Raw genomic sequence first — 121,896 nt, forward strand, 5'->3', positions numbered from 1 at the left:
GCAGGGGAAAGAAACGAGGAGGCAGGCCCACTTACCATGCACGGCCACACAATCTCTATTCTCCTTCTCTGAAGGCTAGCCGGCTTAATTATGTGCTTAAAAAAAAAGAAAGTCTTCAAACAAGCTCCTTTCACAAAGTAATGCATACCTGTCCAGTCTTATTTAGTTCAAAGAGGACGGCAAATATCAATAGTACAGTTTCTACGGACGCACCCAAACAGCGCGCATACATTTTAGATGGAGGAGATTTCCTTTGTGACATGTCACTGCTGTTGTTTACTGAAAAACCACATGATGGATTATTGGATCAGAAAGACGGTTTACAAAAATGAACTGAAAGGAAAAAAAAAAAAAAAAAACACTTGACGGGATTTGGGGCGCGTAAACAGAGTGATTGTTTTGTCAAACTGTCAAACATCCGTCCGCCTCCAGAATCAGATAAAGAGACAGACTGTTTTGAATGTGACCACCACCAACGGATTAATCATACTATCTTAAGCAATCTGAGGCTCTGATTTATATAGCTGTAAATCTGCATTGGGAAAAAAAAAACCAACAACACTGCACGTTCCCTCATCACGCACGGAGCTTGCACCATCAATCACTTTGGCTAAAGTAGTTTCAGGGATCCCAATTTCAATTGATATTCTGATCAAAACCCTTTTAGTTTGATTAGAACACAAAAAGTATCGCAGGTGTGATATTTGTTAAGCAAATCAAAACGTGATGCAAATCAATTAGAGAATTATGTTGGAGTTCTTTAATGCACGAAAGACGGTTTTGGTTCTTGCCCACAACAATAAGAGTAGATTAAGTCATGAAAATGTTTGCACTCGTGGACAGAAAGTGGAGGTTTGCACTTAATTGACAAACTCCAACCATTATCATACCATTGCATATAATACACCTGCCTGTCCACTATATTATTCTGTGTCGGTGTCATGTTTTGTCTCACCCAACCTAGATTTAGGAAAACAAAACCATGTCGTTAGGATTAGGTACAAAAACTACTTGGTTGGGGTACAGAAAAATATTCTTTTGAGAAATCCATATTGCTTTCACCGGACTCCAACCCTGGTCTCCAAACCCAACGCACCTCTCTACTCAGACTTAATCACTTTTCAACTTTGTGAAATGACCTCCATCACATGAACTTTGTCACACACGTCCTCCTATTATCCTTGTCGTACGTGTTGGTACTTTTTACGCCGAGGTGAAGCAAAACATGACACTGCCACGGGATCCTCTAGTATGATGACGGGAGAAGCACACGCTTTGGTTTGATGCTGGGCCAGTTGTGCTCACTCAATAGAGCCCATTTTATCATTGTAAATAAAACAACCGTGTTACATTTTTGAATTTTTTTTAAAAAGAATGCAGTGGAGCAGATTTCTTAATAGGTTTTTGTGGGGAACTAATAGTATAAACAAATATATATTTAAATAATGAGATTTATTGTCAGCTAGTTAGTGACTTTAGTTTACAGCGAACAATCAGTAACGGATATTAACTAACCAAAAATAAGCCACGAGCAGCGTGACTTGAGATTCCTGTGAGAAATGAGGTCTACAGAGAAACTGATATTCAGAGCCCAGGCAGGACTGTGCACATTGACCCGGAGCAGAGCCGCAGGTAACGGATGGGATTTATTGATCCGGGATATGTCTCTATTATCCAAGTCCAAGGTCACTGAACCTAGCGTCTACCTACAAAGAGCAGTCGGTGTTTGCCGAGCCCGAGGAATGATATTCTATTCATATAGACCAGCAGAGTGTGAAATATCGTTGTAACATTTCATGACAGAGTATACATAAAAACATCAGACTTTTGATCGGGGGTTGTGCACAACATCAGCAATTTTGTTGTTCCGTATGGTGCAACGGCTTTGTAGCCCCGACCCGTGTTCACATCAGACTCTGTCCTGCTGACGCTGATCAACGGCAGTGGAAATGTAAAAGACGGAGAGCACAACAAAGGTATTAACAGCAAGAGTGGGTTTTACGGGAAGGCAGTCGGTACAGTCACGTGGCCAAAGCTAATGACTGACTTTATCCATTTCAGTTTTTTCTTCACCCGCCGCTCCTCCTTTCTGTTCGTGATGTGCTTAAACTGACTGCAGAGCTCGAGCATCATAAATGGAGGCAATAATTGCAACCAGCGACAATCAGTTGTGTCTTGTAATTAAAATCTCTTTAAATGACTCCAGACATGCATGTAATGAGAGCATAAGCAATGTTTGCATGACTTACATTAGTCTTGTCAAAACTAACACACATACAGGTTACATGTATCAGCAACAGCTTTTTAAAATCCAGCTGAGAAACCCGCCAGCCTCTGAAAAACAAATTTAAAATACAACCATTTATCGTCATTGAATAAATTTGACACCAGTTACTGCCATCAAGGGAAATTTGTTAAAGACGACCTGAAGACCTGAGCTAATAGAGAGCCAGACCATTAAAGAAACTTTGTCAAGCGAATAGGTAATATTGGGGTAAATGTGCTCATGGAACTGAAAAATACAAGATATTCATGGTGTCTGTAAGTATCATTAAAAGTAGCATGAAACCGGTTGTACGTTCACTAGCTCACTGATTTAAAATAAAGTAAAAAGCTAATGTGTCACAAACAATTTGCACCTATTTCGCAGGTGTTCAGGAAAGAGGTCTATGGTATAATAAATCTACGAAAAGAAATGCAGAATGGAAACTGTGACACAGAGTCCCTCTCATAAATCTCAACAAGGTTCTTTATATAAAATGAAATTAAGTACACCCTGAGTAAAGGGAAAAGGCACACCAACTGATTAGAAAATTAATTGGGTGCATAGTTTATGTGTTACAGCATTAAACCATTTTCAGATTGTATTCACAGTCTGTATGGAAAATGTCAAGTCAGCATATATCAGCCTGGTCATTGTTATGGTCCTTCAGGGACAAAGACTGCGTGTTATTGAATATCAGTAGGGCACCGCCACTAGCTGCCGGTGAAATGACTCCGACTGCAAATGATCCATTAAAGTTCAGTTGGCCAGTAGTTCAGCTGAGCAGATGTTAACTGCAGGGATAGTGCCTCCATTTGGCTCTGGTGGGGGTTATGTCAACTCCTTGACTCTGCAGTTCGTGTTACAGTTTTTCAAATTTTATATATCTGTAGAGTATAAATACACCTCAGGGCAACCACGGCCCGGAGGTTGAGAAGCAGGACCAGGTGCCAAACCCCCAACTGCTCCCGGGTCGCTGCAGCTGCCCACTCCTCTGAGTGCGTTTGTGATCGCTGCTCACAGATTGGCTAAATGCAGAGGTCACATTCATGTATGTAAAAACAGTACGTAACATACTGCTAAATAAAATGAATCTTCTGAAATAAGTCATGAAGTTCAGTGAAACGACCCAGTTTGCGCCCAGCAGAATTTTGAAGGGGGCTCTCGCCACATTCTGGGTCAGCTTGGACCACGTTGATGAAATTAGGTTGTTTAAGACTCCAATAAACCTCACTGCTGTCTGTGTCTACATCTAGCAAGGCTTGTCTCTGGTGTTTCTGAAAGACTTCATGTAGGGCGGGGTACCGAACGCCAAAGCTTTTATGGCGCTGATGGAATTACTTCAACACTGATACTAACACCATGGCTACATCCACATTAATATGTTTTAAACTTTTGCTACATTTTGGCAGGAGTACATTTCAGCAGCATCATCAAGCCAATACAGCGTATACCATACATATATACCTGGGCAGCCCCCCAGGGAGTTACATTTTACTTAAGAATAGCTCATTTCACTCTTTTCAAACACATTTTTGGCCACATATCGGAGTTGCGTGTGCACAGCCGGCTAAATAACGTCAACCAATGACCTGTCATGTGAGGCATTTAGGCACCGTCTTCAAATTCTAGATACAGGGGGAAAAAAACAACTAACTTACACACCCTAATAAACTAAAGATTTTAATGTAATTTTCTTTTTGATGAAATGCATTTTCAGGAACCGGTATTAAAGTCAAAGTATCGGTACTGGTATTACAAAATTTTGAACATTACCCTGCCCTAACCTCATGCAGTCATAATCATACAGTCAGTACCTGCCAGGGTGGCTGGAGTTCTGTCCAGGAGCAAGGTTAGGAGCAATGTCTTCATTGCTGGAGTTTTCTTAAGCACTCAATGAGCCCAGACAATGCAAATGATATGGCTGGACTTGGAATCTATTAAGTAAATTGACCAGGGTTATGCAGACTGACGTGATGAATATAAATCATCTTTGGCTCTTTGTATGTGGGACTGCTTGTGCAGGTGAAAATGCTTTACCGCTCTCTATTTTGACTGAATGCACAGTGCAGACTGGTCACGATAGAACGGCATTGCAGATGAGTGATAAAAGTTTCAAAGGGCAAAGTTCATGTTCAAGACCAAAGTCTCATTGGACAAAACAGAATTCATTCTTCAAAGCTGAGTTAGGCTGGCTATTCATAATAATATCTAATATCTAATGCAGAAAGTAAACAAACAATGTTTTCTACTGAGTGTGCCGTACTGACTTTAAATGGCTCTGCTCATCATATGAAATATGCAAAATAAAGCAGAGGGACATTTAATGAGCTTTTACAAGATAAGGAGTGTCTAGTTTGTTCCTCAATCCTGCTCTGTTACAAATCAATAAAATGAGACTTCAGATGAGAATAAATATAACTGTTGAATTTAAAATACTAGTCTTTGAAGCTAGAGTAATGTACTCGACTGCATGCAGTTCAATTAATGATGTCTTCTTGGACTTTGTTCTGTGTGCACAGCCCATATCTGAAAGGGATTTTGATTCTGACCAGAGTGTATTTGAATGATGCACAGTTGTATGTTGTGAAGAGGCTGATGTTGGTAAGAGGTTGTGAGACAGCCACATGATGTAGCACCTCCTTCAGCATGTAACATAATCCATAGTTTATAATAGTGTTCAATTCAGGAGAAGCTTTCTAATGCTTATATTATTTTGCAGCTAGACTACACTATACTAACTATGTGGTTGAATTACACTTATTTACCATCTCTTTGATCTAATGTATTTGACTAGAAACCTGGACTATGTGTGCACTCCCTGACTGTTGTTTCTCAGTGATATAGAAGCAAAGGAAGCCGTCACACACAGAGAATGCTGCAGCTGGATTAGTTAAGGAACTTAACCTACATTTAGTAATCGTTGATATACCTGCAGGCTTTGCAGGCACTCATTTCACAGCTGATGATTTAAAAGGAGCTGAATTCAAGCTGTTGGAGAGTCTGTATTTTGAATATATTTTGTTTTCTAGGAGTGGTACAGCTCTTATGATTACTCAAAAGTCTTAGTGTCCTCCTTTAGCTCAGGTTGATGTTTAAAAACAGCGTGCACCTCTGTGTGTGTGTGTGTGTGTGTGTGTGTGTGGTGGCTGCTATGCTGGTCGTGAGGCTGCCAGTGATATGAGATGTCTGGGGTAATTGCTGTCTTTAACATAGCGGTGGGCATTAATTCTACTGCAACAAATGATGGAATTTCGTCCTCGCAGTTGGTTCGATTTGATTTTTAGACATGCTAGATATTCTGTGGATGTTATTTAGGAAGCTTGGCCGTAAAATCAGAGCACAGCTTGTATTTTGTTTTCATCTTGTTGGTGCAGTTATCAGTCTATGGTACTGCCTCAGACCTATTTGAATCCATCACTTGAAAAAGTCACTGGTGCATAGCATATGAAAAAGCATGGCATGGGAAGAGATATACTGCCTGTCAAAATACACAAAACATCAAGAGTGCGTGAGCATCTAGTTTGAATATGGTTCCCTCCACCTCCTGCCTGCCTCGCTCTAAATGTGGGAATATCTTTAATGACCCAGCAAAGACAGAATCATTTTAACCCATCCTACTGATTAGTAGGTGTTATTATGGTAGAAATCATTCATCTCCAATCTCAATTCACCAGGTCAGTCTATTTGAGGTGGTGCTAATATTTTGTATGCTTAATGCAGTCAACAAGAATTCCAATATTTCAGTGTAATACAAGATTATAGAAATCTATAATATTGCTGTAGTAGTGTTTTTGTAATCTGCTCAAAGTATGCTGTCTATTGTTCATTTGGAGAATTTATGCACAAGTCATGAATGCTGAGGAATGAACCACAATCCTCGTGAATGAGAACACTGGATATGTCCATATTTAATACAAATAGATCAGCCTTAACTTTGACAATCTTCTTAGATGATGTGATTGAACCATACCACGTGATTTACACTCCTAAGAGGTTGTTACTTTTGAATAATTTTCCCCTTATTATTGTGTTTAGTTTTTTTTTTCATTTTACAGCAGAGAAAAAAAGGAAATGGTCATTCTCAGTGGATCCATTTAGGGATAAAGGAGAAGGCGCGCTGCAGAGGTGAATCTAAAGAATTGGTCTGTGATCCCTCAGCAGAATAAATGTGTCTGTAAATGCAGGAGCGAGAGAATAAATGCAGGCTGATGGCTTGCAGAGACAATGTAAGAGAAAACAATAGGAACAACACAAATACACGGTGTATTCTCTTGGCACAATGGAACTTTTTGAGATATTTGTGGATTTTTCATTTCATATAAAGTTTGTTCTGCAGCATAAAAAGTACATTACTGTGACAGTTGCAAAAGCTTTCCAATGCTGACTCTAATTTGAATCCAAGGATGTGGGAGGAATGGTGGTAGGTGATTATCGGATCCTGGAAATCCTGTGGACTACCAATACTGACATTACTATTCTAACATCAATTACCGACAACAAGCCATTGGAATAAATGCAGCATGTTTACCAGTTACACTTGCATCCATGAAGTGACAAACCCAAACACTCACCTGCAGAAAACATGGTAAGATATACACAGACTTCCCCTAAGTCAAAAAAAAGAAGAAGCTTTTTACTCGTTTCATATTCAGTTTTGTGAATATTTTTTGAATATTTAGAAATGAATGATGATTCGCTTCTGCTAGCACAGATGCACCCAGCTACCCATCCCCACTGACACCCTCATCAGGCGCTGCATTCTGCAGCAACTCTCTGAAAAGTAATGAAAAGGTAGAAGAATTGTGCTTGAGGAAAAGAATGTCTCCTATTCTCTAATTCACAAACTTTCTTAAATCAGGGGCAGCGAACACAAACTCCATCGAAAAAAAAGCAACATGTCCTCAATAAGAATTGAGTCGAAAGTTCAAAACAGACAACAATGTCTTAATAGGACATTATGTATGCATTAAAAAAGTCTGGACGTTTTTGTTACTTAGAAATAGCATCTGTCAGAAAAATAAATAAAGAGGAAATGCTATCAAGCTCTCTGAGAGATGGGGTGGAGCTGTATTAATCCATGTGTGGGAGCAGAGCACCTCTCTAACAGAGTGGGGCGGGCATGGCTGATGAATTGGTTTGAAGAATTGATTTGCTGCTTTGGCAAAGAATGTCATTTCCATGCAGCATTAAGACCCTTCTCCAAAACAAGAAAAAAATTGATAATTTCATAATTGAAAAGGGGAGCGTTACTGAGGAGCAGAGCTTGTTTTGAAGGAGATGGAGATACAACAGCGGAAGGAGAGGCAGAATCTATATTTCTCTAAATATTTGGTCCGTTTCCTTAGCACCTGAACAATGTCTGTGGTTTTGTTACATTCACCTTTTTGTTGGAGTATTTGTTATTTGTTTTCCCCCATGTTCCTTTCATTCATTGTAGTTAAACACATCAGTTAAAAGTTCTCAAAATGTCAGCTCTGTTTATTGATTACTATAAAAAAAAAAAAAAAGGCTCAAATAAAAGGTCTTTCCAAACACCCCTGCGGACATAAACTGAAAATCACAAACAGCATCCTCAGCTGACTCACAGTATGACTTTTTTGTCAAATTTTGGACGACACGCTATAGTATGATTTATTTTTCATATTTCGGACAACATAGTATACTGTGACTTTTTTTTTTCACGTTTCGTTTCCCACTACACCATTGTGCCTGGGACAGTGGTTTTTCACGTTTCGTTTCAATCTGCAGCTGCATGTGCTAAATGGGAGGGAGTTAAAAGCTACCACATCACAGGAAGATTCATTGTTTGCACCATCTATGCTGGCAGCCAGCAGAACTCTCTCCAGATATACTTGGGGATCAACCTCATTTTGAAAGCCACTCAGCTGAAGTGGCACATTTACATACATTAGATTTAAGTAGAAAAACAGTTAATTTACTTGCTACAGGTTATTTCACCTTCTTTCTCACTGATTATACAGTGTTGTTGTTGTTGTTGTTTTTTCACACATCAGAAATCATTTTAGATTTTGTCATATTTTTCCAAAAAGTCCAGTGGTTCCTCTCAGAAGTGTAAACTCTGCCTCAAAGTTGAAGACCTCAATACAAAGTAAATCCCCCCCCCCCCCCCTCATGTCTGCGAGTAAGATAAGGATGATCGCAGCTGGCCAAACTTCTGGACAAAGTCTGCCTGAGCGCGGACTAAAGCTTCCTCGTCTATGTACACGGCAGACCTCCTCGCTGCAACAAAGTACTGCACCTTCCTCAGTGTCCAGCCAAGCACATACATGAGCAGGCCACACACAGCTGCAGTGGACCTGCCCACTCCGGCGTTACAGTGAACATAGACGGTGTGACTGTTCTCCAGGAGGCCGTGAAGCAAGAACACGGCTTGGGGAAGCATCCTGATCCGACCTGCGGAAAAACACAAAAACACACGATACAGTCGATACTCTGTGTTCGCAGTAAAGTCCTTGGAAAGCCAACAATTCGTTAGTTCATCTCTCAATGATCTCTGGCTTCCATACTGTCTGTGGTATTCAGCTTCAAGCCTACAAATACCTACTGAATGAAATCTTTAGACTTTTCTATTTCAGGGTCTCAGTAATGCTTTGCTGCTTCAGCTGGAAATTGTAGTTTTTAAGCAAATATTACTCAAACAGAAGTACATTTTCTGGGGACTATTTCAGCTGTGGATTTATACATATTTGCTCCTCTACTGGGTATATACCTAAGTTCTATGTGGCTACTGATTTAGAAGGAAGACACATGTCACCACTGACATGAGTCATTAATGTGTTTTAATAGAGTTTTTATATCACACTAAGTTTTGGATACATAGATCATATTTGCTGACAGGGCCAATTCATTGTTGGTTTTCTTCTTTCTATTGGATTTCTTCATAGAAGAAAAATATAGAATATCGGCAGACCTGTAATTAAAACACTGTGAACTGGATGTGTTAGCTGAGTACTTTTATCAATTTGTAGAAGAAATTTAAATATACCTAAATACAGTATGTATGGTATGAAGAACAGTTAGGAGTGAAAACACAGCACAGTACTGGAAGCACGGACTTTGCTTGAGTGTCTTCTGGGAAGATTCTAAGAACCTAACAGCTCCCAGCTGTGTCTGCTCCCTCTGTTTGATCTTCACTGAATACCATTAATATCATCACTGAGTTCCTTCTCATGACCACACAGTTCTTCTTACCCTCAGTGCTCATGTCAGGCGTGGGCATCCACACATACACGAGGCCGCAGTCTTTGTATAACTGCGTCATGGTCTCCGGGGTCATGACTTCCTCAGGGTTGCGCCTGCAGCCGTGGGAGTTGTTCACCACATCCCACTCTGTCTGGAAGTTCATCACTGCCGTAATGCCCAACTCGTGCTTCATCTTTATCGTCACGTGCTCCACCTGTCGAGGGCAGCTGCCCAGCCAAACACGAGGCAGCACCCTGGGGTCAATAAACAAGGAGGCATTAATCATTTAAGTGATCATAACATACAATGCAGGGTAGCATTAAGGTTTTTACTTGCTTCTGGTAGTTCTACTAGCCCGGCCAGGCACTCAGGAATTTGCAAGATAATGTACTGGTGCATATTATATGCGTATCTGTCTTTCAATATTTCGATGAAAGGCGTAAAGGATGTAAAGTGGAGATACAGAATAAAGAAATGCGATGATGGATTTTAGCTTTATTATAAGATGAGATCATTTAAAAGGTATGAAGAGAGCCACAGACACGGAAAGGACAAATGAGATTGGTAACAAGAGGCTGCTGCGTGGTAAAATAGGTTGTTTAAAGTTGTTCCTGTGCAAAATGATAAGTATTATTTTTTGACAACCGTCTCAGACATATCAGAGGAGAGCTGACCTTACCAGGTCACTAATAAGCAAAAGGTTTCTCCAATGTTTCTTTCTCTTACCTTCCTCCCTCTCTCCCTCACAGCAGTGCTGCTTTATTGACCTCTTGTTCTCCTTATTTTCTTCCTGACCATTACGGTTCGAAGCAGACTCCATTTAGTGTTCATTGGTATGCATAAAGTCAACAACCGGAGGAGGTGACACGTAAAAGAAAGGACGGATGGTGTTAAACCTCAACGTCCCAGAGTGGCACTGCAGAGAAAGTGTCTCGTCTCAGTTTGCAGTTACCAGATGACCTCAGCTCTGCCATTAAGTGAATCAACTGTTCTCAGGAGTTCTTTTCTTACTTGGTGTCAATATGTACTTATAAAGTGGACTTTATAAAACTGCCCAGGTTGTATGTAACATTTTATTGTTGCCCGTCTTGTATAAGTAGCAGTTTAAACTGACAAGTTCAGTTTATTAGAAAAGGAAAATGTGAGCTATGTTTGAAGTCTCTACTCGAGTTTTTTTTTTTTTTTTTCCTTTCGTGAACGGTCTACTAAACAGTTCATAAATATGTTAGCATCAGAGGAAGATGTCTGTTTTGCCTTGAGTGTTTAGCTGTTCCAGTTTGATTTTAACTGTGAACTCAAACTGAAAAACAAACATCACGATCTGTTGAAATAATAATGGTGAAAAAGTCAAGGTAGAAATGGCTGCATTACCCCTCAGGGCTCATCTCCCTAAACATGAGCATGACAAACGAGTTACCTGCTACGACGTGAGTAAAAGTCTCTTTGAATCTCATAATGAGTCACTGCAGAGTGTGTGTGTGTGTGTGTGTGTGTGTGTGTGTGTGTGTGTGTGTGTGTGTGTGTGTGTGTGTGTGTGTGTGTGTGTGTGTGTGTGTGTGTGTGTGTGTGTGTGTGTGTGTGATACTTGGGGCTACATGGATGTAAGGTTTGGGAGACTAATTTAAAAAGCTATTAATAGGCCTGGTACAAAAGCGCAGCGCTTCCGACTGAACACAGGTCCTTGACATAAGCCTTGTAAGGTCTTCGGACCCAAATTAAAAACCTGATGGCTCCAGCCAAGCCGGCTCATTCTTATGCAGGTTAGGTGCTCACTGCCTTCCGAGGTCCTGGGGCTATTTTCTGCTGTGCACGGTGCGCCGGGGAACTGAGTCGGTACAAAACGAGGGCACGCGTGAGTAGGTTGATGTACGCTGGATACTGTGTGTGACTATTTGGTATGATCTGTTTATGATCAATATGGAGATTTCATTCAAATATAAACATGTATCCTCAAAACCATCTCTTTGAATTGTCTTCATCACAGACAACTCAAGCTGTTAAGCAAATGAGCTCCGCCGCTGGTTATGCTCCAGCATTGCACTTGCCAAAGGTTACAGCTTGTCGTTTGTGGTGTATGAGGCTGGCACATCAAAAGGTAGTGCAGCAGTGCATTAAACAGCCTAAGAATGACCTGAAGACAGACATTCACCTTCTAGGCACCGGCACTTTTTCAATACGTTTCACTGAAAACAACAAATGTCATTCTCACGGTGGCTGTCGAGGAGATATCAGGGGTTCATCAGGTCAAAAGCAATCGATTAACTTTCAATCCATTATCAAATCTGCTTATTAAGTCTGAATCCTTTTCAATTTCTGACCAAAATAATTTGTGCTTTCATCTTTTGCAGGAAATGAATAAGAGGTGTTGTGTGGAAAGCCAGAAATAATAGAGTTTTTAGTGGTAGCTACTAAATAACGTGAACTAAGCCAGCCAACCTGTAGCTACACCCTGAACTTGAAGATGAGCAGCTCGTCAATGCTGATTATTGCTTGATTGTTATGACACGACAGCTGATCTGACCTGATTTGTCATAGCCTGTTTTACCAAAATGAGGGAGGGGAATGAAAACTGTTAGATCATTTGATGAAAAGCTGATGTTTTCCCTGTAACAGTTTTGCACCGTTGAACTTCAGAAACCCAGCTTGGGAAGTAATGTTGCGGAACGATGTGTCTTTTCACTCACTCTTTGGCAAAGAACAGGTTTGGTGAGAGCACAAACAACAGAAGAAAAGTTTCCATGGACACAAATGTTGGACTGACTGCTCAGACAATATTAGCATCTCACTCATTGTAGCAAATGCTTCAACTTTAGCAAGTTCAAAATCACAAACAAAACCAACCAAGCAGGATCAAAGAAATGTTGGCTTTCCCAAACAAAACAAAAAGATCATTTTGAGGGGCATTTTTTTTTTTCCTATATTCAGGTAACGCAGTGAATAATGGGGAATTACATGCAATAAAGGCCCAGCCGCTCAGGGACTGAACTGTGGACTCAATGCTGATGGTATTTGTAACAAGGTGGTGTGCATCCAAAGCACCCGACGGTCGAGTCGCGCTTTGAAAATGTTTTGTTTGGGAAAAATGTGCCGCCGTTTTAAGAGCGAGTGATAAATATTAAAAACCAAAGAAGTATTAGGATCCAACTGTAAATGTTTTGCTCAGCCTTTAGATGAATGCTTATTTTGAGTGGAACATAAATTGATTTGAATGCAACTATTGAGCTTAAAATCCATTGAATGACTGAAACTAGCCAAACCTTGAGATGTTGTGAACTACGACAAACAACTCACTGTTTCCCTTTTATAGACTTTTGAATAGGAAATAGATTTGAAAGAAAATTATCACCCAGGAGGACAAAGAGGACTACTCCCATCATACAACTGAGTAATTATGAATCACCTGAGCCAGTTAGTGTATGGGTTGCCTTGGAAATAGAAATGAATTCTAAAGGATGCCCTCTCTTTTCTATTGAGATCACCAGCAAGGTTAAAGAGGCGATAAGACAACTGGTAGTGGTCTTTTTTTTTGAAAGGACAATCCTTTTCAAAGTGACAGACAGCAATTTTAGCTGAATGGGAAAACAAGGTTAAAAAACAAAGGGGTGAAGAGACATGAGAGCATTTTTTTTTTTTTTACAGGCTTTGTCTGCCCTGTAAGAAAGGGAGGTGGAAGTTTTAAACTCAACAACTTTAATCAAGAAAGGGCATTGTGATGTGACTAACACTGAAGTATTGAAGAAAACCTTCCTCTGACGGATTTAGTATCAGAACGAAGCAGAAATTAAACTTGCGTGGGTAATGGACTGTAGATCAATGCGCAAGGCTTATTAAAGACGACTGGTAATGTTGGAAAACTGTTAGTTAAGAGCAGAGGGGCTGATGAAATTCTCAAGGTTGTTCAAGAAACAATAACACTTTGGCATCCGGTGCCTTAATAGTCAGGCCATACACCACATATTAATGGTTCATTTTCTCGCTGGGGGACATCTGTTACATGCTGTAGATCTGTCTGTCTCTGCCCTTGTTTCCTGTCTCTCTTTAGACTGTAAACTATCAAATAGAGGCAAAATGCAAAAAAAAAATCATTCTTAAACTAATTAAACAATCACACTGCCGCATGGAAATTAATCGGCCCCGGAGGACCTCATTAATTTTTTAGTATTATATGAGGCAGAAAACTTTGAACTAGCATCACATTTCATTACAGTGGAGAGAGTGATGGATTTCTGTTTGTATTTACTACAGGCTACAACAAGGGTACTTGGGCGTTCTGGAAATTGCAAACATGGCGTGAAGAATATATTAAAGTCCAAATGATTGAAAATCACAAAGACCCTCACCCCCGCCCCAATATGTTTTGTTAGCTTATTTGCCAAGAGTTACCTAAAAAGATTTATACCACTGTCATGTCTGTCGAGTAAAGATGAAGCCAACAAACGTCGCATAAGGACACAGCGGGGACACAGCCAGCCGGCTTAAGTGTTATGGTTTCTAAAATATTTAAGCCGAAACTATTTGACTTGCTTCATGAGATTTCACCACTGACAGTATTCCCATACACCATCATACAAAGGCTGCTTTTATTGTACCGTATCACCTGGAGAAATGCATTGCCCTCTGACCAGCCACACTGAAGTAAAAGTTGGTGGTGTGTCTCATCTCATCCGTGTGTCCTGTTTCCTCTATCCAGTGGCCGATCGGGTGGCAGTACACTCCTTCGTCCACCACGTTCCTCTCATCGTATGAGCAGCACCTGTCATGGCTCGCACCGCTGCCTGAAGACAAGGAAGACAAACATTTCTGCAGGTTGGTGAGCAAATTCCTATTTTAGGATGATTTGGGACACAGTGAACTCTTAAATATAGATTTGTTTCCCCCAAAACAAATAGAGGCATAATATACATATTTATTCTATCAACCAGTGCAGAAGAAAATTGTCTCTTCTAACATTAACAACCAGTGGTGAAGAGTAACTTGTTACATTTTCTAAAGTACAATTTTGTAGGATTTGTATCTACGTTTTATGCTACTTGAAGCACTAATCTCACAGACTTTCTCTTTAATAAAAGTCTTAATATGTCACAACGTATTGATGGAACATGTAACACGGGCGATTGAGCCTGTAGCCCCTCTGATGAAAGCTGAACAAGCTCGGTGTCTGGGGTGACACTCCTGCACACATGTAGCCTTCGTTTTTTTCCCCGATCTCTGCGAGCGACAGGAGTAAATGGCCGAGCAAACAAAGTAAAGATTGACATCTTGGCAATTACTGCTTATCGCTGTAGGTGCTGCCAAAGAGAATAAAACAGAGTTAACATTTTCCGCCACTACCTTCATCTGACACGATGTCACTGCATATTCTCATAAAATAGAAATGCCATGATCGCTTTTTAAAATAAAAAGCATTTTTGTAAACAACCAAACAGTTTATAAAGAATTTAGCATCTCATCAACATGCTCATTAATATTATGTAAATAATAGCATCCTTCAATAAGCTTTTACTTTTGATATGTTATCTACATTTATATTGTTATGTTTGTTCTCATAATTAAATAAAGATGCAGGATTTTTACCTGTCATTTAATATTTTAAATGTGGAAATCCAACTCTTAGTCTGATAAAAAAAAAACACCACTTCGTCATTAGAGAATGCAGGTTCAATGAAATCAGTGACGACTAGTGTCACTTTACCGCCATCACGTGGCAGCAAGGACGCATTGCACCTTACGAACCAAACATGGCGCAGGGTTTGTATTGGTTTATTTCGGCTGTCCTGTGAAATGTTTCCTTCCTCAGGGGTTACGTTTGATCTGCGTCACGTGTGAAAAGCCACGTCCGTGCGCACGCGGTCAAATGAAACGCCGTACCTTCCCAGACGTAAGCGCCTCTGCGTCTTTGGACGAACTTGAACCACAGCGCGTCTCTGAACGGTTCTGCCAGCTGCACGTCTCCGACCCACAGACACGGTTCATCGGGTGACGGGAGTTTGTGTGACGTCGTCATCTGAACCGCTCTGTCGGGGTCCCAGTGGCCCATTTCCTCACGCGATCCCAAAACAAAGACCTCCACATCCGGAGACTCCGGAGTGAGAATGACACCGAACCTGAATAACATGGTCGCAGCCGGGCTGAATGACGTATCCTCAGTCGTTTAGCATGATGGGTTTGGGTTATTATAGTCTGCGTTATCGTCCCGTGGACTGTTACGGTGCAGTCTAAAAATAACCCGGTCCCGTTTCGGAGGGTGCAGTTTGCAGCAAAGATGATTGGTCATCGAGGTTGATGTCCAGCTCTGTTCCAATTATCGGACACCATGCATGAGGCACACAGGGAGTAGAGATGTACTCAGACTATCTTTGTTGATACAAACACATATTTTTAGGGACATGTTTTTTTTTTTTTTAACTTTCACGCCACAATATTTCAGAGGGGCATATTTAACTTTTAACTCTATTTTTTACTACATTAATCTGACATGTAGCCTACAGTAACTGGTTACTTTGCAGGTTTATATAAAATCACAATTTGTTCACACCTGTAATGCAACCCACACACATACACACACAGATGTATTCTTTTAAATAAGAAATTCAGATTATCAACATACCCAAGTAATAGTATATGTGTAATAACTATATAACAAAGTACCACCTTGACCTGCTTCTTCAGTAAAATTCTTCTTACATATCGTTTCATTCGTATAACCCTGTACAACCAATCTAACATTATCATTTGTATTAATATATTCATCACAGGGACCAGTACCTCTACATTTAATCTATTGTGTACATTTTGTTAATAGTTCTTAAGTTTACTTAAATAGCATTCTGAATGCTGGAGATTGACTTGTAATTGATGTTTTCAAATTATGTACCAGCACTTTCACTTAACTAAAGTATCCCGAGTAGATTTTCCACGACTGACCTTCACCATTTGAAAAAAACAAAACAAATCAAACTCAAGACAGTGAGCCTTCTGAAGATGCAGCTGGAGAAATGGAGTGCGACAGAACAGGAGGTTCAGGTTTTATTTCAAGAAATAAAGAGAAATTAATTAACATCACAGAATGGTCCAAGGATCAATAAAGGGACTGCACACAATCTGGTAAATTACATTTCTCAAAATTTCAATTTTAGGTACTTCGGTCACAGCTAGTTTACCAGGTAAAGGAAAAGTAATTGGTGGTTACAAATGTAAACAACAAAAAGCTTAACTGCTTTTTAAGTTGAAGAAGGGCGATGTAGAGGTAATTCAACTTTTATTTTGATATAAATTTAAAGGAATCCATACATTTCCATTATACTCGATAAGATACAGTTGTCAGCTGTTCCTCAGGCTTTCCTAAAGAGTCATGCTGTTCTCTATCTGAGAAGGCTCCAGGTATGTGTAGGGAACTTTCAGCTGAGAGTTTCTTGCTGTGATGGCTTCACTGGAGGTAGGACAGCTCTGCTTGGAGCTCCTTTATCATCTGCTTCGGGGCAGGCACCCAAGAGAACCTGCAAAGTGATCAAAACAATTAGTCTGACTGACACAGTATTTTATTTGTGATACACTTTTTCAAACCACTTTGAGAATCTAGATTCAGTGCTCATGAACACTAAACTTACCACGTCGGCGTACTTGTCTGAAAGGATCCAGGCCAGTGTTGCGAAGGTGACCGTCTCTCCAACGTTTGAGAGGGTCTCCAAAATTGTCCTCATGCTTGACTGCCCCTTAGTGGTGGGAGGAGGTTTGCTCATCAGGAAGGAGCCATTGGGCATCCAGAAGTGGTCGTCAAACCACATCACAATAAAAGATTCTGGAAGTATGCATGACTTTTTGTTTGTTTCTGGGCCATGTACACAGCTTTCTGTTGGGTCTTATTTTCAGTATCATATAAAACAGGATGTCTAATTATATACATCTTTTTGTTTTATTTCATGATTAACTGATACCGAAACAAAAGAGAATTACTACATAAAAGAGTGACGGCTGCAACAGATCTGCTAAATGAACGAAATACTTTATCAAACATTTTTGTTCCCGTACTTGCATGTGTTTTTGAGAGTATCTGTACAGCATTTACTTTTAGAATCAATACTTGAATACATTTTATATCAAAGAATTCCTCCTGATACAGTAAATATCAGATACTTTAAGACTTTTACACAAAAAAGTATTTTTCTACTCGGCAACTTGAACTTTTACCAGTCATTTTCTGCAAAGATATCTATATTTTCACCCAAATGTGGCTCTCAACTACTGTAACTACAGTTTTTATTATTGCCCCACCTGTCCATTATGGAGTGCCGCATGCTGAACCGTCACTGTGAAAATCACCATGGTGATGAACTTGATCACTTCCTTGACTGTACTAAAGCTTGCTGGAAACCCTGTTAGCAGCACAGTAAATTGTTGGTTAATCTTTGGCCTCCACTGGTACCCACATTAAATGAACATTATCATACTTCAGGCTACTGTATTGTATATGTTTTAGTATTTTCAATTTACCTGCGAGTTTGTTTCCTAGGAAGCCATGTATGAATATCTCATTGATCCAGCCCTGCAGCTCAGCGTCTTTGCACACATCACAGTCAGAGGGATAATAGTGCTCCACCATAGCCTTCACAAAGCTGGTACAAACAGAACAGATGGATGTCATTTTGAGATTAAGACGAGCTGTTCAATCATTGCTGTACTTTCAAAAACACGCATGAAATGTTGTTGCTTAATTGATCAGTTTGCTGCAGCAATAGTTTCATACTGTCAATGTTTTCAATGACTTGTTAATAATGTTCCACAGCTTCAAACCGTCATCTCTGTAGTAGAAGTTGGAGGTGGACTCCAGTCGTCGTGCAGTGATGTTGTCAGGCCGACAGAGGGAGCTGTAGGTCATTTCAGTGAGCCCCCTTCTGGCGAGCTCTTTCATCCCCTCATATGGTAGGTAGGTAGGTATATACTTTATTAAGTATATCCCAGACAACTCGAATAATAACAGTCCAAAAACAAAAAAAGTTACTTTTCTTGAAATGAAAAACACCTTTAAAAGTAATGTAAATTATAAAAAACCTGTGTGAATAGAGTCATACCTTATCTAAAGCGCCCCCAGGTCCAAAAAGTAATTTGCGGCTCAAAATGTTTATGTGCAGAGTGTAACGGAAGTGTGGGACCAGCAGCAACACAGACAGAAAATAATAAAATTAATATTAATATTAAAAACAAATAAAAAAAGGTTATTTATATTCTCATAAAGATCATTTTTAGAGTGGAGGTATCCCAAAGGGGTCTACAGCCCAAAATAGGTTTTCCTCCTCTACATTTTTACAATTGAAAAGCTGTGTAATGTGTAATTATACCTTGTAGAGGGGATGAATCACAGGGAAGCAGCGGAAAGCGGCCACAGCAAAGACTTCTGACAGATAGTGAGTGCCCATGAGGTGATAGATTGCCTCATGTTCCATCAGATCCACACTTAACAAATATCTTCGCTAGCAGCCAGGCTGTCTCCAGGTTACTGGGCAGGAAGATGGGGTTCTGCTCAGAAGGTTGTTGATGCAGCTAGAACACAAAAAAAAAAATTGATTTTAAGATTTTAAAATAGTGTACTGAATCATCTGAAAATAATTCATTTTATAACGTCGATGTTTGATGAGACCAATGATTCTATGTTTACTTTCCCTGCACAGTATAATTCCCGTTACTGATTCCCTCTGGGTCCAAAATAGCTTTAAGACTTAAATAATAACATGGTTGTAGGTTATTAGACTAGTGATTGTATACGGCTATTGTTTTATAAATGTTAGTGTAAACGGTGGCACCTGCATCTTCTGCTCGCTGATTGGGAGAGTATTTGACAAAGAGGGCTATATATATAAATATATATATATTTAATCACTACTCATGATATATTACTCTAAAGGTAATTATTTAACTCGCTTTACACAGAAAACGCTGCTTCCATTGCTCTTCAATTTCATCATGCAGCTCTGAAGATACTTTTAAAACTGATTTAGTCACATTATTTTGTATACAAACAACATCAATAAAATAATACAGTATTTTTTCCCATTCATGTTGTCCATTTGACACAACCAATGCTTAAAATTTACTTGACAAACCTCTGCCGCCTCTCAGCAACACAAATTCCCCCCTGGACAGCCATTTGTGAAAGGGAAACATTATTTTATCCTCCTCGGGTGTCACCAACACCAACATGAATTTACTGCTCACTTTTCCGGTTTTATCATCCAACTGAACACTGGTTAGCGGCGTGTGTTCAGATTGCCTCTCAGTACCGATCAAGGAAACATACAAATGATCAAATGTGCCAGCATGCAGCCTTTTTCTGTAGTCACTTCAAGAGTGTAATCCAGCGTGGTGCCTGGTTAGCGGCAACAACTCAGAATCACAGAAAACCCAACACTGATTACTTCCAGTAAATACCTCTGCTCCTCCCCAGAAATGTCAAAGTGATGGCATCAAACATGCACTTGCATGGTGTCTTTATTCTCAGTAAACAGATGAAGCTCTGTAGAAAGGAAGCCAACCTTTTAATTTGAACCACTAAATGTTCAGCAGAAATCCCAGCAGCAGTTGAACTATTAACAACCTTCACAGGTGCTGGACGTTCCCTTGATGACGAGAGGAGTGAGACACCAGAGTGTGTCCGATTCATGACTCTGAGAGTGATTCACAAGTTAAGAGTTGGTCCAAAGTCAAGGAGAGGAGTTGGATGGAGGCCAGATGAATCCAAAGTCACCAGCAACTACTCACATTAAAACAAAGATAATTCTATGTTTGTGATGGATAGTCATTAAACCATGATCACAGTTGATAGTAGCCAGCTCCAGAAATGCTGAACATTTTGCAGATGAAAGTTAAGTTGATCTATTGTAAATTATAACCACTTGGAAAATGTAACTTCAATTCACTCAGCCATTCAAAATATTGTTACATATCTGATGAACACGTGTCTGTCGAAAGACAGTTTTGCAAGGAGCTCTGTTACCCTGTTACCTGGAAAGAAGTTGCACCGTCTTTGACGTTAAAGAACATCAGTACTTCGAGACAAAGGATCGATTCAGCAAGTTTACAACCATTTCAAATTAAAAGGCAACACAAATCACTCAGCAAATGTGCAAAACCAAGTCAAATTTACTCAGTATACTCCGCAGAGGGGCTCACGGGTCCCTCGCTCCCCATGACAGGCCGTGAAAGTAAATAACCCTCTGTGCCTCACAGTACTCGACTGCTGTGTTTCTGTGGATCAAAAGTTGGTATGATTTTGATGTCCCCTTTCAAACCTCTATATTATGCATGTATCGTGCATGACAGATCAAAACAAAGTTTAGCGACGTCTTTAAACCATCAATTTCCTTCATTCCTCCGCACATGCACTTCTGTGTACTTAATTAGATTCACATTAAATGTCAACCATCTTTCAGGCTCCTAGACAGAATAAGTTCTATTTATCGTGAATATTTTCATTGTTTATTTTAACCAACTGCCCATAACAATGAGCTTTTGCATTTATAATGTATATTTGCAAGAACATGCCAGCTGAACCTTACTTGAACTCATTGTTGAGAGAATTGGATAATTGCAATACAAGACCGTACTGTCTGAGATCTAGCATTTAGTTTCAATGCAGTGTTTCCTTTGTCGTTAAAAGCTGAATTTCAGTTGAGCTGTTTGTGGGTAAAGTTCAGATATTTTCTTGTGGCTAATAACCACGATGAAATGTTACACTGAATAACTCAGTGAAGCTTTAAAAACAAACACGCATACAAAAGGCTGTAAAGACTTTATTAAATGGTAGCAAATCACATGCATTACTGGGTGATCTGTTTTGACTCACGTCCTGACATCCAGTCAACAGATTTGCACTGGGTCGACTCCTGCTGGGATCAGAAACACTAGAACATTTAGTTGAGGAAGAATTAGCAAACATTGTGTAAAGTGCTGGCAAAACCTCTGACGCACAGAAATAATGCAATTTAACCAACAGTCTGCTTCGTCCCATTGCTACTACTGAAAGGCAAGATAGTGAAAACATTTCAAATCCACATTTTTAAAATATCATATTAGAATAATAGAAATCTAATGTGTATATGTGTCTTCAAGAAAATATACTTTATTTTACCAGAATAATGGAGCTTTTTTTTTAATTTATTTTTTTTTTTTTTTAGCACAAATCCATGCAAAGCTAAATGCTGTTTTTCTCTCTCTCTCTCTCTCTCTCTCTCTCTCTCTCTCTCTCTCTCTCTCTCTCTCTCTCTCTCTTCACAGGGGCCAACCACAACAGATCTGGTAAGTAAGGTGTCATTTCATTAAGGCTTATTCATAATCTAGTGTAATACAGAAAGAGTGCATTTATTTCAAAACAGAAAACATTTTTGATTGCAACATCCACAAGATAACAGAGTGAGTTGAATGCAGCTGTGGGAGGTGGGCCTTGTTTGGTCAGGTGTTGACGTGGCGCAGGACACGACGAAGGATGCCGTCTCGGGCGGTGCACATGGCAGGAAGGGGAATGGGCTCCGTCTTGTGCTCCACGATGTTGAAGTGGCACTTTTTGAGATGGTCCGACATGCTGGGGATATCGGTGAAACCCCACGACAACACAGGGCTGAAGGCAGTGCTGAATCTCCACACCTGCAACAGGAAATAAAAAAAAATATGTTCGTACATTTGTGTATTAAAATCAACACTGCAATATCTCTTCTTCAGCCTTGTTACAATATGGCCACACTGACTTTACTGTACATGTAATATTGTAATATTTAATGTAGAGCGAACATCAGCTATTTTGAATGTTGCTCACACGCATCAAGTAACCAATTTAATATCTGATTCTGAATTTAAAACAACAACATACCGTTCGGTAGTTTTATAGTACTAGTTTTCTACTCACTCTATTTTTGGTCTGCCATGACACTGTGCCATGTGCACCTGGGCTTTGTCTTTGCTCCCACTGCAGCTCCACTATGCCTCTGCCCTGGAGGAGACTGGCACACACCTCCCTCATAGTTCTCGATACCAATGACAGCTGGCACAAGCTGAAGCTGTCCAGGAATCCAGCTATGTGCCACAGTATCTCAATGGGAAGCCCACTTAATTGGTTTGACTGCGAGTCACTTGGAAGTTTCATCTTTGGGCAGGGCTGAACCCCGAAGGACTTGAGTTGCCTGTCGTGAACCACCTTGGCTCCCCGGGTACACGGGTAAAACTTCCTCTGGGAAAACGTGCAGCCATAATATGCCAGGGGGCAGCGGTGCTCCATCCAACCATTGAGACCAGCGTGGATGTCACCGTGGACGTTTGTGAAATGGGAAGAAAATTGGTCCCGACGGAATGACTGACCACAGATGAAGGGGAACATGTGCTGGTAGCGGGGGTTAGTAGGCAGGTAACGATTATGTGGGACCGCCTCGACCTCTAAGGCTTCCAGGACCAGGCCTAGGCGGAGAGTGCGGAAGGGGCTGGGGTAGGAGAGCTGTGGGGCAGCGTGGTCACAGGCAGATGCCGAGGCCATGTCACCCACTCTGGTGTTGGTTACCAAGATTGCTGCAGGAAAAGTGAAAGTCTGTGTGCCAAAGTCAACACGGTAACCGTCAACGTAGATGGTGTCGGAGATCCTGCGACACTCTCTGGACTCCTCTAAACAGAAGAGCAGGGCTGCTGTGATCAGATCGATCTCTCCTAGACCCATTGGGTCCTCATCTTGCTCCAGGTCCGAGGTATCCACCGCCTTGTCCTCCATTTTGGGTCGCGATCGATACAGTGGCCTGTCTGGCATGAAACCTATCTGTCCGTTAGATAATGAACATTGGGCCTGGCCCCTGAAGAACTGGTAGTTATGGAACTTCCTCTCAGGCCCATGGGTTTCTGAAAGAACAAGCCCTCTGTTTTCCAGGACCACATGACCAGCCCTCTGTGCCACAGCCTGGCTGACAAATGGAGATGTCATTTGAGGGGTCGCCGGCTCCTGAGGAACACCAGCATTCACGTTGTCTTGGACCTCAACAGGACAGGCGGTCTCCAGACAGGCCTGTGTTGCTCCTGACATTGTTCCATTGTTTGTGTTTATTACCTTTAAGTCGGTTCCTTTTTCACTCAAACAGCTCGAACAAACACTTTGCTCCTTGTTGTCTCTTTTATGCAAACCATCAGCAGCTTCAAGAGTTGTGTCCTCCAGTCCTTTCTGAGGGTCTAAATTGCTGATCAGTCTTGTCTGCAGAGCGGCTCCTCTGTTGACACACTCTGTGCTGCTTTCACCAGAGCCTGCACTGCTAACAAATTCTAAAGCAGCGACTAAGCTTCTTGCAGTCTCAACTGTGGCCTCATACAGTTTGCTGAAGTGCTCCTCATTCAAACCATTAATTCCACTGAGAATTTTCTCCTTTGCTGAGCCTGGTGGGGGCGGTTGGGGCTCATGTGAGGGTGACAGCTGTGAAGGTGACTCAATACAGGTGGAGGCCTCAGGAGTAGAGGTTGCCAAAGCTGAATGTGTTGCCCTCTTCTCCTTACTAAAGGGGACAAGTGGCTCTCCTTGGGCAGTAGGTGCCATGGCGATCACCTTGAGGGACTCCAGTAGTGTTCGCTGGTCCTGAAGGGCGAGTGCCATGTCCAGCTGCTCCACTTCCTCCACCCCACGGCTCAGGTTCTCGTAGGAGGTATAGTTCAGGGAGCTCACCGGCCATCTGTTCCACTCCATAGTGCAGCACACCACTCCAGCTGGACACACTTCCAAGTGTGCAGACATTTGGTTGCGCACCAGGGTGGCGGGGCAGCCGTAGCCACTGTTTAGGCAGGGAATCCTCATCAGTGAGCACAGGAGCTGGTGCTCATCACCTTTGCAGGAGTGAAATACAGCCCCACACACCAAAGGACAGGTGATAAGATCACAAGAAGTCCCAGCTTCAGGTCTGACCATGCATCTCCGGTTAAAACAGGACATACAGTGAACATGGTCCTCCTCCATGGTGGAAAAGCCACTGTCCTGCCAAATAAACAAAAAACAAAAAAACATTTAGGTGAGTGTATTAAATATACAAACAAGACAAGACTTTACAGATGATAAAGAGGCACTAAAGTCTGTTTCACCCCTGTGAAGCTAACAGGTTCCATACATTGTGTCAGACCTTGTGTTAAACAACAACTCGCCTAAAACATACCGTAAAAGAAAACCAAGGAGAAATATAGCAATTCACAATAGAAGGAAATAAAGTATAAGAACATGTTGACCTAAATTTGTTTTTTATATATATATATTTCAATGAGCATCATTTTCCAGTCACATCACACTGCCACTCATGAAATGTTGCATAATGTAGCTACAGAGTAAACCAGGATGACCTCAAGTCCACATTGACCTGCACACCAGGTCACTCATCAACACAAATATTTCATGTGGGCTCTCTGAACACCACATCTTTCAATTATTTATTGTAAATTAAATTAAAGATAGAAATATAATAAAGTAGCCCTCTAAGCCTTTCATTGCACACATGGAAGAATTCAACTATTAATATGCATGTTGTTGTACCAGAGTTGTTGTCCAGCCTTGAATGGCTGCTATAAAAACAGCAAACCACCAGATCTCACTGTGTTTACTGAGCTCCGTGCCTCAATGCTTCAAACCTTTATTTTCTCACAACAGGACGAAAACGTTAATACTCCTTAAACCTTTGTCAGCTCATCACAGGATATGCGATGGTACGGCAGCATTACAATTTCTACACAGCAGACAATCCACTGCATTTATATTTCATGTAAATGAATGACTACCCTTTAAAATGCCATCATTTCAAATCTTCTTTTAAAAAGAGCAGTGACATCATAATTGGCTGAGTTGCATACACCCAAGACATCAGTTATATTCGAGTGGCTTGTAATAACATTCAAATATTAAAACTGATTTAATCTTTTTATCATTTGTGGTTTAATAGTCTCCTAATCTGAATGAATAAACAAAACAAATACTAGTAACAAACTGAATGACAAAGTAAACTGAGTTGCCTGTGGTTGTATTGCCATGTTTCCAGCCTTCACAACAACAGTGCCCCCCCCCCCCCCCCCCACCCTGTGAGGACTGCAGTCACGTGATGCATCCAAAAGGCTCTCATACAAGCACCTTATTAGGAAGCTTCCCAGCTTGATACTGAGGAGGCTGGAAAAAAAAAAAACTCATTTCTCTCACTTGACAACAGTTTCACGTCTTAAATGAATACTTATTTCTAATACAAAGCAGGTTTAGAGTCTGTGGTGTGTTCACACTGGAGAAGTGACTGAAAAACAGCAACAAACAACAACAAAAAGGCACATTAAAACAACAAAAAAAACCATTTGATTTTAGAGTATTCTGACCATACTGGACACTACTGTCCAACAAAGAACAAGCAGAGCAGCCATTCAGTTATTAAAACATTAAACGATCTGACAAAGTAAGAGTTGCATTAAATGTGGACAAATAAATCATGTTCCTTTTGTGACGTTAAACTGGCTGTGATAAGTTGCAGTTTGACTTATATGAAGCATGCAGTTGTTTAAAATTTCTTGTTAGTGTAACATTTTTATTTTTATATATTAACCTAAAAAAACCAAAACGACAGTTTTGGACAGAAACAGTCAAAAACATCTGTTTTGCAGCCGAGATGTTCCTTCAATAACGCTCCTGCCAAGTCCGGCATGACACGTGTCTTTTCCAGCCTTTAGGACAACAACGCATGAATAAATAGAAAAGCTGTTATTATAATACTTAGTTTAATAATAATTAGTAATACTAATAACTAGTTATTGTTCCTGACAGTCAAAGTTGACTAAGAACAGAAGATCTAACGATCTAACTTGCTGTGTAAAGCAGTCTATATACGTCCTCCTGCTGCCAGCTGTTGTTTATTTATCAGCTGTTGTTTATTTACCAAATCAACTTGTTGTTTTTGTAACAATGGCTCAGCCGGCTAACAACAGCTGGGCTAGCTCGGAAGTTGAACGGTTTCACGACAAGACAGTTGAAGGAGATGTCGTCAGGTTGATCAGGCGAGGCGCTTTCTTACCTGGCGGTCGCGTTGACAGTGAAACGCGTCAGAAGATATGTTGGCTTGTTAAATGTAAATATGAAAAACTGGAGTTGCTTCTGCAGAGAAACTGCTAGTGAAAGCCAGCTGCAGCTAAGGTAGTTACAGTTCCGTGTTTTTTTTTGTTTTTTTTTCAAAACTTTATTGACCAAAATACACATGCATTTTACACTGGTCAAAAAAAAAATATATATATATATACTTAATTCAAAGTTAGGGAAATCAGGTAGATAGATCATTTCAAACAGTTTAACAAAAACGTTCATGAATAAACAATACAACAAAGCCACGTTTGTAAATAAGCAATTTACCTAAAATGTAATAATTTACACCATAATTAATCTATTTCCTCTACTGTACTCTTACAACATCAATAACAACAATTATTGTGAAAGTTAGATGTAAAAATCTGACCGGTAAAAAAATACATTTGTAAAAGAGTGTATTTTATTTTGACTAGGCTATAGTTTGGATGAAGAGGACTGGTAGGCCTAAATAAAAATAAAAATGTGTTTAAACAGTCCGAAATATACTTACTAAATCATCTTGAAGCGACAGGGTGGTCACGGTATAGCAGTGTTTTATGAGTCACAACCTTTGGAACTGATTACATTTGCCTTTTAATTATGTTTTAATAGCATGCAGTACCCAGTAACAACCAGAAGAGGTCACTGTTGATTCGCTGTTTCCCTCCCCACCCCCCACCCCCTCCCGACGTGTTAATAGTTGGACTGTGGCACAGTTCATTGTTGGTAGCAGAGGGAGACGGCACGTTTCGAGGTCGGGGTCACCTACACAACAGCACCCGAGGAGCTGGAGGAGCTGACTCATGGCCACATCAACAAGACAGGGCTTAGCAGTAGTGAGTACACTTGTCATGATGCATTGCAAAAAAAAAAAAAAACCATACAGTGGGACCAATCCCGATTTACGTCAAATGAAATCTGAAATGTTTATTATGCCTAAAAACAGTAAATGAAATGACTTTTCCTGTTCAAAGTTTGAGGTAAGAAAGCAAATAAAATCACAAACTGTCCCCACCATTGTCCAAACTCAGCTCATTTCAAATTAGGCCTGCTGCCCATTTTAAATGATGTCATGTATTATGGATGGTGAATTATATGTGCAGCTGATTTTTGCATAAGAACAGAATGCAATCATTTGTGTCGATCTTCTCTCAGGCTGATATTAACTTGTACGTTGTCAATATGTTGTCATGCAAACATGTGATCAGTGCAGGACATTTTGGAACTTTTATTTAGACCATGTGACAGAAAAAGCTAATTTCCTTTTCACAAATAGATGGTGTTTTCCACATTTTGTGCCTTAACTTCACCTCTACTGGTGCTGCGAACTTCAAAACTCAATTTATCCACCCACCTCCCTGCTTTGCAAGTTTCTGACTGGTTTAATTTAATACTTGAGACAACAAAGTAAGTAATATAAGAGTGTGTGTGTGCTGTTGTTTGTAAAATGTCTATTTTCTAAAACGAGAGTTATCAATCTTGAGTTGATGAGAAGGACAGATGTTGCCGCGGGTGTCACAAAACAAGGACTTACAAAAATAGACTTGCCAACAGATTGATTGATGGCGTTTATGTTTTGAAGAAATAAAACAGTAATGCAATTTTATTTTTATTTGAAAATATGAACATCGATGGTGACATCAATATTACAAAACGTGTGGGGGAGAGAGTTCAAAACCTCATCTAGTTTGCACCAGTCCTTTAATTCATTGCCTATCCTTAGATCTATAACTCGTCTCTCTGTAACAATATTGCAACAAGGAAGTAGGCTAAAATTATAGTTTGAAGTCATTGCTTTTGCGATCAACCCACACAGACTGCAGCCCTCGAACAGGACAAGCACCGCCGTCGCCCTTTGCCCTGAAGTGCGGCTGCAGCATCAAGTAGTCTCCAGCTCCTTCTCAAACATGTCACTTCTATTCAGGTTCAATTTCAGATGCTCGCTCCCGAGGCCCTGGGCACCAGCAAAGGCAGTGACATAGCAGCTCCTTTATAAGTTTATTTGTGATTTATACCGCCTGGCGTGAGTCACGACATGATCCCACCACGTAAAGTACATGCCCCTCGGGATGGGAGCTCTGGCTTTGCTCATGATAATGCATGGGGGTGAAGTGTCGCTCCGCCACATGGGAGCGGAGCTTTTTCAGATGTTCCATTCAGTGACAGCAGCTCACAGTGGCAGGTGAACTTTGGGAGGGGTGTTTATAGAGAGCACCAAGGCAGACTAGACCTCATGCCATAACTGTTCATCTCTCTTAGCTTTATTCATCTGCTTCAAGAGTGGATAAACTGAAATCTTTGATTGGCTTATGTTTGACTGTCATCGATCACTTTCAACCAATCAAACGCTAGATGGCGCTAGATGGTCTGTTGTCTGCTGTTCGTGGTGCTGAAAACATCCGTAGCTCATCTTTTTCATGTAGTATAGAACCCAGCGGCCTGTAGTAAACTCAGCCAGTGGAGGTATTAGATGCCTTTTGTCAGTCCAACATCCATAACTGTCTTCAATTACAGTGAGCTGTCGAATAATTCACATGGTGGATAACGACAGACATGATGACTAATCCCATGTTCTCTTTAGCTTTCAAAATGAAACTATTATCGACACACTGAATACACTGAGTTACTTGAAATATTTGGATTGAAATAGCCGACAGCAGCCTAACAATGCTGCACCACATATATCAATAAACACAGACATTTCCGCAGAGCAAGCTGAAACTCAACTGATATGATTTGTAACATGTAGGTTATTATACAGCATGTGACTGTGGATTTTTTTGGGGGGGCTGTTATTTTCGCTTTAAAACATTGCAGGTCTTTACATGGTAATGCAGACTTGGCTATATGCATACATATTGAGGAAAAAAAAAAGAAAGAAAATGGGATAGTTGCGGAGAGATCTTCATTTTCATGTTTCGAGTTAAGAGAGAGAGAGAGAGAGAGAGAGAGAGAGAGAGAGAGAGAGAGAGAGAGAGAGAGAGAGAGAGAGAGAGAGAGAGAAAGATGGGAAGGAGGGGGAATGGAGCGGGAGAGAAACTCAAGTAATATCGCCGAAGACCACGCGCTACAGAAGACGGACGAAGGCATGCGACATGTCTCAAGGATTCAGGTAAGTTTTGATGCAACAGACAGAAAAAGCAGCTTCGAATCTGAATAATGTGGACAGAACAGTGAAAAAGATTATATATCATAGAGCACTCATGCTCTCCTTCCTATGGTAAAAAAAAAAACAGCTTAGTGAGTGTATTATTATTATTATTATTATTATTATTTATTGTTGTTGTAAACCGAGCGATGGGCTGCACGACAGACAGCTAGAAAGGAGAACATACAATATATGTAGAACAGAAATATTCTTATCTGGCACCATTCCTCGTGCAGAATTCAAATAGCCTAGGTGTCGACTACGGGAAGGTTTTTTGTCGTTTTTTTCTTTTCTTTTTTTTTTTTTTTAGTAATGAGCTGGGTCAAATCGTGAAGAATGTGTGTGTGAGGGTATGATGAGTCCAGGCAACAGTCCCAAAGACGTCCTTGTAACGTGTTTGGAAAGCGCGCTGTCCGTGGTGCTGAAATCAGGTTTCCGCCTGATTTTCTCAATGGACATCAGGAACAGCACCTGCAGCTTCTCCCCATACATTTACATTTAAAAAAATACGATAGTCTGAGAAATGTTAAAGTGACTGGCGGTCTCCACCGAAGCTAAATACATGCACGGTGAGGCGGTGCAGACAGCAGCCTTGTTCAGCCACAACTGTCCACTGATCAAAGTGTGTGTTAAATGCCTTGCTCGAAGGCATCTCGATTGATAACAGAGGCGTGAGGACTGCTGCCAGCTGAAGGAATGTGAAACAGGGCGTTGATGGAAAAGAGCATGCGTGTTTAAACGTTTGGCACATCTGGCCTCGATTCCTCCTGCTTCCATGTCACAGCAGTTTGTCTTGTTTTTCTGCAGGTGCGCGTGGATGCGTCCCAGGAGTCGTGCTCACAGCGGGTCATGGTTGGGATGAACGTGGAAGTACTGACAGACAGCAGATAATATGCCTGCGCTATTGGCACTGCTCACGCGATTAGGCACAATATGGCACGCGTAAAGATGGGTCTCTTCGCTCTCCTGTGTCTCCCCGCGTGCTTCTTTCACGTCTTCGTGCTCTCCCACAGCAGCAACATCTATGAGCGGTCGGTGGTCCCCCGTGCCGCGGCCCGCTCCGTGGCTCGCATGGACGGAGACGTGATCATCGGCGCGCTCTTCTCCGTCCACCACCAGCCGTCTGCGGAGAGAGTGGCCGATCGGAAGTGCGGGGACGTCCGCGAGCAGTATGGCATCCAAAGGGTGGAGGCCATGTTCCACACGTTGGACCGGATCAACTCAGACCCCAACCTGCTCCCCAACATCAGCCTCGGCTGTGAGATCCGGGACTCCTGCTGGCACTCCTCTGTTGCCCTGGAGCAGAGCATCGAGTTTATTCGGGATTCCCTCATCTCCATCCGGGATGATAAGGACGGGTCCAAATGGTGTATTGACGGCACCCCGTCCAACCAGCCACCGCCCTCCAAGAAACCCATTGCGGGTGTGATCGGACCCGGATCCAGCTCTGTGGCTATTCAGGTGCAAAACCTACTGCAGCTCTTCAACATCCCGCAGATTGCCTACTCTGCCACCAGCATCGACCTGAGCGACAAGACTTTGTTCAAGTACTTCCTGAGGGTGGTTCCTTCAGACACCCTCCAGGCCCGGGCCATGCTGGACATTGTCAAGCTCTACAACTGGACCTATGTGTCTGCAGTGCACACTGAGGGTGAGAGGCCATCACTATCAAATCACCAATATTGCCAGTTGTCATGTTGTCTGTTAGTGGACAATATGGTGAGATTAAAGTGATCTGATTATTTAGTTGTTGTTTTTTTCCATTGACTATGGAACGATAATAAACTGTTACTGCCCTATTTATTAATTTGATAAAATGCCCAAATGTAAAATTGTTTATGGGTCTGCTTCATGGCTCATTTTTTGGCCTTCATTCCTAAACAATTCACACTAACCTAATCGCAGCTTCTTTTTTTGGAATTGCAGCTTCACAGGTGCACTTACATGTTTGTCTCTTGAGGGGAACTAGTCAAAGACATTTAGTCACTCTTCCCTGTTCCCGTCTCAGTCTGCCACTCAGGCTTTTTGGAGCAGTCAGTCACATCCACACCTGTGCATATCTGAGTCTCTCTTCACTGCCATTGACTGCATTTGAAGGTTGTGTGGGTATAACTTACAGGAAAGGATCTTTCCTGTGCTTCGTCACAGAGCTGCCTGTGCGTGGTTTAAACAACTCAGCTATGCGGTGTATGTTGAGTAATTACTGGGTGGCCTCGTGTTTTGTTCTATTGAGAAATATAGGTAGTGTTTCTCTTTCTGCTGCCTTGACACTTTGTTATAATGTGCATTAGTTTGTAGAACCAAAGCTGGAGCTTCTTGGCTGTGTTATCGAAGTCATCATAGCAAGTTTCTGAAGTTGATATCAAGGGGAACACATGAGGGGCCATATTAGCATTAAAAATGTAGGTGTTCCTTTTGAAATGTTAAATTAATTCTATTAATTAATAATGGCATGACTGTCTTAAATTTCTCGGGATAATTATGAAATAAAATTAGTATCACATTGTCTAAAAAAATCACAACCTAGAATTCAGCAGTACATACCACGATGTGCTCACTTTCTTTTCGAGAACTCTTTTTGCCCATTTGTTTGGCCGAACAGCACAACAGCGGTGAAGACGGGAGGTAAAAAGGAGAGGCGGGTTGGGCAGGCGAAGTAATTACTGTGAAATGAATTATGTCTATGGCTTTTCATTAAAGTCTTAGTGAAACACACAGTCAGTGATGTGCACCCAAATTATGACTGACAGGCTACATTACCCAGGATCCCCCCCTTGAGGAACTGTGGACTCATGGGGAGTGTAAAACATCTTTGGAAAGTCCTATTATAGTCCGGTGTTATGGAGATGGGCTTGGACACACGTTGCTATCAGATTGATGAAGAGAGGGAGTTAGGGAACTGCAGTACCTGGAGGCATAACTAGGTGGCATCAGCTGTCTGACCTTCAGCATACACCTCCAGGAGGATCCTCTGGGACTGAAGTCATAATTTAGCAGTAATGACAGACGAGTCAGAGGAGGGTGAATTTGATTGCAAGCAACATCACTTACTCAGTATGTTGCAGTGTGACAAAAGAAGGATATTTTCCCAATAAAAAGTGAAGCTCAATGTTTAAACTTCTAATCTTTAATTGCAATTTAATCTTTTTTTTTTCTTTTGCATGCAGACATTCTGTAAATACAAGCCTTTACACTGGATGTAGATTCAGTTTTCTAAGGAACAGCAGCTCAGAAGTTTGGAGCCCCAGTAAATGTTAACAACCAAGACTTCACATCCTAATTTGCCCGATGCGGACCTTCTCGTGACCTTTGAAGAGTCATATGTAAATCCACTTGTTTGTTGTGCTCTATCTTTAGTTGCCTCTTAAACAGTGGTCATGACTGGCTTGAGCTCATGAGTTTTCACTCGCAGCCACCTTAGACAAGTTATAAATGCAGCTTGTTGCCCGTAGCAACAGCTAGGGCTGTGAAATTGCATAAATTACCTGTCCCGATTATCATCCGTCTGGTAGGGAATGCGCAGAGCGGGTTGTTTTGGTGGTCATTGTCAAACGGGCTGTCAACTAATGCACAACCACCCACCTGTCTCACAGCCGAGATGGAAAGAGTAAAATAATTGGATATCATTATTTCCATTTACCAGTGAGAGAATGAAATGAGGCAATTGAAAACATCATCAAAGGACTGTTGGAAAACCAACACATGGGCTCATTGTGCACCAGAGTAAATGCATTACTGTGATGCCTGTTTCAGCTGCTGTCATCTTTGCTCTATAAAGCAGCGCCACACACAGAGTATTTGTTGTTCATCATATAAGGGGAGAGTGGCATGGAGACCCTTGGGAACCCTGCCTCATCAAGGCAACTGTGCAACAAATGTTCTCCGATTTTTCTGTGTAGGTGTTTTTAATTTCTGTCTGACAACGCGCACATTCAACCAAACACATGTTCCCGCATGCACGAGCGATTGGATTGTCTGTGTAATCCAGTTCTCATACGAAAGAGCCGTGGGCTTCATCAACAATCCAGACCGTGGCACATTAGGGAAGCACTGCAGTCCACATGGAAACAGAAGATTTAGACTGAAAACGGCTTTGCAGGGCTTTTGATTGGGATAGCGTGCGACTAAACAAGGATAGCCATCTTCACCCCCCTTTTTTTGGCTTCGATTGCAATCAGTAGCCAGCAAACTGTCTGACACTTATTATCAGTGGATCAGGGCCAGAGCTCAGTCAGGGCTTGATGCGGGGAACAACTGCTGGGAGATGTGCTTTAAGCACAACATTGAAATATTTAGAGATGAATGGTTGAAAGCAATTAATTGTGCTATTAAATAACGTCAATGTCGTTTCTTAGAGTAACAAGGCATGTAATGCTTTGTCATGACTGAGATGCTGATTGTGTCCCAATTGGAGAATAATGCCTCGTATTTTACAGCTCACAATAACTGAAAATGCCACAGACGCTCTATTATCTGTGTACACAAAGGCTAATTTAAGAAATGGGATGAACAGACAAATATTTTGTTGTTTAATCTCAGCAAGGACAGAATGTTTTCCTGCCGATTTCTCAATATTTTCTTCACCACCTCTAGGAAACTATGGGGAGAGTGGCATGGAGGCCTTCAAGGAGCTGGCCTCTCAAGAAGGCTTATGCATTGCCCACTCGGACAAGATCTACAGTAACGCAGGGGAGAAACACTTTGATCGGCTTCTCAGGAAATTACGGGAACGTCTACCCAAAGCTCGCGTCGTGGTGTGTTTCTGCGAGGGCATGACGGTCCGAGGTCTCCTGATGGCCATGAGGCGACTGGGGGTGAACGGGGAGTTCCTCCTTGTTGGCAGGTATGGATGTGTGGTTTTCTTTTCTTACCTTTCACTTCACAGTTCAGAGCATTTCTCTGGATGGCACTGACTCGGTTAACAGGCTGGAAGCCTGCGAGATACCGCGTTGTCTTCCTGATGTGCGTGTAACCAAGGCAACCAAGAAGAATTAGACCACATACCAGTAGCACTGAATAGAAATGTTCTCCAGCAATGAATAATTGGTATTTCTGTCACAGACACAAAACTAGAGGGAAACAATGCCTCTTCCTGTTCACGCTGTCTTATTTATTTTTTTTTTTTTTAAGGCATTGCCACTCATCTCGTATATGGTAATCAAATATTAGCATGTACATATCTGTGTGTACACATGAGAAATCAAATTGAATTATAAAACTCTCTCTCTCTCTTTGTGATTACACCTCCTTATTGGATATTCACCCCACCTCTTTCGCTCCATATTTGTCCTCTTCCTCGCTTTCTCTGTCTGTTAGTCAGTGCTGAGTGACAGTGACTGACTGTATTCATTAGAGAAGGGCAACTAGAGTCGTCTCACACGCTCATACAGTGTCATATTACAGCGTGAGAGATCGTCCTCGAGCAACATTCACAGTTGTCAATAAAAGTCACAGCACAGTTGATGCTACTTTTCAGTTCATTCATGCGGTATCTTTCCCACATCATTTCAGACAGGGAGGAGGTTTTGTTTGGCACCCATCTGTTCTAGGTTAGTTGTCAGCTGTATGTTACATGAAAAGGATATTAATAAGACAGCTAAGGATGACAAGCCAAGCTGTATTTGATGAAGATGTGCTGAACACTGCATGAGTGCAACGCAGATTCTGAGCTGTAGAGACATAAGACAGTACAGTATCTTCCACCTCTACTGTATGTTCACTTATATGAACATTTTGCCACATAATCCACTGCATTTTCAAACGTGAAGACTCCTTTTGTTCTGCATCAAAAGGATGTATGAATCCATTCAACGCTGTTTGGGTCAAATCATATTTGGATGTTAATTGCGTGTGAGATGTTATTGTGCGATTAACACTGAAAGGCTTGTTTTGGTTTATTGACAATAAGCAATCTGAAACAGCGAGAAGCTCTGTTCATCATCAAACATGTTTAAAAGGATAAGTCGAGGCAGTAACTCCATGTTAAAACAACCGTAAAGATAGTTTTACATTTCAGCACAACAACAAAGGTTCAAAGATACACCGGTGCGTCGCATTTTGTGTGCCAACAAAAAAGATTGTTGTCTTGTCCGTTTTAATACACTTCTCCTGTTACAAATAGTTACAAATTGTTGTGTTTAGACAAACTCCTCTGCTCTTTGATTCTTACTGTTGATGTTAGTTGTTTTACACTGAAGAAATTGTCTTTCATCAGTTTCTATTGAAACTGGAATACAAACATCTTGGTGAAATATATTGGCATCTCGTACAGTTCGGCAGGTTTTTTTTTTAATTGCAACAAAGTGGATGTTAAAACTAACCATGAACTGAAACTATTACCAAGCATTTGAGTAGCCAAGGCCCCCTACAGCTTATTCCTCCTTGCCAAAGACTGAGACTTTAATCAGTTCCTATTCGACTGACCTGAGCTAAAAAGGGGTCTGGCTATTTTAGGATGAACAATGCACTGTATTATTGGCCACTTTTTTAAAATTTTTCACAAGAACTATTTTGCTTGGGCCTAAAAACCACTGACACAGCAGGGAAGTATTAAGACACAAATGAACACAGTTTTTTCTTTTTGGTCTTTTCGTGAGATTTGTTTTAAAAGATGTTTTATTTTTTTGCCTTTATTAGATCACCATTAGTAGAGACAGACAGAGATGGTAGGGAAACAGAGCAGGGGAATGACATGCAGTAAAGGTCCAGTCGGCTGGGAATCGAACCGGGGACTAACTACTCACGGCATTTGCACTCATGTGGTATGCACCCTAACCACGCTCCTATAATGACATTTGTTGACAAGAAAAATACAAAGACCACCAGCCTCATGCTTTAAAAGTTCAAGTTGTCTTTAAAATGTGAGTCGAGACTCCTTGTTGCCTGAGATAAAACCTAGCAATGAGCTTTTGTTATATCTAATTCTCTTGTATGTATTGTACACATACTTCATGGAGATTTTCTGGTCTAGTCAACACCTGTACTGTTGGCTGCCACCGAGGGATTGTTTTTTTGTCACTGCCACTATCCTTGAAGAAGCCTTTCTCTTTTTCCTGTTATATCTCCTGTTGGTCGAAAGGAAGGGAAGACAAGTGGTGCTTTTACTAGCAACCTCTGTTTATCTGTTACATTCAATGCATGCATGCATATTTAGGTTTTTAGCAGGGGGAAAGGCACTCTTTTTTTTTCAGATGCCTTTTAAATGATCTATTATAATGACACTCTAGGATTGGCTACATTCCTTCCCATATCTCTCCTTTTCTCTTTCCTCCATAGGAGATGGGAAAGTGTGTCTTTTTTTAGCTTTTGTAGAAGTCTCCATGGGCGGAAGAAAAGCTTCTGGGTCACCGGGAGAGAGAGAGCGAGAGCGAGAGCGAGAGAGAAGGAGATAGTGTGTAAAAATGACAGACCAAGTCTTGGCCAGCACAGATGCCAAGCCATGTGTGTGTGTCTGAATGAAGCTGGCAGACAGGTATTAGCTAATCAAAGAGAAGCTTGTTTTCTTAATTTATGCTTCCACCCCCGAAGAAGTCTCTTTTTATGAAGTGTGCATGTGTGTCTGTTTGTATTTGTGTGTGAGTGTATGTACTCAGAGCTAAAGAGAGTTGGAGATATCTAAGACACACATTGTCTTTATAAAATCAACAAAAAGATAATTCTATGAAAACTGGTAATGTAGCACAAAAAAGCAGTGTGGACAGAAGAAAAATGTTGTGCACTATTATTGATTTTGCTGCTTTTATCAATGTTTTTGCCGTATTGTTGTTTGTAAATGTGGGTCACTTGTAGTAATGTACTCACAAGGAATCATCACCCAACTCTGCACCTCACCTACAAGCTGTTTCACATCTCTCAGCTCACAGTTTTAGTTTTCCGACCTGCTACTTTACTGTTTTGTTTTCCCCCTCGCTGCTCTCGTAAGCGTTGTTTGCAGTTGCTGTGGGTCGCTGGCTCCATAAACGCCCCTCACGTCGACCTGCCCGGCTCCACGCTGACAAAGTTAACGACTGGCTGAGTGATGCAGGGAAGCACGACAAATGACTACTAATGTCGCTTTGTGTCTGCTGGATGTGTAAAAAAACATTTCACAAAATCAGCTGGAAAGGTGATAATAAGTCTCAGCTGTGGCGACAGCTTGTTACTGCTTCCTTTCAGAGAAGAAATTACATACGTAATTTCTGTTTCATTTGATCTTTGCATGAGCCACGTAAAGCACCGGTAAAGTGTTTTGAAGATTTATCTTAAAGAAGTCATCACGTAAAGCCTAAAATATGAACCGATTAAAACATGCCCGAGCAAGCAAATTCTGTTGCGGCTTTTAAAGCTTTTTTTCAGTAGAAAAAAAATTCAGTTGTACTGTCCTCAGCGGGCTAAATATAATAGCATTTTAAATGTCAAAACATCCCCAAAATGCACTGCATCTAAGTACACTCGTCTTTAAATTATGACACCACCTGATGGCAGTCAGTATATTTTGTAAGGATAACAAGGTGTGTTGTTTTCAAATCAGTGAGATGATGAGGTGGTTATTGTCTTAAATTGCATACTTGTACTTGGCACAAATACATAAAATCATATAAGAGGTCGGTGTACCAAACGTGAAGATTAGGAAAATCCAAGAGCAGCAAGTGTTGTTTTTTCTCCTCATCTCCATACGTTGAGATGATCGTAGAAAACCACAGAGGCAGACAAAAACACTATCCAGCAGTGGCTACGTAAACTACAAGTAGGCACGCAGAGAGTTCTGAATCGGAGAGCTTTTGTTTCTGCTGTTCGGCTAACCTGCTCTTTAGACAAGGGCCAGGTGTGGCAGCGTTCTCGACCCACTTTAGCCCTTATCTGCAGCCTCTACTCTGCATCACTTCAACACTTTACATCCACTCAGCTCTGGTACTGTCAGTCAGAAGGTCTCTTGTCTTTCTCCCTCTCTCTGTTGACAGTTATGATTTTGCCAGCTGCCTCCATTACTGCATGCACACACACATTGGCAGGCATGAAGAGACTGTATCTACTCTGTGCATATAATCTGGCATGCAGATACTGACACACAGCGTAGATTATTGACTTCGTTCTAGTCAAGTAGACATTAATGTCCGTCTCCTTGTTGTGTTAAAGTGCATTTCAAAGTGCTTTTATTCTGTTAGATTAAAAAAAAAAGAAAAAGAAATGGATTAATTTAGCCTGAATGTTTTACAACTAGAAATGACTGTGTGACCGAGCTGGACGCTGGTTTGTGAACAGCCCAGGAGAATCAGTCAGTTCTGCAGTAAATTGGTTGGAGATGGATAGATATAGATGCAGATCAATTAGCAGTTGGATTCCTGCTGGTCTGACCACACATTGAGGCGGAGAACCCTCCAGAGTAACCTGCTGAGAAAACGTGTCAGAGAAAACACAGACAAACAGAGATGTCGATATGGACACAGAGAGAGGAGGAGGAGTTACATAAGCATAGCGGGGAGCAGATTGTGTTAGGGACTGATTTTGAGTCTGGTAGAGTTTTTACATTTCCAGGTTTGGTAAAGCAAACAGCATACTGATGAAGTTAACATCCAGCTGGTAAACAAAGTGGAGACTTTAAAATCGAAAGAGGCAGGAAGTATGGAAGACCCACACTGAGCTAAAAGAAGGGGCCAAATGTTGGACTTTGGACATTTGTCAAATGAAAAATATTCAGAAACACAATTTCAAATTTGAAAAATTAATAAAATTGCATCATATCTGCTCAATGTGCTAATAGTCAACTGCTAGCTAACACGCTCACAGTAATAACCAAGTAACAGAGAATAATCACTGTTGTGTTAACAGCTTGTCGTGTTGCCCCCAAGTGACAAAAAAAATGAATCAATGCATTATTATCAGTTTTTGCAGATGTAATCCATCAAGAAAAACAAAACTAGACCTCCAAACCAAACAATGAAATATGTTGTTCGTCACTGCCTTCAAAAACCATGCTCATGCGTTATCAATATGACACTCCTTATGCCGAGCTGAAGGTTTGTCAGTACTGTAATAAATGACAATTATGGTTGGCTCTTTGCAAAGCACACAAATGACTGCACTTATTATCATAACTTAGTTCAAGCTCAACGTGCCTTTTCAATTTTTAAAATCTTTATTAACAGATGGCAGTATTATGAGATATTTGTTCACTGATAATATCGCCCTAAAAATTTACATTTCATAAACTATGAAAGACCAAAGTCATCATCTGGCAGTCCATGACAAATAGACCTTGGTAAAATAAATTAGCACATCAAGCCTCCACAATTTTTCTCAAAGCTTTGTTGAAGTTACTGGAGTTTTTTTTTTTAAATTTTTTTTACAGAATCCAGAGAATTTAGGACATAAATCATACATTAGTCTCACCACAGGGAGAAATCATTTTGATGTACACTGGAGAGCAAGTAGATGAGTAATATGGGTTGGATTTGTATGAAAATAAAATGAAATAATTGTTCCAATTTCACAGCCACACAGCTCTAAGACAGAAGTTAAAAAGTTCTTCCTCAAAAACTTTATGAGACCAGAAAGTTTATCTTGGCAGTTGATTAAAAACATTATTGAACTAATTTATCAGTGTTTGTGTGGTGCAGTATTTCTGTCTTTGAACACTGGAACATCAGGAGGGAACAGCGTGTGCTGCATAAAGTGCACTTGATGCTGTAAAATGGCCACAGATCCCTTACCTGTTGTTTGACAACGGAGAGCGATACACACAACGACTCCCAGGAGCGATCTGTGCGTATTAAAACACATCCAGTTCTGGTTTTGAAATGTGACCACTGCTTTCAACCAATGTGGTTTTTTTTTTTTTTTTACTAAAGCTCATTAATAGTTTGTGTTGTCACGTTCGAGATTTTTTTGAAAAAAGCTTCCTCACGATTCAATGCCTGTTTTGAAAATCCCTGCAACATGTAAAAATGGGGATTCATGAAAACTCTTATGAATACTTCTATGACACTTGGTGCTGTGAAGTACACCAAACTCAGCTACAATATAAAACAAAACATTTACAAATATGTTTATGTTTGCAGCCATGACTTTTCGATTAAAGATGAAACACTCAGAAGTATGTTTTTTTTTTTTTTTTTAAATAAAAAAGAACCATGAAATGGGAGATTTACTCATTGATAAAGTGGATTTTAAAATTGTGAATGTGGGAACACGTGTGGGAGCTGACAGGAATGCATCATAAAATGATCTGGCAGTAGTTATGTGTATGTGTGTGTTTTAACTTAGGGTTTTCTGGGGCTAACACCATTAAACTATTAGAGGAAAGCTCTGAATCCTGAGTGTTAATTTCATCCTACTCACTTATATAAAGAAATTGGCGTGGAATTTAAGTGTCACTGCTGAGCTGTAGTTTGTGCAGATTTGAGGGCTCAATGTATGTACATTTAGTGTACAGCGTCGTTTGTTATGATCCCCTCTGCTGCCTGTTCCCCGGTACCAAGCCTAGTCTCTGAATGGCAGCATGCAGTGAATCCACCTACTCATTTGTCTGCCTGCTTGCTCTCTTGCAATTAGCAGCATTTGTTTTCTCGCTCTCTCTAATGCTGCTTGAATGCTGTTATTACTAAACATCATTTGCATAAGCTGATTTTCCACATGTAACGCTCATTTCTGTCCCTGTCTTACACACACCGTTTTGGTCTGGGTCCCATTTTAAATGCTCAATTCTTTATTTTATTTTTTTAACATTTCATTATATTTCATTTGATCCTCGATAAAATGGACACTGAAACAGGAATGTGGATGTTCTGCCTCTGTAATGGTTTGGCACTCGTCATTAACAGGGTGTGACTGTCTTTTGAGTCTACACTGAGGTGCAAAGAAAGCTGCAGACCCATATTGTGCGTGTCACATGAATCTATTCAATTTACCATAAGAAGGGGGACTCAGTATTTTGAGGTTTCGCTCTGAGCGTGAATAAATGAAATGTTTAGGGAGAGAGAGAGAGAGAGAGGAGTTGTGGTGCGACACATTTAGCTGCTTTTTTTCCTGTCATCTCCGAAGGCTTTCATCTCCCCATCTCAGGAAGGAGAGCGCGGAGGATGTGGAATTTTGCCGATTGACTCCTTCTTGCGAGTGATTTGGCAAAAAGCGGGGCATGAGCAAAGAGAAACCTTATCTCTGGCAACAGCACTGAAAACAATGCCAAAATAAATGGGTATCTTTGCCATCCAGAATTGTAGCTGAACAAGGGGTTAAGACAGAATTTTTTTTTTGCTTCGAGGCGTCATCCATCCTCCATAAATCCTTCTGAATCACATCTTTTAAAATGTATTCAGATTTATGAAAATTCTTTGATAAGAAGATCAAGGATAACCAAGATGGCAGCGAATTATTTTCCTCTGATTTGATATATACTATTCTTTTAAAGTTGCATTTATTACAGTTTCAGCTTATCAGGAAAGAGGAAATATTATTAACCCTCCCGCTTTTCATACTAAAACCACAGACAAGTTTTTCCTAGATCATCTGTAATTCTCTGTATTTTTTTCAGCATGGCAAAGCATCAGCCCCACCACTGGCCACATGCTTCATGCTGTTGCTTGGTTTACTTTCCAGAAACATCTTTCCTTCGTTGGACTTCCAGTTGGAGCACAATAGTGCTCACACATTAGTTATGAATGTAAGGACTGGCGAATGACAAAGAAGGCGTGTAGGGTGGGGGAGTAAAAAGGGGGTGGACCGCCAACCTTCCCTCTTTGCGTTATTCTCAGTGTTGCATGATTTCTTTTCCTTTATTTGACCCTCTGAGCTAAAGCAGCCCCCATGAAAGTTTAGTGAGAGTTTACTGGGGGGTCTAATGGATGAATATAGCTCAATTTCATTTTTGTTGGCGGAGCCAGATTTACTGAACTGCTGGAAGAACAGACTTGTGTGCTGCTTGTGCTACGGTCACCATGGAGACTTTATTTGGCCTCATGACGGACTTGGTGTGATCGTCTCACTGTAGATCTATCATTCAGTCTGTCAGCGGGGCTCCACACTGTACCACACAATTGTTCCTTCTCAGAAAATATGGCTGTCATCTGAAAAAATTCCCCTTTAGCAACAACATTAACAAAGATTGTAATGAGAAGATAAGACCACACTGTTGACGCTTGCTCCGTAACGGAGCCCTGCTTGCATACACACACGTGACCTTAACGTATATTCAAATCTAGTCAGGATTCATGATTATATGTTTTTGTGTTCCACTGCGCAACGGAGCAACAATGAGCTGCATCTGAATATTTATATCACGCTTCTGATGTTAATTGCAAGCAGCCACACATTGTCAAGGACATCTCTCTCTTTCCAATTGATGCCTTGTGTTCCCTCGTGCGAGGGGATGGGTGAATGACATTGGAGCAAAAATAGCACACAGGCTTCGCATCTGGACATAGTTGTCACAGCCTGATTAGTAGAAGCTGAGATGCTTTCTTGAACAGACAGCCACCATTGGACTAAAGTGTTTAGAAATAACACAAATACACAAAGAAAACGGTGACAAAAATTGTAACCACAAACACTCGAAAAACTACAAATCAGTCAGGAACTGCAACAAGAGAACAATAATTTAAACAATATTGACAAAAAGAAGAAAATGAATCAACAGTAGTTTTGTTAAAAATCATTAGTTTAAGTTGTTTTAAATGCAACAATTCCAAATATTCTTCAGTTTCAACCTGTTTTTGTTCTTTTATTATCTAGATTGTATATTAAACAACGTGACGTTGGTAATGTGAAAACATCATCTTGAGCTTTGACCAATTGTGATGTCACATTTTTCACCATTTAAAGCAAAGGAGGTGGATGGTGTGCATCCACCCAGCTGGGTGGAGCAGCATGCAAAAGAAAAGGAAAGGCTGTTCTGTTCTGACCCACAAAGCATTTGTAAAGCAAATACGTTTAGACCCACCTATCTGTTCTGTTTCCCTGTGATATAGAAACCTATATAGACAGTATCAACATTACACACACAAAATATACATATTATGTATGTATTATGTAGGTATACAGTCATTTGTAATACAGTATTTGTTTTTGCTGTAATAATGGCTGTTATATTCTATCATGTTTTCCTAAGTATGTCCATATACTGTACATATCTGTCTTTGTTCAAATGAATTGTTGCCTGACAAAGACCTTGTTGGACAGAACATTGTATGACACATTTTTGGAAGCACGTCTTCACTATTTTCCAACATTTGACAGCTTCTTTAATGAGTTTATCATTTAGGAGTAAATACAGATTCGTCAGGATTATAAACAGGTGTTAGTTCCAGTGATACAAGAGAAGCTGGACATCAGTGGTACATCATCATACCCTAATGCAAGTGAAACTGAGCAATGAATCTAATGTTGTTGGTAGTGTGATAATAAGCAACCAAAATGCAAAAAAAAAAAAAAAAAGATCACAGAAACACTTAAAAATGTAGGACTACTATAGCAGCAGTGCTCTCTTCAGCCTTAGATTATGGTTTTACATTGAATTGACCAAAACAAGATCTCGTCACCCATCAGTCACTGCTACTGCTGATATTCTATATAGAGGCTTTGTCATGGGGTTTAGCAGTGAATTGATATCCTGCAGTAGTATAAAGCAAAAAGGATATTTTCCCAGCAGTGTTCCCTATCAATGTAGAGGACACTGATCTCACAACTCAAACTGGGGCATGATGAATAAATAAAAGCAGCCTGGATAGGCTTTTAAAGGCTGCCTGGCGCACCCAGGGCCTCCGTGTCACCTCGAAAAAGTCTTGTTGCCATGTAGCTAACAAGCCACCGCCACTCCTGCCTTAACTCCACAGATTCCCAGAATTAAGATAAAAGGAGGAGAATGGGAGATTGGGGAGACACATGAGTAGGGAGGGGAGGTGGGGATGGAGCATTAGTTTTCAGCTGTGGAAAACAACCCCTGTATGGCTTGTTCTCCACAGCCAGAACAGTTTTGAATTAATTAAGGATGTTGTGGGATCACAGTGGAGATAAAATGCAGAACTGAAAACAAAAATTACCCGCAGGAGGTCCTGTTGTGTGAAGTTAGAAAGAGCCGGGTTGGAAAAAACTAAAACCATTTTAGTGATGTATTTTACTCCCTTAAATCCCTCTGTCTACATAGTTTTTATGAAACTACTAAATGTTTGTCTTGTTTCATTTGAGACATTGTTGTAGATCGAACTCTACCATCAGAAATGAAAGCGGTAACAATGCTGTAGCTTTTGTTTGTTGTTCAGCTGACGCTTGTTCATGAAATAATTGATCTTTCTTGCTATCAGTCAACATATCAAGTGCTCTGATGCTTGTGAGCAAAACAAGCTTCATGCTTATAACTCGTTGTGCTGTAACAGCAGTCCAAGTAATGTGTGTCCATCAAAGTCTGGGTGAGTCTCATTGTTCTTTATGGTGCAAATGGCTATAAATTGCCCAAAGAATAGTTGCCCGTGGCATTTATCGGTTATGAGGCTTGTCTAAGGTATTTATAATTTGGTTTGGAGTCATGTGGAGTCCAAAAGGTTGTGGGGGAGAATCTTTAACCTGACTAAAATCTGAGTGAAAGCTACTTGAGGAAAGATTGCTGTTGTCCATCTTCGCCTGTGTTATTTGCTGGTTTTGAGGCTGTTAGCTGTTAGAAAATCTCACACATTTCACTGGTTAGTTGGACCTCAGTTTTGTATTTGGCTGTCACATTAGATTTCTCACAAAATCCGTTTTAACACAACTCTTGAGTGTAGATATAAGAATTACTCATAGTTTTTTACATCAAATATTGCAGGACCTTCAAGGGTTTAAATGTTGCATACTACGTCAGCAATACTAATATAACTGATAATATAGAGGCCAATGTGAGTACTTCTACTTTTGATACTTAAAGCACATATTCCTACAAACAATTACGGTGACTTGTATGTAGACAACCTGAGAACTTTTTCCACCAATCAGAGTGAGCTGAACAAGGAGACAAAAAATATTATTAAAAGTAAATGAACTGTGTGTGTGTGTGTGTGTGTGTGTGTGTGTGTGTGTGTGTGTGTGTGTGTGTGTGTGTGTGTGTGTGTGTGTGTGTGTGTGTGTGTGTGTGTGTGTGTGTGTGTTCGTGTTCCAGTTTGATGAATATGATTATTTTGGGAAAGTGAGGACATTTTGTTCAGTCGTCACTCTCTGACACGTCATTAAAGGGCTGTTGAAAGGTTAAGACTGTATTTAAAAGGTTGTGACACAGTTAAGGTTCAGGGTTGGGACTGGGGGGGTCGGGGATTGCATTATTATGTCAGTGAGGGTCCTTACAATAATGGACATGCAAATTTGTGGGTCGGTGTGTTTTTCATGTTAAAGTGAAGATTTGAAGCAGTTTTAGTATAATTGAATTCTTGTAATTAAACTCATTGACATTCTAATGGTCTGTGAATGACAGATTCAAAGTTTTTCCCATTAACTACCTGAAATTTCATTTTAACATTTGCACAGAGCAATTAGGAAACTCTTGACTCCCCTATCTTCCCCTTCCTCTTTTTAAAGTAACTCTTCTCATTCATCCTCCAGGGGAAACAGCGCATGTGATTAAATCTCTGCCCTGCCAATTAATTCATGGCTTCATAAATATACAAATGTGCTATCAAACTGGAACTAGATCATCCGGCAGAGTCGGGGGCGCTCTCAGTCTACTCACTGTTGTATACAATGCCATAAATTATCCAGCTGTTGACATGCTGTGCTACTCTAAACCATGTCATCAGGCCTCAGTAAATCATCAAAATACACACATCCAATCTCTTAGTGTATGACATCGAAGGACTAGCAGCCTGCTGACTTTACTTGCAAAGATAAATACTGATTAGAAAGATTAATTAAATGTATTTGGAGAGTTTAATTTAAAGGGGAAATGAAATTGAGTTTGCAATATCAAGACCCGCCTCAGTCTTGTGGGTTTTACTAGTTTGATCCCACTAAATTTGTTTGGTTGCCGCCCAGTCTTGATTTCACAGATCACAAGTTCCAGGTCTGATTCATGGTCGGTCAGTGTTTCACAGTTTATCCAGACTGTCCTCACCAGATGATTAGCATCAGTGATTTGTTTATATCCCTAAAACAACCGTTCCTTTCCTTTATGTTTTATGTTTGGACCCCACATCTCTTTCATCTAAATACCTGCTGCTGGCTTTAATACATGGCTTCCTGTCCATTTTTTTTCTCTTTCCTGCCCTATATCAAAGAGTTACTGATCCCATATGGTTTGTTAGATTGTGCCCAACTCAAACTTCAAGACTCGAGCTGCCTGCAATTTGACTGTCTTGGTTTGTAGATTATGGAACAGTTTGCCACAAGGTCAGATCAGAAAGCGCCTTTTAAGACCACCTATAATAGAAGTCAAGTTCTTGACACTTGTTAACCTGTCAATATGGAGGGTTTTTTTTTTTTTTTTTTTTTTTTAAATGCCAGGAGACATCTGAAGGGCAAAAATAAGCAGTCAAGGTCATGGCTGAGTTTTTCCACTTTGAAACTTCAGTCACAGTCTGACAGTCTGTCCCACCAACTTGCGGGGTTGGGCTTTTCATATCATTGAGCTGCAGGCGAGCGATGGAGGGGTGGAGGGAGATAGAGGTGGGGACTATCTACATATTCATATGTACACACATTCTGAATGAGCAGTACGGAGGTAGAGTGGATAACACTGATGCCTCACAGCAAGATTGTTCTGTGTTTGAACCTTCACGTTCTCCCTGTGCCTACATGGGTTTTATTGTGAGTACGCCCTCAGCCCAAAGACATTAATTGGTGATTCTAGATTGGCTGCGGGTTAGAGTTTAAATGGTTCCCACCCAGAGTCAGCTGGGATCGGCTCCAGCCCCCCTGACCCTGTTCAGGATAAACCGGTAAGCTAATGAATTGATGGTTGCATACTGAATGAAGGCAAAGGTGCAGAGTTATATCCAAACCCCTTCATAGCATTAGAGGATTTCTTTTTTTCCTGGAAAAATAACTTTTAATTATGAAGAGATTAATTTTTAAGAGTTTAATCAATGCCAGGAGAGGAACTTCAAATCACATCTAAAAACCTATTTATAAGGACCTTTCATTGACACCTCGATGCTCTGGTTTGTTTTTATTCTTTAGCAATTCTTGTCTGATTTGAATATTTATTGGACAGATTTCCATATAACTGAAGAATTACATGCAAATCATTTTACTGCCATGACTGCTTAAGGTGCAATTAAAGGGTCTTGACACTATGTTGAAATGACGTGGACACTGTGTGTTGTGGTGGACCGCCTGGCTTCTCTTTCCTTGATCAAGATTAAAGAAAGAATCAGATCAGATTACACTCGAATGAATACCTTTTGTAGCAGTCACAAAGATCATTTTTGGAAGGCAGTGGTGAATGATGTTGGGATAGCATTGACATATTTTGTGGTTTAGACATCAGGCTAGTTTAATTTAGCTGATTTTAGGAATTATATTTCAACGGCAACCCTTTAAGGTATGCGCTACTATAAATTCAGACTTCCCGCCACTCTGTTGTCAATGCAGCAACGACAGAACTAATAGCCCACCTGAGCAGCAATGACTCCTTAATTTGCTTAAACAGGTGTTCCTGTGGTATGTGTGACTCAGGTTATGTGATAATGGACCTTCCGATTTGCAGCGTGAAGCCGTGGAACATTGAGGTGACATTAAATCAGATTTCGTCCCATTAGGCGTCCTCAGGTGGCACGAGAGTTCTGATGACCTGTTTGGATTCCTGCCAGACAGTGCTATCCTGAGACAGGAAAGCGAGAGGATGTCATTTTAACTCATCACAAACTACGCTGTGAGAAACAGTCAAGCATGTCTTCAATGCGTTGGGCATTATTCATGCAGCACTCCTCCTCTTCCTCTCTCTCTTTTTATCTAAAGACGTCTTCTTTCCACTTTTGTGTTAGAACAAATATGTTAAACACTGAATTATACCAAAAAGACCACATTAAATGCAGTTACGCTGTCAGGTGTACATGCGTTTATGAAATACCCTTCTTTAAGTACACACACACACACACACACACACACACACACACACACACACACACACACACACACACACACACACACACACACACACACACACACACACACACACACACACACACACACACACACACACATCTTTAAGTTGGTGCATTTGTCTGTGTCTCGAGGGAGGGACAGAGACAGTATTCACTTGGAGTAAATGAAAGAAATGTGACTAGCACCAATGAACTTCACGTGTCTCTGACTCTTAACTCGATTAAGTGAATGAAAAGGATGACTCAGCTGAATTGTGCTTTATAAATATACAGCAAAAGTACAGCAAACGTATTGAGACGTAAGCAGATTTGCAGTACTTACTCAGAAAAAAGGACAGTTATGACCATATTGCTATCTTTCTCACAATTATCCAACATTGATCTTGTCTTTAACAATATTTGTTGCGTGCATTAGGAGAATACATGTTTTATTTAATGGTTCTCAGACTGCCTTATGAAACAACATTCACTACCAGTTATAAAAACGTGTCTCATCACTTTTTTCAACAGTTTCAGCACACCTTTGTCAACTTTAGCCATGTAATGTATTATAAATCTTTAATAATCTGCACACTCATATCTCTCCTATGCAAATTTAAGGCTCTATTTTCTGCTGTCCAAAACATTTAACTGCCTCTGAATGTGCAATCGACAAAGAGAGAGGTAGAAAATACCAAAGACAGGATACCTGTCCTGCCGGGACATAAACATTGAAATTAAACCACAGCATTTAAATAAACACATAAATACACCTGTGAAAAACATTTGGCTATTTTACCTTTTCTTTTAAAATAAATTTGATCAACAAAACTAAATACTTTTTTTTATTATTGTTGTCAACAGATTCCATGAAAACAACCAAAACTAACAATAAATTGATACTCTTAAGAAGCACAGCTGGGTATCAGCAGCCTGATATAATGTATATTGTTCCTTTATTTAGCAGTGATGCAACTGTTGCACTCGGTGACACGTTTCCTCATTATAAGGAACGTAGACACTGTTGTTTGTTTTCACTCAATGCTTCTTACATCGCCTGGTGATGTAAATACTTATGAGTTTACTAAATGTGTATTAATCCACATCAGTTTAAGACTATAGAGACGGTAGGGAAGGCAGACAGAAATGCATTAATAACTGTTGCACTTGTACTGTATATTTTATAGTAAGAAAAACATATATGTTTGTTATTATTCTCTGAATTCTCAGCTCCACCGGATGTGTGTCTGATACTGATCAGTGAGAGGATGACAGCGTACGTTTGAGTGCAGGTCACGTACCCTTTGACTCAGAGCCTGTCCAGACATGAAAGGATCAGAGAGTCAGACCTTATGGTCAGCTAACTTCAGGATGACATGGGCTTCCACATCCACATGTTCTTTTAGCTTGAGAAGGGCTATACTAACCCAAACTGTCTTCCAAACATTCTCACGAATGAGTCTGAAATGTCTTCTTTTTCAAAGGTCAGAGACTTTGACCTGCACACACATGAACAGACACGTCCTCATCCATCACCCAGAACATCCCGTGTGTGTGTGCTGTAATTGGTTCCATGGTGATTCATGCCTAATTGGTGTGTAGCTGTCAATAGCGAGCGTATTTGAAGAGAGGGAGACATGGAAAGTAAAATCCAGCTGAAAACTTCCACTGACTGTGATTGAGAGGAAGACGATCTCAGAGCGGGGCTGCATAAATTGTTTCTCAGTGTCGTCACCACAAGAAGAGCATCAGTGACTTGTTCAAATGCCTAAAACAGTCTTTCTTTACTTTTTTTCTTTTGTGTTTGTGTGACTCCTTCATCAGAAGCACAGGTGACTGTCAAGGGATGTTATACACTCGAAAGTCTTGGAGGAAAATAAACAGACTTTTCAGCATCTATTAGACGATATGTGGTTTTGCTGTATTACTTGATATTGGCTTTGCTACACTGGCTTCCTGTCAAATTTAGGATTGAATTAAAAATCATTTTAATTACATTTACACCTTATATTGATGAGTAACTGATCCCATATAGAACTAGAGCTCCTGATTTTTCCCAAATTCAAGTTCAATACTGACTTTAAAATCTCATCTAAAGACCTGTTTATTCTAAAATGCCTTTTACTGACGCTTTCATGCCCCAATTTGTTCTTATTCTCTCTTGCATGTGTTTGATTGGATAGATTTCTATCGTTGCTTTGTAAAGAGGGATTTTTGTAAAAGGCTATATTGATGAAGATTCACCCGCACACACACGATAGGGGCACAAAATGCAGAAAAAACTCATACATTAGGAGGGAAATTACATATTTTGTGATTTTATATTGGGATTATTTGATTCAGGCAAATTATATTTAAATTGTAACCAGCCTGTCTTCACATCTATATGACATTTAGCTCAAGAAGTGCTATACTTGGTTCAAAATTCTGTTTTTTATAGTGTTTTTCATACATTCTCACAAATTAGTTTGACTGTCTCGTTTTTCAGAGGTCAGAGACTTTGACCTGCACACACACACACACACACACACACACACACACACACACACACACACACACACACACACACACACACACACACACACACACACACACACACACACACACACACACACACACACACACACACACACACACACACACGAGCAGGCGCTCATCCTTATCCCTCACCCAAAACATCCTGTGTGTGTGTGCTATAATTGGTTCCATGGTGAGTCATACCTAATTGGTGTGTAGCTGTCAATAGCTCAGATATTTGAAGGCAGCACTGCGGGCTGGAACCCACCTTAAAGGGAGGCAGAGACACGGAGACTGAAATCCAGATGAAAACTTTCACTGGCTCTGATTGAGAGGAAGAGGAGCTCAGAGCGGTGCTGTTTATCTGTTAATTTGTTTCTCACTGTCCCCTGCACGGGTGTTTTCCATTTCTCTTCAAGCCCACCGGCCAGTTGTGTCCAAATTAGCTCGGTAGGGTAGACATTCTTGCACACAGGGTTACACAAGCAAACAAGCAAGCAAGCAAGCTGAAGGGATTGTGTAAAGCTTACAATTATGGGGGAGGCACTATTGTTGAGATTTCCATCCTCTTAAATTGCTGCAGTGGACTTGAGATAAGCCACCGAGCACTACTGCTATGCTAATTTAACATTGTACAAGAGGGGAGGTTGTAGTCTACCTACTTGTGGTGGATTTTTTTTTTTTTTTTTTTTAATGAAAGCAACACACGACTTAAAGTTTGGGGCTCGTGATGTTATGTTGCTCTGTTATCGCATTTGCTTTGTGTGACGCAAACTTTCTCGTAAGTCTCCGTCCAAAAACACACATATAGAACAACAGATTTAGTCCACTTGGACTGCGGTTTATGTTTCCCGCTCTGTCTGACCGAATGACATGGTTATGATTTGAATCATTCAGTTTAGGTCAAAGATTTGTTTGTTTCTCTAAGCTACGCCTCACATCACCATTCAAAGGCAACACACAGGAACATCCAGTCGATTCTCTGTCTTCAGTTCATTTGGATGTTCAGTTGCTGGCTGGTACAAGCTGTTCCACTCAGCCCAGTACAAAGCCTGCACAAGCTGTGTTAATGGCCCAACAGCCACCTGTTTACACATCCCGGTTTTCCTGTGCCTTTAGTGGCATTTGAATAAGCTTCTAATGAGGAACTAAGGAAGGAGCTGACAACAATACTGTTGATCTCGACTGACAGCAGCTTCACTGCTAAAAGGTACTGATTTAGACTGAGAACGGTGATTTAGTAGTTCAGTGTGAAGATCTGGTGTTAAAGATTTGTTTGTGCTTGTACTAAACACCTCTACAGCCCTGTCACAGGGAGACAGAGATGATTATGAATGAAAAAGAGGATCTATTGTAAAGTAAAGCCAGATCAGTGCAACCTTTTTTTATTGATGTTGTGTGAAATGAATGAATGAATTATTAAAGCAGCTCCTGTGAACAGTTTCATGGGCTTGTCAATGTGAATTAGCAGTTAAGTGCAAATTATAATATACAACAATTCAACATAAAGGGCCCATGACAGTGACAAGCAAAGAGTACCATCACTGTCTAGCAGTACCTCTCATTATTCTGACAAGGTTTTATTCTTCCTCAGATCTTTTTTTCATGATGTTACAGCTCTTCTCGTGATCATTATATTAAAGCCTCCTCCTCTCTCCTCTGCAGTGACGGCTGGGCCGACCGGTACGAGGTGGTGGAGGGTTATGAGCAGGAAGCAGAGGGAGGAATCACCATGAAACTGCAGTCGGCGGTGGTCAAGTCCTTTGACGATTACTACCTAAAACTGCGTCTGGACACCAACATCAGGAACCCCTGGTTCTCCGAATTCTGGCAGTACCGCTTCCAGTGTCGCCTCCCCGGCAATCCACAGGAGAACAAGAACTACAAAAAAGTCTGCTCTGGTAGGTGAAAACAGAGGAATTCATGGTTTGGCTTTTTTTTTTTTATACAGTTTTGTTTTCCATGTAGAGCTCTCGGGCATTGTCCTCTCTTCTTCCGTCTTTACCACAGAGACTACAGGGTTAAATTTGACCAGAACTCATGAATAATAACAAAAACTGTTTGTTTGTTTTCTCCATTTTCATCCTTCAATATTCTCTCCACTTGCTCGCAAAAGGTGACCACGGTAAATTGTGTTCTTGGCTTGTTTATAGCATTTCAATCACTATTCAAAATTTCTCACAACAAATTCAATCAACACTGCAGTCAGATTGTCATTTGAAATAAATTGCCCAGCATGCTTTTAATCAAATAGAAAAAAATAAAATCAATTAATGGTTTGTGATGACTTTACCATCTCAGAGCAGTACGGTCATTGTTGATTTTCTACTTTGTCTGTATCACACTTTTACAAACCTCTTATATTCCAAAGATCTTCAAGGTGGTAAGTGTATCTTTGTAGCCACTATTATAATATAAATTTTAGAATTTTACCTGCATTTTCTACGCATTCGACTCCTCAAAGGCAGGAAGAGTTTGACTGATGCTTCTTTTTAAACACAACACTCTCTGTAATATCTGTGATTTAGTGAAAAGGTGAGACGTTTTCATCATGGCAGTCTCGGGATCTTGGCTGGAGTGAGAATTACATCAGTCAAACTCTAATATGGGCTTGTTTGCACTGTATGGGGAGTAAAAAAAAAAAAAAAAAAAAAAAAATCTAAAAATTGCTTTATACATTATAAAACTGCACAAAGGAATGGCTCAACTAGCACACACTGTTTACACAACCTGCTGAAACACCTGAAAAGGATGTTGTATGGAGATGGAGCACACCCTTTGTTTTATGTGCATGATAATGTCACAGACAAAAAAATATCAGTATTTTAAATGCACTGTCTCAAGATCTAATTTCATTCTTAAACACTGGAAAAACGATTTGCATCCTTTTTTTCTTTCATACAATTTCCCATTCTTTAAAACACTGAGGTTGGACTGTGGGACAGTGCCTTTAGATGACTGAAGTAAAACGTACGTACAGTCTCCTCCCAGGCAACGGTTGCTTTCCACATCTGTTTCCTATTGGACATCATGTTTGGATATGTATGCTGATATACTTTGGTGCAAACGAAGCTCTGTTTCTTTCTCTGTTCTCTGCATCTGGTTCAAATTCCATCATACTTCTCATGCTTTCACTCTCACAGAGTAACTTCTCTTTCAACACAAATCAGCAAACAGTACAATAGCTTCACCTGTAATTTGTAATTCTTCCAACTGTTTAATGACCTCTTCTTTCCTCTCTAACAGGAAACGAGGGTCTGCATGAAAACTATGTTCAGGATAGTAAGATGGGCTTTGTCATCAATGCCATCTACGCCATGGCTCACGGCCTCCATGATATGCACAAGGAGTTGTGCCCCGGGCTGACGGGGCTCTGTGAAGCCATGGATCCTATTGACGGCAGCAAGCTGCTGGACTACCTGCTCAAGACGTCCTTCAGAGGAGTCTCAGGGGAAGAAATTTATTTTGATCAAAACGGAGACACCCCAGGCAGGTAAGAGGATGAGGAGGGTGGTAAGAAAGTGAACACCGTGAATTTTCTCTCTTCACACACTCTCCTACTCATTAGCACATATGCATATGCACACATGTGTGCACCCAGTCTTGAGCAGGAAAGTATGTAATTAGTTTGGACTGGAACAGATTCTGTGGAGTGTCTGCTTTGGCAGCCACTTTCATTTGTGCTCAGTCCAACGGACAGCGTTTGACAGTCAGAAAACACAGCCATGTCATTCCTCCGTCAGCGAGAGGTTAGATGGAGCACATTCTGGTTCAATATAAAAACGAGACCACAGTGTGCAACGGCATGAGCTCTTTATGTCATACTAACAGGGCTATAAGCTGTTTGAAAAAGTTTGAATAAGAAAATAAAGGTTGCTAAGCTGTAAATTGGTTCTCATTAAATTGCCTGTCACTCTCCCGTCCCACCGTATCTCCCTGGCCCCCGCTCTGTCTCTGTGATCTTTAACTCCTTTCCGATCTACCCTCTCTAACATCTAGTCTTACCCACCCCACCTTTTCTTTTTTTTTCACTTAAACTTATTCATACTCCTTCGTCTGTCCCGCTGCACATTCAGGTATGACATCATGAATCTACAGAGCGTGGGTGGCGATCGCTATGACTACTTAAATGTGGGGTCCTGGTCTGAGGGCATCTTAAGCATCGATGACTACAAGCTGTGGATGAACAGCAGTGACATGGTTCGCTCAGTCTGCAGTGAACCCTGCTCCAAAGGACAAATAAAGGTGGGCATTCAAATCCTCCTTCGAGTAAAATCTTCTGTCAAATAAAGTCAGTGTGAATTTAGCATATAAAAAAAACAGCTTTTGTGAATTTTCTTATTTTATTTTTGGGGGTTTATGTTTGGATGTTGTTGGTAAATTAACTGTATGAATTGAAAAGTAAGAAAAATAGATTTAATCACAAAAAAATAAAAACAGCTTGATTGCGGTCAATACAAAGTACTTCAGTGGCTGAGGAGAATATCATTACTTTTGCAGGTATTTGGTAATAAACGTAAGTACTGGCCAAACTAAAATAAGAAAATTGAACCTGATCGTCAAAAAAAGTTTTTAAAATTCATACTGAGGGGGGATTGAATACTTTTACCAAATTTCATAACAATCATTTGAATAGTGGTTAAGATATATATCTTAATATATATAAAAATGGCAACCAAAATATAGGAAAAATCCAGGGCATCCCAAACTCATTAGTATTTCTGTATTTAACCTCTTGTCAGTCACTTTAGTAGATGGTGGAGACATTTCACCGAATATTTCACAGAATGAATTAACTAACCTGGTGGCAATAGGTAGTTCTGAGATCAGCAAAGATTTAGGACTAAGCCTCTGGTTACCATGGATATCTGGACCAAAGTTAAGGATACTCCATCCGATTTTTGTTTAGACATTTCCCTGATTATGGTGGATTTATTAGAACAATCAGAAGATCTCTGTAGTTATTAGGATTCAGCCTCTGGGCACTATGAATAACTAATTTTCAAGACAATTCCTCCTGTGCTTAAGACAAGAGTTCAATCACTTAAGAAATAGAACTGCTGTAATGACAGCTATTTAGCTGTCATTACGGGTAACTATGTCATTGCTATTATTATTATTATTACCTTTCTTGCAATGAATCTTAACCCTTTGCATTTTTTATTTTTGGTAATCATCTAACAGCTGGCAAAAACTTTCTGGATGTTACTCTGGTGGCCTACATTTCCAAATCCTTTTTCATCAATTAGAAATTATGTTAAAAAAAAATAAGCATCATCAAATAAACACTCCCGATAACATCACACAAAATTTAAGTGTGCACAAATGAATTCCTGTGACTTTCACCCATCCTGGATGAGGAGAAGGCCAGTTTGGCTCAGTAAGTAAAGACGTGTTTTGAGCCCAGTTTGAAGAAATGCCCTCATTTGCTTCATCTGGGGCCGATTGTTTTCAGTCTGGCTATACGCTGAGTTGCCCTGAGGGAGGGTGCATCCTCTCTCCTGGCTGCTCACGCTTCCTCCTCTATCTGCTTTTGTTTCCTGCCCCACTTATCACCCTGCTTTACATATCACAGTGCTGGGAACAGCTTCTTTGGGAGCAGAATGTAAAAGCAGCTGGCCTTGTTTTCTAAAGACTGTCTGGGGCTCAAGAAAAAAATAATTTGCACAAACATCTCCTCGTCTCTGATATCCCCTTGATGCTGATTACTTATTTAGCTTGCTTCCAGTGTGATGTGCTTCTTTTTACGGTTTGATCAGTGTTGTGACTGGTTTCTAAGATGTCCCCCCCCCCCATTGTTGATGTCTGCCCTCTCTGCATGTAGGTGATTAGGAAGGGCGAGGTGAGCTGCTGCTGGATTTGCACCACATGCAAGGACAATGAATACGTCCAGGATGAATTCACCTGCAAGGCATGTGAGCTGGGTTGGTGGCCCGACGATGACCTGGCAGGTAGGAGAGACAAGACCACACACTCTGAGCCACTCTGACGTTGTTCTAATAAACAATGTTCATCCACACCCCCTATTCATGATACCCTTGAACCGATCCACACGCCTTATTTGACCCATTTCGTGTATTTGCTCTCAGCTAACCAACCTTTTGCCTGATCCCAGCAGTGAAGTTGGTGTATTGGTGCTGAGACTACTTTGTCCTCTCAGACATCATCATTCCCAACCATAAGGCTATTCACGCCTCGATAGCCTGACACCTCCTTTCGCTGGTGCTCTTCATCATCCAGGTCCGATGCCCCTGCTCTCTTAGCCTCCTCAACCTCCACACTGCTCTCCCCTAAAAATGACACTACTCACTTCCCTCCTTTCCACTCTTTGCCTTGTTGTGACCCAGTGGTTGTTTTGACAGCGATTTTATAAAGTTGAGAGGAGCTCTCGGTTCCCAGGTGTAAAATCCTATTACTGCCGTGAGAGGCTTGAGGATACATTTCAGCAGTCTGTCGAGGAAGACGTTCTCCCTTTACTCTCATCACATCTGGAGAATACTAATGAAGAGAGTTAATCTCCTATATTCATACAGTTTCAGTATGCTGTCCATACTTTCACTTGTGGTAATTTAGGACAGGATTTTTATTAAAGGGTGCTCGTTTCTCTTTAAATCAAGTGTGAAGGTGTATTTTTGAAAGTGTATAGCAGAAGAGGGAGATTTTGTTTTTGAAATATTCAAAGGTCTTCCCAGAGCTGGGATATGACCGTCAGGAATAATGGATTTGAGGATTGTGTTAGATAAGTGCATTTAGATAAGGGAATGCAGATAAGTGCATTTCATCTTTGCCACTCTTGAACATTTGCATGCAGTAAGGTTGATGGGTGGTCAAAAGAAAACAGGCAACAGTTCATAGTTAAGAGCTTCAGACATTTTGGTCCTGCATGTAAATAAAACCCCAGTGTTTTAACCTCAATGTGCTCAGTAGTACTTTTCACATTTTGCGTTAAAAATACCTTCCTGAGGGAAACAAGTCAAGTTATTTTAAAATTTCAGATGCCTCATGATTTGACGTATTAGGAGTAAGCACGCAGACCAGAAGTGGGTTTGTCCGTGAAGTCACTGTAATGCTATTAGCAGAAGCATGTAATTTATGGAGTGTTAAGCTGGGGAAGTCTAGGGATGTCAGTTTTCTCCCATTAAGCTCTACGAACTTCCTCTGCATGTTAGATGACAAGTATGGAACTAGTTAACACACACGTACCCACGTGTCATCACAGCCACATGAAAATGACGGAAAAATCTGACAGAACTAGAGCTTTGGGATGCGAATGATGACACATGCAAATTAGTTCCTGACAGTGCCTGGAAACTGAGAGTAGTGCTAAATTAATTGTTTGGGAATTGGGGTCCTCAGGCCCCCAATTCCCAAACAATTTTAGCCCATCTTGGAATCCTCTGATCTCTGCTTTTCTCTACTTCTTCCCATCCCTCTACTCATCGGTTCTTTTTTTGTTTCGTGTAATGTACCATTCATAAAAAAAAAAAGCGTGCACTACACTAACACCGAAAGATTGACTAAACATCTCGTCTACTCTTTCCAGTCTGCCAGCCCCTGCCTTTGAAGTATCTTGACTGGGCAGATGTGGAATCCATAGTGGCGGTGGTTTTCTCCTGCGTGGGCATCCTGATCACCTCCTTTGTCACCTTTGTGTTCATCCAGTACCGTGATACGCCTGTGGTTAAGTCCTCCAGCAGAGAACTCTGTTACATCATCTTGGCAGGCATCTTCCTGGGCTATATCTGTCCATTCACCTTGATCGCCCGTCCCACCGTGGCCTCCTGCTACCTGCAGCGACTCCTGGTGGGCCTTTCATCTGCCATGTGCTACTCTGCCTTGGTGACCAAAACTAACCGCATTGCCCGTATTCTGGCCGGCAGCAAGAAGAAGATCTGCACAAAGAAACCCCGTTTCATGAGCGCATGGGCCCAGGTGGTCATTGCCTTCATGCTGATCAGTGTGCAGCTGACTCTGGAGGTCACGCTCATCATTCTGGAGCCTCCTGAGCCCGTCAAGTCCTACCCGAGCATAAGTGAGGTCTACCTCATCTGTAATACCAGCAACACATGCATGGTGGCGCCACTGGGCTACAACGGCCTACTAATCATGAGCTGCACGTACTATGCCTTCAAGACGCGAAACGTGCCTGCCAACTTTAATGAGGCTAAATACATTGCCTTTACAATGTACACTACCTGCATCATCTGGTTGGCCTTTGTGCCGATCTATTTTGGCTCCAACTACAAGATCATAACCACGTCCTTCTCTGTCAGCCTGAGCGTAACGGTGGCACTGGGGTGCATGTTCACACCCAAGATGTACATTATCATTGCCAAACCAGAGAGGAATGTCCGAAGCGCCTTCACCACATCCGATGTGGTCCGGATGCATGTTGGAGACGGGAAGTCTGCTGCGCCGTGCAGGACCAACAGCTTCCTCAACATGTTCCGCCGGAAGAAGCTCGCATCTGGCAACGCCAAGTGAGTAAAGCTTTGTGTTGTTTATTTTTGTAGATTTTAAGATGTTTCCTCGGGTATATGGCCGGATACCAAATGCCTAAGCACTGAAATTACATATGAAATAAAGCTATCATTTATTAGCTAGTAAGATGCAGGTGCTTATTTTTTATGATATAAGGATATTTGATTGTTTATGCATTATGTTAGTGGTCCATTTCAAACTTTCTAGTGCCCCAATATGTGTAAAATTAATAAATTGATTTACAACGTAGATGCAGTAAACACTGGTTCATATAGCACATCCCCCACTCCCTGAGAATGAAATATTATCAATGAAATAAAGCTGAACTTAGCAGAAAACTCAAGATGGGACGTTTGCATATGCCAGTGATTAATAAAGTATAGATTTGTACACGTCTAAACTAGATATAAGACTTGCATATAACTTTTTTGAGATCCACAGCAGTGGAACATGGACAGGTGACTAAAGTAAGGAGGGGGGGCAGAGAATGAGAGGGATCCCAATATGTTTAAGTGTCGTCTCTTACCCTTGCTATGCAGCCTATCTGATCGTCTAACCCTTTAACTGTCTATACTGAGAGGCATACTGCAAAGTGTCGAGGCTGGCAAATGTTTTGGCATGGCGGTCGTTGAGCTCCTTTCCCCGAGAGCTGCACTGTCAACTGAGTTATGGAGTTATGTTGTTATCATCAGGGGGGAAAACTCAGACACTTACCAGCCAGATGACCACTGGTACGACTGTCCACACATCTTTGCCCTAAAGAATGAGAACTCCTCAATAAAAACGTGGATTGTTTATTTTACTTATTTAGCTTCAGTGAGATGAAATGTGATAAAGAATTTTTTTTTATTTTTTTTTTTTTTTTTTTTACATCGGATGAGTTTGAGTGTTTTTGTATCCAGTGGCAAATACAACCTGGCTGGTTAAAGTATCTGAATTAAAGGTATCACTTGCCTCTGTGATCCTGCCACTCCTGAGCCAAAATGTTTTTGACCCTGCAGCCCTCCAAGAAGGACTTCTGCCACCCTGCTGCTTTTGGTTTATCCTGAATTAACCCCACATTTAACTTTTCTCAGCATGACCCCCTTCCCCTCACCACCTCCTGAACTAACCACATTAGAGCCAGTCCTAGCTCGTTCTGCTCTAAACTCTGTGTCGTCTTCAGGCCAGTTCAGGCACCAACAGAAAATACTTTGCAAAAAATGCATGCGTCCCATTTTAACTATGGAAGCAAACAGGAAGAAGAAAAAGAAGAAGAAATGACCTGGATGGCTCTTAATTCTGTGAACTCAGTGTCTTAAGCAATTAGAGGATCATAATGCTGTCTGCAGCACATTATGAATCACTGTTTGTGAAGCTGATAAACGTAACGCTCTTTAGAGCTCACGAGTGAACCCCCTAGCGAGTCTGTTAATGTCAAGTCATGTGGTTAAAAAGTATTTTAACATGCGTCAGAGATGTTGAAATGCTGCTGCTCTCGTGTTATGTTGCTGCTATATTGATGTCGTTTTTTTCTGCCTCCACTTTACGGTTTCCTTTGATAGTAACTTGGGTCTTTATCTCGTTCATAGTTCTAATGGCAAGTCTGTGTCATGGTCTGAATCAGGTGCAAGACACCCTCCGAGGGGGGGGAATGTGTGGCACAGACTGTCTGTGCATGTGAGGAAACAGGAAGCCGGCTTGAATCAGACGGCGGTCATCAGGCCCCTAACTAACACCCCCGACCCCCACAGTTGTGAGCCCTCTACCTGCAACCTTGGCACAGACCCCCATCTCCCTCAAGAACCACCTGGCACTAAGCCCCTGTACAACCTGGAGGAGGAAGACGAGGGCGACGCACAGCGCCCCCTCTGGACCCTGACTAGCTCTGAAGGGCTGGAGTCTGATTTAGACGAGCCGGCTTCGTATTTGCCCCCTCGCTTGGCGGGCCGCACCACAGAGCGCTTGCAGGGAGCTGTGGTGGACACACACAGCTCCCACGTCCCTGCACTGAACGACTACACTGCCAGAGAGGCAATCCCTGCCAACGAGCCTTCGAGCTCGACACCCTCTCGGCTTCTTTCGTCCCCACGAGTCGGGGTGTTTGAAGAGGAGGGGACCGAGGATGAGGAGCTGGACCTCTTACACAGCTACATTTACGATGCCAAGGAGGAGGGGGAGGACGGAGAGGGCGAGGATTTGACTCAAAACAAGCCAACTCTGGAGGAGTCCCTCGCTCTGTCTCCCCCTTCCCCCTTCAGAGACTCCGTGTGTTCGGAGGAGTCTGTCACCGGCTCCCCCATCTTCGAGTCGATGCTCGGTAGTCCTCCAAGCTTAGTGTACACCTCAAACATCCTGCGAGACTTCGCACACAGCTCCTCAACACTGTGAGAGCAAGACCGGCACTGACACGGTGGCTGTCAGCAGACTTGTGCATCACACAGACATGCATTTCCACACACAGGTCAGGTACACAGGCACACACACACAAACACATACAGGTAGATACAAAGGTATAATTGAACATTTCCAAGTTTTTAACATTTATTTTTTTCTCTGTCATTTTGCTTGCTTCTATTTATTAATCTGCTTTTATCAGTTAGTGGTTCATGAAAACTCTTAAGTAGAAATACTCCAGGAATTATCTTTGAGTGTTTACATTTGTGAAGGGCTGTCGGAGCACAAAGCCTTTCTTTAAAACGTCAAACTGGCAACAGTGCCAAAACTAGTCAGCTCTCATGCCAAATTTTAATGAATGAAGCAACATTAAGAATCACGATAAAAGATGTAGTTGTGGTTCTCACAGAGGCGGTGCAATTAAACTGTCAAGAGGTAACTGGAAAGAGAGACACAACTGTATGTGTGTATACTGTTAAAGGAGCAGCGTGGAGGATTTAGTGACATTTAACGACGAGGTTGCTGATGAGAAACAACTGAATAGCACTCGCTTTCACCCTCCCAAGTGTGTGAGAGAGTCTAGGGTGGCCACGGAAAACACAAAAGGCCCTCTCTAGAGCCTGCGTTTAGTTTGTCCCCTCTGGGCTACTGTAGAAACATGTCAGTGCAACATGGCGTGCTCAATTGAAGAGGACACGCTCTTTATGTCAATTTGAAGGGCTCATTAAGTAACAAAAACACAGCGATTCTCAATTTTAGATTATTACACACTGATGAAAACACAAATATGTTTATAATATTATTCCATTTCTGCCCTTAGATCCTCATAAATTCGACACACCGGTCCTTTAAGACACGTCCACAAACTTTCTCGCTGGACTGCAATAGCTCAAGTGCAATAGCTCTGCTCCTCTCTGCTGCACACTTACAGGTCTCTTCATGAGTGTAGCAGTAACAGCTGCATCGGAAAAACGATTTGCTTTTTGCCTTTTTTTTTAATTTGTATTAATTAATTAATGAACTGCACCTCGGCTTTCTCTCATCAGACGCCATTGTAGTTGAAGCATTACAAATTAACAAGAAAAGTGCAGTACATCGATGGAGTATTGCACCTATATGTGTTGCGACGTGTCCTCATCACAAACATATTCTTCACGGACTGCGATTCTGCTGAAGACTTGCGCTGTATGATACGTGATTATGGATATAATGTGCCAATCAAACTACATCCCTGCTTTCCATTTTTATAATGTAGCTGATACAGGTAATAGCGTGATTGTAGATGATGGCGATGTTGTTTATTCCGTTTACACTCCATCATAAAAACCCAGAGAACAAGTTTTACACGTATGATGAGGGACGTGATCGAAGAAATGCTTTTGCTTTCCATGCCGTGTTGATATTTCTCACGTTTTCTGAGTTTGCTGTGTCATTGTAATGGAAAACACAGTTGTACCAGTTCTCAAAGTTTGTAATACTGTTAAGCCATCTCTTGTTTTTCACACAGGTGGTATGTTTGTAATACTGATCAATGTTTCTATATTTAGAATGTCAACAGAAAAAAAAAAAAAAAAAAAGAAGCGTTTATACATTTTGAAACTGTCCTCAGATACTTGTCAAGGAGCAGTGTGTTTGGTTTTTTGGGTAACTTTTAAGCTAACTTGAGTCAGCCGTATCCTCTTGAGAACATTTGGTTGTAAAAATAACCAATGATTAGTTGCTTCTTGTAATGAGATTCTACATGTTTCAATTTTGCTTCAATCTTGCATTATAAACCTAAGTAAGTTGAGGTTAAGTTTCTTAGTTCTTTATCTATAAGAATGCAAATCATTTCAGTACAAGGCTACACAGTACATAGTGCAATTGTATTGTATTTCCAAATGTTTTTAGTCTATTATAGTGTAAGTTGTTAAATGATTTGAACCGATGTAAAATATTCGAGGTGCCACCTGTTTAACACTGTTAAATCTAGAATGAAATAGGCCTTTATGTTTTGGGTGAGCTGAACATGAACGATGCTGTAAAATAAAACAAAACAAAAAGATTTATATTAAGAAGACTGATTACTGTCTGCAATAGCCTGAAAGATCTTCTCCAGGTTAGGCTGCAAAAAAAGTTGTCAATGGTCGGTAGTTCCATCCTTGAAAATGTTTTTCAAGTTTGAGTTTAAGAGGTTTTCAAGTCTCCAAAGAAAATGTTTTTGTTTTTGTTTCTTCACAGATGTTTGATCTTCTCTGTGCAGAAGACGTTTGGTGCTGAAATGCTTTTTTTTTCACCACAATAATTTATTCCCCACTTTCCAGAATTTAGTGAATGTGTTGCTTTATCTAAAAAAAAAAAAAAAAAAAAGGACAACTAAGAAAAAAAAAGCACAGTGTCTTTGATGGATAATTGATCAAGGATTTTTCATGGGTACTTAATGCAGACTAAGAAATCATAATACAAACATGACAGACTTACTGTAATCGCAGCAGGAGGAGGTCAGGCATAGTTTCCCCGACATTTCCGGGTCTTATGACTTATCAGGTGGTTTCTAAGCGGCAACAGCAGCAGCAGCAGCAGGAGGAGGAGGAGGAGGAGGAGGAGGAGGAGGGGAAAAGGAGAATTAGAAAGTTAGGAGGGGTATGAGGGAGGGCATGCAGTTTCTCTGTTGTATCTGGCCCTCAGCTCTCTGACCAGCGTAGTCCTCAACAGATCCTCCTCGGACACCTATATGAGCGAGAAAGCAGAAGTTGTCTCGGGTTTTGCGCACAGCTGTCAGTCTCAGCATGGCCGGGGGCTCGGTGTCTGAGTGTAAGGAGTACTTGTTCAAAGTGCTGGTGATCGGGGAACTAGGTGTGGGCAAAACCAGCATCATCAAGCGCTACGTGCACCAGCTTTTCTCGCAGCACTACAGGGCGACGATCGGGGTCGACTTTGCGCTCAAAGTTATCAACTGGGACAGCAAAACGCTGGTCCGGTTACAGCTGTGGGATATCGCAGGTAAGAAGACACACTGACTCTCTCTCTCTCTCTCTTTTTTTTTTTTTGCCTTACATATAGTGTTACAAAACAGATGGTTTGGAGCTGGTGAAGTTTTAACTTTTATGTCACAGAGGGGAACTTTCACTTTCACAGACGAAAGTTTAGAGAACTATTTCTCAATATGTTCCATAATGAAGTGATGCAGCCTGATGGGGGGGGGGGGGTTCCCAGGCGCTGTTATTCAGCAGTAAGACGTTTAAATTCCCAGTTGGTCGTGAACTCCAAAGAAAGAAAGCAGGAGAGTAGTTTCCTGGAGAAAAGACCGGTTGATCACGTCTGCTCGTTGTCTTTTCCACTTCATGATCACAGCAGCTCATAATTGTCAGTGGAATGTAGGTCACGTTGTTATAACCGGCTGAGCGCATACCGTCATACTCTTGTGATGTTTTCTCTTGGGATAGAAAACGTGTTTATGGACCTGCAAAGTGACTGTACTGTCCCTTATCTTTATGTCATGCTGTTATTCATGTTGCTATGCCACTGTAGTGTTCTCCAGTCATCCCTGTCTCTCTCTACCGTACAGACCCCTGTTATAATGTAGACCTGAAAGCTTTTCAGTAAGTAACTTCTCCTCACTTGCCAACCTGTGCATTCCAGCAGCTTGAGTAAGCAAGCTGTGAGAAATCAGAGCAGTGTAAATACAAGTTTCCCCACATGCAGGCAGGCGGACAGGCTGGTAGCCTTGCTCAAACTCCCAGTGTTTGTCATCTCCAGGCAAGAAAAAGAAGAGAGAAAATCACACTGTAAACAGAGAAGCCTGACAATGACACATTTGAAAGGACCAGTGAGGGAGGAAGTGAGCAAAGATGAGAAGCAGAGAAACCAGCAACCAAAAAGACTCAACTTTCAAATCACAAGTGGCAACCAAAGCTGAAAGACACTCTCGGTAGGCTCGGTACAGTTGATGAAGGGTGTGATGTGGGTGTTGAGTGAGTGAGGGGCGTCAGCGTTGTCCCACTAGCCTTTACCCTTCTTGGTTTGATGTGAGCGTCTTCATAGTCAAACATACACCTGACATTAGGGTTTGTGAAAGTCTTTGGTCTCAGAGACGAACTCAAAAAGCCAAATTATGCTGGTTATTTTTATGCCAAGTGTAATGAGATCACGTGCCTTAAGGGCCTTTGAACGTGCGTGTGTGTGTGGTCTTCTGTCATGGAAATGCCAACAGTTGTATCTATGTCTGTTTTTTCTTTGTTATTTGTGACAGGGACTGTCTTTGGGTCAAATTTGTGACGTCTTGTAGAAATCTCACTGTGACATTTATGTGAATTTTTAAATTTTTCTGGTGTTTTATTTGCAGTCTTGATATTCATAATACGGTATCTCCATATAGTTTAACATCTCTCTGGAGCTTGTCTCTGGAACTCTACCAAGAACAGTCTGTTTTGTATGTGTGTCTTAAAGGGGCACTGATATCAGTGATCCTCTCTTCTGATTGGCTGACTCTCTTCTGAGGAGACACTGGCCCAGGCCAACCACTTTGGTCTTGTAGCTTGCTAGCTCGACCACTCTGTCCTCACCTCCAGATAAAAGGTTGGACAGTTGGTCATGCTGAGGGCTGACGTATGTCATGAACGTGAATTCCCTGTGGCATCTCAAATTCATGGAAGTCCAAACGGCCCAGTTGCTAAATACAAGGCAGTGTACACATCTCTATGGACTGAGCAATTTTACATTTTCACAGTATTTATGTAGCACCTAAACCGGATTTAAAAATCTGAATTTGTACAATATGGGACCTTTAAATGGAGGCAGTTTATTTAAATGAAAATGGTCTTTTCTGACAACACATGGATTAGACCATACCAAACAGTCAAGATCTCAGTTGTGGAGAAGGACGGTAGGATTTTCTGTGTAAAGAGTATGTTTACACTGTTCAAGAAGATAAAGTCATGTAGGGCTACAATTAATGATTCTTTTCATTTCTGATTCATTTCCCAAGAAGAAGTTGACATATTTATAATTCTTGTTATATCAATCAGTCAAAAGAATGATATTCATCATGAAGATGTAAGAAAACAACAAAAAAAAAGACAAAATTATTTAAACATTTAACTTCCTGTCTTTTATTGTTTCATCTTAATAGGAATGTGACACTTGATCTTTCTGACTTACTACAGTTGTATAATGATGCAGTTCAGTTGCAGATTTGTTTTTTCTAAAAAAAAAAAACAGATTGGTGACATAGATAATTTTTAAAAAAGTATTCTCCTGAGGTGGCAGTATGAAATGTCAACTGTAATTAAAATTGGACTTTGTGTGCTCGGAACGTATGGTCCAGTTACACATATATGTCCCCTACCCTCCAGCTGATTGACCTGTAGCAGCCAGAGAATTAAAAATACAGTGACTCTGACTTTGTGAAGTTATGGGGAAGTACCAGAAATGCACATAGAGAAGGATATGCTTGGAGAAACTATGGAGGGAAACTTCACAAAACAAGCTTTTCCAAAATATTTGTGATGAGGCAACATCAACATGTGCAAGTGGTTTAGTATGCGCCACAGAGAGCAGCAAGTGTTTCTAGTTCATATTGTCTTGGCCTAAAGCGGCAATTCCATCTGGCTCTGGGTTTTTTTGTGTTTTTTTTCTGAGACTTTAAATCTGTCTCAAGTTAGATGTTGTTGGTTCAAATTCCATTTATTGTGGTCTGTTTACAGATTTTTTTAAGAAGTGTAAAGCAGAACTTACATGCCAAATGTACACAGAAGGAGTTTTTGGTCACTGGACTTGCTCCTCATATTAATACTTAATTTTTTTTACACACATGTAGTGTTTTCTTGCTGAGCTGCACTGGTGAAATGGTAAAACAATTTTTTTTGTTGCAATTGAATTATAGTGACCATTAACACTTTCATTGTAGATAGAGGCATGCGAGTATTGTTTATTTCACACATTTTTTTTAAATTTTGCTTACCTCTAGGCATATATACTTATTCTATTCCTACTTTTGGCCATGGTTGAGCAGGTCCATCCTCTCCCTCAATCAAACAAACCTCACATGTTGAGACAGATTGGGACAGATGGTTAGAAGACTGCTGTTTTTATATTTATTCCATGGCTTACAGCAGTGACAGAAAGGGGGCAAACATTTGGGTGGTGGTGGTGGAGGTGGGTGGGGGTAGGGTGGGGAGGGTATGTGTGTGTGTGTGTGGGGGGGTTGGTCGTCACACCAACTTGCATGTCTGTCACAGACTGATTGGCAGTGTGGGCTCCGTTCCCCGATGTCACTGGGACCCTGGCAGCACCAGCTCAGTGTGCAGGGCATTGCCAGAGAGGGCCGTCTGCCTGTCACAGCCAGACAGCACTTGATCACAGGATCTGTGAGGGTAAATAAAACACGGACACACACACACGCTTGGATAGACTGATATCATTCATCGAGATTCGGGAACACGCTAGCTTTTATGTGCGAAAGTTTGAGGTTGGATGACACAGATACTAGACTTTGCTATTTACACCTACAGCAAGGCGTGGACTGAGGACACTATGAGGATAAAATAAGGAACAAAATGAGGCTGTATGAGAGTGAAAGATGGATGTATATTTGCCAAGTCATTAAGACCATTAATTAATGGCCATTAAGCCATTTAATCGTGCAGAAAAGCAGGAGCAATTATCTTGGCAACACTGACAGCAACTTCAGATTTGTGTTGTCTTTTACCAGCCTAGATAGTGATTACAGTCTGGGAGAAATGATGGTAATCAGAGGCCTGAACAAGATGGGCGAAGTCAGTGTGGGTCTGCCACCCCTTTTCACCCAGAATTGCTACTCTCTCCTGGATTTATCTAAGCCAGTGGACAGGATGATTACCGCTATGGTATAAAAAAGCCGGCACCTTGTAAGATCAAACATTCTGGATGGGAGAGAAGGTCGCACATAAATGGGATGTAAGCTGTTATTACTAACTTTCAGTCCCATTAGGAACACAGATTTGACCTTGAACCCTGACGCATATGTGATAACCCCCACCCACCCAGATCCCGCCTCCCCCCAGAAAAGAAAAACACAGAAAAACACCATGTCCTCATAAACAAGATATGTAACACAACAATTACAAAACTGATTGAATAGTTACAGATTTATTTCCTGTCAATGAAGTAATATGTTAATCAGCTTATTGTTTGTGCTCTACTTGTGAACCACTGAGTGAAACCCAATCACTGCCAAGCAATTTAGCTCCTTTTTTACCAATTATGGCTGTGCATACTAAATGTGAAATTTTCCAGCAGGCTGTGTGATGAACAACACAACCGTCACAGGAGGGTGGACGTGGACGTTTACCTGGAAAGAACTCTTAACTGCTTCAGAAACAGCAGAAAACACAATGTACCCATGGATGAGACATGAAAGCAAAAAAACATCATGAAGTGTCTCAGTAAGGTGTTACCACAAGCTGCCAGAGCAGCCTCAGTATTTATTGGTGTAGATACAGTACAATCATACAAGTCTGAAACTGAGCAACACACTCTTCCAAATGATATTCTCTTATTTGGTGTATTGATGATGGTCAGGAGTGGTGTTAAATCCGTAAATCCTCTGAAGATTCTTAACTGTGTTGACATCTGTTGAGTGTTAAGGTTGAAGCACCCAATTCTCGTTATTTCCACTCTTATGGAACCATTTAGTGGTCTGTTTATGAGCATCGTCCTGCTTCTTCCTCATTTTTTGAGGTTTTTCCTTCAAATTGTCTCCCATATATAACATTGGAAACATGTTTGTTGCTTGACACTAGATATACGCCTGTAGGTGCTCCTTAGTACTAAGATTGATTCGCCTCTTTCCTTACCATGCCTGCTTTTCAATTATTGCAATAGATTTTCTTGGTCACGCCACGTTACTCTGACAATATCTTTGGTGTAATTTGTTGCCTGTTAACGGATCTTTTGTGCATTGTTGGTTGTTCTTCTCTGTATTCTTGCTACCTCTTTAGTGTTATAGTAATATAATATTTACCACCAATAGAGACTATGAACGTTTTAATGGGTTATTTTAATAATTCTGTATAATATTCTACTACAAATATTTTAATTTTGAGCTAAATGCCTTCAACTTTGTTCCAAGACTTTATGTTATGCAGCCCAAACCAAGCTTTTTGTTGAATGTGAAGGGGAAAACAAGGGTAATACCACTTACAGGTTGAGGATTTTTCCTGAATCCAGACTCTGTTCAGTGCTAAAGGCTGTAGTAAGCTGTAGTAAATCATTTCTCACATGCTGCTCACAGGAATTTGAATGTGCCAGTCATGTGTTGTTCAGTCCCTCTTTTGAAACTCGTGCTGAAGACTACCTTAATGACTGGGCCTTGTGTTGACTTCTTTATTTTAGTGTTGCTAGTGTGTGTGTGTGTGTGTGTGTGTGTGTGTGTGTGTGTGTGTGTGTGTGTGTGTGTGTGTGTGTGTGTGTGTGTGTGTGTGTGTGTGTGTGTGTGTGTGTGTGTGTGTGTGTGTGTGTTTGTGTTTGGGGAGTTTGGGGAGTGTGTGTGTGTGTGTGTGTGTGTGTGTGTGTGTGTGTGTGTGTGTGTGTGTGTGTGTGTGTGTGTGTGTGTGTGTGTGTGTGTGTGTGTGTGTGTGTGTGTGTGTGTGTGTGTGTGTTTTAGGGGTCACAGCCAGTTGCCTCCTAACAACAGACGGAGACTGCTGCTGTTGCTACTGCGTGTCTGGCTTGGACAGTTTCTATGGTAACCCACCCACAGGATTGCAATATCTACGACCGTAGAGGAAACTAAGGTTGCTAAGGCTATGGATAATGATGAGACTTTGCTTTATTTCTGTTTCTCCCACACAGCAAACAGAAATGATACAGCGGCTGCGACTAAACAGTTTCTTTTTCATCAGTGAGTTCTGTAAGTGAAGATTGCATGTGTGCATAAGCAGGGTGCCTCACTGTACTTGAGGTCATGCACCAGTATTCATCAGCGTGGTAGACTGAATGTAGACTCAAGCGAAATGTTTAAAGCTCTTAAAATTCCACCACAGCTCAGTATCCGACGTATCCTTGTCCTAAACTTTTGTTTTGTCATGTTTTTCTTTTGACGCAGCAGCACACGTCTTTGTTCTTTCCTGCAGTCTCGTGCTCCTCTGTGGCATTTACTGACTTAATACTCAACTGTTCCTCCAGCTCAGTCCATCCCTGTGTTTTATGTTGATTAGATAAGCAGCATATGACCCTCATTTTTGCCTTTACTATAATTATAGTTGTCCATTATTTTAGACATACTTTTTTATGAAATGCTTATGAAATGTTAAAAATTATGACAAATAGAACAAGAAAAAAATTACAACAGGAAAGTTTGAATACCGTTAAAATGATCTATCATGCTTATACTTACTTACAAAACATGACACTGACACGAGTGTAGTGGCGGGTTGTCAATCGACTGCAGAGTTTCTAAACATGTATTACCTCTAGTTTCTAAACTATGAAGATTTCTTTGTCACCTTGAAACTTTGAAAATTGAAATAGGCACTTTTCAATAGTTTCTGACAGTTTAAATACCAAACAATAAGTTAATGAAGAAAATACTCAACAGTTTGAATAAGAATGAAGAAAACTGTAAGGAGCTTTTATTAAACAAATTAAACATCAGTTCATGAGTGCGGTGCACAGTGTGTTGTATTTCTGCTGCAGATAATGATTATTAGACCTTACTTGTGGCACTTGAAAGGTCAGGCCTCATGGGATTTGCTGTCATTTAATGTTAGGAAACCACAAAACCTTATTGATACCCCAACTAACTCATTACCCTGTACAACAGTCAGGTGTGCGTGTGAGTGTACGTTCACTGTGCAACTACTGTCACATCAGTGATGTTGACTGATAGTGAGTCCTCTCTATTCAGCCATTTCCCTCCCATGAGGAGTGCTGTTAATGCCCCCGGGGCTGACTGCTTACATATCGAACAAGCAATAAGGACAGGATGTGAGAGAAAGTCAAGTGTTTAATGTAGACCATAACATGATGTCATGTCCTTGTTGGTGTACATCGAATGGCTTGTCCTCGCTCCCCAGAGCACCCATTGTGCTTATTGTCATATTCATTTGACTCTTTGTAAATTCAAAACAAGAACCAGAAGACACAAATTAAACAATTAACCGACAAGCTTTTGTGCAAGTCTGTGTGCAGGGCAATCATGCAGTTCTGTACTTTATATGAACCAGTGAGCAGGCAGAAAGACATTTTGAGCCCTTGTAGCAGCACATGTCCATCTTTTGATCTTAGCACAGAGGGTGTTTTTGGATCTTACATCATATGTCCATGTTGCTCTGTTCATCGATTTTTGTTTTGTTTGATAAACCGCGTCATACTATATTCTTTTGCCGATTTAAAATTTTTTTATCAAGTCATACAACTGAAAATCATGAAAATATTAAAGTGCTTCTGCATGTGGTCAATATTGTTCGGTCTCTCCATTCTGGCAAAAGCAATTGTTATGTTAGGCTCAGTGAGACCTTGCAATAGAATAAAAAGAAAGAAAAGTGCCTTGAAAATGATTAAGCCATTATTTTTTTTCTGTATTCTGCCCTTGCCTCCTCTCTTCTGGAGGTAGGAGCTTTACAAGGCCTGAAAATGAAAGCCTTATTTCAGCCTGTCGGCTCTTTATCCCACTGTGTCATGTCTCTGGTGAATTCACCTGGGGTTATAACAGCTAAAATTAGACTCTCAATTATGAGCAATTACTGTCAGGCCTGTGGGCCCCGCAGTGTATTCACTCTCTCGCTCACACCCGCACTGCGCCACGCCACTCCAGTTCCTTGCGTGGTTTGGCAGGTTCCTACAGTAAAGTGAAAGTATGCAGGGAGAAGCTGTGCTCGCAGTTCCTCAATCGTTTTCTTAGATCATTTTCAGTTTTGTGACAGAGCAAGAGTGACAGCTGGAAACTATCGAATACACTGTACAATTACACTCGCCCTGCAGGTTTTCTCAAATTGAAGCAGTGTGTCATACATATGTGCTAAATACATCACATGCTACGTCATGCCATTGGAGGCCTGCTATAATTGCAGAAGGTCTAAAAATGAGCAGGTGCTTTGAAGGCCCGATCTGTGAACATACGCTAAGAAATCACAGCCCTGGGCCAACCCGAGGGCTGAAGAATTAGCTGAATGCCCTCAGTAGCTGAGTCTGGTGTAAGTCGGCTGGACCTTTATTGCTCGTCAGCCCCACTCTCTTTATTGCTACTGTGCTGTACAAAAAAAGACACAAAATGCAGGGAAAACAAATTTACTTACCAAAACAAATAAAGAAATAGTAGTCCACAGGATCATAATCTGCAGCTCCATCAAAAAACAAGGAGACCTTAACTTTTAGTTATTCTTCAAAGATCTGCATTTTGTGTATTTATTCAAACTCGGTATTCTGGGCCTTTTAAGATTTTATATACCAATATCAGTTGCACAGTATAATTATCAAAGATAAAAGACAGGAAACCTATTTGGAAGCTAAAGTTCGTGCGTGAGAAAGTATTTTTTTATGTAAAAAGAAAAGAACTGTCATGTAAAAGGAGGAAATACAAACAACATTATTTAACTTTCAGTGTGAACCTGATGTTGTTGCATCTGGAAAATAGTTCAGTCTGAAACACAGAGGAAACCATAACCAGTGGCTCTTGGCGTGAAAAGGATTCATTCTTTGGCAGGACCTCCACAACTGAAAGTTTACATTCGCAAACGGCCCTCCACAAGTCACAGCTTATGATCATGCTTGTTTATGCTCAGTTCCTCTAGCTGCATGCTACGTTCAGGCACAGTACTATCAAATCTAAATATGTAGGCTCGCACACCAGTGCGCCCTTTTAATAAGAGGACCTCTACTTCCATTCCGAGGCCCCAATCACAGAGCACATTTTTTTGGTAAACGGTTAATCTATAGTACCACAGTGGCCATTAAGCAACATGTCTGAATACATATTGTATTTTTATTGTCAGCAATATGAGTGTTATTTTGAATGTAAATCAAACTCCTGTTTGAATAACACTTGCTTGGAGATGTCTGTCTTCAGAAGGAAGGTATGGGCTTGAGGCTGAGTGCAGCAAACAGGCCGGAGAAGCTCAAAAGTTCTGAGAGAAAAGTTAAGATAGTGTTGGTTTTGGTCTTTCATGAGAAGTTTTTTTGACAACAAAAAATAAAGTAGCCTATATCAGCAGCTGCACTTTAAAAACTGAAAAAAAATATGGGATTTGGGTACTCCACCAGTCACTGTTGCTATATATCACTTTATATGATATAGATAGGTTATTAGAGTGATCCGAGGCAGAAATCAAGGCATCTTTTGATCTGATATCTGAAAATGTGACGTTAGTCAAGTGTCACCAGAGGTAACTTTTGTCAGTTTAGCTGCTGATCATAGATTCACTTCCCTCCGCTGAGGTGCTGTTCTGTACGCCTCACTGCACACTTGGGCTGAAGTGAAATAATGTGGGCAGACAAAAGAAAATGATGTTTGAGCCCAGTTCATATTTTCTCACCTACAGAATATACAATTGATTTCCTCTTTTATAGTTTCATTCTACACATGCAAATAAATGATTGTACTTTTTACTTCATACGTTTAATCCTTTTCCGTATTCTGGTGGTGTCTAAAAAAAAACCCACAAATGCTTGAGAAAAGGGAAAAATACAACAAACTATTTCAAAATAAATACTTTGAATTAGTGCGTTAGTGTTTTAGTAAAATAAAAGGGATCGTCTTCACTGGCTGCTGAACCTCAAAAGAACTGGTGTAGTGTAACTACAATTAGTAGTCTGAGAAAAATACAAAACAGGAAACTCTCTCAGATTGACAGTGACACACTGTATACCTCACTAACTCCCCTTGCTTTGCCTCTGTGAAATATCATCTCAGATTTTCACAGAGAATGACTACAGAGAATGGGTTCATTATTATGGCAGATTACTTCTGCCATTCACTGTGTGCGGATTAGACCCATGGCAAATTAGGGGAAAGTAGGTCGAAGAAGAACCATCTCTATACCCATTTTTTTTTGGGCCACTTTTTGAGGAGAAAAATTGTACAGTACTAACGGAGTTAGAGAAAGAAATGAGAACGAGGCAACATTTCCTGCAAATCTTCTCAAGGCTAGACATTTAATTACGTTCTTAAAATACAGTTTGGTGTTTGGTTTGGGGTGTTTAATCACATCCACATTTTTTAATATCTCTCACAAACTCCAAATTGTATTACTAATCTATTTTTTCTGCTCTGTAAAAATGCAAATGTTCCACTGAATTCTCTCTATCGTCCCCCAGGCCAGGAACGATTTGGGAACATGACGCGGGTGTACTACAAAGAGGCCGTGGGGGCATTCGTGGTGTTCGATGTGACGAGGGGCTCCACGTTTGAGGCTGTGTCTAAGTGGAAGCATGATCTGGACAGTAAGGTGAAGCTGGCTAATGGCAACCCCATCCCCTCAGTGCTGCTCGCCAATAAATGTGACCAGAAGAAGGATAACTCCAACAACACAGCCCTCATGGACAATTTCTGCAAAGAAACTGGCTTCCTGGGCTGGTTTGAAACCTCAGCTAAGGTGAGAAATCTCTCCTAGACACACAAATAGGCATGAAATAGACCGTTTACATGCATTCCTCTCTATACAGTATCTGTTCAACAGGCTTCTATTTAAAATATTTTCCTTTGATGTCTATTTCTATTTTAGTTCTAGTGCTTCTGCACTTTAAAACTGGGCTACAGTCGTAACAAATTACCAAAGTTATTAATGCTGGCTGAAATATTTTGTATCATGGGGATGAATGTTTCCTTTTTAAGTACCGAGTCATTGACAAACATGATTAGCGCTGGTTTCAAACCTTATTTTGCACATGAATCCGACAAATTAGATGCAATGAGAGCTTTGAAATGCCCACATAAACAAGTAAAAATAAAAAGAGCCACTAGATATTTTGCCATTTTTCTGAATGCCTCCCTCACTTCTCATGAAACAAGACATCCTTTGTAGTTGTCCTTTGGGGAAGCCGGGTCTCTTCTGAATGGTGTCATCACACTGGTTACAGTGTAGTTACTGTGAAGTAGTTTCATGTTGTAATGGTTTTGTCGGGCAGTTGTTCACATTAGCATTTTTGATCCAAAATTCAATGTAAAGGGTGGAGGGTTTGGACATAATCAGTATAAGAATAAAGCTCTAGTATTTTCTAGAACCTTGAAATGTTACCAAATACACTGAAGTTGTGTTAAAATTGTACAAATGATGCAGCAGGAATTTGATGTCTTTGCCATGTGTGCACAACATCCAGTGAAAGTTCTGGTGGACAGCTGGTGTGATATGGTATCACATGACATTGATTGATGTTGCAGCCCAGAGCTGGGAGGATTGGAGGGATAGAAGCCCTGAAAGATAATGTTTGGTGGTGTCTCTGTTTAACTCAGGTCACAGGTTTGGTGTTACTGCCTCGGTGTTTTCATCCTGTGCCTTTGTACTTCTGTCCTCGTGAGTAGAAGATCTGGGTAGAAGTGATATCATTTCTGCAGTCTCTCTCTTCCACAAAGTTTTATGTGTAGAAAATATCTGACCACGAGCTAAAGTACAGTAGCAATTCATGCAGTCGTCATTTTTCATAATGACCATTGTCAGAATGACATTATTTTAACATGGGATAATTCTTATTTATGCATTAACATGTAAACTGTTCTTCACTGTTGAATGTAGTCAAGATGGTAGGAACTTTACAAGCCTGAAATCACTCACAAAATCACTCTTTTACATTTTGAGATATAACCATCTATTATACACACTTCCATTGTTTAGGAATGCTTTAATATTAGGAATTAGTTGATTTTATTAACTCATTCCAAATAACTTTTGGAGTCCTGGAGCTGCGCCACATGCTGTGTCATGTGAAGTATGTGGGTGTGTGTGATGATGAGTGCAAAGCAATTTCCTCTCTGCGAGTGCGATGAAGTGTTTGTGTTTTGTGTGCCTGTCACGCTGGTGTTAAACTCAACCCACAGCAACCTGTGATTGGAATTCTGTCAAGGAGCACCAAACTTTCTTTTACTCTCAATTCACAAAGGACCGTTTCCTTCAGGCCATACAAGAGAAAAATGTAGTCATGACGGGATACGCATTATTTTAACCAGAGTTTCTTAAAGTTTGGGACTGACACACGCCAGCCCTTTATATTATGTAGTTATCAACTTAATCTGTTTGATGAGAAGGAAAGCCTGATTGCGATTATTTCACACCCTCTGCTTTAATGTTAATGTGAATGTTGAAAAATTACACAGACAATACTCATACTTATTAGTTGTATTCACATGCCATATAATCCTAAAAACTATTTTTTCAAGTGTTCTTGGGTAATTTGGGTAAATCTTGGGCACATGGCTTTTTGCCAGATTAAAATCCCTTTCTGAGTTCCACTTGACTTTTGTAGCTCAATATCCTTTTCCTACACAGGCAATTTTTTAAATGACAAACCACCTCTTTTTTGAACATACACTTACCCTCTGTGTGCCTTTACCCAAGATGCCCAGGCTTTTTTGTAAACATCTTACTTACTGTAGGGTGTGTACAAAGCTCATTAATATGCATTACCTCTTCAACCCATAGGATGACAGCTTTTGGCCACAGTGTGAAGGACAAAAGCAAACAGTGTTTTTTAGCTTGTCTCTGCTGGCCTCAGTTTGTCTCTCTGTTACCCAGCTGTTGCTTTAACAAGCTGGTTTATATAAAGGCGTTTGGTGAACTTCCAAGGCGACTAAAAAGAGCCACTGTCGCTGTTTTCTGCTGTTGTGCAGGCAGAGGCAAGTCAGGAGTCTTGTGTCTGCATTGTTATGAAAGAAGAAATTCAGAATATGTGTTTTATCACCTCTGACTCACTGTTTTAAAATTTTTATAGGACAACATCAACGTGGACGAGGCCGCACGTTTCCTGGTGGAGAATATCTTGGCTAACGACAAAGGCTTACCATACGAGGAGAGCAATGGAGACCGGATCAAACTGGACCAGGAGACTGTGGCTGCAGAGAGCAAGTCAGGCTGCTGCTAACACTCAATCCATTCACATTAGCCAGCCGCCTCCCTTTGGCAGGGTCCAGTGAGTGCACCCGGCCCGTGGCTCCGTCCCTCTATTGCAGCCTCGGAGAGGAATGTGAATTTTTGGGTCTTTCAAGCTCCAGGAGGTTCTCTCTGCACTGATGCTCATTGCCCTGCACAGTTTCTCCTAGCCCAGTTTTATCTTGATATTGCCTCAAATGTTTTCACTGCATCTGCCATGCTGTTTACCAGTGTTGTCTCATTTTAAACCCTGATTGTGTATTTCACTCCCCACTCACCTGTGCAGACTTGAACCCTGCTTCACCTCCTGTTGTCCTGACGACCTCTGAATCCCCGACTGTACACACCCCTGAGCAACGGGTGCAAGCTAAGCAGAAAGTTGAGAAACACAAAATATAGCCTTTTAATTAGTGTCACTTTGTTGTAGTTTTATCTTTTTGTATCTTGATGTAATTTTGTCACCCAACATTTGTCTGTTAAAAAGCCATTTTACTGTAATTCTGAAGTATTATTTCAGTTGACAATGAAGGTCAATAACATCCCTTAAACATTTATCTGACAGCACTCTCATATTGGACTTGTGTGTAAAAAGTAAGCAAATGGGCATCACAGTGAAGCATTATCAAAGTGTTAAATTAAATTTATGTTGAGATTGGTCATCTTGGCCATGTTTTCTCTGAGGTAATGTGCCATAATACTGTTTATTCTTAATTTACTTAGGGGCTAGGTCACTCTTTTCACTGTTTATACACACACAGGAAAACAGATGGACAATACCGTATATAAAAAAAAGAACTCTAATGATGGTACGATATGAAACATTGAGAAACCTGTGCGTGATAGTCTCTGCTGGTATGATAATGTAGATCTGATTTACAGGATGTATTTTTAAAATGTGTTGGATCATGGGTTATGTAACGGGTGAGATATAAAAACTGAATCAGAGGACCACACTCCTGTATGTTGGGATGGCAATCTATGAAAGTGTTCAGATGAAATATGAAGGATTTTTTTTTTTTTTATTAAAACATGTTTACATGTGAAAATACTTTAAATCTTCAAGACCAAAATAGAATAAACATTTTAACAGATTTGTGTTGTCTGTTTGTAATTAGACTGCCTGCTAATCTGATTGGACCTAATAGATTATGTGTTTATCTAATGTATTTGCATAAGAACAAAACACTGGGGCAATGTTCATTCCCTTATATAACCTTCTAATGGACACATTTTGTGGATTAGTAAATGAACTCTGCACCATATACTTAAGACACAGTATTTGGTTTATCCATAGTATAAAAATGTTGTTTCCCCACATGGCGTTTACTGTTATTTGTCTAAACAAATGTTTACGATTATATCATTTTTTTGTGTGTTTTTTTTCTGGCACTTCAACCTCTTGGATCAAACAAACTGAGCGGGGATTATTCTAATATGAACACATTTCTTATTAGCATACCGCACAAGAAATAATTCCGGATGTTGGTTCTTGGAACTGGCAGGAACTCGGTGTTGCAATCAACAGCAACAATAACAGTGGAAGAAAATAAAATAAAATAAAGATGTATAAAATAACGTTTGAGAAAACACAAACCAAAGTGTTAAATTTCCCCTCGAGGTAACTCCAAGCGCAAAGCACCATGAATGAAGCTGTATGTGTGAAAAATACAAAATGTGTGTGTGTGTGTGTGTGTGTGTGTGTGTGTGTGTGTGTGTGTGTGTGTGTGTGTGTGTGTGTGTGTGTGTGTGTGTGTGTGTGTGTGTGTGAGAGAGATTTAAAAAAAAAAAACGTGTCTAATATTTTTGCCTATTTGCTGTCAATTTAATTTCGGGAATAAGACCAGATGTCTAATCTGAGGTAACTTTCTGTACGTAGAAATGCAGTTTGAAGGGAGCACCTTGTTCATCCCGACACTTTACGAGCAGTCACGTGGCAGCCCCGGACCCTCCTCCTCCTCCTCCTCCTCCCCCCTTTAAAAGCTCGGTTGCTTAGCAACGCGTAAACTTTCAAGAGCTCGGACGTGGCTTTTAGTTTATTTATTGTTGTTTTTTTAAATAATTTTTGTGTGAGGTTATTTCACTTCCACCAAACACCATGTCCAAGGACAAGCCGAAGAAAAAGGAGTACTCTTCCAGCAAATTGTCTATATCCGACCGACAGATGGAGTGAGTTTTGGGCGAGTTGTTGGCAAATTACGGTCGATTTAAGGACCGCCGTTGTTTAGCTTTAGCTTTAGCTTCACAACACACATGAAAACCCTGCCAGTCATTTAAGACGAGATACAGCGTGTTACACATGGCATGTGAGTTAACCTAACCACCCCCCCACTCCTTGTGACTATCATAAGTCAGCTGCAATATCACGAGGGTAAATGGGCAGTTGATGGATTTAATCTAAAAATAATAACGTACTGGTACTGAGCTGGCTAATCTGGTTGCTAAATGCTGACTAAAGGGCTTTTTTTTTTTTTTTGGAAAGACGAAGTGAGGTGAATGAAATGTGTGTCATCATTGCAGAGCTCCGTCCTCAGACAACCTCGGAGGTGTGGGGAAAGGCCGGTTCCCCATTTGGCCTGAGTGGAACGACGCAGAAGTGAACAAGGAGAAATGGGATTCAAATAAAGGAGCTGAAGATGGAAACAAGAGAAGCAAGACGCCCAGTGCTGTAAATCTGGAGTTGGAAAATATTCTACATTTTGAAAAGATTTTATGAAGTTGCCAGCAAGCAACGATATCCCCCTACAGAGCATTCAAAAATGTGTAGTGAGCTTCAAACCCACTTCACGGTGGATATGCATTTAACATTATGTTCATTATTTCTTTCCGTATTTAACATTCCTGTTGTTTACTTTTGTCTGCAGCCGTTTTTTGAAGATCCGGAGGGAAAACTTGCTCTGCCTCCATCTTTGAAAGTGCACTCCTGGAAGCGCGTTGCAGAGTTTATTGTTGACAAGGTAACTTCTATTAAAATAATATGGTTCAAAACGAGATGGAACAGCTAATTACACGTCCCCGGTTATGCAGTGAGGAGTTGTTACAGTCAACCACATTTTGCAGAAGTACATGCACATGTTCATGTTCATGTCAAGGATAACCAATAAACGGGGTCCGTATTTCATGTCAATTTAGTGACCGGATTGTACTTTTTTACACTCTTTAATTGTTCAAATTATTTCTTCCACACTGTGAATCAAAAACATTCGGATTGGTGGTCACATACAGTTCCCAATTTAAAGGCAATGTTTGCTTTCTGCAGCCTTCAAAGGTCATTTTTCTTTATTCACTGTTTTGTAGACTGATGCATTAATTTCCTAATAAATAAAAGACAGGTTAATTATATATTTTTTTCTCCACAGTGTGAATTGTAGTTAAGGAAAATATGCTCTCTAGTCTGCTTCAATGATGTTTGAATTGCATCACTCCACCTTTTTTGCCACCCCGTTCTCAGTGCAGTATTGAGCAATTGTTGGAAGCTTCCTGTTTTTATGTTTTTTTTTAAATTAGTCCTTGTCAGGTCACATGCTGCCTTTTCACTCAAGATGTCAAAATCATTTAATTCATTTCATACAAGAGGAGCACGGGCTAATTACAAAAGCAATCAGCCCTGCAGATGCAGGCAGTTAGGCAGGCAGCGGCTCTTCTGTGATATTTTCCCTCCAGCAGTCGAAACCAGTTTGTTTTTCCAAAGATGTTATTGACAGAAATGGTTTAAAGTTTGGTTCTCGTTTGAAGTTGCTTGTAATGAGAGAAAACAAAAGTTTCCTTCTCCTGCAGCCAATCTGGCTCACCATCATCTGACCCATTATTTCATATTTAATTAGTAACACGGAAGAGTTTATTAACATTGTAGTCAAATATTCATTGCAGACACAGTCTTGGGAGTGTCATGGGGAGGTTAGACCACTTCAGGCCTTTGGATGAGTTCAGAAGCATTATGTAGATCACTTATTCGTGTCTTTTAAATTGCTCACCTGTAATGAATGATTCTGTTATGTACGTGCTCTACAACACGCTGTACTCTACACCAGTGTGAGTGCAGTTTTTCTGTCAATTTTGTCTGCAAAAGTAAAGATTTGAATGTCTGTGCCTACAATGAAGACATGTTTTATTTTAGGCTCCCACTGTTGTTGAAAATCGAATGACCTTTGACCTGGTTTACCCCAACGAACATCTGTTTTTTAGTGAGGTGAGTTTTCAACATGCCTGTTACTTTGCACTGCCTTTTTTTTCCGCCAGTATCGATCAGCTCTTGGATAGTTTAAATTAGGTGTCAACAGAGTGATGTTTGACTGAGAAATAAATTAGATTGGGGGGGGGTTGACGCAATGCCCTAGTGATTTTTTGAATTTACGTTTAGATAATTTAGGATTCAGCCAATAGATTGAAAGATTATTTTCTTCCTTTTCTATCCTTTCTCTCCACCACGTTCCATCAAGATGATGAGGTGGCTCATTAGTGAAATCCATATTGTTTGGATGCTGAATGACTCCACATCTACAGAGCAAGGTAGCTGGAGACCTTGGGAGCACATCTACTCGCTGTGTAAGGTGGTAGAAGGTCATGTGCCGCTCTACAACATCTACGGGAAATACGTGGTCAGACTTTACTGGATGGTAAGACTGACTCACACACATAAATGCAAACACACATTGACACATAGTTAAGGATCCGCAGGAGGCATTGTTAGCTCTCATTTACAGTGAGATGTCTTTGAGGTCGGATCTTCAAACTAAAATGCAGAACGTGGTGGGAAACCCAGAGATTCTGTCGCCACTGCAGAGGAAGTCACTGTTTCACAATACCTCTTTGTTAATCACACATTTTTAGAGGCACAGTTAGATCACATAAGATTGCATTACATTGTTCAGCAGACCCCATAGGATGCAGCAGATGAGAGGGGAATGGGGATGGACTGAGGGATGGCGGGGGGCGGGGTGAGAGCGCCTTATCCTCAGAGCTAAAATCAATCAGTCTCACTGCTGTGCCAAACGTGGCTGGGCTTCATACATCGCCTGATGAATAGATGAGGCTGAACAGGAGTCAGCTGCTTCTCAGAGAGCAACGCTCAAGTTGGATATCCACACTTAGAAAGGACCCTCAAGAGCTGGCACAGCCCTGTGAGGGTGTTATGCATGGCACTGTCATTCATTTTGATTATGTGTTCGGATTTTACAGATTTTTGGCAACATATTAAAGGTCATAATTGCGCTGGGATACAGCCTGAAGTGGCTGTTCTGTAAGTTTCAGTATGCGTGTCGCTTGCCACAGATCTTAAAAGTACCCGACACTACATCGTTGTGTCTTTTCAGAGAGGAAACTTCTTCCCGCACAACAATTTGGGTCAGCACGCGAGTGAAAAAGACAGAGCTAAAAGTGATGGTAATCTGTAACGCTGTGACTGTTGCCTTGACAAACAAGCGTGACACAGTTGTAGGCAGCAGTCCCCGTGCCAACCATAGCACGCTAACAGATGGTTGTTGAGAGTGCATTAAGCACCCAGCTCCCCACCCCCCCCCCACCTCCCCTTTTCCTTTTCCTTGTCATTTTTCTCATAGGTTATTCCTTTTTTCTCATTCATCTGATTGTCTATTGTTCCACATCTGTCTTCTTTTATTTATTTTTTTCAACATTTTCTTTCCCACTGGAGAGAATATCCATCCTATTTTCATTTTCTTGCCCTGTTTTCAACAAACTCTCTCTCTCGCTCTCTCTCTGTTCTTGATTTTCTTTATCTCTACTATAACTTGCCCTTTTGAACACATCAAGCTCCTCGTTGGGGCAATAATTTGACAGGAAAATGGAAGGACAAGTGAGAAGCGGAGTGCGCCCGCCTGCACTGTACATAGGTTTGCATTGCTTATGCACACTTTTCTGATAATTAATGAGGCACAGTCTGTCAAATTATCGCCTGCTAGTGCTGCTTTTACTTATAAACAGTGTGAAACTCCCCCAGACAGCGAGTAGATAGACCACATCACAGACATGTAGCAAGCTTGGACACCACACAGGCGTAAGGTAGCTAATGCCAGTAGAAAAGCTGAAAATATAAAGGCCACAGACACAGAGATTCTGAACTGATGCTGAATCCGTAATGAGATTTACAGATTAGGTTTTCAAAAAAAATTAATTCACTCCAGGTGTTTATTGTAATGATGTGAGTCTGAGCTGAGGCCCATTTGGAAATGGAAAGAGGAATCAAATAATTTATAGGAGCAGTACATTTGTTAGGTGGTGGTATAGTCAATGTCAAAGGCAGTCACATCTCTTATTATCTCTAAATGCAGTCATCCTCCACATCACAACGTACTGACGGTTTGGTAAAGGACTTGAGAGCACAAACAAGCTTCTTCAAACAGGAAACTACTACTTCAGAGGAAAACATTTAAGTGAAGGTAACCGCAAATGGTTGTGTACTGTGATCAAACTCTTGAAGAACATGAGCAGCACTGAGAATTCTGCAGGGAGAACAAATTGCATTACACTGTCGTACAGATTTACACAACCTTGTTTACATACAGGAGCATAAGATCCTATTTAAGGCAACAATACCAAATACGTAACACTCAAAGAGGAGGTAGAGGAGGACCGCCTCAACGAGTTAGTATAATAATAGTCAGATTTGTTAGGCTAGCTGGTGCACTTGAATGTTACTAGTTAGTTGGTAGCAGATGATGCATTAACAAGAGAGGCTGAGCAGAACCATGTCTCTGCTCTGCCTGAACTAATGCAATACTCGACTCTGGTCTAAGATGTTCAGAGTTGCGAATCTGCATATACAGCAGCTGAGTTATGACTATGACTGTAGATAACAGAAAGAAATATACTATTTGCCAGGATATTGCACATATGTAAGATGATACCTCTTAAGCTGAATATGTATTTAGTGGTTTGTGAAACCCTGGTGAACATGTCATATCTTGTTTCTGTGTGTTGATGTAGGTAGCCTTTACTTTGTTTTACCAAAGTTGTTAATGAGGTTGTTGTATTTAGCTTCTTCTGACAAAACAACTGCTGTTTAAACAGTGACAGAACCAAAAGTAGGCCCAGGACATTACTGGTTTAAAATAACCAAAGTGTGGCACATAACTCATCGTAAATCAGTGTGGTGTCATATATGTACTTTGGTTTGTGTATAAATTGAATAAGCAAGATATATTTTGTTAATTGGTGAGGTTTGGAGATGCTGATGGGGGGATTTTGTGACAGATTTCGTTGGACGTGCTATATTCCTCCCTGTTTTGAGTCTTTGTTTGAAGTTAGCCAGTGTTATGGTTCTGCCTTGTAGTTTTTCATTCAGTCTGTTTCCCTGTGTCTCCCTGTTTTCCTAGTCTACCACACCCACTTCACCTGCTCCCATTTCCTCAATCAGTTCACCTCTTCCCAGACAGCTAACGTACCCCTCAGTGTAGATATACCCTCAGTTCACTACTTCTCAGTTGCCAGATTGTTGTGTTGTATTCGGTGCCTTAACCTTGCAGTGCTCATTTCTTTACGTGCCTGTTTATTTCCGACTGTGTTGTGGACCTTGCCTGTCTTTTGGAGTCTGCCCCAGCTTTCTCCTTGTGTTTTTGTTTGCCTGCCTGGTTTTCTTGTTTCCGAGAGGCTGCTTATCGTCAGTAAAGATCGGGTTTTTTTGCTTCAACTTCCTGCCTCCAGTTTCTGCACTTGAGTCCTCTGTCCTTGTGAAACAGTGACAGCCAGCTGCAGACTGTAGCTTCATATTAAGGTTACAGACTGCCACCAAAAAAAGTACATAAACATATATCTCAAAATGTCAAAGGTTTACATTAATTGCTCCAATATGAATACATTGGGAAAACTACCATAATGAGAGTGTCTAATTTGTTAGAGAAAATATTTGAGGTGCATTAATTGCTACACCATCTCTTCACTTATTGTCTTTTTCCTTTTCTTGCTGTCAGGGTTCTTGGAGGAAGATAACAGTGGATGATTCCATGCCATTCGATGAGGAAAATAGGCTTCTTCTCCCTGCCTCCGCCTGTCAGTCAGAGCTGTGGCCAATGCTGTTGGCTAAAGCTCTAATTAAAGTGGCCAACACAAAGTGAGTGACTATACATTCCAATAGAAACTCTAAAAGCTTCATTGTGCAACCCCGAGGAGTAGGAACACAATTATAATATAAGGCTGCTCTAGGACAGACTCAGCCTTATTCCCAGTAGATTTGGTCGCAGCTTGACTTTAATGAGACCTCTGTGAAAATACAGCGCACAGAATGCACACGAACCGTTTTATATTAACTCTGAACACTAACCCTGCTTTACTGAAGCAGTACACAGGGTAGTACTATTTTAGTAGTACTTAAAAAAATTCCCCTTGGGGATTAATAAAGTAACTACCTAACCTAACCTAACCTAACCTAACCTAACCTAACCTAACCTAACCTATTGCCTAATTTTAAATGCATATTAATACATGCTTACAATCATTCACCATTAGTATGCGAAGCCATCACATCTACATAAAGGAAAATGAAAGCAAGCCATTAAATCTACAAACTGATTTTTAAGAATGTCTTAACCTTTCCTGATCAAGGACACTAATAAACCCCACAGCGCTGGTACCACCTTTAACACGTGTTTTATTTGCAGTCCTTATAACCTCAAGAAGATCTTAAAACCAACTCAATATTCTCAAATGAAGGCCTCTAAACTGAACTCTTCCTGTCAGCATTTTATGCGATATTACTAAATTACTAAAAGGGAATTTTAAAGTAAAATTAGGGGTCAACACGTTATGTTTTCAACTGGAATACACACATGTAGTCCCAACATTTATGGAAACAACGTGAACCAAACAGTTAAAAGCTCACACTCAGAAGAACCCCCACAGAGTTCCATTTGCTGACTTGGCCAAACCTTCACCTGACCTAATCTCTGCCGTGGGCTGTGTTGAACTTGGTGACAGACAGACAGACAGTGCTCATGTCTGTGATGGGGCAACATGGCGTGTGTGTAAAGGTGGCTGTTCCACTGTCCACAGAAGGTCGAGACATAAATGTTTCATCTGGGACAGGAAACAAAGGAGCCTCTCCCCTGGTGAATCATTTATAAGCCATAGTGAAAGTTCTTTGCACTGAACAAGAACCAAACTTTGCCCAGGTGTCTGCTTGGGCTTTTCAGAAAAGCAGGTGTCTGAATTGAGGGCTACTTCACTTTGGTTTCGAGGAGCATATAGTTGTAGTGGTTGGGGATTGTGGCTTTACCGTTAAAGTTGTATGAATTCACTTCCTCGGGTGTGACTGTGGACTGGATAGGTTGGCCTGCAGCCATGTGGTTCAAGTGAAAATTGTTGTGAAGGACACTTACAGTACACTCTTCAAAATCATTTACAGAGCTTTACAAGATTATACAAATTTCAAAATGTAAAATGTGGGTTGGGCCTGTATTCTTGACATTTCGTCACACAGAAAGTAAAAAGAAATATGCCTGGTTTGTTGATTTGGCGACTCCTATGATATATTTTATAATATGATTTCACTAAATTCTTTATTTCCTAATATAAACTTTTGTCACAAACAGTTGTTTTGTATAAAATGTTAATGAAGCTTAATTTCCTTGGTTCTCCTCTTTGGTGTTGTTCTATGATGTCGATATAAAGTCAGCAAACACCTTCCTTCACCTTTTTACAAAAAGAGAAAGTAATATTTTGGTTTTCATTTGAAAGCATTCTCATAACTTAAACCACTTGAATGTCAAGCATATTGTATGAATTTCATATACTGAAACTATGATCTCACGAGTTGTCTTTGAGAACAGTGCCAGCGCCACTATGCGTGGTTTAAATGGAGCCTCTGGTTTTCTGCACATTTGTCTTTATTTTTTGAAACAGTTTTTGTGTGTCTGTTCCACAGTGTCGTGTCCATGCTCGGTGGGGAGATAGGCGAGTTCACCTTTATCCACAAACTCACCGGCTGGATCCCGGAAATCAGTCCTTTAAAGTAAGATCCTCATTGGGTGACTCCACTCTTCTATCTCTGTCGTCCGCATCTCTTGTTCTATCTCTGTTCTACGTCTGTCTTATATACATTATATAATTCATCTCTCCTCTTAATTGTGGGTTGAGATTCTCTCTGTTTGCTTTCCATTGTCCTCTCTAAAAAAAAAAATACAGTCAGAATCAAAAAGGCTATTTAATATCTGGGATTTTTTTTTTTTTGCAGTAAAGGCTGTGGCACTAAATTCACTCACACAGTCAGACATTTTCCTTTTTCCTTTTCAAGTATACTGTTTTAGAAAGTAGACTGTTGCAAAATCCTGCTGAGAATTCTATCTGTCTCCAATACTATGGAAAAGTTGTTCTTTGTAAGAAATTGACTGAGATCTAAGATGGAAACAAAGGGGGAGGAGATTTAGTGGAAAGTGGAGAATCCCAGCCTGTCAGTGATGGAACTTTAATGGTACAACAATGTTTTGGAGGAGAGCCGGGGAGTGTTGTTCTCTCTGGCTCAGCAGGTTAGGTGTTGTTGCTGGGTCACCTGGGGAATCTATCGACGCCTACAAGCTTTGAACAGGACTATGTTTGTGTTTCAGATTGATTCATGACACATGGGTATTCAGTCATTTGTGCACGTACCCACAAACAACACACAAACAACACACAGGGTTCTGTTTACTTCATCTACTACAAAATAGCAATTGCCTGCAAATATTCTACTGTCTAATTATGTATGTATTTTTGTGGCAGTGCTAATAAGATATTTGTTGCTAATGAAAGCTGGTTGGCCTTAGAAATCTGGGAGTTTTTATTATTCTGACTGACTGTTGAAATCAGCGCACAACATGCATTGTTATAATCGTAAAACTGTATAATAAGCTATATATATATATATATATGTGTATTTTTGACAATATTATCGCTGAAATCCACTGTCGTCATTATCCACACCGAGTTAGCTAACAAGATGGAGGGACATGTTTGTAGACTGTGATTTTGCTGAACTCTTGGAGACTGACCTTTAAGCAGTGGGCTGCAGAGAGAGCAGGCACCGGGGATTTGTGGAGACACCTACCACAGTAGGACGTATATATTTAATCTTAAGGTGATATTAGAATGACAGGATCACAATGAAAACCAATGAAGCGCTCCCTTTAGATAAACTAAAGAAGCTTTTAGTGCCTTACAATTCTCTCTTATTCTCAAATAATCTAATTATGTAGGTGAACGCAGAGTTTTCGGGTCAATGACTAATTTATTGACAAAGATATGTCCTTCAAATATAAAAACACAAGTCTGCCTCTTACTTACTAATCAAACATGAACATTTTCACTCTTTCTGGTGTGTTAAATTAAGATGGTAGCTTAGTGTTGCCTCTGTTGGGGCTCAAACTGTCTCCCTGAATGTGTTTAAATGACCCAATGCTATTACCCTCTGTAGCAGAAATAACTTACCGTGCATAATTGTCCACCAGTCCGACATTGGCTTGCTGAAAACTTTGATGCAAAGTTCCGTAAGTTGCGAGATGTTTAAGGGTTTTCTTGCACGTCCTGCCTATTTTTAAATCCCCCACAAATTGTATTTACTTTTTACATGACCAATAATACTGCAGCCCACCGTATTGCAAACAGAGGGACAGAACATGAACAGAAACGGCAAAAACAGTAGACTTTATCTGATATCAGCAGAGCAGTCATTGTTTCCATCTATGTGTAAACTAAACTGTAGACTCGAGGGCCTGAAATCACTGCTTGTCTGCTTGTACACAACTTGAGACTCATAAGGGAAAAAAACAAACACCAAACCTGATGTTGCTATCAGTTACATACTGGAAATGTTTTAACCATGAAGTGACGATGGTGAAACATCATCCAGCGTAGGCTGGAACTAATCGTTTTCTCTTTCACAGGTCGGTGTACCTGAAAAAGATCTGGGATTTTTTACAAGACACCATTCCTGCATTTACACACCCGGATGATAAATGTTTGCCAGTGATGAAGCCTGACAGTGCAGATCTTGCAGCAGGGCGTGACTCTGCCCTGCATCACGATAAAAGTCAGCAACCGGAGCCAAAGAAAAGTAAAGGTTCAAATTGCATCACACTTTCACACAGACACACAGTCAGAGGAAGACAGACAATTATGCAATCATACGTACTTGCGTATAAACACCCATCTCAATTACGCACTTTAGTTGCACATTTAATTGAGTGACTCGATTGAATCAGTCGTCCATTATCGTGATCATTTGTATGCACTGAATAATTACTTTCTCATTTGATTAATTTATCAGCTGTTGATTTTAGAAATGTATTTATGTGTTTTGTGTCGGTGTCTATGCACTATGCATATAGATGCATTGCATACCATATGTAGTTATATAGTTTTATAGTTATATAGTTTTATAGGGCGGCACGGTGGTGCAGTGGTTAGCACTGTCGCCTCACAGCAAAAAAGGTTCCGGGTTCGAATCCGGTCCTGGGCCTTTCTGTGCGCAGTTTGCATGTTCTCCCTGTGCTTGCGTGGGTTCTCTCCGGGTTCTCCGGCTTCCTCCCATCATCCAAAAACATGCACCTCATGTCAGGTTACCTGGCGCCGCGCTAGTGGCAGCCTGCTGCAGCATCTCACCCCTGAGAGCCCCCCTGCTGTAGTGAAGAAATTTCCCCTCGGGGATTAATAAAGTGTATAAAATCTAAAAAAAAAAAAAAAAAATCTTCCTCTCCCTGCATCCAAAATTCAAGTATGGAGCATGACAATGAAATATTTATTGTCATGCTCCATCCTTGAATTCAGAAACTCACTCTTGCAACTGATTCCATTCCTTTTATACAGCTGCAGAAATAACGCTTGCAACACTCTGGGTGTTTACATCATAACAATACAGACTCCATGTCTTGTGTTACTATTGTGCCATACGGCAAAATATCGAAATTCCTGGGCCCTCTTCTCATCCAGTCAGTGCCCTTCTGCCTCTTTCCTGTTTTTTCAAGCATCACTTCCTGTTTTTCTGAGCTCATGTATTATGAAGTGCAGGAAGGGTTAACGTGTGTATGGTGAACCATAAATAAACCAGCAGAGGGAGCAGTAGAAGGGTGAATTATTTCGTGTTCCCGCAGGGCAGAGGAGCCTCCCAAGTCAAGTGTGGTTATCTGATGATGGCAGCATTGAAACATGTCATCAGAAAGGAGTGCGTGGCTTGGAGTTGTTTCAGCTCATAGTAGCAGCTTAAAGAAAAGCATCTGCAAGTCTTTACAATTCATTTAAAGAGGAATTTGTAATTTAAATGCATTTTCAATCCACTCAAGCACACTAATCATATGGTATTATACTGTGTTTTACAAACAAAATTAAGAGGAATAAGCTGAACTTCCAGTGTCAAAAAAATCAAACTAAAGAGACAAAATAATGTCCTTTTGTGGGACAAAAATGTCTTTTTGTATTATATTTCATATTGTATTCAAAGTATTGTCCTCAAAAACTCGTCATGACATTTTGTCATTCTGCCATATTGATTACAGTTATATGTATGTATGTATGTATGTATGCACTTTCTGGGAGTAGACTGCACCTTGCTCTCCTGCTTGTTTGCAACAATTCAAGTGCTGGATAATAACATTGTGTGATGGCATACTTGCATAAGTGGTATTACTTCACACATTTCCTCTTAAGGGAAACGCACTGCACGGTGCTCTCGTACACATGTAAACACAAAAAAACCACACGTTCTTTCTCTCACTGTTTTGGCGCTCACTGTTATATTCCACTAAAATGCACACATTGAAATGCAAAAATCACTATGCAGTGTGAGAACCACATCTCTGTTCAATTTTTAATGTGTAGCCTTTATATTAGCCTAGCCGTGCTATCATCTCTCTACAACATGGTCCTTTTAAATTGATTTTCCATGTCTCCTGGCCCTTGTGCTTTTATACGCTATACTCTAAGATGCATAGGGGCGATGACTCTCTACCGAGCCTTGATATAGCCTTGTTGTCTTATTTATGCTTGTGGTGGCCAATAGTGTTTTCACATCTCCAGGGTTTCATTTAACATTGACTGGAAAAGCTCAGTTATTGTCTTTTGTCAGCTTTACTTTGCATTTGTTGATGTCAGCGTTTAAAGTGTCTGAATGGTGACTTCAGCCATTTCCTCATTCAAACTCTTGAGATGATAAACACCATACAGTTAGAATTATTTGGATTATTTCATATAATATTTGATGGGAGCATCATTTCAGAAAGCCCTAGACATTTTTGGAAGGACAAACAACACTGTTACTCAAAATGAAGAAGATGTTAACAGAATTTCCGGAAATGGCACCAGTACGTCCCGGGTTTAAACTGAATTGCAGTTACAAGTTTTATTGCTAATGCTACTGTTACGTCAACACTGCTCTTAGTAGCTTTCTGCTCCAAGCCTGCATCTAGACCTGGTCGGGAAGGATTTTACTTTTGAAGTCCTAATATAACGTTACTTAGACTAGCCGCTGACAGAAAAGCTGGCAAGCAAGAACAGGAAAAGACGAGTGTCATGAAGTGCCCCCTTGGTAATCAAGTTTATACAGAGACATTATGAACCTCACAGATAACCTGATATCGAGAGGGAAGAAAAAGCACTTTGTTAGAATTGCCAGTACGCAATAAAAACTCTTTGTACCTCGAGGAGTGGAATTACCATTACTGTGAGTAAAGCCCACTTCGAGCACTGTTCGATGCCACTTTTACTTCATCTGTATGTTAAATCGGAGTAAATCATTTTCAGTCTCTCAATAAAACCCACTGTCTAGTGACACTGTGCAAAGTCTACAATGTGATTGTCAATGTGTCCATGTTGTAATGTTGCAATGTGCATGCTTATGTATGTTTGCACGAGTTTACCTGTTGGCTACTTATGTTATTTTTTGTGTGTGTTTCTCAGGTGGCTCTGAGTTAGTGGTGTGTGCCTGCTACTACCCTCATCAACTACATGAATATCCTTTTGGGTTTGGCCAAATGGTATGTCTTTTTTCAATTCTTTCTCACTACCTGACTGTATACACACTTGCTCACAAGTACAAGTTTAGCACTTCAGCCATACTGTTCCGAGATACACTTTGCTGGTGGCACTCAGATATTAATCTCAAATGTGGAAGCATACAGATTCACATACTCCCCGAATGAATTTTCTTGAATCACTTCATATATGAATGTATAATATCATGTTTTTTTTTTTGCATGTTCACACAATTTAATGCATTTTTAAAATACCTACTGCTTTCTAATATAGCACAATAATATCAAAATGCATTGAAGCGCTGTAGTAGCAGTGGGTGGTGGTTATTAAACTATGTTTGATTTCAATCTGGGGGCGTGGTGTGTTCTATTTGGATGTTTTGCCTCAAAAGGTTTCCCTTTTTTTTTTTTTTTACACCCATGCTAAACCTAATTGGAGGACAATTTCCAAGATTCTTCTCTGCTTGAGATGTTAAATTACTCCAGTGATCTTGTGTCAGAATTCCCTGTTGATTTTTTTGAGCTCCCCTGTTCAGTTGGTTAGTGTTGACAGTAATTGTCAGTATAGGAGTGTAAATTTTAAACAGCTGTTTGTTTTTAAAACCATAAATGAATTGTAGTTTATCCAAAAGACTGAAATTGCACGTGTACTGCATGAGTGTATATTTCTGTACGTTTGTCTTTGTGTGGTCACGCAGGCTAATCCTGCAGAACTTCTACATCGTTACGGTCTCACCTTGCTGCACAGCCACATTGTCCTTTTGACGAGGACCCGCACTTGCCCGCTGGATCCACCACCCAAATCTCCACCTGTACCCCAATGGAAACTCATCCGTCCCCCCAAGAACATTGTGGTCACTTCAGAACCACAGAGTGAGTGAGAGACGGCGAAGGTAGCAGGAAATGAAATATGTTAAAATTAAATTTGGAAAAAAAGGTGGTGAAGGGGAACCAGGAGGAGGATGCAGGGGAGGATATCAAACAAACCGAAAAGCACAAATTGTGAGATAGCGTGTAGGTGAATGTCATAAATAAATATGACTAGAACAAAAAGTGTGTGTTAATGCAGGAGATTTCAAACCTACAGGACAGAGGGCATACAGCACCACATGCTGAAATGAAAATAGGAGGGCAGCTACAATATTTCACTTTTGAAAATAGCTGCTGGCTCAGGCATATCTGACATCAGCTGATCTCTGAGTGAAAAACAGAAGATACAGTAAAAAGTCAGCGTGAAAAAGCAGTGTTAGCGTGATGTGTAAAGGTTTTTTTCTTTTTGCAGAGATCCCTTTTTCAAAACCAGAGCAGTTCATTGGGATTGCCACTCCTTTTCTCTCCGTCGGTGTCAAGAGCAGGGATGGCTCAAAACCAAAACTGTGCGTATGCTGAAATAATGTACATTTAAAACATAAAAAAAAATGTTTTCTGTTCTTCTACTCTGCAAAGAGTCTTTCAGTATTATACAGGTAACCTGTGCGTGCACTTACCTCTTTGTCGAGGAAAGAAAGCAAGAAAACAGCTTATATACAGAGATCACCAGAGAACATTATTATTATCAAATTTGTCTTTTTCCCTTTTTCCCATGGTCTTGCTCTATCCCGCTCTCTACTTCTATTTTTCAATGCAACAAGCCAATAATACTACTTGGTAGTAGTTGAGAAATGTAAGCTCTTTTAGGATTGGGAATTTGTGCCATTTTAACTACTACGATACTGACTGAAACAAATGTTTTTATACATGCTTAAGCCAAAAATAAATTCATAGATCAAAGCAGTCTAATGGTAGAAATGTTCTGCTGTACTTTGATGTCTATAATGTGGCATGTATGACTCATGTGGATGACATGGTGTATTGCCTCTAAAAGTGTTGCCATGAGATGAGATGTCATGCTTATGAGATGATGCATGCGCTGCATCCACACATAACTTGTTCCATGAATATGTGTCGTCGTGTGTCAGAGAGGCCAAGCAGAGCGCTTCAAAGAAGCATTCTCACAGATCTCTGGTGTCCATTACTGAGGGGGAAGAGACTGAATGTCGAGAAGGCTTTGAACCCGATGCAACTGAATGCACCACCAACTCACCAAACAGCAAGGATGAAAAAGAGGTACATAGAATTATTGCCTGCACAATATTCATTTGTATATTCGGATTGTGTGGATTTAATATTTTACAGATAATTGTTTCCAGAATATTGGTAATATAAGACCTTACGTAGTTGTTTTCACCCTATAAATAGTTTTAAGGATCTGCGAAACCCTGGGTAATGCCATTTGTCGGAAAAAAAACAACTAATGGCAGCAGCTGTCTCCAAAATTTTGTTGCCTCCTGTTATTTATTCACTTCATTGCTTCCTCTGTGTTCCCTCACCCCTATGTTTACCCTGTAAGCATGCAATTGAAGGCTCATCAGAGTAGTTTGTGTGTCAGTGACAACAAGGCTTCCATCCCCCAGTCTCAAAGTCACTTCTGTTGTCTCCCAGCCAGGCCACCACTGACCAGGGGCACATCTGCACTAAAGAGAGAACCAGCTAGGAAAGGAAAATACCAGGGGGTGGGGTTCAGAGCAGCAGCACTGGACAGACACGGAGATGAGGACAGAAACAAAGATTGCAAGGAATAAGGAGGGGGACAACTGTACTGTACAATAAGAAAGGAAGGGGACTGAAAAACTGAAAGAAAGTGACGATTGGACAGGGAGAGATGAAAGCGGAGCAGGAAATAGAGGGAGATGGGAAAAGAGAATCTCTGGTGTATGGTGGTAGTGAACAGGGCGCGTGGGTTTCATACAGGGAGAGGTCATGTACTGTGCTGATGAAAAAAGCAGCGCAATTAGATGGTGAGCCATCAGTGTCTGCATCTCCTGGGGGCTTCATTATTACACTTCACTCCTGGCATACAGAGGAAAAATATAGTTCATATTAATCGCCCTCTTGTGTAACTGTGACCAGTTATAGAGCGGTTAGGTTAGGGCAGGGTGGACAAGCTAATTTGATGTGTCGTTTGATGTGTGCACACATACACTCGTTTGGGTTGGTTTGTGCATGTATCATATGTATGCCACATTTATGCTGAGTGTGTGTTCTCGCTCTTCCCAAGCACATGACGGATAACGTGCTGACTGACTGTAAATCAAGAATGAAGGTTTTTTTTCTTTTCTGTTTTGACCCCTCCCTCTGTTTCTGTCAACCCTGGCCAACAGAATCAACCACTATGCCTAGTTCCCAGGATAGAAGAAGGTGCTGTCACATGATGCCCCTAATACCTTCAATGGTCTACTCACTCAGCTGTAGTGTGGGTTAGAGCATTAGTTCCTGGTGTAAGCGTTTTGTTCTAAGTTCTAATATGTTGCGATGAATCACAAAATCACCAAAGTATCTCCATAATTTCAGTTTGCTTGAAGAAAATAGTCAAGGGAAATTTGGACGGGGTCTCTTGTTGAGCAAAGTGTGTAAAATAAAGCCCCATGAAGTGTGGGTTTATGTGCCCGCTCCCACCCATCAACAATGAATGTGATTTGATTTCAGAAAAAAATAGCCGTCTACACCAAAAGTAGTAACGAAAAATCCCAGGAGCTTTGTGTGTAAACTCTATCAGTCTCAATATCCCCTTCCTGTACAAGCAGTCTGCTAAAATGGTATGCTGTGGGTGGACCGGACATACCATGCCTCAGAGCTTCACTCAAACCTTTATGCATTATTGTGAACATGCAGAAACATTCACACAAAAAGGTGTACAAGTTGAAATTTTTCTTGCAGGAAAGTGTTGCTGTAGTGGGGGAGAGGAGGTCAAGTGTGCCTCCCAATCGAAATGCTTCTTTCTGTCTGTCTGGGTCTCTGGGTTTTTATTCACAGAAGTGGTGACTCACACACGTACACACACAGACACACATTCTTGACTCATCAGAGAGTCTTGGCAGGGGTTGCTTTGAAGTTACACGACACAAAGACATAATTCTTATTCAGTGTTGAGTAAACTGTTGGACATTCACCAGGATTTTTCCTGAAAAAAAAAGTAAAATGATGGGGCCTTGAAGAAAGTTTAGGTAGTTGACACGGGTGTTCTCCGTAGCTTAGATAACTGCCTTTTTCCACCACCTCCTGTTTTTCCCAGTTAGAAGGTTCAGAAGAATTTTGTATTTTAATGTTTTGATATGCTTAATTCACCATATTTTTTTGTATTGCTTTGGCCAGATGAGCATGATATCAGAGCTGCTGAATTCCCCTCTAAGAGAAAAACCATGCTAAACACCATAATAACTCCTCATTTGTTGCTCACAGTCCAAATAAATTAGAGCTGGTCTTCCCTGGTGGTGTTTTTAGCAGGGGAGGAGCAGCCCTTGTCACATTAAACCGTGTCTCGGTGTTGGGCAAGAATGGTGCAACACCACAGCTGGCATGGAATCACTAGAGGGTGGAGGCGTATCTCTGGCAGTGTTACTCTGTCAGCAACTCACAGTTCATGCCTCTCTCACTTTTTTTTTTTTTTCTCTCTCTCATCCCTTTAGGTTACTGCAGAGGACGAGAAGAAGGACAATGATGACATCTCCATTGGTAAAAGCTGTTCCTTTGCAATGTTAGGCCCTCATATATGTTCAAAAAAATTTGCATCTGTAAACAAGATCGCTTTACCCGAGGTCAAATATTCAACTTCCAAAATGAGCAGATGCTCATTAATTCTGTTGTATTGAAGATGTCGTGAAGGTCTTCATTATTGGTTGACTTGAACAGCATCTGTGCAGCATAGTCCAATTAATTTGATTAGAAGTATTTGCATCTCTTATCTCCCCTCCCTCCATCTTTCTCTCCGTGCCTCGATCAGTTGGCCAAGACACTTTGAAGAAGATAAAAACTGAAATTATGCCTGGTGACAACGAGCCAACTCCCTGCCTTCTCTCTGCCCCCGTTTAGTTGCTTAGTAACACCTGCAGTTGGAGTTAGCGGACCACCATTGCTCAGAAGCAGAGACACTGGCCCTTGCCGCCTCAGCTTTCTGATCAGACTCTCGCTTTAAGTAGAGCTGGGGGGCAGACAGACTGTGTGTGTGTGTGTGTGTGTGTGTGTGTGTGTGTGTGTGTGTGTGTGTGTGTGTGTGTTTGTTTTGGGGTGGAGAGTGTCTGTGTGCATATGTCTACTGCTTTGCACTGCACGCATTGAGATAGTGGGAGTCGGTGAGTGGGAGTATAGATGTCCATGTGCAGTTACACTATGCCATTATGTGGGAGTTTGGCCAATTCGACTCACTACATTTAAGATAATGATTTGAGTCTCGGATAACTGGAGTCACAAGAGAAAAGGCATTTTGTTACTCGCAGCATTTTGAAATGGAAGATTTCACAGGCAATTCCATATCCATTTAGAACCAAGTGCGGCATGAAAAATACGAGTCGACTCGGATGCTACTCAGCTTGATAAAGACATGTTTTTCTTTTACTAAGATTCTGCCAATTTCTATTAGCCATGGACGATATTAAACACAGTACTTTGCTTTATAATCCATCTCTATGCTAGGCGGCTGTGTACTGCGCACCCGCTACTTTACATATCACGCGTAACCCAACAAAAATGTTTTAAACTCATAATTTATCAGGAACTGCATTGCCTAAATTATGCAATCTGAACCTTCCTTCCAGATGAACCTAAAACTACAAAGAAGGAGCCTGTAACTGAGGAACTCTCAGCTGTTGTCAAACCTTCCCCGAAGGAGACCTGGGTGGACCTGGATGATTTAACTAACGGCTTCCAGTGAGACACAGATAGACACAAATATGTACTTATGCATTGCAAACATAGTGGATAATCGTAGACAGTTGTGAAAAAAAACACAATTAAGATTATAATACTTTTCTTCCAGGGCTCTCTTGGTGTTTCATAAGCAACAGATTTACCAGCATCATATCCAGCGATCATATTTTAAGGTACATAATGTTTCACAAAATAACTCTGTGACTAATTTCTGCAGGTTTACTCTACAAAGCTGGTAATGTTAAAGCTGTTGATTTATTTTCCCACAGGTTTTCATATGTTTGTGCTTTGACATATTGATGGTGAATGTATTGGATATATTGCAATGAACTTGGCTGTTATTGTCTGCAGAGCACCACTGTGTCCAAAACTACAGGAGGCATCAGCAGCACTGGATCACCTACAAGCTTAATCAGTGGATCCCCTGTTGTGGTAGGCCCAGAAGTAGACATGCACAACACACAGAAACACACGCATGCACTCTTAAGAAATGCACATGGACACATACCTAACCCTGTACATGTGAATTGTATGAAAGTAGATCTGTGACTAGTGCTTAAAAGTAAGGTAACTTAATCTCTCGCAAAACAAATAAAATAATATGCTGCTCCTGCTGAAATTCAGCAGGGGTTGACAGTTGTTCATCACACTTTAGCTCAGATCCATTCCTTTCATAAGTTAGATATTGATGGTTTAAGCTACTACCAAGCTCAGTTCTAAGCTTGATTCTTATAGAAATTTAAAGTTTGTGTTGCAGATGCTTCATTCATCTGATCCTTTTTGCAGCCTATGCTACTGTTAAGGCAAAACAATTGCGACGTATCGAAGAGTACAAAAAGTGACTATATAGGAATTTATGAAAACATGTCACACGGGTCTTTTGATTTGACAAAAATAGCCTAAACATTTTGGAGCTTCCCGCCTCATCTAGTGCTCTTCAACAGCATATGGAGCGTGCTTAAACAGGTGAATGTAAATGGGGGAATTTATTACCTTTTGATGTCGGTTGTCAATGGCCTCCTTGATCTTTCGTGGCTGCCTGCTTAGTCCTGGCCCATGACTTTTAAATGAACCTCCACACTTAAATCTTTATTAGAGAAAAGATATTTGAGGCATTCGCATACATAATGATTACAAGTGATTACATAAAGCTTTACTACTAATTAGGGTGATTTTTTTTTTAGAGTCTCTGTTAATAACAGCCTGTGTAAAATGCCTTTCTTCAGAGAGTATTAAGATAGATAGATAGATAGATAGATAGATAGATAGATAGATAGATAGATAGATAGATAGATAGATAGATAGATAGATAGATAGATAGATAGATAGATAGATAGATAGATAGATAGATAGATAGATAGATAGATAGTTACTTACTTAAATCTGTAAGGTTTCTCTGTAAAGTGCACTGCCTGTTCATGTCACATGCATCACATACTGAAGACACCCCACTGAAGTTGTCTGTGGTATCAGTGTGTGTGTGTGTGTGTTATCAGTGTGTGTGTGTGTGTGTGTGTGTGTGTGTGTGTGTGTGTGTGTGTGTGTGTGTGTGTGTGTGTGTGTGTGTGTGTGTGTAGGGTTGTATTTTTATGCCTGCATGTATGGAGTAATTGATTCTGCTCATCATTCAAGATGAGTATGCATTTGCATTCTCACCCAGTAGTCTTTGTCAGTCTTCCCTCCCCTTTGACTTTCTCACCTGATGTTTTTTCTTACATTATTAAATTCACCGCCTTGGTCTCTCCTCGTCAGGTGCCACCTCAAATGTTTCTTAAGCTCACTTGGCTCTTTTCTATCTCTTCTTTTTCCTCCCCTCAGCCTCCCAACCCCACCGCTTCTTCACTTCCTTCCCCTCCCTTCTCCGTAGTTTCCTCCAGTTTCTCCTCCACTAAGCCACACTTCTATCAGTTTATCCATCATCCCTTCCTACAGCTCTCTGCTCTCTCTCTCTCTCTCTCTCTCTCTCTCTCTCTCTCTCTCTCTCTCTCTCTCTCTCTCTCTCTCTCTCTCTCTCTCTCTCTTTCTTTTCCTTGTCTGTCTTCATGCTGATAACTAAGGGCAGTGTGTGTGTGTGTGTGTGTGTGTGTGTGTGTGTGTGTGTGTGTGTGTGTGTGTGTGTGTGTGTGTGTGTGTGTGTGTGTGTGTTTCTGCCCGTAGTGTCTCGATGTGAGAGGCACTTACTACCTGAGTGTGGACAGCCTGCAACCGTCTCAGATCGTCATCAGCTTCTCTCCTCTCGTTGTCTGGGGAGATACAGCTGAGGAGAGTAAGAATTTATCACACACACATACAGACACAGATTTTCTGATGTGCAAGTAATGTAAGCAGCTTGACTGTTTAACAGCATTTATATATCTCTGTATTTGCATGCATAAACCACATATCATAACCATATTCAGGATATACAGTATGTAATTATTCATGAAACCACTCCAAAATGTATTAATATTCTATAAATGTGACCCATTGGGTTTGTGATATTTGACTGCAGTGTGCAGCTAATAAATTTTTTTTTCTCCACTTTACAACACCTCATAGAAAAGGACAAGTCAACCGCACGTTGGGCTGCACTTCTCACTGTCCTGCCGCATTGCTGGACAAGTCTGTCCTCTCACCTGCCTGTTCTCACCATCAGGACCACCTCCTCAAAGGCAGCTGTGCTGAACTTATCCGCAGGGTGGGTAGCACTGATGAATACAAGTGTGCACTATATTAATTCAAATATTTAGATTAAATCAGGTTTGTTAGCACTACCATGTTAGTATGTCCTCAGTATGCTGCTTAAAATATTTGATATTGTGGTACTTTTAATTCTTTTCAGTTACCATATTACACACCATAGTAAGCAAAAGCGTTATAGTTATGACTAGTCTAATGTCATTAGACATTTGCTGACTCAATGCTTATCTTGTGAAATTCATATGGGAATTCTCGGATGCCTTTTAATATCATCAGGTTGTGTATCTAAACAGAATATCACCCCTTCTCATATTTCTTTACATTTAATTTCTCTGCTTTCACATCTACACCTCATAACCCTAAATTACCCATGGCGACATATAAATCCCATCATGAGGAACCTGTTCTAAAAATGTGTGCTTTTTTTTTTTTTTTTTGCACAGTTTGGGATGTTTTGATGAAGAGACATGAAACGTATAATCTCCTGTAGTCATTTTTAAATCTATGCAGAGATCTACTTAAAGCGATCATAAAGTGGGCAGAGGATATCTGCCTACGTCAGATGCTCTGAAAAGAGCTAAAAAGCGTCTGTCCTAGTCTCTATTAATGGGTCCGACTTGGCCTAGAAGCAGAGGGCCTAGTTTCTGGGGTCAGGTGCAGGTATGCAGCAGGGCAATTACCACTGAGCCATAATCACACACAGCACTCACCTTCCCCTTACGCCCCATTATTTTTTCTCTCCAAGACGTAATAGCTGGTATGTCCACGCTTTTGGGCAGCAATCTTTTTTTTCCTTTCTCTTTTCTCTTTGTAAGTCCACCTGTATGTGGTACGCTATTTGACGAATGTTTTGCTTTCTTGAGTCGCTCCACTGACATTGTTTTTTTTTTTTTTTTTAAACATACTGTCCTTCGCTAGTCTATTAATCCCCTGCTTTATTCTCACTTTTGATGTTTCTTCTCCCTGTCTATTCTCCCACACACCCTATCTTCTTCTCTCTCTCCCATTCATTTCACTTTTGTACAGCCCTTATCCAGCTCTGCCTCAGTGCTCATCCACCTAGTTAGGCTGTGATGGCTGAATTATGTAAAGCTAATGGGGCCGAGGAAGTGGGGTTCCATTCTCTCATGCCTGACGAGGCCCTGTGAACTCAGCTTGGCACTTGGCAGATAGGACATTAGACTACGACACTTCTGACTGTTTGACCCACTCAATGTTACTTGACAGAAACATAGCAGTTCTACTATTGAGAGGAAATGGAATTTATTCTTTATGTGGTTACTGCTACCAAAAACGGTGGAGCCACATGGTGGTGAGTGAAGGGATGCCTCTGTACTCTTTTTACTCTGTTTTTAAACTGTTCTGTTGTGTAATATTTAACTACTTCAGACTTTGACTTGGGAAAAACTAGCATCTATCTCTGAAGCAGTGGAGCCTAATGGGCGGCAAGATAAAGCTCAAGACAAAATGTATTCTATGGAAGCACTCCCATTTCCAATGTTTCTTCTTTTTTAATATTCTAGATAGATGGATCTCTTAAAGCCTCTAAAAACTATTCAAACTGGAATTGTTTTTTTTTTTTTTAAATGCAGTTTGCCTTCCCTCTCTCCCCCTCAGGCGCCATGTGTACTGCATCCACACAAGAGCAGCTCTGGGTTACAATGTCCACCTGTGCAGCAAGACACCGTTCATCTTTGGGGATGAAGACGCTGTCATGTCACAGCTGTCGAAGGTGACCAAGGCCTGTAGTTATCGATTAAGAATGATAGTAATTTGAGTCCAATTTTGTGTGGATTTGAAAAGTAATTTTTGGTTTTTCGGAGTAACAAAGGTGAATAGCAATTTTTGTGTTTTATTCCAATTTATTACTGGATCAAAAAAAAAATCTGTTGGAGCAGAGAGAGAATACACAAAAGAGAGAGAGAAATAGAAATATCCCAAAATAGGAGAGATGATATAGCCTACCAGCTCCTCAACCTAAATCATGACAGTATGAATTGTACAAAATACTGCATACTTGGACATAGTGACAGAAAGGATTACATTGCCCTTGTTGCAATGTCCTCGTCGTAACATTTTTGAATAGAGTTTATTCCACCTTCATTTTACAAAATCACATCACGTTAGTAAGACGCTGCTTCTGCTTTCTCACATTTTAGCCCAGTGTTTCTGTTGTTGAAAGAATAATTTTTTAATCGTTTTTGAGAGACACTGGATTAAATTTTAGGCTGTGTATATGTGAGAAAAAAAAAGGAAATAAAAGGCCTCTATCTTATCTGTCATCCACAGGCCAGCGCAGTTTTTTACTTGGGGCATATTTCCTGTAAAAAAAAAAAAATAATCCTGATTTCTTTCACAATGGAAGTGCATCCAAATGTATTGGTATTGCGGTCACACTGCTTCACTGTCCCATTTAACTTAAGAGCATTCATCTGACCTGCAGCACTAAATAAAACGGAGATGCTTCCCCGCTCTTTTGACAGGAAAGTGCTCGTTTCACTGAGTGGAGCTCATCCATCTTTGGGGCCCTGTCCAGACTGATGGCTTCCTTTGGAGATGAGCAGGACTTGCCAGCACTCAGAAAGACCCTAGAAGAGGCTCACTGTCCCCAAAACATCACCACCACCCTGGGAAAATGGAAACACAACAAGGTAGTTTACTGGTAGTGGTACACAGTTAGACATTCAATGAATACCTCACTGTACTTTATACCTTGGCAGTTGATTGACAGTTGCTATGTCTACAGGTTGATAAATGCATGCTGCACACATTAGGCCATGTCTTTATTTCTGATCAGATATATTATATGAAAGTACAGCTTAGCTTTGACTTACCATATAGCTTGTTGTACTATTTATTTATCAGCAGCCATGTTTAGCTATTGTACCATATTTGTGTAGCTTAGTTGAGTAACTTTATTTTAATAGGTTGCCTACCTGTTTCAGCTATTGCACGGCTGTTGCTTCTTCTACTTTTGGAACACTAAAATGCTTCTTTTTTTTTCAAGACAAAAGGAAGACAAAGGTCAAATTTCAGAAACTTATTGCACCATTTTCTTTAAATATACACAATGTTTCTGTACATTTTAGATACTGGAATGTGGTGATGCTCATCTGCTTACCGTGGTGTAAAGTGCAGTATGTGTGTTGGGGTCTGAAGGTGTTTAACTCAGCAGTTTACCACATGCTGTGTGAGGTTCTGGGTCGGAAGCTGACATCAGAGGAGCAGTTCGCTGTACAGGCCCTCACTGGTGACCCTTCACTCTTGGCCACTGACCCCAAAGAATACTCCCCTACAAGTAAGTGCCACTTATGTGTTTGCAATTTTTTTTTAATGTACAATGATGTACATTTACATGTAATTGTAAGTATATACCTAAAACATACAATAGTTACACCGTTTTTGTCAGTTGCACCAAGGTTCACATATTCTACTTTAAACTACATCTTCAATGCAGTATATAACTTCTTAAATCAGTGAATTAAGCACTTTTGACACCTACTCTACCCAAATAATAGTTGACATCAAAGGATAGCATAAGATAAGCCACACAGGTAAGTGTGTAAATTAATTAAATCCACAATTTTTTTTTAACATGTTTTTAATTAAATGGTATTTCACAGTTTTCATAATTTTCATAATTCAATATTTACCCACAACTTGCTTTTTTCTGATGTCACTCTGCTGTTAAGCAGATGCAGAGTCAAAGCCTCCAGAAATCTGGAGAGACAGGCAGCCAACAGACAAAGAGGTCGAGGCAGTCACCATCCTGCAGGCTGGATTCAAAGGGCACTTGGTGCGAGAGGTCCTTAATGCCTCAAAACCTGGTAAACAAGTGCATGTACTCACAAAAAACATGTTAATTCAAGCAACATGGTCAGATTTAAATCTCATCTTTGAGAACAAAAATACTGACTATAGACTTGGCAATGCCATTAAATACTTTTGTTTGTCAGTGCTTTATTAAGGAAAGACAGAAACATCTGTATCCATTGCAGAAGGATAAAAAATACTATATTAGGGGGGGAAAACATGAGAATGCCCATGTTTCATTTGTAGGTCATTATTTAGTGTCCAAAAATGCACAACACACACGTACGAAACGCCTTCTGCTTCTTGCATTCGCTGCTTGATTTAGCCTGATGGCGTATATTGAGCCTCTGAGCCGAGGCTCAAATATGTATTGATGAGACTGCCACTCTTACTAATACACCCTGACAGATGAAGGGTGGCCACAGAGGGGATACACACACATGTGCACACAACATTCCTGCATCCACAACCAAATCGTTTATTAGTGACAGCAAAGGAAAGATGGGGAGGAAAAGATAGAGAAACGGTGAGCAGTTTCCAGGGAAGAATGAGAATAAATAGAGAGACAGAACTGTGCAGCTCTGCCTCTGTAAATGTATTAAGGAATTTTGCTTTGAAATAATGTTTTCTTTTTATTGATCACTGTTTTTAGTGTGAGTTTTGTTTTTGTGCTAGTTGCAGGCAATTTAGACATTTTCTGCAGTTTTAGATCAAATATTTTTTATGTTTTTAGATTTGACGTAACAGTAATTATCTTCATGTGAGAGTGCACCACCGCCGTTTGTTGACTCCGGAGGAAACACTTGGGGTGACAGACATTCTGTTTATTTCATTGACCTGGGGCTAACCTTGTCTTCTCCTGGCACAACACATGACACTGTCGCCCTCTGAATAACTTGCACATATGGGAGTATGGACAGTCTCATTACTACATAATTTGCATAAAACATCACAGCACTATGGCATCGTTGAGACTTTGCATCAAACATCCAAAATACTCAGATCACTATCGAACCCATCTGCCTGCAATGCTACAAAATATCGCTGGTAGTTATGTGGCATTAGCATGAGCCACACATAGATACGCAGGCTTAACAGCTTGACTTCTATGAAATTGGCCTGTCATGGTTAAGTTCTCCCAGATATTTTATTCATTGACTTGTCAAGGCACAAATTGCAGCTTTCAGAGTTGAAGGTACTGTAATGTAAACACCAATCATATTTTAGAAGCCCTGACTGTCTAATAACACTTTGAGAAGCCATTTATTCCAATAAAAGTAAGAACTGGCTTTTTCTTTTTTAAGTGGGCCAATTTCCCCGGCACACGTGTCTATGAGGCTTCCTCAAACAACGCAGTGCTCACACCACATTTCCTTACGTAGCTCTTTTGCTTATTGCTCTTTTACACTTTTCCATCCACTCTCTCACGTTTGCCTGTTTTTCTGCCTCTGTGTTCTCTCTTTGCTTATAAAGATGATAGAAGGTCTTCCTCTCACAATAGGCAGTCCAGGTACATTATAATGGTCTATTTGGAAAGGTGGCCATTTGAAAAGAGAGCTGAGGGAAAGGAGGGATGTGTGGTAAGAGAATCTGAGGACACCTTTGCCACATGTCTGATACGCAAAACAAAAGTCTATCATTCAGCTTGTCTTCTCAGAGCCTTTCTTATGGTTATGAGCACAAACACATACTCATACTCACATAGTACTACATTCTTTATCAAATATTATGTTCTGTTCAGAGTGGTTACCTCTCTGGTGAAATGAGTGTGAAAGTTGATGTCAAGGTGAGAATAATTCCCCCCGATCATCTCTCTCTGAATGAGGCAAAAAAAAAATAAATGCATTTTGCAATTACTGTCTGTGAATTAGGTCAGCTACAATATTTTTTTCATGTGTTTGACAGCAACATGGATTGTCTTTCATCTTTAATGGTGGCTACTTTTCTCTGTGTGTGTGCGTGTATGTACGCTCATATCATCCAGGAACGAAGGAGAATCTTAGTGCAGCGAAGAGCCTTTTACAAATGTGGCCGAAGATTGAATCTGATGCGGACAAACATGCTGCCTTCTTGCTACGGTAAATGAGGGATAAAACATTTCAAATACACATTATCAATCACTTCTTCACAAGTAATAAAAATATATACATATCCTCGGCTTGTACTACGCATCATAGATATTTCAAACAAATGTCATTATCTGGGAGAATACGAGGGCTCTCTTACTACAGTCGTGTGTCAATGCCATGTGCATTGTGTGTGGCATGCGTTTAGCCTCTCTGTTGCACTGCATGCCCAGAATCTGCTCCCTCTCCTTGTTGTGGCAGCCTGTGGGGGCCATGCAGGGAGCATTTTCCACATTGTGTTCCATCTTTTCCCAGTGGTACCATCTGCTGTTTATACTCTCCTCGTTCCAATCGGCTAGCAGCGTCTGCCGAATGACCTGCTGCCTGGGGAAGTGTGTGTGTGCGTGAGCATCGAGAGCTCGGTCAATGTGTGTGTGTATTGAGGGTGAAGGGGGAATTTGTTGGGTGCTGTGAATCATTGAGCATGTGTTTTTTCTCAAATGACAGAAATAACCACTTCAGTCAAAGATCACGCTGAGAAGCAAAGTGCCTCCCCTCTCCTCCAGTGTATTCTTTTTATTTCATTCTATTTCGTTTACTGAATTTGAGTAATAATCAGCTACATAGAGGATACGTTTGTGTAGGTTGTCTCTGAGAGTATATTTATCATTGCCTTTCACTGTATACATGGATTTATTTGAAAATGAAGTTTGTAAATGTGCTTTGGCCCTCTGGTTTTTCTGTGCAGGTATATCATTGAAAACTCTGAGAGGAAAGCAGAGGTCTACCCCTGTGTGCAGGATGAATCGACCAGAATCGCCTTCAATGATTACTCTGTTTCTGTTCAAGACACAGCCAACTCCTGGGTCTTGGTCTTCAGGTTAGAGAACTTTGTAACTTAAAGGTTTTACTTGTCAGTGAAAAAGAATTCCACACCTATCGAGGAGAATCAGGAGGAATCCTGCTGTAAATGACTGATGTTCCCTTCTTACCAAATTTCACATTGTTGCCTTCGAGCATTGTATTCAGCTTTCATTTGTGCTGGTAAAGCTAATATGGGGCTAGAAATACACCTCTGTAGCATTGAAAAAAATAATGGAAAAATTTGGTCAGACCTTGGAATTTGGTCACGTAATTGGTTGACTTCATCTTTGTTGTTTATATAGAGAGGTGTTCAAGTTTCCAAAGAAGATGTTGCTGATACCAAAGGTCTACTCTCCAGTCCCAAATCATCTGCTGCACGTCATAAATAATGACACAGGAGAGGAGGTCAACATGGTCCACAATGAAGTAGCACCCCATATCTATCAACCCAATAAGGTGTGTGGATGTAAACATTTCTTGGACCTCAAAACTTCATATATTTTTGGGAATATTGGCACACTCTCCATAATAAATCCCTTCACTTTACTCCCACCATGACTTAGTCCTCAACTGAATGCAAACCTGTTGTCTGTGTCAGGGACAGTTGTGATGGCATGGTGCCTTTTTTTTTTTTTTTTTTTTTACATTTCTAGTATTAGATATGACAGAAATATTTGCAAAATCTCCACATTGTTGTTTTTCCTGTTTACACCCTCCCTCTGAAAATATAGTTATTTTGATTTCATTTTGAAATATTTCTGTATCTCTTGTCCCAGCTTGGTTACACCTTTGTAGCCGAGTTTGTCATATCAGAATTACCCCCTTCTGGTGCCAGGTGGAGGATGCGCCTGATTGGCTCAAAGGAACCTCTTCCAAAGCTCTGCCGTGAGACGCCAGTCAATGCATTCTCAGTGAAGGAATTCCGGGATTATTACATTCCCAATGACAAAAATGTCATATGTCGGTGAGAGAATTTTGTGGTACACGTTTAATTGAAGGGTAAAGAACGGATAGATTGTATAATGGTCAAATGAAATTCATTATTACATTTTCTAACACAGGAGTAAATTGAGGATCGTCTGAGAAACTAACGGTACCCTCGATCATTTCTACAGTTATAATCTGCAGGTGTCAAACGACGACGTCCTCGGAACAATTCAGGTTCAGACTTCCAAGACAGATGTATGGATACGCCTGTCTGTTCTGGACCAGGAGAAGGAAGTGGCTAGCAACACTGGGACAGGCCATGTGATAATTCCTGTGTTCTACTTCCTGGCTGATAAACGTGAGCAGTCATTTGGTTCAGAAACTTCTTCTGGATCATTGCAAAAGATTTTTAAGATGGCCTCTTAATACAGAAACCATTTTGCATGTTCTATCTTGTTCATTCAATATTATCCCATTACCACCCACCTGGCCTGAATATGAGCTGAGTGAACAGCTGTATTTTGAATGACATTGGCCCACTCTGAATGTACATTAAATTATACATTGTTTGAAGGAACAAAGCCTTACAATTCAAATGGTGTAAACAATTTCAAGATACAAATACCACTGCAACAAAAGCAGCAACAATCGTTTTTTACTTGATAATTAGAGTCTATACACAGTAAAATGGTAGTTTCTTTCCTTTTGTCAGCGAGGGACACACATTTGTTGAATCACTATTTAATGCACACTATTTCCACTGTAAAAGTCCAAAAAACAAACTTGTTTTACAATTGTAGTCTTTTCTTTGTGTTATAAAAGAGTGAGTGAATGTTTAGTGGTTAAATGCAGCTCTCTTTTGCACATCTGGCATTTATTTAGGCCAGATACCGAAGTCATGAAAAGTGGTTTCAAAGTATTTACAAAGACAGATTATTGACTACTCGGGTCTTTTCTCTGATATGGACTTAGTTTAGTGTCTCGCTCTCTGTCACAGGCCCTAGCAGCACAGATAAAAAGAACCAGAAAGGATCCCCCACCCAGGACACTGCCCAGAAAAGAGATGGGGAGGACATCACCGTTAAAAACTCAGACTCCTCATCTGACCTGTACCAGCCTCCCACAGAGACTATGGTATCACTGACAACTGTCTGCGTGGTATCTGCTATTGCTCAAACACTCTGCATGTGCATCTCACTTTGCCTCTCTGTCTTTCTCACCCACTTGCTTGCTGCCTGTTCATATCAATTTTTTCCGGCCAGATAACGCCTTACTTGTACGCATTACACACACACTCGCAGACACACATGAATTTACACTCACCCACACACACATTCTCACAGACAAAATTTGACAAAAAGAGGAGAGCAGCAGAAACTGGAGGGGTGTGTTTGTTGTTACTGTCTGACTTATCAGGGCTTGTCAGGGAACAGTGATTTGTGGGTGATTTATGATTCGCTGTCTGAAGACCCCCAGTCTAACAGACCTGTTGTCATAGTTTGATGATTGCCAAAGCCTATTATACATTCTTATAAGTGTGTACCATCATATATTTTCATGCACACAAAACAAGTCCATAAGACTCGGAAAATCAGCAAAGGTTTATTTGTTTTGTTGTCGTGACTGTCAGTATGAATCTGGAGAATAGCCAAAAAAAAATTCCCTCAGCAACCGCTCGTAAATCAGTACAGTTCATTTGGCAGTTACAGCAGTGATTTAAGCCTTTTAGCAACAAGAACATTGTTCTTTAAGAAGTTTCTTTTAATTACAACCTGCTAATACTTTTTAATAACAAATTTCCCAACGTAACAAAATAACCCAATGACAATCTGTAATACTGAGACAGATCATGTCAGATCCCATCGATCAGCAGCCAGCCAGAATAAACGGGCATTGATTAGGACTTAGAATTGATCAAGACTTCGAGCAGAGAGTCAGTGATTAAGGTGCTGTTCTTTGCCACAGGGGCTCACAGCAGACATATGGATGCTCGGTAATGGTGGATTACTGGGAAAGACTCCTATAATGTAATCAGTCTGGAATTTAAACACACATGTAAGCACATGAATAAACAAACACTGATGTCCCTGTTGCTTTCATTTTGTCTGTAGATATGTTCAAAGGTGTTACAAATGCATAATATAACAATGTCTTCAAAATGCATTTACTGAGCTCTATTGCACATATAAACATCAACACCAGACAAAGTAAGACTATAAGTATAATTTTTTTTTTTTAGCATTTTGTGTGTCTTGCTCTATTAGCTTGAGTCTCACCTTGGAATTTTGTCAAAACTCTGTCTTTTCTGTTCAGCGTGACGGATGTGGGAGTTCTCACCCGTGATATAATCTTGGCTAACAAGCCCTCTGCCTCTTCTCTGCCTTTGTGCTAAGCATGTGGTTCTTTCAAAGAGGGCAGAGAACAGCCAAAATAAAATGTGTTGTTCTTCTTTAAGGTCTTTATATCTCTCTGAATCATCAGCTCTAGTATAATTCACAGTGGAATGTTCAGAAAATATTGTGTGTCTCATGTTGGCTTTAGGTTTATGGTGTTGTACGCTTTATGCATTACATTGTAAATGTCTTTTTAGTAATGCGTCTTATCTGTCTATCACATTGTATTTATAGTGTGAGGTGGGCGTTTTACACTGACTTTGCTCGTCTGTGTTTCACAGGGTCATAAGTACATGGTGCAGGCAGAGGTGCTTCATAAGAGCTGGGATTTGGATGAATCCCAGTTGGCTTTTACCCAGATGCTTAAAGACCTGGAGAAGAATGAGATGAAAGGTACACATTCAAGATAGCCACAAATGCCACATCAAACAGTCAGACATTCTGAGTTGCCTGAGGGAAGGCTGGGAAAGAAAGTCCATATTTATATTTGGCTTTTCCTGAAAACATACAGTACACAAATGTTAGGTTCCTAAGCATCGTCACATGAATCTTGATCTGAACATAATGTTGTAAATATGATATCTCCGAAGATGCATGTAATGGACCATGAAGCGGTTCCAGTTTTATTATTTAAATTCTGAATGAATTTTCTCCCTCATTTTTGCACAGCTTTTGGGTTGAGTGTGAAATGTGATTGATACTCAGTAGGCTGTCATAGGCCAAGGCAGGCGCTGTTTATTCTTTGCTTTTGCTAGCCAGGGGCTTGTTACCACAAGCCTAATGAAAGCCAAATGAATACAGCTACTTTCGCAGATCACATAGTGTGATTTCTTTGTTTTTGGGCCCGCTGCTCGTTGGCTGAGGCAATAATCCTGACCTCTGCCACCAGCTCGGCTTTTCTGTCTTTAATCATGCTGCACAAATTGGATCAATTGAAAAATCAGGACTTTGAAATTTGTTGAAGCCTCTTAAAATGTTGAATGGGATGAATTAATCACCGCATGGGTGGATGTTGATGTGAAAGGGGTGCTGCATGGCGACAGTTTGCATGATTGCCTGAAGAGAAAAGTCAGTCTGCTGTCATTGAATTCTCTTTCTCTTAAGATCCTGACAATGTTCCCCTTATTTACCCATTCATTTCCCATGGCATAAAAGCCACAGATGATATATGTGTGTGTGTGTGTGTGTGTGTGTGTATGTATATGTATATGTCATCTACTAGATGAACACTAATGATTTGTTACCTCCCTGTTTATGTAGCCGTTAATATGTGGTTTATCTTCATAGATGTATGTTAAGCATGTTAAAGTTTCTTGCCATTCTATGCTCGTGTTTGTCTATGTATGTATAGACCAGTGTCCACACAAACCTCCTGTGTTTTCCCAATAAACTTGCGAAAATGGGTCAATGGGATGTCAAATGAAGTTGGCTCTTGCCCCCTGGTGCCCTGGGAAATATCTCCGCAGGAAAGTGAATTAATTTCACCCAGTTTAACTCTGTCTCAGTGGTGAAGCTGTGCCCTTGATCATGCTCACTACATACTACATGGATACGCACGCACTACATGCCACGCCAAGCTTTGAAACCTCTTTAACAAGCTGTTTAACAAGCTACAGTCAAAATACTGTACTGCACATGTTTAATGTATGCACATTTTCACATCTCTGCTTTAAATCCCAGTATATACTGTTAAAGCTGTCAGGAGTAGCTGCACATACAGTTGTGCAAGCAGTTTTCACTCCCTCACCAACCACTGACATTTTCTTTCGTGTGCTACAATAAGAACACATTTCAATATTTAGGCTTTCACTCAAAAAAAAAAAAATCTTCCTGATACATTTTATTTAAGTTTGTCCAGCTTCAGATAATTTTTCAATACACGTCTCAGCCTGAAATTACCACAACACAGATTGATATTTCAATCCAATTTGAGCACAGAATTTCTATATGACTCGAGATAAGGCACAGTGAGCATGCACCAAACCTCTTCAGGCAGAATGGCAGGGTGTCAGCTAAATGATGGATTATTACGCCTCTATATCAGAGTAGTGAGACTCGGTTAATGCTTCATCTAAGCTGCGGATTGTGTTCAGTTTAGCTTTAAAGTCCAACAGTGCCATCTATCAGACATGCAACGGTACAACACGTGCATTGTTTTCCCACTGTCACTTCAGATGAGCTTCACTTGTGTTGAGTAAAATGTGAACAGTCGAATGTACACCAGTGGGCCTGGTATATATATATAAAAGGGAGTGTTTTTCACATTCCCAAAAACTTGATCAAAAATGTAAAAAAAAATAGTAAATTGCTCACCTAAGATAAAAATGAATAGTTAGTAGTAATGCTTTTCTATAACATAAAATGTTATACCATTTTGCTCGTATTTGTAAGATAAGTACATGTCAGATTTTGTTGTGATTGTACTTCTGCTTTCTGCTTCAAAATATAGAACAGAGCCAAGAGTATCCGAGGCGTTCATCCATCACTAACATACGTGATGGGCCCAAAACCAACCGCCAAGGTGACAAGGAGAAGGGGAAGCTAGCTGCCATATCCAAATTTGGCTCCAGGCAGGACACGGTAACACATTACCACAGCATTGTGACAGACAACAACTAAACACCACAAGACTGTCAACTGCTATGAGTTGTTAAAGGGTACTTTTTTTTTTTTTTTTTTTACTGACCACAACTGGTCAGTACAGCTGAGCATATATCTACAAAGGTTTATATCATATCTCCTAAATTCCATTTCCAAATAAGAACAGTATGGGTTTGTATTGCTTTTATTGAATTGGATACTCCTATTTTATTGCAAGATGCTATGATATCCATCATTTTACATACAATAATCACTCATTAAATGAGTTTTTGCCACATTAAAATGTTTTTGGCAATATAAACTTAAATTGAGGGTCATACACTGATTTTGTCATATTGAATCTTTAACGTGTATTCTCCCCAGTATTCCATGTTAAGACAAGGTTAAATGGTAAAAATTAGCACAAATATTCATTGTAGTCATTTTGAGAGTAGACTGGTGGCATTTAATGTAAGTGGACTCTTAACTTCTCTTCACAGAAGCCCATCTGAACCACATACTGCATAATGGCATTGTTGTTGAACTTAGTCTTGACATTTTTATTGTTAGCTTGTTTTATCAGGGAGGTCTGCATTTACAGGTTTAATTGACTCTGCCATCAGCCAACTCTTAAATGCTATTAAAGAGCAACTGGCATCAGCCAAATCTCTGCCAGGATGACCTGTGTGTACTCAAACTATACAAGAGACTCTCATCCTACACTATAATCCTGTGATCTATAATTTTCTGAATGATGGTCTTGGTTTACCAGCCAGAACCATAGCTGCTTCACAGATCTCTGATCCATGTAATAAATACCTTTTGCTCTCAGCTGTGCTGCACACCGAACAGTGAACACAATGAAATTTGAAAGGCAGGTTTTTATAATACTGGTCCCCTTTAATTCCCATTTTCAGTCTTTCCTTCTGTGTTGATAGTGCAGCGTTGGTAGAGGCAAAGGACGTAACAATCTCCAAAACATTCAATAAAAATGATCTATTTTTTACAGCAAAGACAAGACATTGGAAGAGAACATATAAACCTTGGTAAATGGTCGGCTGGTTGTGTGCCAGACTGTCTTGTGTCACTCGGTGAAAGAGACATGCTCATAATTTATTGTGGTACAATGACCTTCAGCTCGGATATTTGTGTGTATGTGGTTTATACTTTTGTCTGTGTGTGCTTTGTGTGTCTATATGTTTGTGCAGGGCTTTGACCAAAGTAAGCCAAACTGGACGCTGCGTGTTGTCATAGACAAGAGTAAAACAGAGGGCATTGAGATGAAGAAAGACACGGAGAGAGCAGACCAGATTAAAGCCAATAAAAAGGCCTGGGAAATGGCTGAGCCAGGACGCCGTGCCAAGGTAACCCAGTTAACCTGAAGTCCTTTTAAACCAATTTCCATTATATTTTTTGGCTCCTGTAGAAATATAAAACGTTTGATTTAGAAATGTCCTTTAATAACTATTTTTAGCAAAACTGAAAGAAAAAGAAAAGTTCATTTTTATTGACCCCATCTATACTCAAACATACTCTGCAGACCGAATGCTTTGCTTTATTTTTAGGCTTTACAGTCTCGTCTCCAGTGTCTTAACAAAGTCCAACATAAAGGAGGTGATGAAGCTGCTACAAATGAAGGCAAAGACCCTGGTATTATACTATAGATACATGCACATATGTATTTGGGCACTTTAAGTTTTCTTACTTGTCACGTACAGTGTGGTAATAAGGCCTTTTCTGATTGGTTCTTTCATAGCTGATTCCAGATCTAGTCAAGACACTTCGCTCAGTCCTTCAGATCAAAAGTTGGGTGACACCATCTGCTCCTATCCTCACATGGACTTCAGCCACCTCACCAGGTTCTCCCCTGTTTTTCACTCTTTTTCCATGTATTTGATTGCTCATACTGTTGTTGGGACAGACAAGAGGGGTATAAAGGGAGAATAACAATGAGACCACAGCCAGCAGGGTTTCAGGTTGTGTACCTCTCTACAACAGACTGTGCAAACAGACAAAGTTATATCTGTGCCTAGAGGGCAACAATGGACTATAATACATAAACAGCTCAGTTTTGTAAGACTCTGTCTTTTTTCTCCGTGTTGATATCCTGTAGGTAAATTGTCTGATGTCGTTGTCATATCACTCTGCTTTGCAGGCCTGAATTAAGCCTTTGTTGCAAGGCTTGATAGCATCATTTTTTGTTGTTGTTGTTGTCTGTCTGTTCAGTATGCACGTTTCTGTGTTGACAGACATGTTGGCTTGTTTTTAGCGTCTTGTCTTTGCTCCCATTGGTGCAGCGAACATCAGTGTTACACTGTATTCTTTCCCTGGCCTCTCAAAGGGCAATGCGTGGACTCCGGAGGACAGTGTGGTATGGAGTTTATAGACAATAAGTGGGGGTGCTATGTCTCCTGTAAATCATTATAATTACTTGTCATTACTGAGATACAGTTGTTGTGTGGTGTGTTGTACCTGAATCATTAGAGATAAAAGGCATTTGTTTATTGTTTTGCCCTCTGTCGAGTGCATGTAACATAGAGAATTCGATTTTTGGTAACAGTAGTGCCCTCTGTTGGTCATATCACCAGTAGTTGTAGAGCAGGGGAATATCCCTCAGATGCAGGGTGGAGAGCACGAGACTGATTCTCCTGCTGCAATCTCCTGCGCTGTTGCCTTGGACGCTGTTCGTCAGTGATTTCTTTGATATCACAGGCACGAAATATTTCATGTATATTTGCTTTGCTGCAAATTATGTTTAACATTGATTTAATTTATAGTTAGCGTAGCTGCAAGCTATTAATCGAGTTACAAGTGACTATGCGTTTTTTTGTTTTGTTACGTAGCCACATAGTCGTGTCATGATTTGTGTTTGTATTTCTTTGTTGCAGTTTCACAAAAAGTAATTCTGAATCTTCATTCAATTTTAGAAAAGTTATGTCATGTGGTTTGCTATATGTCCAGCTGTGAACAAGAATTACCCATTGGAGGACTCAATGATTAGTCAATTATTCTTTTTTTACATGTTTAAATTACACCCAGCCAAGCAACTTGATGCTTTTTTGGCTTACATAAATACTTGAAATGTCAAGGTTACATGGGTTCAGTTGTTGTTTAACATACAAGGCATACCGCCAGTAGGGTCACAAGCACTTTTCACGTAAGCTGTGTGTGTGTCAACTTTTGACTTTTGTCAGTGTCAGAGTTTTGAAGAGAAGAGTCTCCGCCACAGTTCCCCCCTGAGTCTCCCATCACTCTCCCTCACACCATCTCTCCTTCCCTTCCTTCATCTCTCCCTCTGTCCATCCCTCTCCAGGATAAATGAGATGATATTTGGGTCTGTTAATTAGAGAGCTATTTTAGGGCTCCAATGACCTCATTGCTCCGATGAGATGTGCCCCTCTCCCTTCACCTCTCCATCCTCTCCTGCTGTGGCTGTGCTCCTGTGTGTGTGTGTGTGTGTGTGTGTGTGTGTGTGTGTGTGTGTGTGTGTGTGTGTGTGTGTGTGTGTGTGTGTGTGTGTGTGTGTGTGTGTGTGTGTGTGTGTGTGTGTGTGTGTGTGTGTGTGTGTGTGTGTGTGTGTGTCCAGTTGCTAATGGCTGCTGACACGATGGCCTGCAAAGAGAGAGATCCTGAGGAGTATCTTATTAGGTGTGTCTGATTAGTCTGAATTGCACTTGTCTCTCGCAAAGGCACGCCACAGGGCACTTCATAGATTCACAGTCGCGTACACACACACACACACACTCGCATGCCAACGTTATAGCTTTTGCACACGTCGCGAAGGAGGCCGAGCGGGGAAATGTTCATTAGCCAGATGAACTCCATCGTCACCTCCACCGACCTCCTGCTTCATTAAGGGCAGTTTACAGGAAATGGACGACGACATTTAGCACGTACGATCTCACTTGGAGTTCCTCACTGTGTGTGCGCTTTGTAGAGGTTACCACTTGTCAATTCTTTTCGACAAACGGACACATGCTGGCGGACCAATTGCCTCCCTCATTCTCTACTCTTTGTTTTTGTCCCTTTTCTATGCCAACACATAGTTTTGGGGTTAGTTATAAAAATCAATTCTGTACAGAGGAATGCTAGAATATGATTCTTACGACCAAAACTAAATAGACTGCTCAGATATCAATCTGGATATATGACTTGGACTATAAGATACGGCAGGGGACTGTGCGTCCTGTCATTTCCTCGACCCATCTCTTCATTTATCTACCACATTTCAATTTCAACTGGTCATGCCTGTGTCAAAATCCTCATACGTCGCATCTCACAATCCAGCCTGTACTTTGGATTGAAATTTGTTTATTATCTGATCCTCAAGATATTCCTTTCATATATAGATAGATGGAGCACAATACATATAATTATTAAAAAAAAAAAAAAAAAGTGTTGAATATTGACTGTCTATAACAAAATTTTCCAACATGAACTCTGTTCATTCTGGTTAGAGACATAATTGAAGCAGGTATAAGTTTATGTGAGACTGAATTGCAGTATACATATATACATTGTATATATTAAGTCCTTGTGTATGCATGTAGATGCTCAAAGGATTTTCCGGAGCTGATGGACTCACAGATAGAGGAGATGGAGCGCTTAGAAAAGATCCAGACCTACCGGCTGGTCCGAGACCAATGGCTGGAGCACCGTAAAGAACAGGCCTTCGACAGGCAGGAGCTCATAAGATGTCAGTATGTAAAGTATGAGCACATGCAGGTCAGTAAGACAGAAATATGCGATGTCCCAAATTGTGTGTAGAAATCGTAGACTGTAATAATGAGCTGCTTTTACCATCAAAGTGAAACCAGCTGCCTTCTCTTCTGATCAGACATCATTCTGTAACTTCTGTCTCTTTGTCTCGTCTTGTCTCCAGGCAGCCAATAAGAAATTACTCGATGCTTGCAAAGAATTGAGGCTCCATCAGATGGCGCTCATGAAACAGGCACAAGAAAAACAAACTCTGGAGGAGGCCTAGCCGGCAGTTCTGGAAAAAACAACCCCCACCTCCGCTCCCACTCAGCAGCCCAACAAACATGCCAAGAACGCTGGCAAGAAGAAATGATGGTCATTGGCATTAACATCCCGTGTCAGTTCTCAGCAGACATTCTCTCAACAAGTCTGTTGGAACACTGAAGTATCTTGGTTTAATCACAGCATCGTCGCTTGTACTTACAACACTTGCCCAAAAGTTTGATTGGACATGACTCAGAGTTGCGATGGCTGTTGTCTCTTGTCTTTCAACTCTTAAAAAAAAAAAAAAAAAATGTTATTCTAAACTAACTCTCAACTGAAATGTTAATATTTATCATTGTTGTTTTATAACAAAGTTGTTTATACTATTTCAATATTTAGACTGTATTCCATACTATATTTAATAATATCCTTTTAGCACACTCGTTCTTCATTTTTCATCTATAACATGTATCAACACCTACATAAGTCATTTCTCTTTTTTTATTATTATTAATTTTCCTTTGGAATAAATTAAAGCATTTCTCCACTCAAACATTGCTTCCCTTGACAATTTCGCTTCACTGTACAGAATGATGAATGATGTATGTTCAGAGTTTGACACTAAGAGACTTTTTATTTTCTTCTGCTGAATGTGTAAAGTGTTCCTGAGCTCCCCTCAGATCTGAACTGAAGGAGTGTATCCGTATGGAGGATTTGGTACGTCACCAGTAGTTTGGAAGCCAACCCTGCTCCAGTGGGATCCAGACTTGTCGTTGAGACCCACACTAGTCTCCAGTGTGATGTGGAAACTTGAAGCCAGCATTGCGCGTAAATTTGGACTTTTAGTGATATAGGAGACCATTTTGTCTCTAATAATTCAACTTTAAAATTAATTTATAGTTTTGGAAACGGACTGAAATTGTCATAAAAAGCAGAGTATTTTTATATATCTTCAAACGTGCCTGGAATGACAAAATGGTCGTACCGACTAAATACAGGTATGTACAAAAAAACCAACCACTTCCTCTTTCAAAGCACTGAGAATGCCAAGCCATCTCACTTCGCAGTGTGACTTTTTAATGTCCAATATGCCTGATTATATTCTGTGAATCTTTTGTTTTCTTAAAGGTCACTGTATTGACTGTCGGACTCAAGGCATGGTGGAAACAGCCAACCTCCCGCAAGCTGAGTGATACCGATTGATTGGTTGATTGACATATTCTTGAAGCTCACAGGAGCCTCACATTCTGCAAGACAAGGAAGAGCCCATTAAAAACGCAACACAGGTGGGTGGCAGATCTTTTCAGCAGGTGACTACGTTTCAAAACAGATTGTTAGGTTTCTAATGTGTGTCAGACTTGTGAACAATCAGTTTGTTTTTTTGTCAAATGAATTGGAAATGGTAAGTGGGCTTTTTTTCAGTTTAGCATTGAGAACGCATCCAATTGCTCTTCATCCCAGAAAGTCAGCTGAAAAATGAGAAGCCAAATTGGAAATGAAAGGGAAGAGGGTGCCATCTAGTGGCTGTGGACGTTAATAAATTCTCATTACCATTCCTGCACTATGCTGTTTCAAGGTTGACATAAATGAATAGTTCAATTTTGTGCTGCTGCATGAAAGAAATCGTCATTATGCTGTGTGTATATGCATGTGTTGGCGTGTGTGGATGTGCTTGTGTGTACCAGATAGCAGCTGCTGGTGTGTGCATCCTGCGGCATTCTGCTGTACAGAGCTGCTGACTCCTCATCGATTACAACTCTTCTTTGAAAGGAGTGATACCCTATTATAGACCTAAATTAGGGAGAGGCTTAGTTGAACTAATACAAGGATGCTGTAGACACATGCGAACTTTAAGAGTAATTTAAGTGTATGTTTGAATATCTGCGCACACTGCATGTGTGCATTGCTTCCGTGTTTTCTCTGCTCAAAATGTTTTTGCTGCTGTGTTATGTGTGCATCCCACACATGTTTCGTGTGTCTGTTCAGTCTGTCAGGCCTCGTCTAGCCAACCACTGTTTTCTACCCTTGTAACTGCACGACAGAGCTAATCCTGAAAGCCTTGTTCTTGGCACAGAACATTCCCTCTTGTCTCTGCACTGTTCCCTGTCGCCCAATTCATTCCTCCCTTCATAAGACATTCGGTGGGTATTTGAGGTTTTCCAAACACCTAAACACGCCCTTCTCCTTCTTCTGTGTGTGTGTGTGTGTGTGTGTGTGTGTGTGTGTGTGTGTGTGTGTGGGGTATAATTCTTGGGTGTGATTGCATGCGTGTTGTAGTATTTTGTTGTTAGAGAGAGAGATCACCCAACACTCTAAGTGACAGTGACATTTGTGTATTAACGGAGAGGCTGTTTGTTAATTGGCAGCTGTTTGCTGGTGGTTTGATGCAAATGTGCTGTGAGCGACAGAGGAACACCATTATAACCTTGAAAACGAGCAGACAGTCAACCGTTGTGTGTGTGTGTGTGTGTGTGTGTGTGTGTGTGTGTGTGTGTGTGTGTGTGTGTGTGTGTGTGTGTGTGTGTGTGTGTGTGTGTGTGTGTGTGTGTGTGAGAGAGAGAGAGAGAGAGAGAGAGAGCGAGCAAGAGAGAGAGAGATTGATTGGGTGTGACTTCCCACAAGTAATAATAAAATATTTGATTCTTAAATGGACCCACATAGAGGGATGATGAAATTAACTGAAACTAGATACACATCCCCCGAGTGGTCTGGAGACTGTGATGACTCCTTAATTCACTTCCATATTGGAGGTAATAATTCCAGGATGCCGTAATCAATTTCTTTGCTGTTGCTTTTGTGAA

At 40.6% G+C, this 121,896-nt stretch overlaps 5 protein-coding genes and 1 pseudogene across 9 annotated transcripts; 3 read left to right on the plus strand and 3 right to left on the minus strand.

The window, feature by feature from the left end:
- Positions 1 to 6,776: 6,776 nt before the first annotated feature.
- epm2a (EPM2A glucan phosphatase, laforin) lies at positions 6,777 to 15,787 on the minus strand. Its single transcript, XM_069701805.1, has 4 exons — positions 15,338 to 15,787; positions 14,067 to 14,244; positions 9,479 to 9,723; positions 6,777 to 8,680 (listed from the first exon to the last, which is right to left on the minus strand). Exons 1-4 carry the CDS (start codon positions 15,582 to 15,584, stop codon positions 8,397 to 8,399), a joined length of 954 nt encoding a protein of 317 aa, XP_069557906.1. The 5' UTR covers positions 15,585 to 15,787; the 3' UTR covers positions 6,777 to 8,396.
- A 950-nt stretch (positions 15,788 to 16,737) lies between these two features.
- LOC138622716 (polyunsaturated fatty acid lipoxygenase ALOX8-like) lies at positions 16,738 to 20,650 on the minus strand (annotated as a pseudogene).
- Positions 20,651 to 21,685: 1,035 nt separating this feature from the next.
- LOC138622767 (F-box only protein 30-like) lies at positions 21,686 to 26,633 on the minus strand. Its single transcript, XM_069701806.1, has 3 exons — positions 26,506 to 26,633; positions 22,362 to 24,449; positions 21,686 to 22,102 (listed from the first exon to the last, which is right to left on the minus strand). Exons 2-3 carry the CDS (start codon positions 24,429 to 24,431, stop codon positions 21,911 to 21,913), a joined length of 2,262 nt encoding a protein of 753 aa, XP_069557907.1. The 5' UTR covers positions 24,432 to 24,449; positions 26,506 to 26,633; the 3' UTR covers positions 21,686 to 21,910.
- A 2,929-nt stretch (positions 26,634 to 29,562) lies between these two features.
- On the plus strand, positions 29,563 to 64,144 carry grm1a (glutamate receptor, metabotropic 1a). 2 transcript variants are annotated; one of them, XM_069701812.1, is made up of 9 exons: positions 29,563 to 29,664; positions 30,508 to 31,351; positions 34,294 to 34,543; positions 52,896 to 53,131; positions 54,477 to 54,723; positions 55,307 to 55,475; positions 57,055 to 57,181; positions 58,774 to 59,710; positions 61,283 to 64,144. In XM_069701812.1, exons 2-9 carry the CDS (start codon positions 30,634 to 30,636, stop codon positions 62,079 to 62,081), a joined length of 3,483 nt encoding a protein of 1,160 aa, XP_069557913.1. In that variant the 5' UTR covers positions 29,563 to 29,664; positions 30,508 to 30,633; the 3' UTR covers positions 62,082 to 64,144. The 2 variants fall into 2 exon arrangements, with proteins under 2 accessions (XP_069557913.1, XP_069557914.1); XM_069701813.1 differs by having other exon boundaries at positions 61,318 to 61,524.
- A 548-nt stretch (positions 64,145 to 64,692) lies between these two features.
- On the plus strand, positions 64,693 to 79,216 carry rab32a (RAB32a, member RAS oncogene family). The gene is made up of 3 exons (XM_069701814.1): positions 64,693 to 65,069; positions 75,360 to 75,637; positions 77,967 to 79,216. The coding sequence occupies exons 1-3, from the start codon at positions 64,856 to 64,858 to the stop codon at positions 78,114 to 78,116; spliced, it is 642 nt and encodes a 213-aa protein (XP_069557915.1). The 5' UTR covers positions 64,693 to 64,855; the 3' UTR covers positions 78,117 to 79,216.
- Positions 79,217 to 80,145: 929 nt separating this feature from the next.
- adgb (androglobin) lies at positions 80,146 to 119,702 on the plus strand. 4 transcript variants are annotated; one of them, XM_069701810.1, is made up of 35 exons: positions 80,146 to 80,290; positions 80,642 to 80,789; positions 80,986 to 81,078; positions 82,239 to 82,310; positions 82,561 to 82,737; positions 86,047 to 86,186; positions 87,996 to 88,082; positions 89,989 to 90,164; positions 92,996 to 93,072; positions 93,768 to 93,942; positions 94,352 to 94,445; positions 95,028 to 95,175; positions 97,575 to 97,620; positions 98,700 to 98,811; positions 98,921 to 98,984; positions 99,163 to 99,243; positions 100,969 to 101,077; positions 101,350 to 101,488; positions 103,108 to 103,222; positions 103,974 to 104,141; positions 104,650 to 104,788; positions 105,183 to 105,317; positions 107,288 to 107,381; positions 108,118 to 108,249; positions 108,536 to 108,689; positions 109,010 to 109,197; positions 109,349 to 109,518; positions 110,158 to 110,294; positions 111,835 to 111,946; positions 114,003 to 114,133; positions 115,342 to 115,497; positions 115,699 to 115,771; positions 115,890 to 115,992; positions 118,684 to 118,858; positions 119,016 to 119,702. In XM_069701810.1, the coding sequence occupies exons 1-35, from the start codon at positions 80,220 to 80,222 to the stop codon at positions 119,115 to 119,117; spliced, it is 4,293 nt and encodes a 1,430-aa protein (XP_069557911.1). In that variant the 5' UTR covers positions 80,146 to 80,219; the 3' UTR covers positions 119,118 to 119,702. The 4 variants fall into 4 exon arrangements, with proteins under 4 accessions (XP_069557911.1, XP_069557908.1, XP_069557909.1 ...); XM_069701807.1 differs by having other exon boundaries at positions 115,699 to 115,783; positions 119,016 to 119,701; XM_069701808.1 differs by having other exon boundaries at positions 105,186 to 105,317; positions 115,699 to 115,783; positions 119,016 to 119,701.
- The last annotated feature ends 2,194 nt before the right edge of the window (positions 119,703 to 121,896 follow it).

The sequence above is a fragment of the Brachyistius frenatus genome, unplaced genomic scaffold (genome assembly GCF_029030835.1).
Source record: "Brachyistius frenatus isolate BFR_SWC_R1_liver_20210118 unplaced genomic scaffold, ASM2903083v1 Contig_38, whole genome shotgun sequence".
Lineage (NCBI taxonomy): Eukaryota > Metazoa > Chordata > Actinopteri > Embiotocidae > Brachyistius > Brachyistius frenatus.

Excerpts from the sequence above, each read along its gene's own strand:
- epm2a (XM_069701805.1), bottom strand. The coding sequence starts at position 15,584 with ATGTTATTCAGGTTCGGTGTCATTCTCACTCCGGAGTCTCCGGATGTG. Across the intron at positions 14,245-15,337 it reads AGGCGCTTACGTCTGGGAAG|GCAGCGGTGCGAGCCATGAC; the intron begins GTACGGCGTTTC and ends CCTTGTCTTCAG. Across the intron at positions 8,681-9,478 it reads GCCTGACATGAGCACTGAGG|GTCGGATCAGGATGCTTCCC; the intron begins GTAAGAAGAACT and ends GTTTTTCCGCAG.
- LOC138622767 (XM_069701806.1), bottom strand. The coding sequence starts at position 24,431 with ATGGAGGAGGACCATGTTCACTGTATGTCCTGTTTTAACCGGAGATGC. Across the intron at positions 22,103-22,361 it reads CATGGCAGACCAAAAATAGA|GTGTGGAGATTCAGCACTGC; the intron begins GTGAGTAGAAAA and ends TTCCTGTTGCAG.
- grm1a (XM_069701812.1), top strand. The coding sequence starts at position 30,634 with ATGGCACGCGTAAAGATGGGTCTCTTCGCTCTCCTGTGTCTCCCCGCG. Across the intron at positions 53,132-54,476 it reads CTACAAAAAAGTCTGCTCTG|GAAACGAGGGTCTGCATGAA; the intron begins GTAGGTGAAAAC and ends CCTCTCTAACAG. Across the intron at positions 59,711-61,282 it reads CTCGCATCTGGCAACGCCAA|TTCTAATGGCAAGTCTGTGT; the intron begins GTGAGTAAAGCT and ends TCTCGTTCATAG.
- rab32a (XM_069701814.1), top strand. The coding sequence starts at position 64,856 with ATGGCCGGGGGCTCGGTGTCTGAGTGTAAGGAGTACTTGTTCAAAGTG. Across the intron at positions 65,070-75,359 it reads ACAGCTGTGGGATATCGCAG|GCCAGGAACGATTTGGGAAC; the intron begins GTAAGAAGACAC and ends ATCGTCCCCCAG. Across the intron at positions 75,638-77,966 it reads GGTTTGAAACCTCAGCTAAG|GACAACATCAACGTGGACGA; the intron begins GTGAGAAATCTC and ends AAATTTTTATAG.
- adgb (XM_069701807.1), top strand. The coding sequence starts at position 80,220 with ATGTCCAAGGACAAGCCGAAGAAAAAGGAGTACTCTTCCAGCAAATTG. Across the intron at positions 82,738-86,046 it reads TGGTCAGACTTTACTGGATG|GGTTCTTGGAGGAAGATAAC; the intron begins GTAAGACTGACT and ends TCTTGCTGTCAG. Across the intron at positions 101,489-103,107 it reads GTGCTGAACTTATCCGCAGG|GCGCCATGTGTACTGCATCC; the intron begins GTGGGTAGCACT and ends TCTCCCCCTCAG.